A 144,179-nucleotide genomic window follows, 5' to 3' on the forward strand; every position below is an offset into this window, starting at 1 on the left:
AGCTTGTTGGTGATGCCATCGTGGCCAGGGGCTGAGCGGCCATTGAGCTCATGGAGAGCTCGGCGCACATCTTCAATAGAAAAGTCGGCGTCTATGTTGGTGTTGTCGCTGCCAGAGTAATTGGGGTGAGGGTTCACAGTGCCCGTGGGAATCGGAATATATTTTTCCACGAGGATCTTGACAACATCTTCCAGTGACACTATCCGTTAAGCTTGATGAAGTATCTTCACAATAGAATGACGCTGATTTGTGCGGGTATTGGTTTCGATGAGGAGGTGGCAGTAAGTTCCACGTTTTGCCATTACGAACCTGACCATCAATCGAGTTACAAATTTTGTCCCACTGCTGTTTTGAAAGGGTGCGGCAGTGATTTATTATGGTCTTGTTCAGCTGAGATATGCGTTTGCGTAACTAAGGCGCTGGCCCTTCCACCGGACCAATAGAGACTGTTTGGCCTCAAGTAGGTGGGCGAGACGACTGTCCATCTTTTCGATTGAAAGGTCTGTACTAATAGTTTTGGTTGCCTTGTTTACATCAGCTTTGAGCTGGGTCGTCCACGTCCCGAGGCTCGGTGGGGTATTGAGAGGAGGTCGTTCTGCGCGGGTCTTACGAAGGAGGTCTCAGTCAACCAACGTGTACGACTTAGTCTTCCTACTTACTGTGGAGAGGTGTACGGCCAATATGAAGTGGTCACTACCGAGATCTACCGCGAGGTTGGACCAGCGGTCGTCGGCAATATTCTTTACGAAGCAGAGATCCGGTGTAGTGTTTCTTTGCGTGGACGTACCGGTGCGAGTGGGGAAGGCTTTGTCCGTAATGAGAATAAGGCCCATGTCATTCGCATTTTTGCAAAGCTCGATACCTTTACGTGTGTCGTACGTGTAGCCCCAGGCGCTTTGCGTGGCGTTAAAATCGCCCGCAATCACTAGCGGGTTAGGCCCCGCGAGACGGACAGCTTTCTGTACCAAGCGTTTGAATCTGTGTCTATGGTGGCTGGGACAACTGTATACATTGATCATGTGCACGCTTTATTGTGATATGTTGCCAGGGAGAATTTCGACCCTAACAGGTTAAATTTCGGGCACATTGAGACTGTGCGCTGTGCAGGTAATCTTGTTAGCGACCAGGGGGGTGGTACCGCATCCTCCCGAATGGCCGGGCAACCACTGGTATCCGGAAAACGTGGCGGTTGGTACTACAGTCTCTTGTAATGGCATGATGTGAGGTTTTGTTTCGTGGCTACGGAGGTATTGCTGCAGGAAGACTTTCTTGTGGGTGAAGCTCCTGCAGTTCCATTGCCAGATTCGCAACTCGTCAATTGGCCTGGCCATCTTGAAACGTGTAGGAGTTGGCCTGAGTACCCGACGGGCACATAAGGGCTGCGTGAAGTGGTGGACTGGGCACGGCTGTACGTTGCGACAACGGCTCACCCGCGGCAACGGCAGGGGCGATGACGTGATCGAGATATTGCTCCACTTGGCCCAATTGATTACCGTGTGCCGCGAGGGTAGACTGCACGAGAGCCATGCTTTCGCCAAGAAAGCGAAGGCTTTCCTTAATCGCCGATAGCGTGCTCTTAATGTCGTCTAACTCTGCCTTTAAAGCTGGCTGGTCGTGGGCGACCGCGCGTTTCTTTGGTGCGCTCTCGCCGTCGTCGTTACCAGCACCTACGGGTTGCGGCTGCAACGGGGTGACTGCTTTGTTGTCGTTGTCGGTTGTGGGCGTAGCAGCGCGTGCGTTTCTGTCAGTTTTCAGTTCGGTGATTGCGACTTTGAGTTTGCGTATTGTTTCTTTCATCATCGCATTTTAGTGCTTTAAGATCGCTATCTCAGATGTGGTGTGTGTATCATGCTCTAAGAGTGAACCCAACCCTACTTGTGATGTAATGTTTCTTTTTCCCCGGACGGCGTCCGCCCAAGTGAAAGTTCCCCGCTTATTCTTGTTGGCGTTGCCTGACAATGGTGGTGCCGATGGGCTCGGCGATCGCTGACGCGAGACCCCGGTGAGACTGGGGTGAGGCCTGGAACCAGCGCGAGGCCCGGAACCAGAATGGGAGCCGGACCGTGACCCTGAGCGTGACCCGGGCCGGTAACCTGAACGGGAACACTGACGTGAACCGGAACGGGACCTTGAGTAGCCTCGCGATGTAGATCTGGTTGGGGTCCCACTTCGCGCGCTGCTGGAATGGGTCCGAGGGTGGTTCCGGGACCTCAATACACGCATAGTGCGGTTCCTGGGACGACTCCGGGATCGGTACCGGGATCGGCTGCCATCGGATCGACCATCTGTAGAAAGTTTCGAGGCTTGGTTGTCGTCACCGATTGCGTTGAACTCGTTCATTGCTTCGTGACTGTTGCGTCGCGTCGAGTGTGCTCGCTCCCATCGTCTTTGGCGCACCACGTATGGAATGTTGTAGCGTTCTTTATATTCCTTGTCAGCAGTGAGGTGGGCTCCTCCACAAAGTTGCATGTTGGTGTGCAGTGGTGTTCTTTTTCGGGGTTCGGCACGCTGCATCCTCTGCAGATAACGTCTCCACGGTTCGAGCACATGTCCGCTCGATGGCCAAGCAGACTATGGCCAATCTGTATACGGTATAGTGTATATTGAAGTAGCACCGATCCGTATCACACAAAATTGAGCACGCCATGTCCATTGAAGGCAACGATCACTGCGGTGGTACTTCCGATGCGCTTGGCAGCCAAAGCTAGTGGATTGTGGTCGTTGGCAATCTTCGCATCAATGTCCACCGAACCGTCTTGCACGGGAATTCTTCGAATGACGGTTTTGCATGTAGAATGTGGTGCCGCTAAGTTCGAACAGAATCACATATTATTTGTTACAAGAAGCAAGATTTTTTCGTTTTTGCAAGTGAGTTTTAAAACGGAAGGGAAGGAAATTCAGTATTCCTATTCCGCACTCTAAAAATGCGTGTGTGCCTACTTCTGATGAAGGCATCTTCACTCTGCGTTGCCATCTGTTCGCTAAGACACAGAACCTTGATCAATATAATCTTCTGTAATGCTGGGCACAGAGTTTCTCCCAATAATACCTAGAGAGAAGGGTGGTGCCACCCTCTATGCGAATTTTTAGTGGCCCCGTTGAAGCACTGGGAAACACGGTATACGTGTATGAAGTTCGAAAAATAATGTTTTAACATTGGGTGGTGTCCACATGTTTCTCACTCGCTTTAGTACGGCTTATTCAGATGATTTTCCAATCTTTGAACGGTAAAGAGCACAGAAAAAACGTTCTGTATTAAGTCTTTCATAAGGCGCTTTCTTCCCACTTTAGTTAGGTAATTTATCGAAAACCTTGCCCTTAAGAAACGATATGAGAAGATAACGTCGATCAAGAACGGTGACAAGGTGTGTCGTTCTCCTGTATCAGAAGGTACAAAGAAGTCAGGCATGTCGTGTAATATCGTTGTTTAAAATAAAGAACATAAAAAAGCGTCTCTCTCGTCTCTTATTAGCAGGAAACGTGCTATTACTTGGTTAAGAAAAAGATAAGAAAAACGTGATATTACTTGGTTAAGAAAAAGATAAGAAAAACGTGCTATTACTTGCCTAACACGCCGAAACAAGTTCGTTCGAGATGTTCGCTCCCATGTAGAACTCCAGATGAACATGGCGAATATCCTGTGGATTTTATGAATGCTTTTACGCGTAAAACTAAGTACTTTTAAAATGTTCACAATTTTAGCAGCCAGAAACACATTATATGCAGCTGACCGAGAAAAAATGGCTAAGTCGCGACCACCACATCCTTCGATTGTCGTGTGCAATTACTCAGCCTTTTTAAGCCGAAACGCTTCAGTGTCTTGATACCTGTCCAATTGTACCCCTAGGTAACGACTAGGTGTCGTGAGCCACTGAATACTTCCAAAGTAACTGGGCATGAGGTCCCATTTACCATGCCATAAAAGAAGGCTTTTTTTTCTTTGTTCGTTAGGCTTCCACTCGTGTCACAAAACCTTTCAGTGATTTCTAATAACGAAGTGACTCTCTCTCTATCAACAGCAAAAAAGGCAATATTGTCGGCGTATGCCGAAGCACGCAATTCACATGACTGCAACCTGAAACCATTATTCCCCGCATGGTGAATCATTTTCTGACACAGTGGTTCTAAAAATAGAGCAAAAAGCAAATGACTTTAAGGACACCCTTGGCGCAAGCAGGAAAGTACTTGCATGCACTGTGAGGGTTCTTCATTTACAGATATATTTGTGGTTGAACTTTTGTGTGCCAATCTAATACCTTTACATATGATCGCACCAAGATCAACGCACCCAGCTAGCGTGAAGAGTGTATTTTTGGTGTTATTATTTTTTGGTGTTATATGGCCACACTTTCACACCCCACAAATTATATTTGTACAACAATTAATGGACCCTCTGAATGTACGTATCGGAGCGATAAGGCCGACTAGCGATAATTTACCCTATGTGGATATTCAATTTGACAATATTTTCCTTAATAATGCAGAGTTACTCCCCCATCACACTCTAGACGGTTTATTGCAAGGACACTTGCAGAGCATCAAAGCAAGTGCAATTATTGCTAGAGATGCATCACAGAGTGACGAAAAGCCAGCTTTTGGTGCATTCAGCCCGAACTTGGATTAGTCCTATTCGCTCAGACTACCTAATTTCATAGCCGTTTTTGTGGCTGAGTTTCTGGCAGTGGTTCTCGCCTTACGAAAGTTCAACGAGGAAATTTCATTGGCTGTTATAATTACAGATTCTCTGTCTCTTTGCGCTGCACTTTCTGTTGCTGCTGAATCGCACATAAGAAAGGCGTTTCGTGCATTATTAACCCCCCCCCCTACTTGAGAAAAGTTAGAATACTTTGGGTGCCGCACCATAGGGGGTCGCTCTTAACATAAAACAAAATGGCCGATTCTTTAGTGAATTCAGCAATAAGCGGGCAAATTTTACCGCATTTTCCACCATCCACTTATGTAGCTGCAGCGCTGTTTCACAGGCGTACCCTTACGGAAAGCTCCACAGGTACATCACTCACAAATTCGACAGAATATCAGCACTTAATATATCCCTGGCACCAATTCTCTTGTGACACACGTAAACTAGAAGTCGCAATCACGAGGTTACGTGTTACGGTGCCCAAACTAAATTTCTACCAACACAGGTCTCGTCCAGCTCTTTCTCCAATGTGCGCTTTTTGTTGCGAGCCAGAAGCTATGGATCATTAGTTTTTAACATGTAGACGATTTGCTAAAGCTCGTAAATTCAAGTTAGGAAATCCTTTAAGTGCAATGGAAATGAATTTATCCATACCCGTGATGCTGTCTCTTGGAGCTTCTATTTCTGGTTTTGCCGGTGCGAAAGTTTGTGAGGCACTGCGGAATTATCTGATTGAAACGAAAAGACTAACAAACTTCTGTGTCGACTGTGATGAGTGAAGAAAACGATGACAACGACAGAAGTGCGGGGCAAGGCGCGTGAAATTTCGAGCCAACTTTGAGCGTGAGGTCAGCCATTCAGCTGATGACCTGTGGTGGCCCATAGAGGTTGCGTGCCACAATTGGGCCACGTGTGACCATTACGTGGCGGTAGGCTTTGTGGCTGGGGACGAGCCGGAGCAGCGGCAGATGGAAGACAGCGGGCCGAAGCGTCGGACGCAGGAGATCCAGGTTCCGGCCAGGGAACGCGGCCGTCCACGCTGCTGCCATCCAACCACCAGCTGGGGTGGCATTGCCGGCACGAGTACTGCATCTCAGGGCGCGGCCTGGCCTGCTGTTCTCTTCCTTGCCGAGGACATCGCGGATCTCGGCGAGGCGTCTCTATGGTCAGCCATTTGAATTTGGCACAGCGATGAACGTGGCCTGGCTAATGGTCACGGTTGCACCGAGCATCGCGTCTCGACGCAAGCTGTTCGCTGGTCGGGCTGGCCATTCCCCGCATGGAGCATCACGTCTCCGATGTGGGCTGACTGCTCCATAGTCGCACCCATGCCATCAAGCGCTGGTGTCACCAGAGCGTCGCACATCGGCAAGGGAAGAGCAAGACGTTCTGCCGGGCGAGACGCGGGCGTGTGTACGGAGGACCACGGAGCCGGGCGAGGTTCAGGGTGGCCGAGGATCCAGGTGCCAGGAGAGTTCTGGCTGAATCGAGGATCGCCGAGCGGTGCCGAGCCGTACCAAGCGACGCGCCAGACTCGGACGTGGGCCGCGAGCTCATGAGCTGCAGTGTGCACACGAGGGTACCTGGCGGTGCCCTGGCCAAGAAGAAGGAACGTGGGAAAAAGAGCTCGAGGGTTTGGCCACGAAGGCAGACGAAGCGGTGCGCCGCTCGAGAGGACGAGTTCCTGGCAGCGTTCCTGAGCTGGACGTGGGACCTGTACGTGTCGGCCAGGTCGAACCCCGGTGTGTCTGTTCGAGGTCGAGTCCGTCGGCCTGTACAAGGTCCAAGGACGGGGCCTGCAGAACGGCTCCTGCCTGGGTGCAGTGGCCGGGAGCAGGTTCGTGGGCGAGACCTACCGGGTGTGGTCCTCGTGAGTCGTGGCGTGATCCTGGACCTTCGGAGTTGTGACCCTGACTGCTGGGTTGGCCGCGACGTTCGACTAAACGGCGCTGCACACAGTAGCGCATCCGTGTGCCGTCAGCCGTTCCAGCCGTGCCACCTTTGCCCTCGCGCACGTCGACGACCGCATCATGTCGGGACGACAGGGACCCAAACTGTGAGGCAGCGGTTTCTGCTTGCGAATCGAGAACTATACGCGCTGGACACTGAGTAAGCGTAGCCGCGAGCTCTCCGCATATTAGAGGTCTGACTCTCGTGCAGGTGGCGTGATGCTTGGCGTGTAGGGTTGGATATATAGTTTTATTTTCACCTGCCAATTCCTCTCTAGTGTGCGATATAAAGCTTCTTTTGTTCGCATCAATTGTTGATGTTAATCCTTTCTCGTCCGCTATCGACAAGCATAGTGACGAACGTCCTTAACCATCACAATATCTGGCGTCCGCGACAGGACGAAGCTCTCGCGTTACATCTGAGAGCCTCACGTTGTTATTGTGATGAGTGAAGAAAACGATGACAACGAGAGAAGTGCGGGGTAAGGCGCGTGAAATCTCGAGCCAACTGTGAGCGTGAGGTCAGCCAATCAGCTGATGACCTGTGGTGGCCCATAGAGGTGGCGTGCCATGATTGGGCCACGTGTGACCATTACGTGGTGGTAGGCTTTGTGGCTGGGGACGAGCCGGAGCAGCGGCAGACGGAAGAGAGCGGGCCGAAGCGTCGGACGCAGGCGATCTAGGTTCCGGCCAGGGAACACGGCCGTCCACGCTGCTGCCGTCCAACCACCAGCTGGGGTGGCGTTGCCGGCACGAGTACTGCATCTCAGGGCGCGCCCTGGCCTGCTGTTCTTTTCCTTGCCGATGGCATCGCGGATCTCGGTGAGGAGTCTCCACGATCAGACGTTCAGCACAGCGACGTACGTGGCCTGGCTAATGGTCACGGTTGCGCCGAGCATCGCGTATCGACGCAAGCTGTTCGCTGGCCAGGCTGGCCCATTACACGCATGGATCATCGCGTCTCCGATGCGGGTTGACTGCTCCGTAGTCGTACCCACGCCCCCACTCCGCCAAGCGTCACTGCCACCATAGCGTCGCACATCGAGACGCAACCCGCTTCCGATCGACTGTCACCGCCTCCTGCCCTGCACCTCGGCATTCGTCGGGGCCCGCATCTCATTGTGAGGTTTTGGAACTCTGCGCCTTGAACTCGCATTCGTTTCTTTTATCATTCGATCAGACAGTTTTGTTAATTATTCGGCTTCACGGTTTTTCTGGTTCTGTGTTCTATGTTTTTCTTTCGTGCTCTGTCATAAACGTGGTGTGTGTTGTTACCACGTCGTCTCAAAGTCCGTTTCTCCTCGCACGACACGCAAAACGAGCGTTGACAAACCTTGGCACCGATAAATGTAATATCGTTATTACAATATTATGGCGAGCCTGCCAGGATTAAGCTCTTGTTTTAAATATTTTTAAGAGCTTCACCTTGTTTGTGTGCCGTGTTTGAGGAATGAACCCGGAAAAATAAGCACCATTCTGTGTAGAACATAGTAGGATTTAGGCTGAAGAAGAAATAATTGGTTGTAGAAGCAGTTAGATGCAAGCTAACGCAAGGGCCAGGAGCATTGAGGCTGTTGTGTGATCATGAGGGTAGCGAGGTTGTTGTGCGGGAGGGCTTGACGCACTTGTGTACTAGCGGAATGGTCACGATTGAAGTGGCCGTTTTGGACTAACTCGAAACCGCCATGCGTCTTGGCTTTAGCACAGTTGAGAATGCAGGAGCCTTAGGTCGTGTGAAAGATCACACTGAGCTTGTGGTGAACGCGGCTTGGCGGGTGACGGCTACGGCAGTCTTAAGGACATTGTAAGTGAACAGCGCTTGACATTGTGAGTTGGCGTTTGGCGTAGGCGCCTTGCAGTTTCGGAAGACGTTAGGCTTGAGAGCTTGAAAGCACTGCTTAGTTTCATGCTACGCTTCCAGAAGAATATCAAGTAAGCTGGACTTGATAAACTCAGCCTCTGTGTAGACTAAGTGAAGGCCGCCTATACTATAAGACTGAGTTGCTGCTGTTTAAGAACTCTTGAGTGTATACCAAAAAGTTCTAGACTGTTTAGTACATAAGAAATTGAAATCTTGTGAAGTGATTGGCTTTTGTTGCCCGTATGCATGATTAATTTGAAAAGTTATCATTCTTCTGGACTGTCTCATTGTAAAGACAGATCGGCGTTTACATTAGTGTCATCTCCGGATATAGTTGGAAGTTGCATGTTTTTCTGTGCCTCATCAATTTGTTGTGTGAGAAAAGTTGTTTGTGGAAACAACTTTCTTCTGTGGGGGGTTATTGTGATGAGTGAAGAAAACGATGACAACGACAGAAGTGCGGGGCAAGGCGCGTGAAACTTCGAGCCAACTGTGAGCGTGAGGTCATCCAATCAGCTGATGACCTGTGGAGGCCCTAAGAGGTGGCGTGCCACGATTGGGCCACGTTTGACCATTACGTGGCGGTAGGCTTTGTGGCTGGGGACGAGCCGGAGCAGCGGCAGACAGAAGACAGCGGGCCGAAGCGTCGGACGCCGGCGATCCAGGTTCCGGCCAGGGAACGCGGCCGTCCACGCTGCTGCCGTCCAACCACCAGCTGGGGTGGCGTTGCCGGCACGAGTACTGCATCTCGGGGCGCGGCCTGGCCTGTTGTTCTCTTCCTTACCAAGGGCATCGCGGATCTCGGCGAGGCGTCTCCATGGTCAGCCGTTCGGCACAGCGATGAACGTGGCCTGGCTAATGGTCACGGTTGCGCCGAGCATCGCGTCTCGACGCAAGCTGTTCGCTGGACGGACTGGCCATTCCCCGGATGGAGCATCACGTCTCCGATGTGGGCTGACTGCTCCGTAGTCGCACCCATGCCATCAAGCACTGGTGTCACCAGAGCGTCGCACATCGGCAAGGGACGAGCAAGACGTTCTGCCGGGCGAGACGCGGGCGTGTGTACGGAAGACCATGGAGCCGGGCGAGGTTCAGGGTGGCCGAGGATCCAGGTGCCAGGGGAGTTCTGGCTGAATAAAGGATCGCCGAGCGGTGCCAAGCCGTACCGAGCGATGCGCCAGACTCGGACGTGGGCCGCGAGCTCATGAGCTGCAGTGTGCACCCGAGGTTACCTGGCGGTGCCCTGGCCAAGAAGAAGGAACGTTGGAAAAAGAGCTCGAGGGTTGAGGCCACGAAGGCAAACGAAGCGGTGCGCCGCTCGAGAGGACGAGTTCCTGGCAGCGTTCCTGAGCAGGACGTGGGACCCGTACGTGTCGGCCAGGTCGAACCCCGGTGTGTCTGTTCGAGGTCGAGTCCGTCGGCCTGTACAAGGTCCAAGGACGGGGCCTGCAGAACGGCTCCTGCCTGGGTGCAGTGGCCGGGAGCAGGTTCGTGGGCGATACCTACCGGGTGTGGTCCTCGTGAGCCGTGGCGTGATCCTGGACCTTCGGAGTTGTGACCCTGACTGCTGGGTTGGCCGTGACGTCCGACTAAACGGCACTGCACACGGTAGCGCATCCGTGTGCCGTCAGCCGTTCCAGCCGTGCCACCTTCGCCCTCGCGCACGTCGACGACCGCATCATGTCAGGACGACGGGAACCCAAACTGTGAGGCAGCGGTTTCTGCTTGCGAACCGAGAACTATACGCGCTGGACACTGAGTAAGCGTAGCCGCGAGCTCTCCGCATAATAGAGGTCTGACTCTCGTGCAGGTGGCGTGATGCTTGGCGCGTAGGGTTGGCTATATAGTTTTATTTTCACCTGCCATTTCCTCTCCAGTGTGCAATATAAAGCTTCTTTTGTTCGCATCAATTGTTGATGTTAATCCTTTCTCGTCCACTATCAACAAGCAAAGTGACGAACGTCCTTAACCATCACATCGACATACGCATATCTTCTGTCTTTTTTTAGGTTGGGTTCTGATCTAGGTTGTTATCTTCTACTAATACAAAAGCTTTAGAGTAGGTACAGATTAGTGATCATCACCATTTCAATTTAAAATTTGCAACGTTTTCACATTGTAGGTTTCTTTACTCTAAAATCGAATAATACTTTATAAGACCCCTCAACTATTGGCCGATTTCCCACAGTAGGTATCAACCACAAGTGAAGAAGGAGGAGGAAGGGAGGAAATGAAAGGCAGGGAGGTCAACCAGACGCACGTCCGGTTTGCTACTCTGCACTGTTGGAAGGGGTGAGGAGATTAAAGAAGAAGAGAGAGAGAGGTGAAGGGCAATGTGTGCGTAGATGTGACCTTGTACATTGCATGCTTATAAGCGGTGGCGTAGTACGGTCATCTTTAGAATACTTAGCAATGCCCGCGTCGCTTTGCTGTCCTGCGACGTGTAGAGCCATGAACCAAGGATTTTCTCTTCGGAAAAAGGTCTGCTGTCCAGTGTCTCAAACGTTTCGCGTAGCAAGTTGCGTTCGCTCGCAAAACGTTCACAGGAACATAGTAGATGTTCTATTGTCTCGTCTGTGTCACACGATTCACATCGGGACCTATTCACCATTCCTATGCGAAATGAGTACGCCTTCGTAAAAGCTACTCCTAACCACAGGCGGCACAGTAAAGTTGCATCCTGGCGGGAGAGATCCGACAGAAGTTGAAGTTTTCTCGACGGGTCCAATTTTCTTACTACTTGTGTGGCGTCTTTTACGAACGCAAATTGTTTCACGCGTCTTCTTTGACGGTCGAACTGTGGCATTAGTCCCCCTCCTAGCACGCATCACCCCGATGCGTAGAGCCCGCTGACAGTTTCTAAACAATAGGACTTGTCCTTGTTCGAGACGACGTGACTCAGTTCACTCGTTCAGTTCCTGTCGTAGTACGGTTTCATCCGTACTACATGTACAACTTCCGGGAGATTCCTGTGTCGTGTGGTGCATACTTGCCCTTCTGGGATCACTTCGTAGTTTAATGGGCCTAGCATACGAGGAACCCTGTAAGGGCCAAAATAGCGCCGCATAAGCTTTTCTGGTAGGCCATGTGCACGTGCAGGCGTCCAGACCCACGCTTGATCTCCAGGGGAGTACTGAACGTTCCTTTGTCTTAGATTGTAACGGTGCGCGTCGACGTCCTGCTGTTGAATGTTGCGGTTCTGCGCTAGTTGTCTTGCCTCTTCTGGCCTTTCTACATATTCGCTGATGTCAGCGTCCTTTTCATTCATGCTGTTGACAGACAGCATCACGTCTAATGTTGTTATTACTGTTCGACCATAAACAAGTTGAATGGCGTGAAGTGGGTTATCTCTTGTACTGCGGTATTGTATGCAAATGTAGCATACGGTCAATGGCGTCCCAAGTCCGATGCTCGACATCCACATACATCGCGATCATGTCAGCAAGCGTCCTGTTCAGCCTTTCAGTTAACCCGTTTGTTTGCGGATGGTACGCTGTAGTTCTTCTTTGGTCGGTGTGCGTTATTTGCATGACAGACAGTACTAGCCTGGCAGTGAACGCAGTTCTTTTGTCAGTTATAAGGAATTTAGGAGCGCCATGTCAAAGCACTATCTGGGTCAAAAAAAACTGAGCCACTTCATTTGCCGTTCCTTTTGTGAGAGATGACGTCTCGGCATACCTGGTCATGTAGTTGGTTGCTACAACTATCCAGCGCTTCCCGAACGATGACATAGGAAATTGTCCTAGCAAATCCATTCCGACCTGCTCAAATGGACTTTCGGTGGCTCTATCGGTTTCGAAAAACCTGCAGGCTTCAGGGGCAGTACTTTGCGCCTTTGGCATTCTCGGCATGATCTGACATAGTGCTGTACTAAATGCATCAATTTTGGCCAGTAATATCTCTGGCGGATTCTCACCGAAGTCCTACTAATACCCAAGTGACCTACCGATGGGTCATCATGACACGCTTCTAAAATTTCTGCTCGCAGTGACGATGGTATCAGCAGTAGAAATGTTTCGGCGGTTCGTTCAAAGTTTCTCTTGTAGAGAACGTTGTTGCGGAGGACGTAGGAACGTAGTCCACGAACGAAAACTCACGGTACTTCAACTTGCTGCCCCTCTAAGTATTGATTGAGCAGAATTAATTCTAGGTTCCTTCGCTGATCATGAGCAATCTCCGACACATTCACAGCTCTAACAAATGCCGAATCTTGTTCATGCTGAGGAGATGAGGGCTGGATTGGTGCTCGTGACAAGCAATCCGCGTCATTGTGCTTGTTGCCAGACTTGTAGACTACGTTGATGTCATATTCTTGTAGACGCCGGCTCCATCTAGCAAGTCTTCCGGAAGGATCCTTTAGGTTCGCAAGCCAACGCAATGAATGACGGTCACTGATGGCTCCAGATGGTCTACCGTACAAATATGGACGGAACTTACTGATGGCGCATATTATAACTGCAAGACATTCCTTTTCTGTAGCTGAATAATTATACTCAGCTTTAGACAGAGTGGGGCTTGCGTAAGCAATAACTCTTTCTTCCCCGTTCTGCCACTGAAAAAGAATAGCACCGAGGCCAACGTTGCTAGCGTCCGTATGAATGTCTGTTTTGGCGTCTTCATCAAAATGAGTGAGTATGGGAGGTGACTGCAAACGCCATCGTAACTCAGAGAAGGCGTCTTCTTGCTCTTGGTGCCACATGAATGGTACACTTTCCTTCGTAAGCCGTGTCAGTGGTTCCGCAATCTTGGAGAAGTTTTCAACGAAGTGCCTATTGTAAGCACAAAGCCCCAGAAAACATCGCATGGCCTTTTTGTCTCTTGGCCTTGGGAAATTTTCAACTGCAGTGATCTTATCCGGGTCCGGGCGGACACAGTTTGAACTGAAAATGTGCCTGTGGAACCGAATCTCCCGGAACCTAAAGTGGCACTTTTCGGGTTTGATCGTAAGTGCAGCCGTGTGAATAGCGTCCAGCACCGTTCTCAATTTATGTACGTGCTGCTGGAACGCAGTGAAAAAAATTACTACGTCATCAAGATAGACAAGGCATGACTGCCATTGGAGGTCGGAGAGTAAAGTGTCCACCATCCTCTGGAAGGTAGCGGGAGCAGAACACAAACCAAAGGGGAGTACTTTGAACTCGTGGAGTCCGTCGGGTGTCACAAACGCCGTCTTCTCACGATCTCGTTCGTCGACTTCTATTTGCCAGTACCCACTCTTTAGGTCCAACGATGAAAAAAAGTGAGCATTGCGCAGTTTATCCAACGTATCGTCGACTCGTGGGAGTGGGTACACGTCCCGTTTCGTGACGAGGTTGAGTTTTCTGTAGTCAACACAGAACCGCATGATGTTGTCCTTATTCTTCACAAGTACAACCGCCGATGCCCATGGGCTTTTGGAGCGCTGTATGACATCGTCGTCGAGCATCTCCTGTACATGCTTCTTTATCGCCTCCCTTTCTTTCAGAGCTACTTGGTATGGATGCTGACATTCTGGTCTAACATGTCCTTCGATTACAATGCGGCACTTTGCTACAGGAGTACGTCCGACTTTCGATGAAGAGGAAAAACACTCTGCGAATTCTTTGATCAACTCCACAATCTGGTCTTTCTGCAGAGATGAAAGCTCTCGGTCAATATCTATTTTCTCGAGGACACTGTCCACTGTTGACGTTGTTGGTGATTTTTCTATGGTGCAAACATCTGAAACTTGTACGTAGTCATGAACTGATGCTATAGCTGCTCCCTTCGCCATATGCTGTACCTCGTGGGTAAAGTTAGTCAATAGCACATATATATCCGTTCCGCAGGTTCACTAACCTCTCGCCACTCGTATCCCCTCTGTGAGTAGCAGTTTGATATTTCCATCAGCTTGTCCGGCATATTCACAAAAAACGTCGCTTTTCACAGAAACTGTCACGATGCTACGTGGCGGCACTGTCACACCCTCATCCTCAATACGAAGATACGAAACAATTGGTTGCTTCACATGACACGGCAACAGCGTTCTCTGTAGAGAAAGAAACTTGGGATTTCTGCAAGTCAATGATGGCACCGTTTGCTTGCAGGAAGTCCTAGCCCAGAATTGCCTCACGGGAACATTCGGGGAGAACAATAAAACTACAGACGTACACATGGCCTCTTATTCCCCACTCTCGCTGTGCACAATCCTACGAGGCTGACTAAGTGCCCTCCTGCGGTGCCTATCTGCGGTCCGTTCCAATGAGTGAGCACTTTCTTCAGCTTTTTTGAGAGCCTGCTACTTATTACTGAGTAGTCTTCACCAGTGTCTACTAACGCTATGGTTTTGACGTCGTCGATTCTGACTTGTAGCTCGGATGTCACGTCACCATTACTGCGCTTGTCCATCTTATCCGTTATTGTGTCTGTGTCCTCGTCTGATCCGGTTAACGATGGAGGGTTTTTAGTTTTCTGAAAATCAGTAGCCCTGCCTCCACAGGTCACTGGTTCTAGTTTTCCTGTCGCGTGCTTGGTGAACGACGCTGCGGGAAAGTAGATAATGGGCGTGGACTCTGCAACCTATTGCGCATTGGTGCGATCGACCGCGATTCATGTCGCTGAGTGTTTGGAGAGGCATAGCGCGAAGATAAAAATTCTTCGATTTTGTAAGGGCGCTCACCGTTACGAGGGCAGGGTGCATTCACTGGGAAGCCATGTAGCCCGACCCGACGGTAGTGGCATGTCCGATGAAGATGACCTGCCTCCCCACAGTGGCAGCAGAGGGGCTGCCGGTCTGCAGTGCGCCATGCATCACTTTTGCGGGGTCTCGTTTCTGGCATCGGCGGTGGCGTACTGCGAGGAAAGGTCGGTGGCATAACGGGGGTTTGTGCAAAGTTCGGACGTCTGATGTATTGCCGTACGACTTGTGCGTACGACAGCTGTGGCTGATGTTCCGGTTGCGTGGGGTGGGGCACCTGAGGCTGTGGCTGAAGAACTGCTTGCCGCACTTCTTCACGTACAACATCCGCGATTGAGGGCATCGCTGAAGGACTTTGGGTGAGTTGCAGTTTCTGGAGCTCCTCCTTAACGATAGCCCTCACCATTTCCCGGAGGAGGTCAACGTTGGTCAGGAGGGTTGTTGACTCCGCCCTGACTGAAGAGACGCCGAAGTCTGTTATACAGTCGCGCACGTTGTTGTAGTGTCCTTTCCATGGTTGTTGCCTCGGACTAGAACTCCACCACAGTTCGCGGTGGATTACACACCAGGCCTCTATAATTTCTTCTTTTACTCCGCGCGTTAGGTGCCGCAACTTCTTCTCCTCGGCCATGTTTCGGTCGGCTCGGTGGAAAAGCCGCGACATGTCTTCTGTGTACATGGCCACGCTCTTGCAGGCATTAACCGCAGAGCCAAACCACGAGATTGAAGTAACTAGAAGAATAACAATGGGGTGGAGCACATTCGGCAAGCACTCTCGAATTGTGACAGGTAGATTGCCACTATCCCTCAAGAGGAAGGTATATAACAGCTGTATCTTACCGGTACTTAGCTACGGAGCAGAAACCTGGAGACTTACAAAGAGGGTTCAGCTTAAATTGAGGACGACGCAGCGAGCAATGGAAAGAAAAATGGTAGGTGTAACCTCAAGAGACAAGAAGAGAGCAGAGTGGATTAGGGGACAAATGGGGGTTAAGGATATCATAGTTGAAATGAAGAAGAAGAAATGGACATGGGCCGTGCATGAAGCGCGTAGACAGGATAACCGCTGGTCATTAAGGGTAACTAAGTGGATTCCCAGAGAAGGGAAGCTGGTTAGGGGTAGACAGAAGGTTAGGTGGGCAGATGAGATTAAGAAGTTTGCGGGTATAAATTGGCAGCAGCAAGCACAGGACTGGGTTAACTGGCGGAACATGGGAGAGGCCTTTGTCCTGCAGTGGACGTAGTCAGGCTGATGATTATGATGAGATGACGACGCTCTCGTTATCCCGTTCGTTCCTCACCTGAAGAGCAGCCTCTTCCTTTTTTTGTGGTCCGTTTCGGATAGGTAGCGATTAGCTCTCGTCGGAAGTCGTCCCAGGACAGCAAGGACGCTTCGTGGTTCTCAAACCACGTACGTGCCGAATTTCGCAGCGCGATGTAAACGTAACGAAGTTTCTGGGCGTCGTCCCAACCATTCAAAAGTGCAACGTGCTCGAAGCCTTCAAGCCAGTCCTCGGCGTCTTCAAAGGTGTCACCGTGGAAGACCTCTGGTGTACGTGGTGAATCCACGATGAGGTGAGATGGAGATGGCAGCGACTGTGTGGCCATCGCAGTTACGCTTGTGCTTGAGGTCTCGACAGGTTTTGATGGGTCACTTAGGGGGCCAAACTCTGGCTGCTCACCACGTAGTCGGCGACTCGTGCGTTGGTGCACAGGTGTTAATTCAGCTGGCTCCAATCTTCTGGGATCTGGACTTCTCTCCCTTGCCTGTGGTGGGCTTGAAATCATACCCAGCACGTCCACCAGAATGTTACCAATAAATATAGCACCTGGTACTATATAAACTATTTATTTAGGTTGAACCTCTGCCCGAAAATTGAAAACTAAAAATAATAAGCCAAAAATATCCCTTGCTCGCTGACTGTAACTTCGTCGGTCTCTTTCTCTGCCCCTCGAGTCTCGTGCCGGTCCCATAACGTAGCATCGTGGCGCGTGCGGGACAGCGTTTCATGGCGCGGCTTTTACGAACGCGAATTGTGGCACGCGTCTGCTGCGATGGTCAAACTGTGGATATATATATATATATATATATATATATATATATATATATATATATATATATATATATATATATATATATATATATATATCCTCAAGTACACACACTTAGGTCACACGTCACCGCGCAAATAGCAATATCTATGCAATGCCCCTTTGTACAGCTACTCATTTTGGGTGGTGCCTTCCTCGTCCGACTACGTTAGACTTGAACTAGTTTTAGGACGTCATACTGTCGAAAAGGTGAAAGTTACACTGCGCATTTGTACAGCGACACGCTATATTCAGCTTCGCCAACTCTAAACCTTCGGCGCCAGGCTATAGCTCCCAGAATGTTTTTTGAGGGGAGGATGCAGCAGAACGACTAACTGGCAATTGGTGGTCGCTGTGAATGCATGTAAAAAATTTAGTATACCCTGAAAAGTTAATTTAAGAAAACATTTCGTGGTGCAGAGGGATTGGAACCCTTTTTCTCCGCTCTCTACTAACGGTCTCCTGGTCCTGCATGCGTTCGAAACGGTTTTTTTTTTATCTCAAAGCTTTCTGAGCGCAGCTAACTTCCAAAAAATTGGCTCAGTTATTTTGTATATTGTAGACGCCTAATTAACGAAGAAAGAGTTAAGACAGACGAAATCAGTGTAAGACACGCCCTTTCTGAATTATTTTCGATCTCTCACAAAGGCTTTTATGAAGCTCAAATTGAGTAGATTGTCATGCCGTACTTCAAGGGCTATGGCAACATGTGCTAGACAAGAATGATGGGCAGGTACGAAGAAATCTTGATCAAGAAAGTGCCACGGAGGAACCGAAGAGCATAGCAGTTCCTGCACGCGGGGCGCGGCTCTCTCAGTACTATTCGACTGCAGCGCCGCTACTGGCAACGAGGAAGGGATCAGGCGGCGAGGCGCAGTCACGCCACTCAACATTTCTAGTAGATTCTAGCAGCATGTCACAAATGCTGAGAAGCTGTGAGAGCCACATCATCTCATTGTAACGGCTTGTTATTTTTAGAAAATCACCGCATTACACGGAATTACTTATGATGCGCGGGGCTAAGCGTCCATCAATCCGTCTATGGTTCCATCCGTACACACGAACGAACGCACGTACGGACGGACGCATTCGTCCGTCCGTACGTGCGTTCGTTCGTGTGTACGTCCATGCATCCGTCCGTGCGTCAGTCCATTCGTACGGGCGCCCGTTTATGCATCCGTCCATGCGTTCGTCTGTGCGTGCATCTGTTCGTTCGTCCGTCCGTGTGTTTGTATGTCCGTCTGCTTCTCTCAATGTCCATCCATGCGTCCATCCGTCCATATGGGGAACACTTCAAGTACCGCCATCTTGCTTCTTTTTACCATATATCCGTCATATACAAGTACCACCATCCAGCGGACAATTCAAGGACTAAACAAGCGTACATGCCACAATTATGGTGTCAGCACTTCGCTAACACCGAGTACGTGATAATGACGCCGTGCTACGTTTTTCGTAACATGTGGACATGCGGATATGTGGCCGAGGGCGGGTATGTTCCACTGGTGTGCGGATGACTTCCTACTACTATTACAATTACATACCTCGAGGATGTACAGACCCACTCCTTCGCACCTAATATTGTTGTACAGTGCAGAATGAATGGAGTTAAGCATAGTTCCAGGAACTCTTGTGTATTAGGAACAACAACAGCATGCACAAGTCACCAGAAAGGCTACACCGGCATCGCTATCGATTCTCAGCGTTGCTGTATGAAAGCACATATCCGTGTTCAGAGCCCTTCAGATCGTAAAATTCTGCTTATAAAAGGCCTACGTGCTTTTGGGATTAACTACTGCGTCGGCGAACACTACAAAGGATACGCTTTCTGTTGTGCCAAAAAAAAACTGGGTCGAAAACAATCAGTTGTTAGTCCCTTTAGAGTTACCCATGTGTGCTCTTGCCATTCTTGGGTAGATAATATATAAATAAATCACAGAATATCCACAGAGTTAATGATGACGCATTCATCGCCGTAATCAAACTGAAAGTTTAGTGTCACCTAGCCAAGTGCGAAGGCCACAGCATCTTCGCCGAAACCGAACACACCGTGCTCTTTCAAACGTCAGGAGCGACCTACCCGCAGATTGACTTCACCCAATACGGCCTCTACCCCGTCTGTGATCAAAACATCATTGTAATAAACACTCCACCCATGTATCTCATACACAGGATACTGCAGATTACAATTCATGTCTTTCCAGACAAGCCAGTTCTAGTTCACAGTTACATGCAACATCATGGAGTCATAGAGAAAGCCATGCTGCTTCGCTCAACAGAATATTTAGAGGAACAACACTTACTGCCTGACATCACGTTTGGCTTTCACCAGCACTTTTCGGCTCAAGACATTCTACTACAGATTAAACATGCATGAGGTAATCTGCCTACCCAACCAAGGTGCCCGACAACAAGAACGGGCCGTCCTAGGAATGAATAAAAAAAGCCTTCGATAACTTAAGGCCTCAAACCATAGAATATTGTGGCAATTTACAACACAGCCAACAGAGAGGGCTCATAAGGGGGTCCACTGGCGATCCAAGAGTGAGTAGCTGCGGCAGTCATAGCCGAAGGTGTAAAGGAAGAAGCGCCTGAGGGTTCGTCCTGGGACATGCTGGTGGACACGTACCCCAAACGCCGACCTGAGCGAAGCTCCAGGAGGTAAAGCGGGGGAGCAGGGACAGGGAATCGAGGAGCAACCTGCAGCACTTGCGACGCAGTCTTTTACACACCTTTTTGGGGTCTGGAATATGTGGCCATAAACAGTCACCTCTGAGGCACAGTACAGACTCAAGGGCTATATCCACTAAGATGAAGATAAGGAACACGATGTGATTATGGTTTTGTAAAGGAAATGAAGAAGCGTGCTGTAAATGCCCACAATAAATGCATACGTCAAAGTTTTCCTAGAAAGACGAACGGCCACAATACATATAGGTGATCTACCTTCACAACATATCACCTATGGGTGACCACGGCACTCCCCAAGGCGCAGTGATATGCCCACTCTTATTTATTATTATCCTCATTAAACCACCGCATAGCTTGCAACAAATCCCGGGAATCCACCATGCCCTGTACACAGTTGATGTGACCATATGGTCTTAGGGCTCACTACAAATCACAGAGAACAACCAACCTGAAGCAGCCTTGACAGTCCAATCAATCGGTAACGCAGCGGGCCTTAAATGCTCACCCTCTAAGAATTGCTCGTTTTCCGGCACGGATATTCAAAAACCATACCTTTCAATATCAGGTTAGAAGGCGCTTACGTTGAGGAAGTAGGAAACATCACAATCCTAGGAGCATATTTTAACAACAAGGAACACCACACGATCCCAATACAGAAACTTATAAACAGGTGCCTGCGCATGATTAGCCGGATTGCCCAACAAGCAAAAAAGGCTGAAAAAACATGACCTCCTGCGCCTCTTTCAAGCTTTTGTAGTCAACATGGTAACATGCAGCTATCTCTAGCTCCGAATATCAAGGACATATCAACAAACGATCGACACCATACTGCACGATACACTTAAAAAGGCACTGGACCTCCCTCGATCGACATCCACAAAATGACTCCAACAACTGGGACTTCATAACAGTTTAGCCGAGCTATTCATTGGCCACCTCGACAATCAAATATTCAGACTAGCCCTCTTCAGAAGTGGTACAACGGTGCTACCTAAACTAACCATCACACCACCAACGCATGTTAGGAACAAACATAGGCTGCCGGAGGCATAGTAGAAAAGCACCTTCATCAAGCCTCTTCCTCAGAATATGAACCCCACATGCCATGCAGACAGGCGCAGAGCCAGAGCCAAAGCTCATGATAAATACTCCAACGACAAAGGCGCCTTTTCCGTGGATGCCACCTGGTCACATACTGCAAAATACACGGGGGCAGTAGTAAACCTAGGGAAATGTGTTAACTGCGTATCTCTACAAGTACTATAAGTCATAGAGTTTCCTAAAGTCAACTTAAGGGGACTCTGTCGCTGCAATCGGTCAGCGACCATGGGAATGATGGATAGTACTACAGTGTATTACACTGTAGTAGTACATGCATTTGTCTAGTTTTCGTACTTACGGGCGACGAATCGAACTTGCGGCTTCGTTTATTGTTATGTTTCGGTTGTGTTTCGAAAGAAAGAACGAATTATTTTAACTTCGTGACCGGTTTTGTAAAGGTAAGTCTAAAAGAATAAGGTGGCGAAGCGCAACCGCTGAACATTTGGTGATTTTTGTTTCGTAAGAAAACAGCTCCAAGCCACACGAACACATACGGAGCGAAAAGCAAGCCAGAAACACGAAAAATAGACAATTGTGTGTACTACCCATCATTCCCACGCTCGCTGAAGCGTCGTGCGTTGCAGCTCCCATAGACACTAGCGCCAGAGTTCCCTCTAGTGTATATTAGGAAACTCTATGCTATGGGCAGCGGGAGATTGGCTTCTATGGAGAATTAGTAGGGTGTTGCACTACCCTCGACCTTGCGTACTTCCGCAGTTATTGCTGATCAATACGTGCAGCAATTGTGTGGTTTAGTTCCTGATATAGAACGCACAGTTTTAAAAATTATCTCCTACAGGTCGAACGCTAATGACTAGGGGGTAATTCTTGGTCCCTAACATACAACATACAGTTATAAAATTTATTTTTAGTGGTAGAACGCTAATGACTAGGGGATGGTTCTTGGCTGATAGCATGGAACGCACAGTTTTAAAAATTATCTCCCCGTTGTGAAATTGTATTGGCAAGGACTTTTTTTTTCCTCTCAGGTATCAGCACCGACGCTTGCTTCTGGCAATTCACGAGAGCGGTCTGGCGGTCCCTCACCGCAGGCGAGGAAGGCCAGTAATGCATCACCAACAGGAAGCGATGGAGCCATTTCACGTCTACTTCGTCATCTGCCTCTGTGGCCACTGTGTCGCCTGCATCGCACTTGCAGTGGAGCTATGCAAGGCCTTCATTTCTAATCGGAGACGGCGCTTGCTGTTGCTTCAGAGGGTTACTAAGCAACACTGTCGTGTTGACTAAAACTGCAGGGGTCATTCACCAAGAACCACTGCGTGGGTGGTTGGTAGCGCATGACACAGATGCTATTTGGAACTAGGGCCAGAGTGGCACGCAGTAAAAAAGAAGTAGGATCGCACACACAGAGACGCGTGCACACATGCACGTAGCCACAAGAATTATTTTGAGGACATGTCGTCCAACCTAAACAATAAAAAACTAAAATTCTTTTGTTTGCTCAGTCATTCTTGGTTTTTCGATGAAAAACTCGTGTTTACCAGTATTCTCGGATTGTAAGTGTTTCTTCTATAGATTGCCCTAACGGTTTTTTTTAAGTACTGCAATGTTCCTTATCATTCAATTAGGGCGGATTTGGCATCATTCACATTTATTGACCTTTATTTCGAAAAAAATGAAAATTATATGCAATTCTTGTATGATTTGACAAAAATGTTAATGTAAATCATGCAAAGCCCAGTAAGTACGTGAATGTAGAACTTTCTTAGGTGAACTGGCGACAGCAGCAAAGAAACAGCCACCGTAACGTGATGACGCGCTGAGCTCGATAATATAATAGGTGCTGGAACTTTGCTCCAAAAAACTTCAATATGATTCTCAGAGATGGCGCATTGAATATTTTCGAAAATTTCTACCACCCACTGTTATTTCACGTTCTCCTTGATCTAAAGGTGCACGACCTCAAGAGTTCTGCCGCCATTGAAAAGCGGTGGCCACAGCCTGAATTTGATGTTGCAACCTGTAGGTCTGCAGTCGAGCCCCCTATCCGCTTGGTGATGATGACGAGTGACATAGTAATTTGAGCACGCTGATGATCTTATCGATGAAACAGGACTGCGCTGAAACACGACTGCATTTACAAATGCGTCACTGTTTTCTACAGCGTTAACACCTGAGCTCGCGTATAATCGGGAAGGAGATCTGCCTCACGCACCGCGCATGATATTTGTTTACATATTCCGGAACTCTTGGAATAACTTCAACACGTTGAGCTACGGGCAGCACCGAACTACGAGACATCTAACAGTTTTAATCAGTGTATCCTTAAGTCGATATAAAAATAAGTGCGCGTCTTCCGGTAGTATCGTAACAGCTGTTATAACGAAGAAAAGGCCAGCTCGCGCACCTGATTGAAATTCAACCATCTCTTATGTGCAGATACACAGGTACAATCAGCACAGCCTGTAGAGCAAATTAAAGTACGGCTACTTTGCTTTGAGGGAATGTGTTCCGGCAGGCTCGACCAACGTTTGTCTCTACATGCTACACCATTCAGTCAGCGTCACAAACTTTTGCAGCGAGAATTTCTTAGTTTTGTAGCAAGTGAACTGTGCTAACATCAAACATAACTTCAAGTGTGGATTTTTTTATAGAAACGTGCATCACAACTCTAAAGACATAAAAATAAATGAAAAGTACACCCAAATCGCTACAACTTTTTATGTAAACAAATTTGAAGGTGTCGACTTAAAACTCTTTACCTAGCCTTCAGAAATTCAATTCATAACAACCAAAATATTTCCCTCACGATCAGCCTTGCTGAAGACACCTAGTATTTTACGTTCATAGAGTATTTGATGACGTCCGTAATAGTATAACAAACACGGTCAAGATCAGGTTTAAAGGGGCCTTGCAATACTTTTTCCGAAGTAATCTTCAAATGGCTTCATTAGTGGCGTTTATTGCGTCACGAACCGGCGACCGCAGGCAGTTTTGAATCCATAGAATTCCACTGAAGCTGCACGGATTTGCCGAGCGCTTTAAGCGCTTTCTCTCCCCTTTCGTCTTTGCAAGTGGGTTTAAACAATGACTTAAAACATCAAACGCCGAAGGTGCATCGGGCGTGCTGCGGGAACTGTGCAGCTCGCGATCCTCAAATCAGCCAATGGCCTTGAACTTGGGTTCATGGCACGGTCATGAGTTTATGGCTCCATTTGTCGAGGAAAGGGGCAAGCGACGTCGAGCTGTCTCTGAAAATTGGTGGCGAATTCCAGGCTCAGGTGTTCTCTGGAGGCTCGACTACATTGCATCCGCATCACCTCCTTCATTTCTTTCAATGACACGGAAAGCGAGTGGTCCTCAACAGGATTGACTGATTGATTCAAGGCCTTATTGGACGAAATGTGCTTACTGGCTTCAGCACCACGGTATATGTATATATATATATATATATATATATATATATATATATATATATATATATATATATATATATATATATATATATATATATATATATATATATATATATATATATATATATATATATATATAAAGACGGGCGGTTTCTTTCTCAAACTGCATAGCTTGTTACAGCGAATGGTCGTCGTGCGCAAGGCAGTTCACCCCATATTCAGCCTGGCTCTCACGAGTGGTCGAGCATCCAGTGGGTAGTCTCCTCCATCTCTTGCTCTGAGTGAGGCAGGTTACATGGTTTTTTTTAATAAAAACAGGTCGGCTTGATTAGTGAACTTGGCATTCGCAGAGGATATGTTCTCTTCGTTGCTAGCGCATGGCGCGATTTCCGACGACAGCGCAGCTCTGGCTGACAGGGCTCCCCCTACACCATCTCCTGACGCTGGCAAGAGCTCTCGCCGAGTGGTGCCCCGTCCTTGGACTTCTGCAACAGGGTCCACTTTTCCTATCTCCTCTTCAATTACTTCCGTCGTTTTCTGTCGTTCGCTGTCCCTGCGCCTTGATCTCCTTCCTCTATCTATTTACCTTTTAATCATATCCTTTTAATCCCTCCTTACCCCCCTCCCTCGTGAGCTACAGTTGAGGCGTCGTATTCTGATGCAGACAGTTACGGGGCTCACTTTACTCTTCTTTTCTTTTTAGGAATCACATAAACCAGTAGCAGTTGGGGTCAGAGTACTTTGTCGGGTATATCTTGTGTGAAGGATCGGGATTATTCCAAAGCTTCGTGTTTACAATCTTCTGAGTGTTACCTCGAAGAGGCGGGTGGATTTTCGTAGTGGGGCATCGTGTTTTGTAGCTTCTTCTAATTTAGACCAAAGTTGTCACTGGTGCTGAACTTTCACTCAGTAGTTGCCTTCGTGGGTCTCATCTTGCATCATCGTTGCGCCCTGCTTCGAGAGAGAGAGAGAATAAACTTTATTGGGTTCCAGCATGCGGGATTCCCTCCGGCCGCGCAGGGCGTGGGGTTCACCCTATCTCACGTTACACTAGAAGTCCTAATGTCACGCGGGCCTAGACCTCAAGGCCTTCGTGCCCCGTCGCCGCTCGGGTTACTGAGGGTGTCCCCCTTTCGCCTTTGCAGCGCCAGTGCGACCTCGAGCTGCCGGACGGCCCTTCGCTGGTCTTCTGGGTCCGTAGACCCCACACGCTGTTCTACTTGCGGCGGTAACACCGGACCGTCCGCGCTGTCTGCGTCACATCCCCAGAGTATGTGAGCCAGGGTGGCTCTCGCGCTCGCGCACACACTGCACATTTCACTCACGTAGAGTTCGGGGCACACGTGTCGCGCTAGCGATGGGGTCAGCACAGTCTCGGTTTGGAGCTGGCGCAACCTCACCGCCTCCCACCGGGTAAGATCCCTGTGCGGAGGCGGGAAGCCACGCCGTTGCTCCCTGTACCACGCGAGGATGTCGCCGTAATCGAGCAGCTGCTCCTCGCCTTCTTCTTTGGTCGCCGTCGTGTCTTCGGAGGCGGGCGCGGCCGCGGTCCGGCACGTGGCGAGACCACGGGCCGCGGCATCCGCCTCCTCGTTGCGGTTCGGAGATCCTGGTATCAGGTCCCTACCCATGTGAGCCGGGAACCATTTTAGCGTCAGCCTCGACTTGGACTCGTCGCTTGCCAACGCCCTAGCAGCCGCCCCGCACACGGCTCCGCGCGAGAAGCTACGGATGGCCGTCTTGCTGTCACTGAGTATTGTCCGCACGCCCGGGGAGCGCGCCGCCAAGGCTATCGCCATCTCCTCGGCCTGGCTCGCGCTCCGCGTACGCACGCTGCATGACGTGACGATCTTGCCCGTCGTTGCGGCGACCGCCGCCGCCACGTAGGCGTCCTTGTTCTTGACTTTGGCCACGTCCACGTAGACGGCGCCCTCGTCGTTCTGATGTTGCAGCAGCAGCGCCCTGGCTCGCGCCGCTCGTCGTCCCTCGCTTTCGCCGGGACCCATGTTCTTTGGCAGCGGATACACCACCAGTCTTCGCATGGTTGACTCCGTGAGTGGAGACGTTTCGTGGTCTTGTTCCTCGGGGGAGGACAGGCCCACTCGTTCCAGCAGCCGCCTGCCGACCGCGGTGCGGCCCAGGCGCGTCAATTGAGCAGTACGAGCTGTCATCTACCAGGCGTCTTTTCCTGTTATCCTGCAAGGCTAGTTGATGAACCAGCGATCGTGTACCGGCATATGATCTGGTACCCAGATTGATCGTTCTTGAAGTTGGACGGCATGGTGTAGGATGTGCCTGACGTACGCTAGTCGCTTTCTTCAAGTTTGAAGGGTTTGAATGACTTGCTGCTAATCTGCAAACGTGTGAACAGCTTTTGGCGATGCTCTGTTTGAGTGCGCCTGGATAGAGCTTCCGAAATAGCGCACACTTCAGCTGCTGCGGGCAGCAAGCAAGGTCGCGTAAAAAAGAATGTGGGTGCTTCCCCTGTTTTTCACTTAGCCGTTGGTCTGCCTTAGTTCAGAGATCGAGTGGTCACGATGCGACGCCACATGTAGGTTATGTCTGTTTTCGTCCCACGTGCATCCGAGCGCTTTCCCACGGAGATGCGATAGACGTGTTTCCTTCTCCAAAATTATACGTCTGTAAGATTTGTTCCTTCATGCTCTTTCTTTGTGGCTCGAAGCAATGCTGCCGCCACCTCAGAGCGCTTGTGATGCAGCAACGTCGCAGTGACGCATCCACATTGGTTGCCCACATAGCGCCACGAACGAAGACGCGCTATCTGAAAACACCGTGTCTCTTACAGAGCCAGCGCAACCGCTAACATAGTGAACACGACGAATGCAAGACGCCGCCCCATGAATCTCTACATAATTGAACAAAAACAATTACTTCGTATGATTCCCGTCGTGAGACACTGCACATGGTGGTTTCTCTCCCCCATGACTGCAAAGCACAACGAAGACTAGGTGATGTGGGAGAGCAGGAAACGGCTAGAGGAGAGGGTGGTGAATGGCTAGATTTGGCGCATCTGGCTGGCATTTATGAAATAGAAGAGGTGACCCCCTGCTGAACAAACTAGTAGGGGCAATTTAAGAAGGTTCCTTGTCTTGCATCAAACCTTTAACGGAGAAAGCCCTCAGTTGCAAAGAATTTGACTAACATTTAGCAAGAGTTAAATAAAAACTAAAAATAAAAAAGTGTGTGTTATCCGAGAAGCACACAACTAATTCTGTACATGCCAAAAACTTATGCACTCTAATGAAAGATGACAGCATTTTCACTGAAAATTGAAAATGAAGTGAGAAATACCACAACTACCAAATTCTTATTGCAGACTATTTACTATTTACTGTCATGTAAAATTGAACAAATGTCTATATTAGGCTGTGCCATGGCTCACTGAAGCACACTGTATGTGTTCGAATAGCTCTCGCCCACAGCTAAAAGTGAATATATGTGTACCTAATATATAATGTAGTAATATATATGAGTGAGCTGCTTATTTTCGGTTATTAGCTAATTATTTTTGTAAACAACTATTGTAACAACACCTGTGTACATTAAAAAAACCTCGTCTGTTTTAGCACTATGCAATGATAGTGCTAAATCAGCAGCGATGGCGTAGTGATTAGAGCATCCGCCTCGCATGCAAAAGGTCCGTGGTTCAAATCCTGGTGCCGCGCAGTTCCCAACCGGACAAAAAAAAAATCCGCATGCCGATGGAACTGCATTACGAGGCCTGGGGTGCGGCCTCACCGGTAACCACCACCGGAAACGCCCTCCCTCACCAGAGAAGGATTGGCCACCCTGGTGCAGAATCTGGCCGCTACCTCCCACATGCAAACGTCAATAACTCACGGCCCTCAGTCCCCAGCAGCTGCGAAGCAACTCACCACGGCGGCGGTCAGATCTGCAACGCAGCAGAGGGTGCTAAGAATCTCTGGATCCGGAGAGGCTGCCATTGGAACCTGAACTTGGCAATGTTTAACGCTAGAACCTTATCTAGTGAGGGAAGTCTAGCTGTACCATTCGAGGAGCTAGAGGGTGTTAAATGGGATATAATAGGGCTCAGTGAGGTTAGGAGGACAGATGAGGCCTATACGGTGCTACAAAATGGGCACGTCCTTTGCTATCGGGGCTTGGCTGACAGAAGAGAACTGGGAGTGGGGTTCCTAATTCACAGAAACATAGCTGGCAACATAGAGGAATACTATAGCATTAATGAAAGGATGGTAGGTATCGTAATTAAACTGAATAATAGATACAAGATGAAGGTGGTACAGGCCTACGCGCCTACATCCAGCCATGATGACGCTTCAGTTGAAAGCTTCTATGAAGATGTGGAATCGGCAATCAGTAAGGTAAAAACACAGTATACAATACTGATGAGAGACTTTAATGCAAAGGTAGGGAAGAAGCAGGCTGGAGACCAGGCAGTAGGAGATTATGGCATCGGTACTAGAAACGCCAGAGGAGAGCTACTAGTAGAATTCGCAGAATGCAATAATTTACGGATTTTAAATACCTTCTACCGAAAACGAGGAAACCGCAAGTGGACATGGAGGAGTCCTAATGGCGAAAATAAGAACGAAATAGACTTTATAATGAGTGCACACACAGGCATGCTGCAGGATGTGGAAGTGGTTGGCAAGGTACGATGCAGTGACCATAGAATGGTACGGTCTCGAATTCGCCTAGACTTGAGAAAGGAACGACAGAAACTAATACGCAAGAAGCCAATCAATGAGCTAGCACTGAGAGGGAAAGCACAGGAATTCAGAGTCTCGCTTCAGAACAGGTACTCGGCTCTTAGTGAGGAAACCAACCTTAGCATAGATGCAATGAATAATAATCTGACGAGTATCATTACGGAGTGTGCAGTGGAAGTTGGAGGCAGGGTAGTTAGACAGGACACTGGTAAGCTTTCCCAGGAAACGAAGAATCTCATTAAGAAGCGCCAAATCATGAAAGTCTCAAGTACAACAGACAAAATAGAACTGGCAGAGCTTTCGAAGTTGATTAATAGGCGTAAGGTATCCGATGTAAGAAGGTATAACATGGAGAGAATTGAACACGCTCTGAAAAACGGAGGAAGTGTCAAAGCAGCGAAGAGGAAACTTCGGATAGGCAAAAATCGGATGTATGCACTAAGGGACAAAGAGGGCAAAATAACTACCAATATGGATAGGATAGTTGAAATAGCGGAGGAGTTTTACAGAGATCTGTACAGTAGCAGAGACGATCACGACTTTAATACTATAAAAACTAGCAGTAACCCAGATGACACCCCACCAGTAATCATAGAAGAAGTCAGAAAAGCTTTGGAGAGCATGCAAAGAGGCAAAGCTGCTGGTGAGGATCAGGTAACATCAGATCTGCTGAAAGATGGAGGACAGATTGTGTTAGAAAAACTAGCCACCCTGTTTACGAGGTGTCTCCTGACGGGAAGAGTACCAGAGTCTTGGAAGAACGCTAACATCATCTTAATACATAAGAAAGGAGATGACAAGGACTTGAAGAATTACAGGCCGATTAGCTTGCTCTCTGTAGTACACAAGCTATTTACAAAGGTAATTGCTAACAGAGTAAAGAAAACATTAGAATTCAATCAACCAAAGGAACAAGCAGGATTTCGAACAGGCTACTCAACAATCGACCACATTCATACTATCAATCAGGTAATAGAGAAATGCTCAGAATATAACCAACCACTATACATAGCCTTCATAGATTACGAGAAGGCGTTTGATTCAGTAGAAATATCAGCCGTCATACAGACACTGTGGAATCAGGGTGTAGATGAAGTATATATAAACATACTGGAAGAAATCTACAGGGGATCAACTGCTGACATAGTGCTTCATAAAGAAAGCAACAGAATACCAATCAAGAAGGGTGTAAGGCAGGGGGACACAATCTCCCCAATGCTATTTACCGCGTGCTTACAGGAGGTTTTCAGAAGCCTAGGATGGGAACAGCTAGGGATAAGAGTTAATGGAGAGTACCTTAGTAACCTGCGCTTCGCCGATGACATTGCATTGCTGAGTAACTCAGGGGACGAATTGCAACTCATGATTATGGAGTTCGACAAGGACAGCAGAAAGGTGGGTCTTAAAATGAATCTGCAGAAAACGAAAGTAATATACAACAACCTCGGAAAAGAGCAGCGCTTCGAGATAGGTATTAGTGCACTTCAAGTTGTAAAAGACTATGTCTACTTAAGGCAGGTCATAACCGCAGAGCCGAACCACGATATTGAAGTAACTGGAAGAATAAGAATGGGGTGGAGCACATTTAGCAAGCACTTTCAAATTATGACAGGTAAATTGCCACTATCCCTCAAGAGAAAGGTATATAACAGCTGTATCTTGACGGTACTTAGCTAGGGAGCAGAAACCTGGGGACTTACAAAGAGGGTTCAGCTTAAATTGAGGACGACGCAGCGAGCAATGGAAAGAAAAACGGTAGGTGTAAACTTAAGAGACAAGAAGAGAGCAGAGAGGATTAGGGAACAAACGGGGGTTAAGAATATCATAGCTGAAATCAAGAAGAAATGGACATGGGCTGGGCATGTAGCGCGTAGACAGGATAACCGCTGGTCGTTAAGGGTAACTAACTGGATTCCCAGAGAAGGCAAGTGGGTTAGGGGGAGACAGAAAATTAGGTGGGCAGATGAGATTAAGAAGTTTGCGGGTATAAATTGGCAGCACAGGACCGGGTTAACTGGCGGAACATGGGAGAGGCCTTTGTCCTGCAGTGGACGTAGTCAGGCTAATGATGATGATGATGATGAAATAAAAACAATATAAATATATATTTATTATTTATCACTCACAAGAAAAAGCCACAGCCCGCTTCTACATCCACATAACTTCATAGTCTCGTTATTTTTGATGCCACACTCTGCTATGAACATTGTGCAATAATGTCACCAACTACTGATGAAACTAGCATGCTAAAAAAAGTAGCTGGTCGTCACACACCATCTGCATTAAAAAAGCTGGTCGGTGCTATTCCGGCTATGCGTAGTTACATCCTTTCTGTACACTGTTAGAATCCGTGGTGCCCACACATAATGTGAGCTCAATCTGTTTTCTACTCAATATAATTGCATTCTCCTAGAGTATCTATCGTTCTATTGTACTCGGCACCTGTATGCGTATATTGATGATTTGATTTGTGGGGTTTAACGTCCCAAAACCACCATATGATTATGAGAGACGCCGTAGTGGAGGGCTCCGGAAATTTTGACCACCTGGGGTTCTTTAACGTGCGCCCAAATCTGAGCACACCGGCCTACAACATTTCCGCCTCCATCGGAAATGCAGCCGTCGCAGCCGGGAATCGAACCCGCGACCTGCGGGTCAGCAGCCGAGTACCTTAGCCACTAGACCACCGCGGCGGGGCACCTGTATGCGTATAGTTTGCGCTGTAATGACTAGTGTGTATGGCTGCTGTTTATGACAGAAAGGTTTTAATGAGTGCTGCACTTTGATAGCGACTTTTTTTGCATCCTTACTAACTACAATATTGATGGATCCTATTGTAACAAGTATGAACGAGAAGGCAGCACGCAAACTGTCTGAGAACAAGGGTACTCAACCTTGCATTAATCATTGCCACTGTTTCCTTTTGATTTATGCAGGCTAATTGGAAAGCAAGTTGAACTTTTTGATGTTGTGTGAATGCCCCCCCCCCCTTTTTTTATCATTTCGAGTGGGTCTGTTTTCATGTGTTGCGAATTCGTCGTCGTGCATCCAGGACTTCTGTCACCCTGGGGCATGGTGATTGATACTGTGCCGGCTGAGTAAGTACTGCCTAATTGATTAACATGTTAAATTTGTAATAGAAGTTGTTGTTCTGAGTGTGAATATTGATTTTATTCCGTAACGTTCATGAACTTCTAACGTCATGGTTTAGAAACACAGGGCGTCTTACTGGCTCCTAATGCGAGCTTGACACTGTGTCACTTTTGGGTGTATACGTACTTTTTTTGCACATGTTAGATGCGGAAGCATCTTATACTCGCGCCTTGTAGTGCGCCGTCCGCGCCGTCCGCACCGCTTCTCGAACATTCGACAGCTGACGCGCGCGCATGCGCCGTCGCGCCGTCGCCCACTCTTCCACCATCTGTGCATCCCTTCCTCCTCTACACACCGCGCGCGCTTCACTCCTCCACCATCTGTGCACCCTTCCTCCTCTACACACCGCGTTCGACATCTACAATTCTCCTGATTCTCCAGTGGACGCGCATGTGGCGTCGCGCTTCGAGAACATTCAACAGCTGACAGTGCATGCGCAGTCGTGCTGTATATATACTCAAGGTCGGCGCTCGCTCGCTCAGTTGCCGCTCGTCGGTTGGTTTGTACGGCGCGTCGACGTCCAAGGTCGCGGTGAAATGAATTCCAACGAATCCACAAACACAATGATCGACGTCCCTTCGACCAGCGCCGCCCTTTCGCATACGTGTGTACGTGTTCACTCAATTAACACACTCTCCTACAACCACGTTAACCAATTTAGCCATCGACCCAAGTAAGTCGCAATTTAACACCCCATTTCACAACCACGTTAACCAATTTAGCCATCGACCTAAGTAAGTCGCACTTTAACACCCCGTTAACCAATTATATGCTCCGCATCCTCCTCAGTGTTCCCCCGAGGGAAGCTGCGGGCAATTTTTTTTTTGAAGTACTTAATTTACTGGAAAGACGTCATTTTTTAAGTATATCTATTAGCAATCACATCAGAGTCTTGCTTCTGTCCGCAAAGGAGCGCACCTGAATCACTGCAGTGAATGTGTGAATGATGATAAATGCCTCTTACGAGTGAAAACGTCCAAACATAGACATATGAGAAAATGGTAGCTTAGATTTGCATAAGACTTTAACTTTGTGGCTCCTCTTGACAGACTAGCTGTGCACAAGCTACGTTTTCATGTTTACTTGCAGTTATGGGGCTCGAAATAGAAATCCTCCTCGTTTTAGTGCTCCCTTTAATAATGCTCGATACTATGCAAGAATGCTGTGAATAGAAAAAAAAAGTGTGGGAAAAGACATAATCTCCAGCGGGATGTTACACTTGTAACTATAAACAAATTCATCAACTGGTCAAAATTAAATAGCATTTAACGCCCAGGTTTGCGTTATTTGCAGCAGAGGTTCCAGGTACTTTGCGCTAGTTTGGCTACTGGCACATCGATTGCGGCAGAAGGAAGAAGTTTCGGCTACTTCAAACTACTATTTCAACCAAATTACTCGATCGAACGCGCAGGACATCACAGTCCCGCGTGTTCAAGTAATCCGTGTCAAGACATAGCAACCAAGGCATGTTTCTAGCTCCAAAACTTGAATTTGGCGCATGCATTACCGAACATAACATACTAAATTACACCCTCTCCCACTGAAGGGAACTATGATTAGCCTGCAAAGCAGCGCATGAGTTGACTCAAAGTTCCAACCATCGTGGGCATCTTGCCCGATGTTAACACGTCCTTGCAAGTGGAGCATACCATGAATGCACTGTAGTTCCTGTTGCTGTGACTCGTCCCCAACTCTTGTTGGAGCACGCTACGTGGGTTCCTCGGCATGCCACGCGGGAGCGGGTGGGTTCATCGCGCGTCTGCAGAATCTACTTCCATGACGCCATCACGTTATTTCTGAGAAAGTGTAAAGGAAAGAGGCCGTAGCCTTTTAGACAGCCCCATAGACAGGCAGGAACGCGATAGCGCGTTCTCGCAGTGCTTCGGCCAGCTGTAGAGCGTTACCAGTAGGGGTGGTCATGCTGCACACCGGATTCAACTTCGCCATAAGCTGCTTCGCATCTAAAAACAATGTTTGGATATGTGGCTTTGACTCGGGCAGAATTGTTTTGTATAATAGGAAAGAAAAACCGCAAAAAACTACACGAAGACAAGAACAACCCCACAGGTCAAGCGCTGCAGTTAACTTCAGCACTTGTCTTGTGTGGTTGTTTTTCTTCGCTGTCTTCAAGTGGTTTTTCACTGGTTTCTTATTTCTATTTATATAAACCAACCCCCCCAAAAAGCTACGTTACTGTTGAATATAAGTTTTCTTTCTGGAAACCACACATTGCTACATGCTGCCTCAAAGTGAGAGTGCAAGTGAACAGGACAATCGAAAGTATTCCACATACAGGGCACTCTGCACTGTTCTGCACTCATCAGCATTAGGAACATTATATGTGAGGAACTATGCACATCCTTCGAGAAAATCAGGTATGGATTGCTGCTCAGTAATATTAACTGCTCGGATTTTCTTATACTACAAGGAATGGTTGCCAGTCTTTGAATTTCAGTCGGGGTACAGTCTCAGCAATCGTGATTTTCAGCACACTTATGCAGTCCTCACATTTATTGTCGCTCAAGACTGGTTTTTCAGGTCATCTCAAGAAAAGTCACGCAAGACCCATGAAGTGTGTGTTATTTGCAAGACATTTTGTCAGCATACGTGAAATAATTGCTTAAGACAACAATTTAAGCTAGAATCTGAGCAATTACTATTTTAATGGTTTTGTGAAATAATCACTTGCATGTCCACCAAGATGATCTCGAATTTAGCCGTCCAAACATAAGCATTGTATATGTCTTCATGCCCACATGACTATTCTGAAGACTTAAGTGCTTTTGACTCGTTTTAGCAACTTTTTAGCTTAGTTTCTTTTTTTCATGGCTGCTTTTTGTCGTTGGTATTCCTGAAGGCACGCAAGATTACTAGTAATAGTCCTTGTGAGCTGCTAATAATTAGACGGGATCACTCCAATAGCGGCTATTTCAGCTAGAAGTGCACCTGTTTATCAATGTACAGTTAAACGCACTAAAAAAAGTTTCTTCAATGCACATTTCAAATTGCCGTTGTGTGTCAATAAGGGACCTGAAATAAAGTGGCCCATCCATGTAAGACACCATTTCATTATCTTCTGTCACAGTTTTATTGGTGGAACTTGAGATTTGCAAAATTTTGCAAGTAATGAAAAGAGACAACAATATGAAAAGTTAGCACTTTATAGCTTGGCACAGCGATGCATGGCTCGGTCACCGCTCGGAGTCCCCGTCAGCCAACTCGTCTAGCTTCTAGATGTCCGGCTTCCTCCTCAGGAGTATGCAGCCCGCCTCTGTAGTATTTGCAACTCCAGAAAATGCTCCATGTGCTCATCTAGAACCACATTTACACGAGCTTATATTTTATTGAAGAACCAGAAAGACGCTGCACACACATCTAGGCCTGACATTATACCCCTCATGCCTAAAACAAGAAGATGCTGCAGGAGGCTCTAAATCATTGTGTGAGCGCTGCACATCGGCTACACTGCGCCTAGCTATAGCAGATGACCTTCGTTTGCTTGGCGCAACGTTCGACTGCAGTGCCGCGGTGGCAAGAACTGCAGCCGGTCGCCTGCTCCCCGTAGGTGAAGTGGGAAGTTCGGAAATGAAAAAAGAATCTATAAACGTTGCCCGTACAGTAAAAGCTAATGAATTCTACCCTTATTATTTCGAAAATTTGGATAACTCAGACATGTTCTCTTGTTTCGACGAGCATATGCATAGTTTATTGCCATCAAACTCTCGTTGTTGCGGTGATATTTGGCAGCAACCCGGTTAATTCAGATGATTCTCCAAGCGTGTCAACTGCGAAGCATTGAAAAAGTCCTGTGCAGTACAGTGAAAGCAGCATTCCCAGACAACCAAAAACGAAAGGCTGCGCTGCTTGCATCGCTATGTTGATCACTTGGCGGCCACAGTTTTGTCCACATGTGGATACTGCACTCTCCAGCTTTGTTTTAATTTGAGGCAATGTATGTGAATTGTCTTAAAACTCAGACATAGTGAAAAATGTTGAAGAGCTTTTAGAAATGGTTGCCATGCTAGAATAAAAATAGTCAGCTACATCATGATAAACAAATTATCAGTTGACGGCCATTTTACCTGCGAAAGAATACCACCACTTGTACGTGGTGGTGGTATATAATAAGGGAGGAGTACCAAGCAGGTTCAAACTAATTAAACATGAGAGTCTGTTCACTATGTAACCACATTGGCAAAGTCCTAGGATGACGAATATTGTGGCTTTTAAACGGCACTTTAACAAAATGTAGAGAACATATGTACTTATAAAGAAAATGAAGGGTGTAAGTGCAACAGACATTTATTTACTGTTTGCTTAATACTGTAAATGAGGCGTTATGCAGCATACAGTTAATTCATACTTGCTTATTCTCTCCGGTGAAGTCCTCAATTAACGAGATTTGACTGTTATATTGTAAGATATTTAGTGCAACCTTGATTCTCGCAAATGCACCAACACTGCCACATCCACCCGAGTAACACACACGACACTCAGGTGGATGTGTGAGTGTTTGTGGGAGTGTTTGCGAGAGTCAAGGTTGCGCTAATTATTTTACAATACGATGAATAACCAACTAGCTCAACAACAAGCTTTATTGAGCTTTGACTGTACCACATAACGTAGGAGTGCGTGCTACACAACATGGAACACCACAATATGAACACCACAAGTTAGCAATGGGAGGAACTGCTGTCCAGCTCGGCCCGCGACGACCAAATGAGGCTGCTCGGGATGGCAGAGAGAAAAGTGCGCTGGAGTAGGGTCCCCAACCATCAGCAAAGCACCTTGGGGGCAATCCACACAAGCTCTGCCTATCTTTGAATAAAGTTTGTCATCATCATCATCACATAACTTTCACTCAGCCCTTGGTCACAGACCTTTTTCTGCCTACCCCAGTGTAATCGTACCACATGAAAAACACGTTGCAATCAACGAGCCACAATTCAGAAACAATTACCCATTGATTTAGATTAAATTACAGTAAATTTGCTACACACGCAATTTTTTTTAACAGAACACCTAACAGTAAACTCACCAGTGGACTGCAGAGACAAGTGAAATAGAAATCCTTGCAATTACTACAAATACGGCAGTTGACAATCGACAAAATTTACAGAGGAAATTGACGTATATGCCACTGTAAAACAATCACACACTTCCAGGGCACTCGCGCGCAGCATCCGGAGAGAGCAGGAACTGGCGGAGCGCCTCCGCTGCCCTGTGCCGGTGAGAGATGGCGTTCTTCTCAGCACTGCTCATCTCGGCGTACGTACGGCTAAACCCTTCCGGTTGGAAACATGTGTCCCATCCGAAGTTGTTGCTACCTCGTGGTGCCACTATAATGCCCCGCGTGCGCCCATGGAACAGGCGCACTGGCTTTTCGGGGCCTGCGCTAAAGCCTAATGTGCACACTGCCTCGGCACGCTTGTCTTCGAAGCCCTGCAAAGCGAAAAATGCATCGATGATTACAATGCTGCCTAATGTGAATTCTCAGTGCAGCGCAATTTCGGAGCAAGGCCAAATGTGTTTGAAGTTGTGACTTTCTGCAAGGTATTCATTATGCGTTCAATCATAGCTTTCGTGAAGTAGGAACTACTACATTCCCTTTTTGATCAGCTGAACCTCTCGTGTGAAAAATGTGTCTTCATTTAACTTCATTTAGCAGTCTCCCATTGTTGAACATATACCGTCACTTTGCTACAGACACTACCACATTCAACAAATGCAACTTGCCGCTTCCCACAAGAAGTATAATTGTTGTTCTTGCTTGGAATTAACACTGCGAAAAATTGATTTGCACCATGTTTCTCGCCTGAGAATGAATTATATCTATGCAAAAATAGAGCATGAATGATATAAGAATAGAAATATATTTATTATAGTTTACTTGAAAATAACAAGAACACAAAAATTAATGTTTTATGATATTTTTACTAAAATAAAGTATCAAAAGCCTTGAAATATTTTGTGTCGATTTCATGCATCTATAGATTATTTTTAATAGGTGGCGTCTAAAAAGGTTAAACTGAGAGCCGACATCAAGCAAAATTTCGCTGAACTGTGGAGAATCAGTCATGTCATTTCAATTGAACAAGTTATGCCTTGATCACAGGACCGTACAGAGCTTGCCAGATTACACTGTTCTGCCCCAAGTCATATTGTTAAGTGTTCGACACAGGTACACATGTGCCAGTCAAATATATTTGCATTAAAGTTACTTTATATGGCTACCAATCGTAATTATTGTCATATTTTAACCACATGGGAACGAACATTAGAATGAGAACGGGACACAACATGTGTGCCGATGCTCTCACTAACCGCGAGCATGCGATGGAGTCCCTCGGAGCCAATATTGTCAAGGAACCACTTGACGTAGGGCCCAGGTAGGCCGCCCAGGGCGTCGAAGCACAGCGATGTGTCCTCCACCAGCACCGGACCACCCACCAGGCGTGCAGCTTCCTCACACTTGGTTCGACAGACGGTGTCACTATCGCCCTGAGGCTCCATCAAATCCACCGCACGGTTGTCTAACTGCGCAGCACAGCAGATAAGAGGAGGGGTGCAAGGAGTCATTATCGCATGAGCTTAGCGCTATGTCAGTGTATTAAAGCCAGTCTCGAACCACCTCTGAGACAGTGGCCTGGACTAATGGGTGTGGAGGCCTAGTGAACCTTAACTATGTGCTGCCTTCTCCCCTCCTAATTCACACTGTAAAACAAGAAGACTCCATTCTACGATACACCTGGCGTCAGGTGCGATGGAGAACAACACACCTCAGGAGCTCACAGCAGTGCATCGCAACGCTGCCATTTTTTCAGCAACAAGACAAAATAAAAAAGACAGGTCAGATAGCATTTTAATGCTTTTATTATAAAATAAAATAAAGTATTACTGAGTGCACAGTGCCATGACACAACTGTCGTAGTGGACGCGTGTACTCATACAACCAGTACAACAATACAACATTGCTAAACTCACAATGGGACGTCATGCCGCCAATAGGATTGCAATGGGCACGGCAAAAACTGGGAATGAGCCACAACTGCACTCAACTCAAACAACAGTGTCACTAGGTACCTACACTCACACAACTGAAGCCACACGTGGGCACATGGCCTAGCATAACCGATGCACTAGATTGTATTGAATTAGCTCTGCATAAAGGTAGCACAAGAGATGAAGGCAGCAAACAGCCCGTCTGCCAGCTGGTATTTACTGAAAAATCCACTTGGTGACGGCCTCCGAGATTAAGCAGCACAATGTCAGGTGATCACAGAGGCTATGCTAAGCAGCTTTAGAGCGATTTCGCTCATTCGCAACACAGATGTAGCAGCTTTCATGAAATGAAGCACGTCGCAGCTATTTTGCTCATTTGTAGCGTCGTTCCCATCGCTTCAAGAGGGTAGGAGAGGGAAGTGGCAGTAAGGATAAGAGATCTGTGGATGCCATTTCTATCACAAAACACCAACAGAAGGTACTTGTAAAACCATGTGGAACCCCAGCGAAGCTAAAGAAGCTTCCGACTTGAGCGGGATACATTGCTGTCTTCCCATGCTAGCAGGCAGCGCCTCCAACTGTCACATTAAGTCTTGACATAGTGGATGTTGCTCAAGGTGGCACCTCTAGACAGGGGAAATGCCATGAATATTTTCACATACCTCCATTGTAGCCACACTAGTCTGCATAAAATTTTCTGAAACTAAGTAGAGAGAACTCTGGCACTGTAATCGTTCAGCGACCATGGGAATGACGGGTATTACACGGATTCGCCTAGTCATTGTGCTTGTGGGTTACGACCACACTTGTGACTTTTGTTTATTCCTGTGTTTTAGCTTTGTTCCGTATCAAACAACGAACGGTTTTAAACTCCATGACCCAATTTCGATTGGTGAGCCTAAAAGATTAAAGTAGTGAAGGGCAACTGCTAAAATTTTACTGATTTTTGTTTAGTAAGAAAGCAGCTCTAAGCCACGTGAAGTCAAGCTGAGATGAAAGTATGAAGATTAGACAAATCCATGCACTACCCATCATACCTATGCTTGCTTAAAGGAGCACTGACATCAAATTTCAAGATCGGAATGTGCCCATCATTCTGTCGCTTGGTATGCATAAGTCTTCTTGACCAAATTTGAACGGCATATGTCACGTGGAAGTTACTTTAATTCGATGTCAAATAGAGTAGAAAAGCTAAGGAGAAAAAAAGAAAAATAGGCTGCCCTGCGACATCGAAACTAGTGCTAGGTGTTCGGTGTGATACATTCCACAAATACCATTCTGAGTGACGAGGCCCTAGCAGCAATGACGTGTACGATCCGAGTGTTCTTATCATGGCGCCGAAGTGCAGAAACGCATTCGCTCGTCCACGGACGAGCTAGCGCGCGCAGATGCAGTCTAGCCCAACCGTGGCTCGTCGTGTCTGATCTTCATCGCACCGGTTTGAATGATTTCATAAAATTATCAAGATAAAAACTACCTTTAAAAGAATGGCAAGAGCATGCTTAAACGTGTGCTTGTTGGTCAGCATGTCGGAGAATCTTAGTGAGTTTCAGGTGAGTTGCAGTCGTCTAGTTCGAAGCACGGAAAAAGCGCAATGAGGGTGTCTTTTCATATCACGTATACGTTACACATCAACACGACCACAAGCTATCAAAAGTGGAAGAGCGTGTAGTCAGATATCATCGCTAACAAGTAATTACACGCAGGTATGGTTGAATTTTCGTTCATCTGTAGACTTTGCGTCCACGTAAAAGTGGTAACACCATGTTAACCGCGAGAGACTGCATAGGTGGAGCCATCTGGAAGCGCAAAAAGGAGCCTGACAAGCAAGAAACGTATTCTATTTCTCCGCTGATGCTCATTCGTGATAGCTCTATAGCATTGACCCCTCTGCGTACACCTGAATGCTTTGCACGCCAAAACACACGAAAATAGCTGAGACACACGAGCGAACATGGTTGAAGCGTGCATCCTCGGCCACCTCTGCAGTGCTGCTTGGAACGGCGTCCATTTCGAAATCACTGTTCTGTAAAAGGTCGATCGAAGCAAAAATAATGCGCGACGTAGCCAATCGCGGGGATTCCAAGCTCCAGACTATCTTATTGAACACGAGTCGACAAGTAGTACGGCGACGACAGCAATGCAGGTGACAAGGCATGACTGAATGAGTCCACCTAGCAGACGAAATGTTTGTGGAGCGGCTGAGCCTGACATCACTCTTTTCTGCGGAGAAGTGGTAAGCTGTGGCGTGATCTGGAGGTGACCGTGAGGTTGTGCCACTGCTGGTGCTCCTAGCGCTAAAAATAGCGGGATCGCCGGCCGTTTTTTGACTGTGCTAGATCCCAGTAATATAAATCAATAAAAGAGATAGTTATTCATCCCTCAGTTGCGTTTTAGGTCGGGAATCGTTTCTTCAGGGTCTATAACTACTCGCTGACACAAAATCTTGGCATGAGTAAATTTGACGTCAGTGCTCCTTTAACCGCTATGCGTTGCAGCTCCCATAGACACTAGCGCCAGAGTTCTCTCACGTGCATTTATAAAATACTCTATGCTAGTCTGGTGTTGCATAAATTCGTTGCCAGACTTGGCGATCAGTGCTGCCAAACTGTTGGCACATCTGGTGGCTAAATTTACTCCTACAACTCCAGCTTTCCCATACGGTTCCTGTTTAGTCCACTGTGTATTTTGGGAAGTGCCTGAGTGTTGTGTTGAGTTTGGCCATTTTAATTAGGCCTGCCACGTTGTGACGGCAGTCGCTACAGCCAATCAGAAAAGAATGCCGGTATTTTGCTGTTCTCATATTGTGCCGGCTACAGTTGCTGAAGTGTCGGCCAGCATGTTATCCCATCAATCAGCTCTCACTAGCTTGGTTTTTCCAGTGTCCATGGCGTGCTGGTGTCACAAAAGTGCCAGTAACCCATGTGCCGCTTCGCCATTCTCAGTATTTTGCCAGCCTCCATGGTGTGCCCAAGCCACTAGGGTGCCATATCGAGTGTGGAAGAGCGCCACGTTTTTTAAGATGCTAGCTTTCCTAGCGAACGTGCCGCTGTGCATTGTTGATGCCACGGAGATATGCCATACTTCAGCAACGATTCAAAAGTATCGCAGCACTACCCACACAATGCCTGGTCTTCTGCGCCGCCATTAAGTTTCACGAGTAAACCCGTCGTGTACTTTAGAGTCACAATCCAGTCCGAACGCTTAAATTCCCAACTTCCTGGACATGATTGATTTCAATCTGTCAATCATAGGATGAAATGTACAGTACGAAAAATATGCCATCTCCCACTAAAGGTACCAGGTGAGGATCGATGTGAAGCAGCGCTGGTGTTCACTTGTGTTTGCATCTGTTTTTTCTATTTGTATGTTTCCGTGTATGTTTCATTTGTGTGTGGAGCTGTGTATATGTTGTACACCACTTATGTTACCAACCCCCCCCCCCCCCCCCCCCAATTTGTGTGTATCACCGTGTGAGTGCCGCAAAGTGAACACCCAGCGCTGCTAGCAGTGTGCAACAGAGCAAGCACACATATCATTATATACGAGCGCACAGCTGTGGCGGCGAGATAAACGGGAGAGAAGAAACGAAGAGAATGCAGCCCTCAGCCAAAGCTCTGCCGCCTCTTCGCACTCACGCGAGGAGAGGGGTGAGAGTTGGCGCACGCGCAAGTAGTGGGGTCACGCCGCACATCGGCTTGAACTCTGCCATAAGGTGCTTCGCATCTAAAAAAAGGTTCCGATTTCTGCAACACACAGAGGTCATTACGCCGCACAGGCGCTTGCGAGATGCACAGCGAATTACACAAGAATCTTATGAGAAAGCTGGAACTGCAGGCGCAAATACCCCCAAGCGTGGCAACAAGCTTAAGCGACACCGTACAACCCCAAACGGAACTAGAGTGTCCTATTCGAGGTCAGTCTAACGGATCTGTGCCACTTTGCATACGTAACGACGTTTCAGTCATAGGTGTCAACAACGTTGACAGATGTACACCACTGAATCTGGCACGGGCCAGTGCGCAATTCAAAATTGGCGCGGGCATCAACGGGAACACACACACAAATGGTGGTTAGGATATCTCAGAGCTGCGTGCCTCGTTATTGCCGGCAGCCTTTCTCAATTCGCCAGTGTGCCAGTATGTCATGCTCCACTATTGGCAAGTTCCGATTCACGCGCAAGGCCGCAAGATTTCGAGCTATGATCGTCCCATTCAAAACGAAACAATTCCGCCGGCGTGTGAACTTGCTGGCGCTCAAGCTTACTTACCTCGAAACCAGGAATCTTGCCCAGAATAGTCACGACTTCCCGCAGCTTGTTTTTGTTGCCGGTAACGAATATGATACGCGAGATGTTCTTCGAAGCCATTAGTACGAGAATCAGCGTGCCGCTGGCGAGGATGGGGCGGCTGGACCAGAGAACACGAACATTGGTGGTTCCTAAGGTAGCGTCAACTGGCGGACCACCGGCAAATCTTGTTTTGGTTTAATCTCCGAGTCTGTCCTCATCGACGAAACAGCCATCTCGAAGGCTTAACAATGCCAACTGCGTGACCTTTTTGACGTTCGGGCGCGCCGGCCTTGCATCGCAGTCAGCTGTTGACGGTGGTCACGTTGTTTCGTTTGTATCGCGGTTGCTGTTCACGTGCGACAACTGTCAGTGCGCTGTTCGGTAGTGTGTCAACAGTGCAGCGCCGGACCGGAGACCAGAAACGTTCCGGCAAGTTAGGAGGAAGTGTTTCGTCGTAACATCATGGCTGGTTTGAAAACAACGTTCGGTCCCGACGTGCGCAAGCGAGCACTCTACGGCAAACGTGCGCTCTTCGTTTTGTTGTTTATAATTGCAGTGACTATCATTTCACTGCTAATTACTGTCCTGGTGCGTGCATTGCTCATCGAGACTCCAGATATGCCGTGCGCGTGGCCGGACAACGAACAGGTATGTGGCCTATCTGCGCGTATCACTTGGCATTCCGTATCACACAGCTGCTAGCATCTGCATGCGGAAGCAGTTTCCGTGTTTTTTTTTTTTTTTCCTACGCTGGCAGTTAAAACGAGGAGTGCGTAGATAGTTATAAGGTCTGATTGTGAAATCGCGGCGATGAGCGTTTCGCTTTCTCGATGTCAACCTTTGAAGCTAGTGCTCGTCACCAAAGCCTCCTATTTATTGCAACGATAGTGTGCTTGTCACTTTTGTGACTAGCCATTTGCATGTCAACAATTTATTATTTATAGCCTCCTCCCCCATGTCTGCCCTCGTTGAGTACTTACTTCGACAGGCCATTTGTTACACACGATGCAAAGCTAGCCAAACAGAACCTTGCCAAGCTAGTTGTGGTTATCGGCTACCTCAGAAGGTCTGCATGTACATCCATTACGAAGCATTTGATTAGTGTAACAGTAGAGGAGAAAAGGAAGAACTTCTGCAACAAAGCTGTAATCTGAAGTCATCAAGAAGAGTGAGTTACAGAAGGAAGAGAAATATTGTTATTGTTCTTTTTTTTTACTGCAGTCTAACCTTAAGATAGACGCTATGAATTGTTCAGTGTGTCTCTGCAAGAACAATTCTTCTAGCGTGTTGACTCAGTGTTGCTCATGTCTGTAATGCTCAGTTTATTGCATTTTCAGCTACATGTTAAATTTCATAGGACACGAGCATTTTGATCACATTGAACTGGGAAGTTTGTGCAATGTATGACAAGCTAACCAGTGATAAAGAAAAACACGAGCACATTGAACCAGTTATTGTGCATGTGCACTGATAAACACTGTGCACACGTAGGTTAGCAGTGAATCACCAAAGGCTGCGGCACTTTACTTGATGCTTTGTCGGGCCACCATGTGGTCCATACAAGAAAGAAAAGTGAGTCTGAAATGAAGGATTAAAGAGACATGCATGACGGAAAACTTTCTGTCCTTAATATTGTAAAAAGGGTCAGTGCGAACATTCTGAAGCCATGCCGAGCTTGTAATCAGAAGACACGGGCTTCATTCTCTATTTATTCTCTTTTTTTGTTTGATATTGTAATGAAGGTCACTAGAAGTTTTATAGCCAGAGTTCTAAAGTAAGAGCAACTTGCCTCATCCTCACTGGCAGTGGGTGATAAGAAGCTGCAGCAAATGTTGCAAGACGGGCAGTTTAATAGGCTACAGCTGAGTTATCTTGGAGGTAAGAAGTGTTATCTTCCATCATTTCAGTGTTGGTGCATGTAGTAAGGGCAGCCCATTTGTGTTCTTTGCAATCGTACGTGTGGGGTTGTCTGCTCATGTAAAGTACTAAAGCCAGACCCATGAGTTATATTACGCGGGCCCCAAAGTAAAACTGAGCACATGACCTCTGGTCAAACTGGACAGAACTGCATGCTGTATCAGCAGATACCCTGCAGATAATGTGTGTTGGCATACCCTGCTGAGCTATTCTGATATTCTGATGCTTATCACTAGCTTAAGTGAAGCCACGCTGCAACCGTTACTGTTTGTGAAGGGCACCCTAATGCGTTATGCATTCGTTATTGCCCCTCATCTTTAGGAGAACTTGAGCAGCGTTCACTGTCTGGTTCACCAGGAAAGTTGTCACTTTCACCCCTGACAAGCAAGAATGGTATTGGCATGGATTTCGCAATGGGTATCGCAATTTATCAGCGAAATGTGCTGCTGCAGTCTTGCTATCTACAGCATATCTGCTGATAAAGTGCACTTGAATGAGTTTTGGCTTTGTTTGGAAAATGCTTGTGTGGTCAGTGTTATGGCGCTTTTCACTAAGAGATCCCGAGTAGCTGCCGAAATCCTGAAGCAAGCAGTCGGATTGCACCAAGCCCAATCTGCCAGTGAAACACCTGAATGCCCCAGGGGAGGTCGTTCCAGAAGTTGTTTGCGTATACGCCACTAAACCTATTCCGGAAATGATTCCTTTTTCCACTCTCTACGTTTCCATGGCAAATTTGCCGCCAGTGCAAATATGGACAAGCACATGGAAGTCTCTCGGGCTATGTGTGTCAGCTGCTGCTGGGGGTGCTCATCGCTGGACAGCAGTTCTTCTACAGCAGTGAATGCAGCCATTTTGCAAAGCTGAGCCCACGCACAACGACGGAAGTGATGTATGCTGCTCGTCATACTTTCACCCGAATTTGCGACTTGGCGGTGGAGCAGTGAGAGCAATCCACCTCGGAGCGAGTTGCCCTGAAGCTACCAGTGAAAAGCGCGGACCCACTCCAAATCTATCAATGAAAGGCAGATTCGTCGCCGCAGAGCAAAAAAAAAACCTGCTCCGGTTCTACCCGTGAAAAATGCCTGTTACTTCTGGTGCACTTGTACTCCTGACCTGCCCAGCAAGCAGAACACCAGCATGCTTATGCTAGGCTCTTTTTTTCTGACGTTTAAGGTTTTTTTTTTTTTTTCACCACAGTTTTGGCTCTACTAGCTTCCCAAACAACACAGCTCCCCTGCGGTTGTCTGCTCACGCAGGGTCAAGATGATTGTGTAGACATGTACTCCTTAAAGAAACTAACGAAAAATTCAGCAGAAGTCTATTGATTCAGTAAAATCACCAATGGGCCACATAGTTTCCAATGTGTGAGAAAAGGATCGAGCCAATTTTTTTTTATAGGTGAGGCTACTCCTAATTAGTTGTTTATCATAAACACACAAAACTGTTGGCATGCACACCTGCTATACTACATATAATAAGATGGACTCGTATGTTCACTTCTGTTCAGCCACGTTTCTTCTATTTGTTCACCCACAGATAGGTGATTTTTATTTGCATAAGCAACAGAGGAGACAAATTCATTACTAATAGTCCAGAAGATGGTTCGCCAGCGTTGGGGCATTTGGTGCTTTTGTAAACATACACTCAAAAGTTGGCTGAAGTGTCTGGTGAAAATTTTCACTGTCACAAGCATGGCAGGGATTTGAAAATACACCCAAATTTACTGGTACAACGAACAAGGGCAATCTGAAAGAAGGCACATGATGATGTGCACCCTCTTATCTGTAAAAGCTCTGTTGACGTAACAGGAGGAGCTAATTGTGGAATAAGAACAAATATGTTGTGATGCAGTAGCTTGGAAAATGTGAGTACAGCAGACAAACCAGCGCCGCATCACATATGCATGACCATGTGCACGATAGCACGCCATGGTGCAGTATTGTGCACCCATGTATGGTGCCATGTTGTGCACTTGTGTATCTACCAAACCTCTGTTGGTGTAACAGAAGCAGCTGATCCTGGAACAAGAGCAAATATGTGCAGCATAGCATTCCACCATGCACATGGCACCATGGAACGTCGTCACGTGGGCAGGTCAGGAGTATAGTACGTTGGGGTCAGACTATTACGGCACATGCTAAAGGAACCGAAAGATGGTCAGAATGTGTGATTAAATAGATCTTGGCGAACATGAAAAGACCATGAATTGTAGTGACAGATTTAAGCAACTTTTCCACAACATAAGCAGGATTTACATTTTTTAAAATTGAATTTAAAAGCGATTGAAAACTAATATGTCACTTAACCCAGCAAAAGAGCCTTGGTACTGCATGTGGCCCAATAATTTTATGTCCATGATAGTTAGGGCTCAGTATTATAGTAAGTATATTAATATTGGTTCCTGCTCTAATACGGGCTTCTTTCCTTGATTTGACACAGAACAGTAAGCTTTCATTGCCCCCTCCTCCCCCTCCCCCCAAAATAAGAAAACAGTTACCATAAGAACTGGTTTTTGATCTGTTAAAGCACGAGGCCATGATTTAAAAAAAAAAATTTCTTCCCAAAAGCAATTGGAAATCATTAGTCTGCAAGATAAAGCACACCTTTATAGGCACATGTGAGCGTTATAAAGCAAGTCATAATTTTTGGTCGCTTTTCATGATTATAAGTTTTTCTAAAAGTATGCCTTGTGTGGACACTCCTAACTCAAGTTCCGCTCCTTGAAAAATTTTCATTTTTTGTAGGCACACACAAAAAAGTTTTGGCCTGTGCAATCAATCAAAACATGTAACATCTGATGGATAGTAAAGACATAGTTATGAGGTGACCAATAAAAGTATGCGGTATCACTAGGGGCACTTCTGTATAACAGGCAGCCATATTAAATGTTGTGGTACGATTTTGTTCTTTGAGGTTCTTTGCATGCCTATTAATGTGATAAAGAAGTGTGCCAAGTTTTAATGAAAAATGTTAATTAGCAGAAGAGCTCCGACTGTTTGTGTATGGAAAAATATAAGAAATGCATGTCTTGAGAAAATCGACTAATATGATTTGAAAAGGTGCAGTGCTTACACAAGGTATTCAGAAGGGCTAATATTCTCAACATTTGTAGCCAGTTCCAACCTAGACCTTACTATTGTGTGCCTTTTTTCTAACGGCAACTCAAAATTTTTTTCGAGCTTGTTTTGCAACATGATGGGAAGTTTGGCACTACGATGCTGATTGTTTGTGAGGCACGTTTTTCCTGTGGAGGGGCCAGGTTCAATCCCAATTTTCTTAAAAATATCAAATGTGCTTCTGTTGACATTAATAAAATGACACATATCATGAAACAAAGCAAATTAGATCGTTTCCAGACTCACATATGTGTTCTTGAGTGTGAGCAACACATGGACCGCTTAACATGTTCACTTAGTGAGAAGTTTGACATTTCTAATGTCTTTACAATGTTTTCAGAGGATTATGATATGTTCCCATGTGATATAAATGCTAAATAGTCAACTAAATACCACATATCATGCTAATCTTATGATGTACACAAAACTGGCACTTTCAGCTTCGCTTTCGTAGGTGATGGGTGGTCTAACATTTTTGCTTATATCTTTTGAAAGAAACCTGCGTAAATGGAAACACTATGCAACAAAATCACGGGTAATAAATTGCGCATTTAACATAACAAAAACAGAAAAACAACGTTTTGAGAAAAAAATTGCTTTTTCCACTACGTCTCGTATCTTAAAGTGCTCATTGATTTATTTCAAATATTCTCACTTTCTGACAGTTTTATAGGGATGAGCTCTTATGTATATACATATCGTGCAATAATAAATAAAGCTACTTGAAAAGACACTTAATCAGCATTGTTGATAACCAAAATGGAAAAGTGAACATTCCATTTGGCTGCTGTCTTTGACAGAAATGAACAGAAGATTAAGTTTATCTGGCAACTTGTTTCATGTAGCATAATGCTTTAGTCGATTTGTGGTGACTTATAAAGTGTAGATATGAGACAGTCATTTTGCATTGCGAGTTAGCAAATAAGTTTTATAACAGAAAAATAACTGGGCAAACTTTCTCGATGAAAGGTCTGGCAGATTGAAGGCTAGTTTCGATGGTGGATGTAATCACTGTGGAAATAGTGGTGTACAATAAGACATATGAAATAATGAATACCTTCAGACCCAAAGAAACAAGGGGGGGTATAAATAGCTTACAAACTCACTTATGTAAATTTGCAAACTATTGATAGATTGATTGATATGTGAGGTTTGACGTCCCAGACCCACCATATGATTATGAGAGACGCCGTAGTGTAAGGCTTCGAAAATTTCGACCACCTGGAGTTCTTTAACGTACACGTAGATCTGAGCACACAGGCCTACAGCATTTTCGCCTCCATCGAAAATGCAGCTGCCTCAGCCGGGATTCAATCTCAGGGCCTGCGGGACAGCAGCGGAGTACCTTAGCCACTGGACCACTGCAGCAGGGCAATTCGCAAATTAATAGGACTCTTAAAAGAAACAATAAATTGGATGGCATGGATGAATTATACTCTGAAAACTACGTATACCTCACTGATATAGGTTTATTTTAGAGAATAGAATCAAGGTGGAAGTTTCATTTTTTAAATTTTGTGCCAAAATCTTCTCACGCGATACCGCTGATTACAAATTTCCTAATTTTGGGGACATTGGCTCAAAAAAGTTTCCTAGAGCTAAATTAATTACATCCATGACCTCCTCAAAAGATTTCTGACCTCCTAGAGAATAAGTTTAAGAAAAAAAATCTGTGATCTCGTGGCATTTGGCATGGAAACTTTGAAGTGATGCCACTGTGTCAGTGCATGCATTTTCTTTTCGTGCATTTTCTCGTGTGCTAAGTATCATCTCGTGGCAAACATGGCAGTTTCGGAATTGTGAAAGAATTTGATATGTGGGGTTTAACGTCCCAAAACCGTAATATGATTATGAGAGACGCATTGTGAAAGAATAATTTACTAATACATACTAGAAGAACTGTTTCTTTCTTCACCACCTTCAACCTTTTGTATCTTTGTGTCCACATATGTGGGCAGATCATATTAGCAAATTTAGGTTGGGCTAGCCAATTTCTCGCCTTAGAGCAGATTTATAGTTTTGGCATTACATTATGCAAGAGTAATTCCACCATTTGAAATCGATTTCAAAGTAAGGCATTGGCTAGCCTAAACAAAATACGTTCCACCCACATATGTGGGCTCTGAGATACGAAGAGCTAAGGCAGTTTCATGTGCAGTGTTTTCATGAAAAAGAACATTGAAGATAGGGTTACCATTGTTCATTCTAGGAGCTGGCTATTAATGAAAGTGACCGCCATCTCTCTGAGAGGCTAGCATCTGCCCTGCGATTCCCCACTGTCAGCACAGGTCCACACGAGTACAATCGGGAGGCCCTGGTGGATTTTAGACTGTTTCTTGAGAAAGGTAAGTGGCTGGGTCTTGTTTGTTTTTTTAACCCGACGAAGTGATCAATAAAAAGTAGAATCCCTTCAAGAACGAATTATGATTCACTGTCTGCAAGTGCATCAAATTCGCATGGCATGATTCTAAGGCACTCAGTATATTATATTAAAAGAAAAAAATAACAATGAAAGAATGCATTGTTTTGTGCAAGTTTCACTAATTGATGTTAAATGGCATGTAATGAAATCTCTAATTATTTTGCAGTCAAGCAGCTTTAGTCTTGCATACAAAGAATAAAATATTAGGTCCTGAGTGCATGCCCTTGTTTTTTGCCTGTATTAATGTCAAACAAAGAAAAGTTGACGGCATATCCACAGAGTGAATGATGATGAGTGGGGCGAAGCTTCGCGGGCTCTGAGCTCGAGATCCGCCTGCCTTTGTGCACGTTTTGCAGCCGTTGCGAGAGCCCTCGCCATCTCTGGATCCTCTTGCCGGCACTTTCTGGCAGCTTTGGGTTCGCGGGCCCTCATCTCCGGGTCTTGACGGCGAGCACGTACTGCAGCTGCTTTGAGAGCCCTCTGATTCACCGCCTTGTCCTCATCGCTCGTTGCGAGGCATGCAAGCGCAGTGACTGCCAGTGAAAGAGAAAGCATGCCAAGTACACGTTAGAGCACTGCAAGGGTCTGCGCCGGCCTGAAAGCCCAGGCCCGACCCAGCCTGCGGGTCGGGTCGGGCCGGGTAAGGCATTGTTGTGTCGGGCTCTGGCCGGGCTCTGGCGCATGAGCTTCGGGCCCGGGCCTGAGGCAGGCCCATATTAGGCCCAGGTCTCATTCAGCTGGTGTTTGAAGCAATTGCAGAAAGGAGGCATCCGCGTGCTGCCTGCGGCACTCCCTTTACTCTGGCAGAAGGCATCCTCAAGTGTGTACAAACAATATTTACGGCATTATTTATAGTAAACAGCTAACTTTTTAAACAATTAATTATCGTTAACTTATTATCGAGGCTGTTTTCGAAGTGAATGGCAGACAGGCTGCTTGATGCGCCGGTTTCGGTTTCGCCAGCTAAATCACCCAGATTTCATCGCTCCACGGTGATTACCATTGACCGCCTTTGGAAAATTTCAAAGTGCCTACGGACTATTCGTGGGAAGAACTTTAATCTGCCCATTTGACTCGACCGGCTATTTCCAGTGGTTAAAATGTTGATTGTTTTAATTTTTGTAATTATTGTCGTAATTAGTGCAGAGAAAAGCTGGCACCATTCTTTTCATTTGCAGTGACATCATTGAATCTTCAGACGAATAATCTTCACAAAGTCATCATTGCAGAGCATCAATCATTGGCAGTTACAATTGTTTTCCCAAGCAACAGCGACACCTGTAAACCCGGTGTATGTCTTTTTAATGTATCGGACTGATTGTGAAAAGTAATGCCAAATAACAGCAGAGTGCGTTGGGTATCGAATAACAGAGCATTATTAATCATTTGACTCTCCAAGGACCATCATTCGTCGAGGAGAAAGTTGGACATCATGCGAGCAGTCATATCTACGTCCTGCGAAGAGATGTTTATGAGAGGAGGATTCCACTTACTTGTCACAATGGGTTTATGAGCCCAATACCAGTGGTATTATTGGGAAGACATTCCCACAGCAGGACATCGACATAAGAGGGTTCAACGAAGCGATCGTTTTCCGAAATGGTCATGAAGAAGCTGTGCTACTAATGACATCTGCGAAGGATCATGGCGGTGTTGTCATTTAGTTGAAGAAAGGAACAGTTCAATCTTGCACCACCTATGAAAAAATAATTACACCATGTCCGGCTAAAGGGAACCATGTGAAGATGCGATGCAGTGGGGCTAACGCTTACACTGGCGCTCAGCGTGGCGTTGCGCAGGAGAGATACCCGACCGGGAGGCACAAAGCACGCATTCGTCGACCAGTGCTTTCTACTGGAACATGCTAATCGCTGCAAATGAGCGATGAAAGACAGAATAATCCGAACAGGCACAGAGACCCGCAGTCCCCTTTTAGATAACGCGCATGTTGCGAATATTTATTGTTAACAGCGGACAGAAGAAACCTCCCACCGGCATTACCTTAGAGGTCAAGATCCAGCGCCTATATATACGGTGTGGCCAGTTAACGATTGTGCAGCGCGATCAGTCGGTCTTTTTTTAATCCACAAACTCGCTAGCAGACGGTGTCTACATCGGCATTTTGAGGTGAAACAGAGGGAGCGGACAACCATGCGTCATAAGGGGGTTCACGCCGCACACCGGATTGTGCGCTACCCTAAGCTTCTTCGCATCTGAAGGGGACATGTGGAGAAGATTGCCACTGATAAAATATCAGAACCTCCCTGTCTTTCCGCTTAAACTTTCTTCCTCAGAAGTATTGCGCCGAACATGCACGACGGAAACCCCGGTTGTGTTTGTGGCATCTTCGAACGAAGCAGAAAAGTACCTCTCAATGTCCAACTTTAACAGGGAGCTGAAGACAAAGAGGCTCGTGGTATCAGCTCTCCCTTCAACAACGCGACAACTTCCGAAGACAGCAACTGGCCTGAATGGCTGCTGCCATATCAGCATTGTGCACACCTAAATATGAGAGTCCTGCGTCAATTCCGTCGTCATGGTGGCTTTAATGGCAGTCTCGCTGAGCTATGTGAGTGGTTGTGGTCACTAAAACGACACATACATGCTAAACAAGTGTGCAGTAATTTTGATGCATGGGCGCAAATTTCCCTTAATGCTCGCTCAACAGCTAGTGCAAATGAGTTCTGCGGAAACCCGCAAGGTGGCGGAAGGGTTAAGAAAGGAAGACAACCACCCGTTTGTCCCACAAAGCGACAAGGAAATTCATACGGATTTCTCAGAAAGAAAAGACTCTTAGTAGTCGAAAAATTCGTCCTACTCTGAGCTCCTGACCAGACCAAAACGACCCCTTTCTGATCGCGGACCAGGATAAATTTTTCAGCAACTAAAAGGCTTTTCTTTCTGAGAAATCCGTACGGATTTCCTCGTGGCTTTCTTATCAGAAATTCTTTATTGCAATATGGAACTTTGTGCGATGAAAGGACGGAAAGCCTTCGGAGCTGCGCTAACTTGCGCACGTTTAAGGATGACAATATACCCTTTCATGCAGGTAGTCTTCCCCGGAGCCGCTGGCACAAACGCTGTAGACTCAAACTATAAGTGTCTGCCATTTTTCCCACCCTATGTGGGTATATTTTGTAGTGGTTTTTTGAAATGCAAAAATAGGATTGTGTGATTAGTGCTGCGTATATGAGACAGCCAGCTATGACTACAGACATATTATACATTAGCTTGCAATTCTTTTCCAAAACTTTTACGGGTGTAAGTAACTGAAATTACACAAAGTGCGCCAGATAAAGTCGTGACTTTGAAAGAAGTTCCAAAACACTGACTAGAATATCTTTTGTGTGAGGAAGATACCTTCACAATAACCGAAGAGTGGCTGGGCCTCGTTTGTGTTCAAGGCAAAACTGGCTGAAACGGGCTAGCCCGTACTCGGCCCGAGCCCGAATGGCCGGGGCCGGGTACGGGCCGTATTTAAAAACCCTGGGCCAAGCTAGGGGGGGGCTGGACATGAAGTTTTTGGGCTGGGCCAAGGTGCAGTGCTCAAGCACTCATCTCAAACGCATCAAAGGGGAGCGAGCGCCCCCTAGTTCCATGTGATGAGTGATTCGAGTGCTAGCGGAGTGAGGGCCACAGTGCCATCTAGTGAGCACTCCCCGTAATAGGGGTGGCTACTAGAACGGCGAGGGACTAGCCTATGCCCTAAGGAGTATCGCCCCTTAAACAAACTCTTCACCTTGGTTTCGAACATGCTAGTGTCTCAAGCAAAGTGATCCTATGCAGCAATAAGTAGCACGATAAATTTAAATGGCTGCTTGTTGTCCGCTCAGGAAGTCCGCACGAATCTGCATGGTGCATTTCAATCTATTCATTGAAACTTGTGGTTCGTGACGAGCACCTGTAGTTGATGTGTACAATTTTATACATTGTTGCTGAAAGCGTTATAGATCTCTTTGAAAGAAAACTTCCATGTCAAGAGAGAAAGTGTTCCCGGTTGAGAATTTAAAACCAAGACCAACAACTTTTCAGGGCTAAGCCTACCACGCAAGTTATTTAGTGCACAGGCAGGTTGCAGTATGCAGTGGATTCCCTTACTTCTTAATAGTAACTTCAAGCATAGACACATTAAATATAGCAAAAAAAAAAAAAACATCTGTAATGTGCAGCTAATAATAAAAAACTATTCTTTCGTATCCTCTTGCTGAAAATGGCTTGCCGGCAATTTTTAATTTCATAAATCTTGCATCACTTTTCGAGCTTTCAAAGTACTGCTTAGCCAAATCGGTTCATTTTTATTTCTCGACAGTGCTGTTTAAATGACCACATATGAAGTACCTGAAGTTGGCTTCATAATTCATTTAGAGTTAATTTTGCATTGCATTTAATGTTTTTAGTGAGATCTAATCAACAATAATGCCAAGGAAAATATAGGGGATGTTTTTAGTAGTAATTGTAATGTAAATCTGAAAAGAAATCTAACGAGAAAAAATTAGCTCTTGAATTAGACAGTGTGACACTAATGTAGTGTTTGGCCTCTTGCTCAAGTTTTCTCTGAGTACCCTTTGTGCAGTCACTGGTGGCATTTGGCACTACCGGCTGATTGCCACCACCAACTGCCTAAATAAAATGATTTATTGATGAAAGTTCACACTGTAATCTTCGATCTTGCAGCCTTTCCTCATGTCCACTCATCTCCCTTGGTCAAACGCCATGTGGTGGCCAACTATAGCCTCCTGTACGAGGTCCAAGGTTCGGATCCCGACCTGATGCCCTACATGCTCTGCGCGCACATGGACGTTGTTCCTGTCAATGCCGCTAAGTGGCACCACCCGCCATTCGCCGGGCAGGTGGTGGACGGGGAAATCTGGGGCAGGGGTGCCATTGACGCCAAGGACATCCTCATGGTGAGAATGTCTGTCTCCAATCTCGTATTACGTAAATACAGTAATGAGAATAAGCGAAGCCTAGGAATGTTTGCATTGTCTCTTGTGACTATATTGTGATAATTAAGATTAAAATGCAAAGACAGTAAAGTGCACGAAAAGGCAACTTGCCACTAGCGGGGATCAAACATGTAAACTTGCGGTTAATGCGCCCAGTGTTCCTCCAATTTAGCTGCAGTGGCACAATATAGGGCACACTGTTCTACGGTTTCAGGCTTGGTCCTTGCTGGCGGCAACTTGTTACTATGTCCGCATTGCTTTTTTCACATTCATATGATGATTGCTTGATACCGCTATGCAGTTACAACAGTAAAATAGACGCCCATTAAACGTAACTCGGTTAAACGGAAAAACCTTGGAAATGAAACTATCTAAACACATTTGGTTGGTCTCCTTTATATTTAATGATAAAAGTTTTCAGGTAATCAAGACATTCTTTTTTAGCTTACATCGGGTAAATAAAACTAAAACCGGCAAAATCTTTGAACAGGTGAAGTGGCCATGGCAGTCTATCAACCATGAAACAAATGCCAATGCTAGTCTAGTCAAGCCAATCCAGCGATTGCACATGTCCATGCACGCCGAGCAGCAATCTATGAAACTATGAAACACTTGATGCAAACATCGCCACATGCTGCGAGGACAGTCTTGAGGAACTTATAGCTGAAGTTCAAGATGAGGACCTGTGCTCAAGTAGTAATGAGACGGTGTGTGATCCCGAGCCCGTTTCAGTGGCCGAAAGTGCAGCAAGAAATGCTGTGATCCTATTGCAGTGATACTTTGAGCACAATGATGGCACAGAGTTCCTGCCCAACCTTTCAGCAATGCACTCCTACTACGTGAGAAAGTGCTTGAACAAGGCTAAGCAAATTGTTATCACCTTCTTTTTTCCGAGTCAGCAATGATAGCAACATTTTTTTTTATTAATCAACTATAGTAGTATTGTGTACTTCAACATGTTTTTGTCCAGTCAGCTACAGTTAATCCTTTTGAAATAATGTCATGTTTCATTCATTTAGTGGGCTTTGCTTAAATGAAACTTCTCATAAATGGAACAAACGTTCTTGCCCCTTTGAGTTCCGTTTAAGAGAAGACCACTGTACAATTAACACACTATGCTTTCCCTAGCTTCATTATTTCTGAGTTTTCATTAAGGTTGAATAAAAAAATGAGCCCTTAATGTTTTTGTTTTTTTATTCAGGATTGTAGGAAGTAAAGGGATCAATGTTTTCGAATTTGCCTCATTCACACCAACCTGCAGGACAATTCAATAAAGTTAAAAACCAACCAAGGCAGTCAACAGAAATCGAGGGGCCACTGTTGTTTATTCAATATGGTTGCATGTCTTGACAAAAAAATAAACTGGCCGCATATCTTTTACTCTACTGCAAATGTCATCGAAAGATATTAGTCTTCTGCCAGACCTTGTGCGGAACCTAGGGCCACTGCCAGGTGGCAGCACCGTATCATTGGCAGAAAGCTTTTTCGTGCATATCATCGCATTTTCAGCACAGCGTAAGAAACACTAGGATCTTTAGAATTGCAATCAACTGCCGATTTTTTAGACCCTCTAGGGAGCGAAAAACCGTCCAAAAATTCAGGCAGTCCAAAAAAATGAATGCAAGTAAAAAAAACCCATTATTTTACTGATTATTTTCAATGCAAGCAAAAAAAATGCACCATTTTGCTAATATTTCTCAGTGCAATCAAAAACAGACCATTTTTTTTATATTTCTCGGATCGAAGCGCGATCCGAGAAATTTGGTGTCGCTTTTCGGATCGAAGTGCGACACCGGATTTCGATATTTCTCCATTCGAAGCGCGAGAGTTCCTGCTTTTTGTTTCATGATGCCGCCCGAGTCTGGCAACCGCTTGGCAATCATTGAATTAAGCCACACGACGAGAGCGTCCTCAAGCTTTGGATGAACACCTTGGCTTGCATTCATCTTTTGGGCACCAGACGGTTTTTCGGCCGCTTCCAAGATCTTGTCTTTGTTCCTCAAAAAATCGGAAAGTGTTTGCTTGGAAATGCCGAACTCTTTGCTCACTTCAGCCTGAGATCGGCCACTCTTCACTAACTTAATGGCGGCTTTCTTCTCCATCGTTAACCGACGGTACTGTTTTCCGCGCTTCGATGCCATCGGCGAGGACGACGGAGGTGGAGTGGGGGCCATCGCAGGCAAGCGAAATCCTCACAATGTGAACAAAGGAGTTTGCTGACAAGCATCGAAGCACTTAGGCTTAGCTTTGCAGAGCACACTTCACACGATCGCACAACCACACACTAGGCTAGCCAAACACCATGTGGGCTGCGTAAAAAAAACAGCACGACAACAGGTGACGGTGCCCTCAGGTACTCCTAAGGTGGCGCTGGTAAACATGCAAGATAGCCAGCGTGGCCAGCCCAAATCGGCGTGTGACGGTTAGTTCTAGTTCGAAGTGGTGAAACGCTTCGCGAAAGCGCTGCGCAGGAAGCAAGGGTGGCACGCACGAGCACAAGCGCTAAAGCGAAAAGAACTTTATTGGCGGCAAAAAATTTTCGGGTGGATAGTTTCGATTGTCAGCGAAGCACCCTTGCACAATAAATACGGCCAGTGTTAGGAATCTCAAAGGCCGTGTGTGTTTCTCCGCTAACAATCAATGAGTCCAAGCAACAGATGCCGCCACAGTACACCGGAAAGCTCATTTATGCGATCGTAATCGCGTGTGACGCAGTTGTGGTGGTTTCCACTGGAGGTCAGTGGTGGTTTCCGACCTTCCGTCGCTTCAAAAAGTCCGGAAAATTGGACACCGGGGGGTTCGAGTGTCCGAAATTTCAGACTTCCTTATACATTGATTCTATGGGCCTCATGGCGGGGCCGCGAAGATGTCCAAATTTACAGGCATGTCCAAAAATTTGGGTGTCTGAAAAATCGGCAGTTGACTGTATGTATGTGTTTTATAGTGAAGGTACGCACCACCTAATGCTTACGTATTGATGTTGGGCTTTGAGTAAGAATACTAGTTGTTTTTTGATTGACAATATTCACTAGTATTAATGCACCACCAGTTCAATATGGCTGGGCATGCAGCAAGTTCTGAAACGTTGGTGAAGTGGCTGAATCATGTGACAGACAGACGGAAAGACCAATATTTCTGCATTCAAGTATCCAAAGAAATACTATCATCTCTAATAGTGTTCAGCGATCTGAAAACCATTCATTACACCCCTTGCTTCATTGTAGAATTCACTCACTAAAAGAATTGGAATATAGCTAGGACACATTAAAGGGGCCGTGCAGCACTTCTTGAGCATGGTCAGGAAACGCTGCCGATCGGTAGTAAAGGCTCCCAACAACACGCAAGCCAAGTATTATAGTGCAGCGCGTGGCCTGCAATTCACAACAAATTATCAAAGTCGGCTAAAAATTTCTTTCTCTTCTCTCGACAAATGACGGAGGAAGCTGAAAATTCACTCCTAGAAGGCCTTCTACCAGCCGTTAGCTGATTTGAACATGGCATGCTCGGTCGTTGCAGGCATCGCCGCGGGAGGCAGCGGCTTGTCCATCTGTGGGCTCTCAAGCGCACTCAAAAATCCGCGTATTTGATGAAAAACAAAGAAAAAACTGCTCAAGGTCACGAAGCACGTGTGATGCATTTTCTTTGCCCGTGCCATCTCCCCTGCTTAGATTCCAGCGTTTTCATCGGGACGAGAGAAGAAAGAATGCAATTGCAGCGTGAGAAAAATTTTTGTAACTCCACTCGCACTGGACTTAAAATTTTTGCCGGGTTGAATTCGTGAGGTGATAAGCTCTTTTAGTTAATCCATTTCATGGTTACTTGACAAATTGTTTCAGCACTCCTTTAAAAGGTTGAGTGTTGAAGGGCTCTCGCTTTTTCCCAAACTGTTTCCGCTGCATGCAGGGCATCATGGAGGCACTCGAGTTCCGTCTGGAGCAGAGGGACCTGCCTCAACGCAGTCTCTTTCTGGCCTTTGGCCACGACGAAGAGGTCGAAGGTCGGGACGGTGCGGCTGCCATCGGACGTTTTCTGCGCGAAAAGGGCGTCAAGCAACTGGAATTCATTCTGGATGAGGGCATGATGGTCTTGGAGAGAATGCTGCAGGGACTGAAGAAGCCCGTCGCTTTGTGAGTTGATAATAGTCTTCATGAAGTCCTCGCCATTGCAGAATTCCGCTAAGTGGCGAAACTGTTACCAAAGAAGTAATTGACGACAAGCACAAAGCCACAAGCAAATTCATAGAGATTTCTTGGAAAGGAAAGCCTCTTAGTGGAAGGAAAAATTGTCTCAGTTTGGCAGTTGAAGACGTGTAGCTTTGTGCAACAAGAGGACAGTTGTCATTTGTTCGTTTCAAAGCCCTTCCCAGTGCTGGTACAAGCCCAATGGCCAATGTACCCCACAATGCTTTGTATGATCATACTTATCTGTGTAGTTCGTGCAGAATGATTTGGAAAGAAAGATGGTTCTATTCAGAAAAAGAAAGCCCATATACATTCAGGTATGTGCGTACCAATCTCACAACAGGCACTCGGAGGCTGACAAACGACAAGCTGGAGTTGACCAGTTATTGCATATACAGGTGCCCAAATCAATAAGTTGGGTCTTTGTAGATACGAACGCTTAAGTACAACATCAGCGTTTCTGGTGTGACGTTTTGCGGCAACATGCAGCTCAAGCCGCACATGCTGTCACTAGCCACTACGCCTATTTCTGGGCTACTCCTCATACCCGTAAGAAAGTGTGAGTGTTGTTGCTTGTAATTGAACTTCACAAGCTCGCGCACTATAAAATAACCACAAGGTACGTCTTGTTCAACTCACAAGCATACTCAAATTGCTGAGTTGGTAGTGAAAGAGAACCGGCAAGCAAGTCTTTGTGTGCACTGTACAATTTGTTATCAACCTGGACTAAGCAAGTTGAATATGTCGCAGCAAGATCCTGCAGAATGTTAAACTTTGTTAAACAGAACTTATGGTTAGCTCCTCCCAAAATCGGAGAACTACTCTACTTTTCGAATGTCCGACCTATCTTAGAGTACGCCTGTGTGGCGTGGGATCCACAAACAAAAACTCTGTCTAACATGCTCGAGATCGTACAAAACTGCGCAGCTCGTTTTGTGACTAGCAACTATGACCACGGTGTCAATGTCACTGCGCCTAAGGATAGGTTAGGGTGGGATCTGTTAGTATCACGTAGGAAACACTTGAGATTAGAAATGCTGTTCAAAATATTTCATGGGATGATCAAAATAGATGAAGAATATTACCTTTTAACTCCCAATTTTTTTATCTATGAGAACTGACCACCCCCTAAAATTAGGAGAAGTTTTTGCAGGACAAACATTTACCAATACTCCTTTTTTCCGCTCACAATCTTCCAGTTGAATCGTCTTCCACAGGAGGCTGCAGACTGCCGCACTGAAACATCTTTCAGGAACATATTGCTACTGGCATAGCTGCATTTTTGTTATGATCTGTTTTTGTGTTCATCTTGTTTTTGAATAGTTCTTTTTGTGTAAGCGTATTTTACGTTGTGTATTTTTCACCTGCAATATTGTACTCGGGCATTGCAGGTATTTTTAAATAAATAAATAATAAATAAAATAACATGCCACCATACAACATGGGCTGTTTGCACTATTAAGTGATAGTACAAGTGATATCAGCAAGGGGTTCAAGCGTCTGCTACAAGAACTTTGAGCTTGTTGTTAGATTGAGTACAACCTACGGTAACAGAATGTAAATGGCGTGTACAGAGAGGGCAGGACCAATTAATTAGAACCAAATGCTGATTGAATTTTACAGCAAAAGCTGTTATGAGATCACAACTCGGGTCACGTGCAATTGCCCGCCGCCTCTGCCATCGCCGGTGTCCGTAAGCACATTGCCCGAAATTAGAAAAAAAAAAAAAACCTACCACCAATGACACCGTGGAGCTCGAGCCTGGATTCGCTGGGTGCCAGCCCAGTATTCTACCACTGAGCCATACCAGTGCTTGGGACTTGTTGGCAAACTAGCCTTAGGCATGCTTGATATCAAGAAAGCAATCACGTTAATACGACTTATGAAGCGTTCTAAAATGGCAAAAGAACAACCAGTCGTCACACAATCCGAATAGCTCAACGAATGGGTCGTCCAATTCTCTAACTCATTACAAAAGCTTTTTCTTGTTCTTCTAATAACTGTGGCGCACACCCACTTCAGCCATAATTCCTCATCGACGTCAGCCTCTGCATGAACAATGGGCGCGAAGTTCCTTGCAAGTGTTTAGCGGATACCACGCCTCTCAGAAGAAATATGAAAAATAGTACAGCGAATGCCAGCCTACTACCCAAAAATTTTTATTAATAATGCTCTAGTGCAGTGGTTCTCACCTATGGGTGTGTTGGGGACACCTTGTGGACTGGTGGAAGTGATAAGGGACCCCTTCTAGTGGATAGGAGGGGAGAGAGAGGGGTAAGTAGGTAAATTAACTCAGCTAGAGCGTGAAACAGGTGGCTTTTATTGCTACCGAAATCATCGAACAAACGTGTCACATCACTTCATTTTGCACAGTTCATCAATACATGGCACAATGACGCTTAAAGAATAATGCGCGTGAGGGTTTCGCGGATCATAAAAATGGCTTTGCGGACCCTTATTTGAGAATCACTGCTCTAGTGGGTATCAAGCAAGTGTGCTTGCAGTAGTTACCCAATGAGTGTTTTGAAAAGACTCTGAAAAGCCGCTATTCAAGCTTTCGCTGTGACTGTGTTGCGCCTTCCCCGCAGGCCTGGAGTTTTTTTGGTGGATGTGTGTGCCAATCTGAATGTACAGTTAGTTCAGCTTCAGAAAAAAATTCAATGCTATTCTTTCCTGTTTTACAGCCAGATAATGATAGTGGTGCTCTTGGGAGGTTAGATAATGACCCTTGAGTATGATAGCTCAATCTCAAGGTACCGGGAAACAACCAGATAAAAGCCCAGATAAGCAGTGTGTCTATATTTTAGATTGCAGCCTAGATGTTTAGTGTGGCTATCTTATGATGAAGCCTCTCTAAAGCCTTCCCGTGCAACTTTGTTACAAGAGCGTGGTGCCACGTCAAAAAAGCTTGCCTTTTTTATTCCGACATGATGATGACGTTCTAGTGTTGTATATACAAATTTTCTTAAAGTTGAGAGCTTTGGGTATGCTACATCATCTGAGGATTTGCCTAGAAAGAAAAAATTAACATACTAGAAAGTCTTGTGTTTCATGTTGCATATTGAAAACTTTCATGGTAACATGAAGGCTTGCATGTGAAGTCAACTCTAATTCCTTTTCTGTGAGGTTTTTCTTAACAGCGTTAGAGAACTCAAGCATTTGAGTTTGATCTTGGAGGGAAACAGAAAGACAAAGGCTAAGTAAAAATGGGAAGGTTAATCACAGGAAATCTCTAGGGATATTTGAGCGCTTCAAATATTTGAATTAATAATAGAGTACTCGTATATGCCTCGACACGAATCGTATTGCTTGAAATTTTGAAGTATTCGACACTAATGAATACAAGCATATTTGAATGCACAAACCAGTGTTGCCGATTGTCGAAGAAAAAAATATAGTAGCTATATTGCAGCAAAAACGTAGTTAGAAATAGCTAAAAAATCCACGAAAAAGCTAAAAAATTTGCTAAAGTATTTTTCAAGCATTTCTAGACATTCTATGCGCGCCGTGAGTCTACTGGTAGTTATGTTGCTTTAGGAAGGGCGGAAGGAAAGTAGGAGGAAAAGAATGGCAGGGAGGTTAACCAGTATATAAGCAGCTGGTTTGCTACCCTGCACATGGGAGGGGGAGGGGGAGATGAAAGATAGAGAGGAGAGAGGAAAGAGAGATAAACACAGCCCATTAAGCAGCACTAGTGCGCAGTTTAAACAAAGCAATCAAATAACGCTTTCTTGTACTCAACTACGCAGAACATGTACAAACTTAGAGAAAAGTGTTCCTGCTTTGATTCCAATTACAATTATAATAAGCTTCTTTATTATTATAAGCTTCATTACAATTATAAATATACAAAGAAAAGACAGGTGAGGCTCCCAGTTGGACTTTTTTTATACCAACATTCATATCGTGATTGCTGAAGACACTAAGTCTGCTCGTAACACTAATTATGCTCCTAACCGTGAGCTATCTGTTATTATTATCAGTATTCATGAGTTTCTTGTCATTCTTTGCTGGAAAAGTGTGTTGCTAAAATTTAATATAATTATAATTTTGTAAGGTTGAGTTTTATTGAACAAACTTGGATGTCGGGCCCTATGAAAACATTTTTGCAGTTTTATTTTATCACCAGTATGTCAGTTTGAGGCCATGAATTTCAAGCTATTTTCTTGCATTTCGAACCTTTTGACTTAAAGATACGTTTCAAGAGGAACTGTTGGAAGTTCATGATGGGCTAGATTTGTAGCAGTATTTTTTTCATAATCTTGTCCAGGATTAGTGATAAGGAATTTAGAACTGCCTGTAAAAACTGTATCACTAATTATCACTGTGCTCTGTTGAATATTTGAGTGTGTGGAAAGGTGCTACGCCTGCCCTTAGTTTTGTATATTTCTAACCGCACTGTCCCGTGCTTCTCCTTGTGCAGAATAGCAGTGACTGAGAAAGGCTCCATTATGGCTCGCGTGTCGGCGCATGGAACCAGTGGCCACTCTGCAGCCCCGCCTGTCAACAATGCAATCGTTGCACTGTCCAAGGCATTATCCGGGTGAGTATGATATGCAATAAACGTGTGGGCCTTGCCCGTATTTCAACTCAGAATGGAATGATTAACTTGCGACTAACTTCAGGGAAGGTTAGACATAGAGGCTTTGGAAGTAGTAATAGTTTGCCAGTGTAGACCCACTTCGTGCGATGACACACCAAATTGGCAAAAAGTATGACACAGTTAATATGTAGGGCATTCACAAAAAATAGTTTGCCCATTTTACAAAAGTAGCGGCCTCCAGTCCCTCCTAGCTACTGAAAAGTGTAGCAAGGCGAGGCACTCGGGACAGGGTTGGTGCTTACAGGCAGCAATTAGGAATGTTGGTAAGACTCTCTTGAGTGTGCAAGAGGCTGGCAACAATTACAACAGGCTGGCAACCCAATTCCTTCTTATGAAACTCGAATTGTATTGGTGTATGGCCGTACAACCATATCTTGGTGGAGACGGAATGCTGGAGGCTCATTTGCTTGGGTTTATTTGCCTATTAAAGATCTACTGGCAGTCGAAGTTTTTGATTGGCCTCAACTACAGCGTCTCCCAAAATCATATTGGGGCTTCAGGACGTGAAAACTCGACAATTATGGTCATTATATTCCACGACATTGACTAAAGGCCGGCAAATCTTTTTATGTGCTATAGTCGTAGCATGTTTCCTCCACACCTAACAATAGAAGAAAGTTCGGAGGACTTGGGCCCTACCACATACTCAATGCTTGCATACCACTACAAAAATCTGGGATGACGATACTGTCGAACAACTTTAGCCTCGTGTTTGCATAATCAATTTAGTAACCCTTCAAGTTGTTAGTACTTCATAATGTGCCTTTTCTCCTATTTCGTTGTGGTTCTTCCCGTCGTTCTAGCCTTGTTGCCTTTTAAGCCGTCCTTGTATCAGTTTCATTTCAATGGACGCCCCTGTGCTGTGCAGCTTCCATGGCCAGTGCCAGCCTGCCCAGCTTAGTCGTTCCGTGGTGGCCGAGATGCTGACTGCTTTGGCTCCTGAGGTGGGTTCTTCCCAACGTTTAGAAGTCGCTTGAAGCTGTCACACGCAGTCTGAACCTGAAGTGGCGTACATTACAGGGAAGGACAATCGAGCAAATACCCGGCACTGTCTTAACCAGTGATGAAAAATGTGTAAACTTGTGCTCCAGCACGTCCTTGCTTTACAAATTTTCATCAGAACATGCCATCTTCCCCTGACTGCGGCCCTTTTTTTTTATCTCTTAGCCTGTGTTATTTTAACATTTATTAATAAATAATAAGATCTCAAGTATGAAATTAACTATGAGAATGGGTGCAATTTGTGCTGTACTAGTACAATATTAAGTAACTGTTACCGTAGCTTTGAACTGTGCTGAAGTTTTTGTAAAGTTTACGTGTTTTCACATGTTACGTACAAGACTCATGTTATGACTTTTTCATACTCCTATGATGCTTATGAGCTTTTTGATATCACCAAGGTGAGATCTGCAATCTACAGGCATTGTCATTGTCATTGGACAGGAAAATATTGAAGCGAAACATTGCAGCAGTAGTTTGGGAAGCTGGAAGTTAAACGGTGATAGAGAAGAACTTAGGATCTGTGTAGGTGACTGCAAAATAAACCGTGAAAGGTTAACAACCTGAGACAATATGATTACAGCATGGTATAGGTAACAGTAGTCTCCTATTCACTAGTCTTCAGCATTACTATCACCGTCAATTTGGCTTATGTTTGTATTCAAGTCTTTTCACAGATATGTCAACGATGCGCTGCATCATACTCATATTTATTGATCCAAGGCTGGAGTTAAGGGAAAGAGGGTGGAGAAGTGCCGCGACCTTCCTCTGCAAACTTTCTCAGGGGAAGTCCTCGATTAAGATATCTCCTGCGAGTCGCGTATTTCATTAAAATGTCCTTACTAGATTGAAACCATTGATAACTGATATTTGCAGGAGCAAGATATAACGGTGTACTGTGGGGCATCGATTATGGGAGGTATTGGCGTTGAAGAGCATTGATAGCAATACTAAAGAAGCTAATTTTATGCTAACTGTCTGATCAGCCACTTCACTGAGACTCGGACCGGGCCGTGAGTCTGAGCCTGAGTGAGTCCGGGTGAGTAATGTTTTGACGAGTCTAAGTCTAAGTGGGTACAGTTGAGGAAAATTTTCACGAGTCTGAGTTCAAGTGAGTTCGGTTGAGATGATTAATGGTGAGTCTAAGTTCGAGGAAGTCCTAAGTGCAAAAGATACTTCATCAGTGAGTCGTTTGAGTGAGCTCCACCTTTGATTGCCGAGCTATGAACAGGACTGATATGTGGTCTAGTTTCATTATTAAGGCTGCACTAGCGGGCAATATTATGAACAAAATCGAGCCAATCACTCGCAGCCTCCCACAGTAGCAGAATAGGTGTCTGGCTGTACAAAGCATCATCAATAATGGCAAGTTACTCTGCACGTTACGGAGAGAATTTGCATTCTCTGCGCGCTTTCGGTTATTGTGAGCTCACTGGGAGAGGCATTAATGTATCATTGTAGAAACGATTGCAGCAGCTATGAAAATGTAAGACAGTGCGAACTCATCATAGTAAAGTAGTATCGGAACGCAAGTTACCGTATTTACTCGATTCTACCGCGCCCTCGATTGTAACGCGCACCCGATTTCCACCGCGAAAAAAAAAAAAAAAAACGTAAGACATCGATTGCAACGCGCACCCATTTTTTCTCGCTGGCCCGCATGATCACACCACTCGAAAAAACGACTTTTTTCGGGAGCGTCTTCCATTTAAATATGAGGTACGGGCGAAGCTTTTGCCCATCTGACGTGTAACAGAGCATTGCCGTCACTGTAGTTTTACCGTGGACCGATGTCGGCACACGAACTTGCTTCTCCCCCTTCTTCTCGACGGTTGTGGTGCCAGGCATGTCGAAGTTAAGAGGCGTCTGATCGGCATTCCCGATTTGCCCAAGCAGGTAGTCGTTGTTGCGCCGCAAGTTTAGGACGAACCTCTGAAAACTGTGAAGCTTTTCATCGTACTCCTCCGCAAAACTTTTCGAATATGCATGTTCCCCTTCGGAGGGAAAAGCCTTTCCTCTTCATAAAGTTAGTTAGCCAGCACCTGCTCGCTTTAAACTGGCTCCGCATTAGACCTTTTTCTAAGACTAATTGCATAGCCCGCACTTGGAGCAGTTCTGCCGTCACGGGCCGCTGTGCTGCTCGCTGCTAAAGCACATACTCGCCGAGCAGCTCTTTAATTTGCGGAAACCGACCCTGCTGTGGTCCACTGAAGCCTTTGCGTAAAGCTTTACTGTCGAAAATCTTCTGCTTTTGTTTCCGCCGGTCCCGCACGCACGTTTCAGGAACTCCGAACGACCGCGATGCGGCCCGATTTCCGTCCGTTTCTGCACACGCCATGACTTTTCTTTTATTAAAAGCGGCATCGTGGTGCACTCGAGTTTTTGGAGTCGGCCATTCCACGCCGTCGATGCTAATGCACTACTAGATGACGAACTCCTCAGCACACGTACGAAGTGCCGCACATGAGAAACACATAGGCAGAAATGGACGATGCGCCGTGCCGACGCACGTAGGGGGCGGCTATTTTAGATTTGCCGATGGCAATAGATTGGCCGTAATTTTTTTGTTCGTACTCGATTCTAACGCGCATGCGATTTATGAACTCGCTTAACCGGAAAAAAGGTGCGTGTTAGATTCGAGTAATTACGGTAGTTTGTTATATGCTTTTCGTGGTAACCGAAAGGGTGAGCTTCAACTTTAGCAAGTGAGCAATCAGGCTTGCAAAAATTTTTAGATACAAAAGCACTTTATTAGGCTTTGTATGCACTACAAATGGCATAATTCTTACCTGTCTCCTTACGACATTTCAAACGTCTGCTCATTCAGTTAAATGAAGTGTGATAATTAATTCTCTCTCTTGTTTATTTTGTCTTTAGTGCTACATTACAAGTTTTCAACTAGTTCCAAACCAAATACTGTATTAGCTTGAATGTAACCTGAGTGTTTTCCTGGATTTAGGGGACCTGAAGTCAACCCTCACATTACAATCGAATACTGAAAATTGAAGTCGTCTAGAAAGTGATATGATGAACATGAATATTTTATTTTTCTTCTGTCTAGACATAATGAACAATCACCCCTCGCAATGCAGTTGTGGTTGCGTGCATTACAATTAAGTGAATACAGTATTGCTTTGTTTGGCGGGTGCATGGCTGGTGCAAAAGCCTGGCTGTGGTATCTCCCACACACAGTCGTACAGTGCATGAGTGACGTCCCCTACTGGTAGTATGAGTAATTGCTGCTATGACAGGTTTAGGCGAATCAGGTGTCAGGCTAGATGAACAAAGGATGCTTTCTTACTATGTAAGCAATAATGCATAAAAGTCACATAGAGGAACAGTCTGCTCTGTGTAGAAAGCAAATAGTGAGACCTAATCTTTTCGTCGATTGCCGGCTGAGGGGTTCCTTGAGGTGACGGTGACGGCTGGCGCAAGAGAGGCAGTCTTGCTGTCCGGTCGGCTGTTTCGTTCACTTCTCACGTTTCCGTTCCGACCCCTCCGGTAAGGGCTGTTTCCCTAGCTGGGGAAGTGTACCCATTCTCTAGAGCAGGGAAGTGGGAAGTAGCATGAATTGACTACGGTGTTGAAGGTGTTCTCAGAAAAGGGGCTGCGGTGTCTATTTGAGAGACCGGTTTGTTTACGTGGCCAGGCTGTAATTGCAATGTTGTTAAGGAAAGGAACAAATGAATACATGTGCTCTCCCACATGTTGCAGCCAATTTCATCCTAAAAAAGAATAAATGTCTCTGAAATAAAGCATGACCAGGCAAAGTTCATAGTTAGTTTGTTATCGCCGATAATTCGCCGCACCGGTGTTTGTGATAACGAGGTTCAACTGTACATCAGCACATGCTTCTTGTGCTGGATTGCAAGGGAGTCGAAGTGCGTAGTTTATGTCTTGTAACGAAACTTTCTTCTCTACAAGAAGTACAAACAGATATTTCATTCTACGATTGGCAATCTAAATAGCATCGGCATTCTTTTTTTTTTTAATGTGTGTAGCGCAACCCAGCTTTGCTCTATGGCTCTTGAGGTCAGCTGGTTCTTTGCAGGTGCCGTTCCACTTCCGACTAGCTCTGGCCAACATCTGGCTCCTTGGACCTGCCATTGGCTGGTGAGCTCTTGACTGACCTCATCATAGGGGGCTAACCAGCATTTAAAAACATATTCAGTGCTATGAATGAATGAACGAATGAATGATCTTTATTGCACTCATACGAGGGGGTAAGACAAATGACACCACAGTGCGATAACTTCAACAATTTAATTTTTCAGAAGACATCAACCTTCGAAGTGTGGTTGCACACCATTGTATGATGCATGCAATGTTCTACTGAAGCACAAAGATTAAGACGTGCAGTAGACTAATAAAGTTCAAACTATCTGTTGCAATGAGGACATGTGTGTTAGTGCCCCATCAGTTGGTCTTTTAGATAAGGATATAGCTTTTCTCATTGGCATGTGATTGGACTCGTGTGGTGCCACTGCGCATGGATAACTAGGTTCATGTTTCCTGAAAATGAGGTTGTTGTAGTTAGCGCATTGAGGTGTTGTCTCTCCTGCATGCATCCTGGTCTTCTAGTGCCCACTATGTTTTCGATTACAGTTTACCAACATGCCCTAGAAATGGCACGACTTACGGGTACCGCCTCTTTTATAACAGAACGAGAACAGTCAGTGCCTCTGTAATAGACGATGCACGACTCGACTGCTGCTACCATTAAATTGTAGAAGGTTAATGTCTGCATCATGAATACTTATTCAACGAGTTAATAGAAAGGGTAAAGAATAACATTTGATGTTCTAAGAGGACTTGAAGCAAATAAGTCATTTGGTCAAATAGTTTTGTATTGAATGGCTTGAGTAGTGTATATCGTATGTTATGTGGAAAAATTAGCATTTTTCTCATGACCCAACTAACTTGCATTATAGTTTGAAAGCATGGGGGAAGGTGTGTGCTAACATCACTTTTTTGCTTCAAAATGAAGGGGAAGCAACTTTGTACTATCGTAGTAGTGAAGTTTGAATAGCAGTATAAGCTGGTTTTTATTAGCAATGAAATGCAGTAGGCTTTAAAATTGAGTACCGTATTTACTCGATTCTACCGCGCCCTCGATTGTAACGCGCACCCGATTTCCACAGCAAAAAAAAAAAAAAAAAGTAAGACATCGATTGCAACGCGCACCCATTTTTCTCGCTGGCCCGCACGATCACACCACTCGAAAAAACGACTCCTTTCGGGAGCGTCTTCCATTTAAATCTGATGTACGCGCGAAGCTTGTGCCCATCTGACGTGTAACAGAGCATTGCCGTCACTGTAATTTTACCGTGGACCGATGTAAGCACGCGAACTTGCTTCGCCCCCTTCTCGACGGTTGTGGTGCCAGGCATGTCGAAGTAAAGAGGCGTCTGATCGGCATTCCTGATTTGCCCAAGCAGGTAGCCGTTGTTGCGCCGCAAGTTTAGGACGAACCTCTGAAAACTGTGAAGCTTTTCATCGTACTCCTCCGGAAACTTTTCGCATATGCACGTTCCCCTTCGGAGGGAAAAGCCTTTCCTCTTCATAAAGCTAGTTAGCCAGCACCTGCTCGCTGAAAGCTGGCTCCGCATTAGACCTTTTTCTAAGACTAATTGCATAGCCCGCACTTGGAGCAGTTCTGTCGTCACGGGCCGCTGTGCCGCTCGCTGCTCAAGCACATACTCGCCGAGCAGCTCTTTAATTTGCGGAAACCGACCCTGCTGTGGTCCACTAAAACCTTTGCGTGAAGCTTTGCTGTCGACAATCTTCTGCTTTTGTTTCCGCCGGTCCCGCACGCACGTTTCGGGAACTCCGAACGACCGCGATGCGGCCCGATTTCCGTCCGTTTCTGCACACGTGATCACTTTTCTTTTAAAAGCGGCATCGTGGTGCACTCGAGTTTTTGGAGTCGGCCCTTACACGCCGTCGATGCTAATGCACTACTAGATGACGAACTCCTCAGCACACGTACGAAGTGCCGCACATGAGAAGCACATAGGCAGAAATGGCCAACGCGTCATGCCGACGCACGTAGGAGGCGGCCATTTTGGATTTGCCGATGGCAATAGATTTACCGTAATTTTTTCGTTCGTACTCGATTCTAACGCGCATGCGATTTATGAACTCGCTTAACCGGAAAAAAGGTGCGCGTTAGATTCGAGTAATTACGGTATACTTAGTGCATATGTGTCTACATAGCAAGCTTATAACTTAAATAACTTATTTATTATGGTGAAGGCATTTGTGAATTTACTTTAACATGTCGCTTTGCGCCTCTGCAGATTTCGTCTGTGTAGGTGATTTTGCACCATAGTACTCTCATGGTGCAGCGAAATGACCCTTGCAGGGGGGCTACATGCTGTTTATCAGATCAGTTCATTTTCAAAACCTTGAAATTTCAAACGATTTGAATTCACATTGAAGTGAATTTGCAGACTTGTATTTGTTTGAATATTTGAAGCACTAGAATATTCGCCTGCACCTACGAATGATCTATTATAAAAATTTTCATTTATTATGATTTCTTGCATATACTAATGCAGGTATTTTCGTATAAAATGCAACTTCATCATGAGGTCTGGCTGCGTGTACTTTCAGACAGAGGTGTGAAAGCAATAAAACTTGTTACATTACTATGGAAGTCCAGGACTAGGCTTTCCGCACACTGTTTTATAGAAACTGGACCTAATCGTAGACTCTCAGTAAACGTAAATCTGTTAATGGAACTACTGCTTAATCAGAACTATTGCCTCGGCAACGCTTCGTTTTGGGCTTGCATTCTGAACCCACGTTCACCTGTCTCTAAATGGAATTCCTGTTAAATGGAACATATTTTCCTGGCCCCTTCAGGATTCGTTTACTGAGAGTCTAATGTAAATAAATAGGACCTGGTATGTGATGCATAGTGCAACTAACTAGAGTTACTTTCTTTGTAAAACATTGCAAGTGCTTCGAAAGCAGAGCGCAAACATTTTTTCCTGGCGGAACAGCCTATGGTATTTCAGAATCATGAAATGCTCGAATGGCTAACACGAATTTGCCCAAGGACAAGTGCCGAAGAGCTATGAAAAGAAAAAGAGTGTATTTTTTGCCGGTATCTTTTCTTCTTTCTATATCACTGCAGCAACCATCTCTTCGTACAAATCTGTGGTGTATCCAGAGGTCCGTGATTGCAATAGCGTATTCTTTAAGGACGAGGTGTGCATTTGCCTTTTTAAGGGGCCATAATTGTTTCTGAGCTAAACCGCGGTCAAGTTCTTTACAGTGCCGCATTGCTTTGCTGGAAGCATTGCTGAAACCGATTAATTTTTTGTATGCCACTGTCTAGCATGTGTATTGTTTAGGGTGTGCCAAAGCAGGATTGCTTGCCTATGGTGGTTAAGCAGATATTCTCTGGGGAACACCATATTACAGTGATGGTAATAAAAAGCAATTTAATGTGCAGGTTCATGTCTCAGAGCCAGCAGATGGACCCCATGATTCGCACCACTACCACAGTCACTCGCATCATGGGCGGTGTCAAGGTAGATTTCAAACCAAATTTTCAAAGTGATGCTGTTGTACAGAGTAAATACAGTCGAACCCACTTATAGCGATCCCAGCTGTAACAACCTATTAGTGATAAAGACCATATTTTGGTGCACCTATGATTTTCCCATGCTACCCATAAAAACTGTGTCCACATATAGCGAACATTTTCAAAGCCTCTTGTCTAGTGGCTAAGGTACTCGGCTGCTGAACCGCAAGCCGCAGGATAGAATCCCGAGTGTGGTGACTGCATTTTCAAAGGAGGCGAAAATGCTGTAGGCCCGTGTGCTCAAATTTGGGTGCACGATAAAAAACCCCAGGAGGTCTGAATTTTTAGAGTCCTCCACCACGGTGTCTCTTATAATCATATGGTGGTTTTGGGACATTAAACCCCACATATCAATCAATCAAATCATTTCAAAGCCTCCAAATGTAACAACAACACTCACAACACTTCCGACATTGTTGAGGTAAAAATATGGCAGATACAAACCGAAAAAAGGTTAAAAAATGTATTCTAAATTATCTGAGAGGCGTGCACTCACGCGTGCCAAACTGCAGTTTACTTGCTACTTGCAGAGAGCACCGCAAGCAGATATTTGATGCTGCGAGCGAGGTCGCTCACTTTCCGGCATTTCTTCACCGGCAGAGTGGTAGTGAGGGAAAAAAGAAAAAGGAGAGAAGATAAAGACTTGTGGTCAGTTTTCACATGAAAAACTTTTGCGACGCCGTTCTCCATAGCTACGACCACCGCCGGCTAATTGAAACAATGCCTTCAAATGCAAAAAGCCACTAAATGCAAAAAGTGATAGCTTTTTGTTGTTGAAAAGTTCTCTGTGACGCTTAACTCGCCGCCTTCACCATGTGCAGGGAAGGGTGTTCTGCCTTTCGGTAATGGCAGTGACTGGTTGATGAGTGATAACAACTACCGCCAAGTTATGAAGGCAAAGGTGAAGAAATTTACCTAGAAATGGACATAAAATTCTGTTGCAGAGAAAGCTGGCTCGATAGTTTCAGAAAAAGGACCATAAAATCCGAAGACTTCTATTGTAGATAACAGGACTTGAAGGACAAATACAGTAAAATCTCGGAATAACGAACTTCAGGTGTCTGCGGCAATTCGTTCATTACTTTGAAAGTTCGTTATAGTGAAACCCTAAACATTAACCATAAATACTTATTTTCCGCCGACCAAAATTGCTTACCTTGACAAGGGTGGTTCCTTGAACTCGTTTTTCATAATAAAAAACAAATACGCAAGTGAGGACCAATATATACACGTTTCCTTTAAGAAGTATATGTTTCTTTTTTTTTTTGATGCGTGCAGCACAAACTTTGCAACGCAAAGGCCTCCAGCTCATCCACATTCTACACTTTTTCCGTAGCAAAAGCTGCTTCCACTTTTTTGTCGCTAGCAGAGATGAACTCATCGTAGTAGCACTGCAGCGCGAGCGCCGGCTTGCTTTGCGGGCGCTATAAGTAATCACCAAAAAGATGAACATGACCGACAAGGTCTCCTCAGAGCACCTATACCCCTTTAGCCTCCTAGACCACATGTAGAAGTGACAAAGATAAGAAAAACCTGAAGCGTCGCGGCTATCATCGCCTGCTCTGAAGAAAAGAAAGTGCTAAAAAAGGAAATTTCTCGCCTTTTGTTTTCTGCTGCCTCGCTGTCTCAGGTTTTCTGCGCCCATGCTTCCTGCTTCGCAACTCCCACTCTGCCTCTGCTTCGCTGACCTTGCCTCTGCGCTTGTAAACATGCAGCGTCGGCATTTCAATGGCATTGTTAGTATAATGCAGAAATAAATTAGCACTCGTTATTTTTAAAAGTTTGGTATTCTGAAATAGGTAGTAGTGAAATAACTTTACATTGCAACTATTAGCAGTCGGTGGAGGATTTTTCAAACGTTTGTTAATCTGAAAAGTTCATTAAAGTGGTGTTCGTTCTACCGAGATTTTACTGTACACCTGGAGATGAATCCCGACACTGCTGTTTATTGCAGGGCAGAAAACAACCTCGCATGCCACGTGCCATTCCTCACTCTTCTCTTCCTCTAGCGCATGCAATGTCCACTGTTTTCAACTAAGGCATTAACCCATTTTTCAATCTGTCATTGCTGAGGCTGCTGTCCTAGACAAAACAACTTGCAGCAATAAGAGACTGACTAACCTAAAACATATTCTCCCAGGCAACATATACTGCTTCCACAAAAGCTGGTGTCGCCTGCACATGTGGCAAGCATAGTGGAGTGAGAGTCACTATACTTGTTAGTGTGAATATGTCGGTAAACTGAATCTGCTAGTCATTGGTCAATCAAAATCACTGCACTGTTTCAAGCATGCTAAAACTAGGCTTGTGTAAATAGGGAATTTTAGGATCGAAGCAAGTTCGAAAGGAATAGTGATATTGATTGAATAATTTTGAATCGAATTCGAAGAGTATAATGGACATATAAAGAAAAATGGGCATATTTATTATGACCCTACTAACCTGCACAATTTTGGCAGTTTTATTTCAATTCTTACAAAATTTAAACCAGCCCTCTATGCAAATGCTTTTTTTTTCTCGTTCAAAAAAAATCGAAAGAACTGTTTGTAGTAGCAAGATTTTACTTTTGGTAGGATGTGTATGATAGTAACATGTAAAATACGTAACATTTAAAATTTATTATACTTAGAGCATATAAGCCATCGCTACTAGCTTTTAAGCTTTAAAAAAAATGAATCGATTTGAGAGTAATGTGTTCATTTCAAGGGGTCCTGCAATACTTTTTCAAGTAGTCGTGGAATGGATTCACTAAAAAAGCTTATTGCCTCATGAATTTGCCGCAAAAATGGTTAGAATCTGTCTAGAACGTACAAGGAGAGTTGCAAAGATTTGTCGCACGCTGCTATTGCATTCTTTCTTCTTGTCTCGACGAAAGCGCTGGTAGAGAGACACGGTGTGGGAAAAAAAAGAACATCATGCGTGCCTCTTTCTTAGTGCGCTTTTTAAACTTTTTTTTCTTTTCTTCGAATAATCGGCTTTTCAGGGCGATCTACACGTACGCGTGGACTAGTGGCGGCTTCCCGCGACGTCTCCAGAAAAGACTGAGCGTGCCATGCTCAAATCACCCAATGGCTGATACAACAGCTGTAATGAGTGATTTTTGAGCTTGTGGGGTCATTTCCGAAGAAAGCAATTTTTGTATGACTTAGAGAAGTTATTGCGAATCGTAGGCCGCGTGCTGCACTATGATATTTGGCTCGTGTTTTCTCGGCAGCCACAAGCACTCATCGGCAGCGTTTTCTGCCCGTGCTCCGTAAGTGTTGCGGGGCCCCTTCAAACTTGAAGGAAGCCTTCGCGGCAGAGGGTATTTCCCCAGGAACATTGTTTTCACGCTTTAGCACTTCTGCCATGCAGTTAAGCCACCTTTACAAGCATTTACAGTAAAACTTTGATACTACGTTCCCCGGTTTCGCGACAACCTGCATTTTGCAATGAATCAGTTTGGTCCCAGCAAAATCCCTAGAAAAACAATGTATTAAAAACCTTCGTTATACGATGCAGTTTTACGCCGACCCTGCATCTTAGAACGACTTTCAGATTTTGTTGGAAAGAAAAACCGTCTTTACTCGAATCACATGTCACCCAAATATTCACGAGGGCAAAATATGAACTTCGCGCCCCAAAGAGGATTACAAGAAAAGTAGTCATCTTCATCGAATGAAAAATTTATTCTCCCAGAAGTTCATGCACTTCTACATACACCTTAATCACATGCATACGTATCCAGGGTCATTACCTAGTCAAGCTCTATCAACATAGAATAGGTTTAGCTGACCAAAAAGCTGATATTTTCACATTTTCAGTCCGCGCAAACATTTCCTGGTCGACTTACGTCCGATCTCCTGGCTGTGTCACACTCGCAGTTTTTGGTTTGCGCACGCATGAGGGCACGAGCACCTGCTTTTGCCGTGCAAAGTTACAGTCGACTCTCATTAAACGAAACCTGAAGGGACCGGGAAAATGTGTTCCATTTTAACAGGAGTTCTGTTTACTGAGAGGTGAAGTGGATTGCAGCATTCAAGTATGAAACCAATCATATCAGAGGAAGTTGTTCCATTTAAGCGGCAGTTCTGTTTAACAGATTTTCATTCACTGGGAGTCTACTGTACTTTCACTTGATGTCAACGCTCATAAAAACAGCAGGGCACCACTAGGTAGTTGTGCTTCACAAGGCAACAAATTACAACGCATACAGCTCAGTCGCGCACGAATGCATCGTACATAAACTCATTGTCCATCGCCATAATGCGATAGCGATGACACTGCGTCTCACTCTTCTGATGAGAAACTCACAGCACCACAATTTCGGTTTCGTTTTCACGCGCAGGCAATTTTCGGACCCTATTTATCGATAGAAAGATGCGCGTTGGATTTGATTTTTTTTAAGGCGGAGAATGAAGATTCGCTCGAACCTCCTTCAAGTGATTATTGCTGTCATTAGCTATCACTGGCAACAATAACTTAATCTACCCTCATTGCAGAGGCAGAAGGTCGTGCCGTGGGCTTGTTCAGGCAGTCTGTACCCGTCTTTCGGGCAAATCGGAGTGTCGAGGTCTATATTCTTAGTTTTTCAATTATACAACACCCGAGTTATACGATGGTTTTGCGTGGTCCCCTAAAGGTTGTAGAATCGGGGTTCCACTGTACATGCGAACTAATATACATCTATTCACTGAATGCGAATACTTCAAAATTTTTAATAGTTTAAATTCAAATCAAAGCGAAATATTCGTTAAAATATTCAAAGCACTCGAATATTCGCACAAGCCTACAATGTCAGCCTGTGCCAGTGATAATTAGTGCAGCAGATGCTTACATAAGGTTTTTATTAAGGAACTATCTTTAGCAGCCTAAATGAACTGAAGTATTTTTGAGATTATCAGGTTAAATGGCATCATTTGTGGCTGCTCGCCAATGTGTACAAGAGCTACATCTAATATGGACCATATTAAGCTAGCCTAGAGCACCTGAGCCCAGTTGCCTATCAATTACTTTCTCAAATAAATTAAATTTGTCTTTTTTCTTCATTGTAAGCGTATTGATTCATTTTTGAACTAACACATTTACATGCACCTCGGCATGGTGCCAATTCTTCTTTGTGGGTGCTTCTGATAGGACAAACTTCTGATAAGCCAAACAGTTAGTCTCTCTTCGAGTTCTTAAAAGGAGTCTACTGTAGTAAACACTGAGGGTTGTGAACATGCACAAAATAATCATTTGTACTTTATTTTGTGTGTGTAGTAAGTGCATTCATTCGGATAGATGTGAAAGTTGCTCTAGTGTAAAAGTCAGCATTGTTGCCTATGGTGTTGATGGCCGAAAGTTTAGACAGTTAGCATCTAAATGTTTAAATAATTTAGAGTTGGAATTATCTAATGAACACAAAAACCAATGGTGTTGTTCTCATGAGTGAAAAATGAAGCTTAACATATGCAACCTGCCTGCCACCTTCATTCGGTGAATGATGATTGCACCTGCAATCTGGTTTGTCTGTATTTTTGGCTACCATCAGGCTGTGACCGCTGATAAATTAAATATGTACCCTGCATGCACATGATTTGCATAGTTTTTTTATTGGAAAAGAACTTAGACTGCAGTGCATTTAGCCGAGCTTTAACAGGGTCCTTCACAATAATCAGTATTGTTCATTTCTGTAGGTTAATCACCACCCTCTATTACTGATACATCAAAGATTGTGTTGGTGCACAGACAGACAAAAATTCACTATTTCAACAAAAAAAATTACACTTTGGGCAATACCGCTAGTGCTTTTGAGGTGCCCTGGGTTCTTTGACTTAAAAATTAGTTCTGTGGAAACCTGCAAGGTGGCGGAAGGGATGAGAAACGGAAAGAAGACAACCGCTCGTTCGTAGCACGAAGCCACAAGGAAAGTTTTGATTTCTCAGAAAGAAAAGCTTCTTGGTTGCTGGAAAATTTTAGACCAAGAGAAATGTTTTGGCAACTAAGAGGCTTTTCTTTCTGAGAAATTCATATGGATTTTCTTGTGGCTTTGTACTACGAACGTAAGGTTGTCTTCTTTCCCTTTCTTATCCTTGACTTAACCCAGGTTCATTCTTTGAAACTTGGCAACTTTACTCAGCTCAATTAACTGTAATTTGCTAGTTTTACTTCCTAAATATGTTGGCAAGCAACCAACAATGCACACTGGCGACATATCCCAAATTATGAGTGTTGTCATTGAGGCATTCTAAAGCTTGTGCCTGTACATTGCTTTTTTTTTTTTTCCAGGTAGCTTTTTGCATGTGAATGCCACCTGACGTGCTGTGCTTTTCTATTCAATGCGCGTAAGCATTATTTTCTCTCGGCATATTGTTGCATTGCTTAGTTCTGCTATTGTTCATCATCGTCAAATATTTGCTATACCCCAGTTTTCTGCCCCGTACTTTATTACTGTGAGTAGGAATGACATCAAGTGAATAATTTTTTGTTTAAGGATGTGACTCGTGAGTGAGCTGCCTGCCTTATTGTTGCACTTCCGTTATTTGCAAAAAATTATGACTCGAGTGCCACGAGGCCTTGCAAGAATATTAGAAAGCCGTAAAACGTAGAACATAATTGTGAGTACATGTAACTGGCTCATGTTCTGGCATGAACAAATGCTATGGTTAAGCCTTTTTTTTTTTCTTTGAGATGTCAGAAATATATATAGACCCCTTCACTGTTTACAAACACGGATCTTTGATGACATCCGGTTTTGTCCACTGATGTGCCTAATGGCATCTGAATGCAAGAAAAGCTTTAGACAATAGCCCACTTATATTCTACACTTTCCTTCCCTTATTCGACAAAGTATATTCAAATAAATGTTTTTTTGAGCTACATAAAACTATGAGATTCCGTTTAACTATTCACACGTTTCTTTTATCAGAAAAACTAAAGAAAGGCTTTTGTTACCCTTGAAAAAAAAAACTTGAGAACGTGCTTTCAGTTTCGAAGTTAGTTAGGAGTAGCTAAATGAGGATACTAGAAGGTTTTTGAGGTACAACACCTGCTATCTTCAAACAGAGTATACGCAGTCTGTGAGTAAATCCTCCTAGTCACGCACAACAGTTCATCGGCTAAATTTTCATTACTTGAGTGCTTGAAGCGTGTTTCTGTAGTTCTCTTCTGTCTCCGCAGGACAACGTGGTTCCAGCGGAAGCGTATGCCTACATCAACCACCGAGTGCATCCGTCCCAGACGGTGGCTGAGGTGAGAGCATTTACCTGCCTGCTTTAGCATTATAGTACTAATGCAGAAATTATAGGTAGCGGTGTTCCATTCAGCTGCACAGATGTGATAGGACAGAATCATCATCCACTCTCCTATTAGCAAGAAGCTGTGAATGAAATTTATATATATTTTTCTCATTAAGGTAGAATCTATAAAAAACTCAATTTAATTGAACTAGGAACACTCTTCTAATAAAAAAAAATTTCCGGATTTCAGTCATAGAAAGGAAGCTTTTTACTTGACAAAATCATCCCAATTCAACAAATCTTCTTTCATTTTGCACGCTTCCACAGAATTTATTTACCGTATTTAGTGGTACCAACGTATCTGATGGCTAACAGGCGTGCTTGTTGTGCTGTAGCAACAACTCAATCAACAAATTTACCTTTTTTTCTTATGATTAGTGTACTGTAGGAATCCAAAGAAGTAATTTCATATTAACAAAACACATAGATACCTTCTGTTGTTACGAGCAAGTTTGCTGTATCGTGGTTTCGTAGGATATTTAACCACAAAAAAAAAAGTGGACTCATACCTCCATGATTTCACATATGTTGTGTATTACTGACATCTTGAGGAGAATATGATGATTTGGCATATTTTTACATTAGCATTATTGTTCTTTGCTTATTATAAAAAGCAAAGGATGTGACCAAAGGCCTGACTGACGCAGCACTGGATCACCCCAGTCCTGCATCACTGTACTCTAACCTATGGCCAAAGATTTTGTAATTGCATTGCAGTACCTGAACTGGTGACATCTTTAATGACCTTTTTGTTCCTTAACCTTTTTATGATACCGGTAAATATAGCACCGTGGTTACCGATTGCAGCACACACTTAAAAAGGTATTTACTAAAGAAATTTCAGTGGTAGTTCGTTTAGTTCCTTTCCATCAACAGAAAGAGCCTAGAAATGTATTGGTATGTGGGTGTGCACCATGAAAAAGTACAGTATTTACTCAAACTTAGGCCGATTCCAGTTCCAAGCTGACCGCCTTAAGTCCGAAGTTCAAGGGGGGCAAAAAAACAACTAACCTCGAATGTAGGCTAGAACGAAATAGCGAAGACAGCGTTCACAAAGAGAAAGCAGTTATGGAACATGAGATGTAAAAACAAAGCAGTCTGTTCGCTCGAGAAACATACAGCCGCTGGTCCTGTAGTGTGTGTTTCTTGTCGTTTTTTTTTTCGCACTGAATGTAGTTATTTCCATCATAATGATGCCGCGCTTGTCCGTGCAGTGCTCATTCCGAGTTGATACTTCCCTCATCACTGACTTCTTTGTCGCCGTCTTCAAATAGTGTGCAATCATCGGTGTCATTAAGCGCATCGGATATACCACACTTCTTAAAAAGCGCACGATCGAAGTTCTTGGGTTGTCATACCACGCTGCAGCTATTCGGCACATAAATTTTTTTTCGTCTACTTCGAAGTCCCACCCATCTCCAACGTTAGGCGACGACTCCGCACCTAGGACAACTTAGATTTCTTTCTATAAGCAGCGCTATAATGACACCGCCTATTTGATTCCATTGAGCTATATTAACCACAGACCATTCAAAGCACGACTCCAAATGACAAATGGCTCGCCTCAACATTCGCCACAAAGATCGAAATGGGAGCTTAAGTGTGTACTTAAGCCAGCTGTTTGCTTGGCTACTAATGGCTATAATACCATCTAGGTGGCACTAGTTGTGCACCACTTTTCTCAATGAAAAATGACACATTTTTCGAAATCCTGGAATCTAAGCCGACCCTGAATATTGATGCAAAGAAATTTGAAAAAAAAAAAAAGAAAAGAATATCGGCCTAGATGTGAATAAATACGATAATTACACTGTGGATATACAACATGGTTTTCATTCCTCCTGTGCGCTTGCAACACAATGCGGTATAGGCTTCTGTTTACGTATGTGAGCAAGATGTTATGACGTTTCTAAGGCCACTCTGCTATAGGGTTTGTTGGTGAGGAAAGAGCCAGTATTTTTAATGTTTTTAGTGGCCCACAACTGGTCATTCTGACTGTTCTGGCGCCTGACTTTATCACAACTAGTCATACTCGTACGTGAAGTAGCCAGAATGGGCCCTGTTGCTTGTCTAAAGGTGCGCCATATGTCGAAAGGTCCACCATCTGACAATACATTATTCTCAAGATAAAACATCTGATGAGTGTTTACTAAGCTTCACACTTATGCACAGCCATTTCTGTGTGCAGCAAAATTTGTATGGCCGAGTAAACTCTTTGAGAAGAGGGATCTGCACCCACTTAGTACATGTTTATTATGAACATAAAGTATAGTGATGCATATTGAAGTGTCATATGTCGTATGTCGGTTCATAATAATTAGGGCTATATGTTATTTAATTTTTTCAATTCAGGGGGTGTTTTTCGGTGTTCTTACTTGAGAGAAAGTTTGGCATTTATCCGTGCTAATTTCATGTCTATAGGCGATCCTCCCAAATTCACTGTATATTTGTTTATTATTAGTTGTTCGACGTGCTCTTATTTATGATGCTTAGCAGTGTTGCTGACAATCCTGTTTTTCTATTCTTCCATTTCTTTCATTTGTGCTTCACTTATCTTGTTGATAAGGCTGCACTGCACTGATGTAAAACTGCATTGCCCTGCTGTGAAATCAACAAAGTGTACTTTGGGGTGCAGGAGCTTGGCAAGCTTTTTATCTTCTTGGTGAAAAATAAATGACTTGATATTATCGTTATTCTGAATACTGTTATATCTTGGATGACATCATAACTTAGCACACAAACATGTAAACACATTTAATGCATTTTAGTTGTTTCAAAGGTGTGAACACACAGACACATATGCATATGAACAGAAACACTTAAATACAATTATGTTAGTGTAACAATCTTAAAGCTCCTTTCAATAGATGCAAATATACTCTACACGAACTTGTTGCCACTGATAAATGTTTGCTCTATTCAATTAATCAGCCTCAGCTTCAACAATATGCTTTGACTGTTGAAAAGTCTGTTTTTAAAATTGGGGTTCGTAAATCTGAATTTTCAAAAATTTTACCGGCGGGTCTTTATTAGATTTTTTCAGATTAATATGAAAACGAGGAGCCCTAATTATAGTGTAATGAGGAAGGGAAATGCTAGGTTTTGCTGCAATGTGTTGGCGCCTCACGAGAGATATTACATGCACGACTAGGTTCTAGCGATTGATCAGCAGCTGCTAAGTGGACTTCCGAACGTGTCGATGGAGGTTCTCTACGCCATGGAGGCGCACCCGGTGTCACCACACAGTCAGGACGTCCTGGGTTATCGTGCCATTGCCTGCAGCGTGCGCAAGATCTTCCCTGAGGCTATTCCCGTTCCCGGTAAGTGAACCTCCTTTTCACCTGATGGCCGACTGATCGGTCCATTGTTACGGCTGTTATTGGGATGGCAACTATATTGACACTAGTGGCGGGTTTTCACTATTGTCATCATGTTTCGTGTAAAGTTCGAACCAATGAAGTTGCCCTGTGCATCATACACTCCGCGCACAAGTAAAAGCACGCAAGCGCTAGGAACAAACTCTTTTGGTGTCCTTTTGTGTCTTTTGATTTTTCTTTTGTGGTTTAAAGGAGCATGAAGTTCAGTGTGGAGGGGGGGAGCTGCATTACTGAAGGAGTAAGTGCTAACTTTCACCAAACCGGAATGGTTGCAAGTGCATGTAGGTGTGCGATGTTAACAGACGTCAGCGTACAGCTCGTATAGCCTTGTACGTACTGTGATCTCACTGCTTATGTTGCGTTGAGATGACGGACACCATGAAAACCACTTCGCTCTCTGGAGTCCCTGTATTCCTTTACACTTGTGTTTTCAAGAGTAGCGTGAAATCAGATCCAAAATGAGTTAGCTAGCCTTACATCATATATAACATTACTATTGGTCGCTATCGCGTGCATTGCTATTTTCGTTGTGGGGAAATTGTGCTTTGTGTTTTCTTTTGCTGGCACACCACCTCTGGAGGATTTAATAGAGTATGGCTCCTCCTGTTCCCCAAAATGTTTTGAGTTGTAGTGAGTACAGGGCTACGCAGTACAAGGGTAGTAAGTGCTCTAATAGCAGTGGCTTCTATGAAGTGCTGGGTACAGTGAGCCTGCTGATTATGGTACCCCATGAAAGCAACAACTAGAGTGTCCTGCATTGTGACAGCATGTAACCCATGGCAGAAATATGGGCCAACCACCATTGTGTTTATATTGGTTTATATTGGTATGTGCGGGCAGACAAGTGCTCAGTCGCTCCCTCCATTTGACACTGCTATCATTGCTGGCCACGCAAAGTTATACATTGGTGCCCAGAGCTCTGCTTTAATGTCACATGCCTGAAATCACGATATAGTCGCCTACCGTTTATTCAGACGTCGAAAGTTTGGACATGATTGTTACTTCGGGCACCTTCGAGGCACTGCCACTGGTCCCGTCGAAGTAATGTAGATTCAAGATTGCAAATTCGGTTGCCCCAAAGTGTGCTGTTCGATTCCTTGGATTCCGGCAGGCTGATCGAGTGCTACGTCAAATGGCACGACCAGCTGTCCGTGATGATTACAATATTTTTGCTAGATTGCCAGCCCTGGAAGTAAGGCAGAAATTATAATTGCTGATCTTGTAGGCTGTGTTCTGGCTCCAAGTATGGTGACCTTTTGACTTGATCTAGCCGATTACCTATTCATTGAGTGGCTACCACGATCATACAGCTAGCCAAGCCAAGCCACGCTCAGAGTCTGCTTGGTGTAGCATGAAATGGACATTAAACGCACGACAAATAGACAAAAAAAGAGCTAAACTGCAGGCACTGCAGCACGAGCTATGGTAGACTCTCGTTTAACGGAACCTGAAGGGACCAGGAAAATGTTTTCTTTTATCAGGAGTTCAGTTTACTGAGAGATGAACAAGGGCAGGGAATCCAAGTATGAAATCAATCGTGCTGGAGGCAATTGTTCCGTTTGACAGGTTTCTGTTTGCTGATAGTCTACTGTTCAGATGTCGTTCCATTTTGGCGTCCAAGTGTTTGCATAGTCAGCTGTTTATGCAGCTAGACCTTACTTGTGCCCGCTCTCTTTCTTGCTTGGCGTGCCAATCTGCTGAAATAGCTTTGATGCCATGTGTTTTATTTGTGCCGGGGCTAGTAGTGATAAAACGCGAAAACTGCAGGGCACTTTGGGAATACATGATAAAAAAAAAAAAAAAACGCAGCATATTCTTCTTTTTCTTATGATTAGTGTACTGTAGGAATAAAAAGAAGTAATCTCATATTAACAATACACATAGATACCTTCTGTTGTTACGGCCAAGTTTGCTGTATCGTGGTTTCGTAGGATATTTAAGCACAAAAAAAAAGTGGACTCATACCTCCATGATTTCACATATGTTGTGTACCACTGACATATTAAGGAGAATATGATGATTTTGGCATATTTTTACGTTAGCATTATTGTCATTTGCTTATTAAAAATGCGCGCTGCAGAGCAAATGATGTGACCAAAGGCCTGACTGACGCAGCGCTGGATCACCCCAGTCCTGCATCACTGTACTCTAACCTATGGCTAAAAATTTTGTAGTTGCATTGCAGTATCTGAACTGGTGACATATTTAATGACGTTTTTGTTCCTTCACCTTTTTATGATACCTGTAAATATAGCATTGTGGTTACCGATGCAAGCGCGCAGTTGAAGAGGTACTTACTGACAAATTTTCAAAAGTAGTTTGTTTAGTTGAATGATTATTAGGGGGGAAACAGTGGAATCGTACAGTGTTACCATCAATTACTTGTCATATTGACCACTCACACTTGTAAATGAGGGACAAAGTGGTGTACATTTGTCTTAACTGGTATGTTGTGTTGAGTTGTGAATTTCGTTTGGCCTTCATTATTATTGGTTTTTCGTAATGAATCTAGCCTGAAGTAGACAAATACGAGGTCTGTGCATGTTTCCCTGGTGGTTTTTGGTTGTTTCCAGTCATACAAAATGTATCGTAGAGCATTTCAAGATGTCATATGCTGCACTAGCCAGTTTTTGCCTGTGATCATCATTGTCATCGGCGCCATCATCATCGCGGCTACGGTGCACACCAACAAAGGAAAAGTTTTGTCATTAAGGAGCTTTTGCGCTAAAAAGTCATGATTATTTTCTGGATCAAAAGCAGCGAACTGCAGTCCGATGTTGCTCGGGATTTTATCGCAAGGTGCACAGTGATAGTCTGTCAGGACCTTCAACCAGCGCAGGTGGACTGCAGCTTAGATGAAGTGCTGACTGCACCACTCTTATCAAATGTAGATTTAGCGCAGGTTGTAACAGTGATATTGGCAACCTACAGCGATGGCCAAACGCTGGCTAAAGTAGGTGCCAATTTGGTTGCTTGTGGCTGCGCTTGTGTGCAGACATGCATTGATGAGTGTTGTTGGTTCTTGCCGAGTCCGAATAAACGGTCGGCGACTTGTCTGCACAAACATTGTCACATCTTGCTTTAAAAAAAATGGGATTGAAAAAAAAAAAAGAAGTTCAGAAATACAGCTTGCAGATTATTGACATGCCGAAACTTCGGTTTGGCAGGACGTCAGAAGTATGCACCTTGATAGCTCGAAGGCTGAGAGTAGACTGTTGGTTTTGTTTTTTATATAAATAAAAGGCGTACATCGAGTTACGGTGCAGATATCTCTGTGGGGCTTAGCAGAACCAGTCTGTCGAGCAGTCTGTTAACAGAACCAGTCTGTCGAGAGCCATTATAAATTGCCAAGGGAATGCAGGTCGCAGTTATGGTGAAAGGCACCTTAGGAAGTTTCAAAGGACTGCCTCATTCCAAAGGGCTCCCCACCTCTGTAGTGATGCAAAAGGATGATGGGCTTTCTGCAGCTGGAGAGATGAAAACACGAATGAAAGAAAGAGTTGCACTATTGTTGAGATTCCATATTGGCTGCACAGTGTTCTTGGTGCACAAGAGTGTGTGGGAGTCGGTCGCATTTTGGTACTACCGTATTTACTCGCATAATCCTCACACTTTTTTGTCAGAAAACTGATGCAAAGTGGTGGTGTGAAAATTATGCAGGGAAAACTTTCCACGAAAACCTACAGAGTAAAAAGAAAACGAAGTGGCCATGAATCGGGATTATCATGCCAGCAAGTAACTGCAATCTTTCAGAAGTATTAATTAAGACTTATATCAACTATAAAAGCACAAGTTCAACACAAAACAAGATTTATTTGGGACACAAAGGGCGCAAGCAAATAGTCAAGAATTAGATTGTGGGTGTTGCGGGTGTAGCGTTAGTGTTCGTCACTCAACAGGAACCGGCAAAAGGTTAACGTATGACATCAGTATTGGGCTAGTAGCCATTTAAAACAGAGTCATCTGCAGTTGCCTTCTGACGAAATAAAGTTTACTATCTATCCCAGTCTAAGGCACATGTATCGCCCGAGGAGTATTGATGGCTTTCAGCTGCCGTCACCGGTAGCGAATACAAAACAAAACTCGTTGACTCCGAAGGCCAACCGGCAGCTCTGTTACCATTATTTAGTGCATAATCAATCACTTTCAACTTGAAAACAACCGTGTAGCTTCCATATCGCCCCATTATGTAACAACATTACGGACACAACATACAAAACACAATGCAGCGTGCACTAGGCACTTTGGCTTGACTTAGACTGGATTAAATCTTTGTGCAATAATAGTATGCTTGATGCTTAACAGCGCCAGATGGCGTGCGCTATCATCAGCGGCTAGAACAGGCAGACCAAATTATTGTGGCGATTTCTGGGGGTGCGATAATTACTCACGAAAAAAAAAAATCTTATTTTTGTTGGGCGGTTCGAGGGGGGGGGTGCAAGAATTATGCAAGTGTGAAGATTACATGAGTAAATACGGTATTTAAGCCTCTAAGGGTTGTTGCCATGCATGTATAGTGGCAGTTTTATGTCCTTAAGGGTTTTTGCCATTCTGGTACCTTTTCGAACCTCCATTTGAACTTTCCTGCCAAAATGACAATGGATTCTCAATGAGATGGTGCCATCTTTTAGGAGCTATTAGAAGCACTTGAAACTGGGTTTAGCCGGCTTCTTGTAAAAATAAACAGAATTGATTTCTAGCTCCAGTGTGTTGTTTTACACCAAAGTACATAGGCAGTGTCGTTTCATGGTTCCAGTTTCTCTGCCTGATCCTAATGGAAGCGTGTGTAATTTGATTTTGATCTTCATCGGGCCTTCCTTGCAGAAAGGGCGAAACTTGATTTCCATCTTTATTGACCCTGGTTTTAGATTGCTTATCACTGACAATCGCGAGATATCCTCACTCTCCTTGTTTACAGACTTCACTCTGCCTAAAGCAGCCGCACACAAAGAAGATGCCGTGCATTTGTCAACACAGCTGTGTTGTGTTGTTTGCTAATACAACACGTGTATGGCCTTAGTACAACGACCATGTGAGGGTTGTTTTTTGAACGTTCATATTTCAACGCTGATAGATGTCTGGAGCCAGTATTCAAACCGGCCGTGTTACTTTAGTGAGACACTTCCAGCAAATACTGTGATAATCATGATTGCTAATATATCAAAGTGCTGTACTTTATACATCATGTTTAGCTTTTGTACTGTGATATAGTGGCTGAACAGTTAAGCCAGATGCCTCCGTATAATAATTAAGGTGATGAGCACTCGAGATATGTCTAGCACAGAGATGTGTTCTGTTTGTTTTTAACTTCCGTTATCATGCACACTTGATTGCACCAGTCAATTCTCACCCGTGCCCAAGTCAATTTGATGACCTCATGCGCATCTTACTTGTTCTATGCAGCCTTGTCGATAGGCAACACAGACACACGGCACTACCTGGACCTCACCCGCAATGTGTACCGGTTCTCACCAGCACTTCTCACACCGCAAGAAGCCTCTCGGCGTTTCCACGGTGATAATGAACGTATTTCGCGGCCAAACTATGAGCGGCTCGTCAACTTTTATCGCCTCGTCATGCGCTACGCCGATCACACCAACGTCTCCTCACAGTCCCGTGATGAACTCTAGCGGGCTGCCAAGCCTGCCCTAGCACCTTGGTGGGCAAAGTTATGCAATATTGTGTTGTGTTTGTTGGTGTCAGAGTAAGATAGAAATTGAGTGAAGTGTGACTACCTTAGCATGCGACATTCAGGTAACAAAGCATACAATGTAACATTTTGCTGGGAAACCCATCAGCAAATTTTTGCTGATGGGTTTGAGAGTTCATCTGCCATTTCTTTTTACTCTTTCACGAAGCGCATATGGAAAGCACTCATATTTGCGGTGTATTTATGATTGCATTTTACTTGTTGATTGTAATGGACTGTAGCGACAAACTGTGGCCTAGTATAGACAAGTCACTTGTAATGACTGTATGTTTCCTTGCAAGTGTATTTTATTCTACTTGACTAATTTTATTATACAGATATGTCACAAGAAAGATATGCAGCTGCACTATTAGTAAATGGTCACCAATTTTTTTGCAGTGAAGTAGTTTTATGTGATATTTTCACAACCACACATCAGTGGATTTCAAGAAGGAGGCAGCAGGATGTGACAGCGTCTAGATATCTTATGCATGTGTAGTTTGTCTCTTGCAACATCACAAACAGTGCCGACCGGCCTGTTCATTTTTAGTTGTGCAATACATTTCAGTGACTGCAACGGTGCACATTTACTCACCCATGCACTTAGAGTGCAACGAGACATAGAGCACGCAGTCGTGTTTTAGGCGTATATAAATTTATTCACAGCATAGAGACTACTTTTAAGTCACAGCGCCAAGTTTTTAATATTTTTAACTTGTGCGCTTTTTTCGTTTTGGTTCATCTAGTACCGAATAGGGCAAATGTGCCAAAATGGAGCTAGCTTAGGCAGCTAGCATTTATTCTGCTGTGAGGAAATGCGGAAGTGGTGTGCAGAGACAGTGTGCAGTTGCATTTATTGATTCCCATATAAACGATGCTAATAAAAATAAGTAGGTCGATTTAAACTTTAAGGGCATTTCCAGAACCTATTGTAGTTTTTTTAATGAGATGTTTTGTTTGTAAATTGAAAAACAAATGCGAGTATTTTCTTTAATTTTATGCTTAAGCTCCGAAGCTGTTCACGAGAGCGCTATACTGCTGACCTCATTACAATTTTTTAGTGTGACGTTACTTAAACGTTTTAAAGTTTGAAAAAAACAACCTTAGGTTACAGTATATATTTTCTTTGGCATGACAAATGGCGATTCTTAAGTAGGCACTTGCGCAATTTGTGGTTTTATGCAGTTACTTGTACAACTAAGTAGACTAACAAATTACCGAAAGTGGCATTGTCATTCTTCTTTCTTTTTTTTTTTTCTTCTTTCTCGACTTGCCAAACATCCACTTGGGATAAGCATGCCTGGTTATGCCATTACGGAGGTTAAGCCTGCTCATGTAGCTCATCTCTTTTTCTTCCTTAGCGTCTCTCTAATGGGACTGAAAGGCTGCTTGTGTGTCTATCGTGATATTGTGGGATTAAGAACAATAGGTCCTCTTAAGCATTACAGCTATGGCATTAGAATTTTGTCACAGATGTTTTATCAAAGTTTATTGCATGCCACAGTTTTAAAGCGCTTTACTGCTCTGTACTTGCTGCATCTTTACCACTGCCAACGAAGCCTGCCAGCCAGATAATTGGTTCCTATGTAAGCCACTCCTGAGGCATTATCTTGTGCACAGTCTTCTTCTTTTTTTTTGTTTCCGTTCACATGCTTGGCCAGAAGCGATGTGTCATCATTCAACAGCCAACTTGTGAGCAACGGAATGAGCTGAAATCGAGACATTTGCTTACTGAACAATGGCTGAACTTGTACAAAATTGCAGCACAGATGCGTGTGAAGTATGGGATGGCTAGCACTTGGAAAAACTAGCACGTGGCATAGAGAGAATCGTTGTAGTGGGAGTGGTACACTAATCTCTCTAGAGGCGGCAGATAGGAAAGGCTTTTATGAGCTTAACTGTTCTCAGCAACACTGATATGAGATCAGATTGTGCTGTCTGTGCAATTTTCAGAAATGCTAAGCGTATGTCAGCAAAAAAAAAAGTAGAGCTCACTCAGACTTATTCAAGAAGTGTCTCTTGCACCTTGGACTCGCTCAGACTTGGACTCGCACTCACAAAAATTTTCTTCGAACGAAGTTACTCGAACTTAGACTGATGAAAATATTACTCACTCGGACTCAGACTCAAACGCAAGCTTTATCTGAGTTTGTGAGTCCAAGCGAGTCGACTCATCGTGAGTTCGTCGACCTATGGTGCTGCGGGAAAATCCTGAATACTGGAGCAAGCTCATTGACTGCACTTGATAGTCATCCTGTGCAGTGATGTGCAGAGAATCTTACAACTAAAGGTCATTGCTCTCTTGTATTTGTTATGTTTTGCATGTGGCGCACTCATCTGGTCGTAATTTTTACGAACTCTTACTGTAGAAAAATTGTGTTCCTCATTTGTCCAGCCATACTTTTTAAGTCTTGCACGAAATGTAATTTTTGTTTTTGCAAGTGAATACTTTATAAAAAAAGAGGCATGTTAAATCAGAGTTACGTCCAGTACTGTATCAATGCAGCTGCCATTTATGGTTGTATGTATGTGCATATGTGTTTGTGTTTGTACATGCACAATTTTATACCCACATGGGACATTTGAAAGTGTAAACTAGCTACCCTGCATAACATGATTTTATTTTCTTTTTGATGTTCTGCTATGCTCTGTTGTCCATTTTTCATGTTCGCTTTTTAGTAGTTGTCTCCACAACAAAGCAAGTCACAAGGCGTAAAAATGGCACATATTAGTTAATCTTACCTCTGCCAAATGGCTTTATCATGGCCCCATTTGATAAGTGTATTGTTTTCTCAAATGTGCTGTGTGCAATGCAAAAGGCTTGAAGTTGGCTGCACTAGTCAGTGGAAAGTCTCACCCAATTATAACAACCATACATATAAACATGTCTGTCATTTCTGACTGCATTTTCAGTGTATCTACAGTATTCCAAGTGTGCCTGCTGACTACATTCAGATACTTACTGAGCATGTTTATTGATAATTGCTAAGGTCTGACTTGCAAAAGCAGAGATATTATTATGAGGCATGTTGGAGACAGGGGTTCTCTAACAGGCATGTAATTCTCTGTACAAAACTGTTCTTCGCATTTTACTCCATTGTAATGTGTGTCAGCTGTGACTACAAGCGGTCCTCTTCTGTGACTATAATGCCCTCTTCATGGCATTATAATTATAATGCCCAATACCATGAGATTTGGATACCTTCAAGAGAATGTAATGAACTAGGTTGACATTTTCAGAGTTGCTGAATGCAGTTTACACTTCTAATGTTTGATCCAATGATTGTAATGTACAGTCGAATCTTGATAATTCAACTCGAAGGGACTTGAAAATTTGTTCAAATTAAAAGAAGTTCGAAATAATGAAAGCTAAATGTACGGAGAGCTCACCATGCAGTGGCGCATGTGCATTGAGCCAACACAGGAGAGAAAAGCTTCAGAAGACTTAAATTTATTCACAAATCGCAGGACATTCGTCATCAATTGAAGTAATCGGTGATGTGCATCTGCACATGTTTGCCTTGCAGCGAATCAATCAATTTTGCATGCAGTTTCCAAAGCGTTTCAATTTCGGCTTTAGCATTTACCTGGCAAGAGAAGTCCAGTGCCAACACTCTCTCAAGACGATAGCAACGACTGCGTAATGATAGCCACCCTCTGCGCCCATAGGCACTGTGCCGTGCTCTTTACTGGGCTGCAGAAATTAAGTGCCTTTTCCTCTTCTAACCACTACCACCACCTCTGCGCCGCAGCCGCAGCGTGGCCTGCACTTGACGAGAAAGGAGGAGCGTCTCCACCCGGAGAGAAGCAGATCGGCATTTGAGATAGAACCATCGCTGTGCGACAGCTTCTGCTTCTTTTTTTTTTTTCTTTCCATGGGGCATTTAAAGGAAAAGAGTCTCTTCGTAGCAGGGACAGAAAAGAGAGAAAGAAGCATAGTACAGGCCTGTCGCAGAGCGCATATGAGAGAGAGAAAACATTTCGTCGCAGCCTTTTTTTTCTTGCTTTTCTTTTTTTCATTCTTCGCGTGCAGCGTTCAGGTATTGGAGGTGCCGCCGCGAGATTGGGCACGGTGCCAAGAGCATTTTCGGAGTACGGTATGTTCGAATTATCAGTCGCAAGTGCTCGCACACTCGAAATACAGGGCGTTTTCGCCCATTGGAATACACATAGCTTTGACAGCGTGAGTTCGAATTAACCGGAAGTTCAAATTAACCTTGTTTGAATTAATGAGATTTGACTGTATATACAACGACAATATCCGAAAGAGAAACTTTGTGTTAAATCACACTGATAGAAACAAGATGAAGCAAAAGGATAAGCCTGTGCTAATCGTTACAATGTAAAGCTGTGTTGCATGCTCTCATGCCTAATCGGCATTTTGTTTACAGTAGCCTTTGTGGCTCGCATTTATTTCGCAATGCTCTTGGCCACAATTTTTATAGTTTCTCAGTTTCGTGCAGTGTGCGAAATGCATCATGACGAGACCTAATGCGTTTCACTGGGCACAGTCAACTGGCAGAGTTGTCAAACACATAAGATTGTTCCTAATTTTTACACTGAACTTAACGTCCTGGAAACATTTGAAGGTTTAAATTTTTTTACCCAGTCGTGCCTATTTCTGCCTGGACAATCATGGATGCCATCGCAAGTTAGTGCAACTCTGTTCGTCACATCTGTGAAGAACTTGGGTGTATTTGTAAAATGTGGGTCTCGCATGCAGTCCTCTTTTTCTTGCGATCTTTGATGATAACCACACATCGCTTAAGTTGATTTAGTCAACGTAATGCTTCTGTGTTGCTCACCCGATTTGTTTGTTACAAAAGAAAAGTTTAACCCGTTAGTTTCATATGCTTGATTTTATTTGTTTATGTCTCGTAAGGTGTGCACCTTTGTGTCACAACATACTCTGGTGGTCAGACGTAGCTGTGATTTCATTACACTGCTGAAACGAAACTCGGGTGCGGAAAACTGGTAGCATTTTGTTTGCGCTGATTTCACACCTGTGAAAATCATTCACATCACACCCCTTGTGCTCAACAACATTTGCTCGTCATCTTAACCTAATTTCTTACAAGGTATTCCTGATGCCGCTAGAGTGTATTATGTTACTTTGTCATACATTTCTGCCGGGCCTCTCAGGTTTGTGTAAACCACGTTACTGAGTACCTGTTTTGCGCTGTACTCTATGTGGCTGGCAGCTCTGTTCTGTTTATATGTTGCGTGGAGATATGTTGGCAGCTTAAGCAGTTGAATTTCATTTTCCTGGCACACATTGCACACATCGTGCAAGCTACACCCAAGTACAAATAAATACAGTTCCTATGCAGTTGGTTGTATGACAAGTTGTGCCCATTCAATGAATTTTTAACAGAAGGTTTCACAAGCAAGTTTGATAATTTTTCATAAACAATAAGAGTTCCAACGACCTTTCTGTCTAATGATGTGGGTTGACGAATTAAGATTGAAAGCATGATGTCAGTCAGCACCAATCAGATAGCAACACCAAGCACTTAGTGAACCTAGCAGAAATCATAGATTTGGCGTATCATCCTTGTCTAAAATTGGTAACAAAGTAGCTTCTCTAGAAAATATGTGATCAATACTCAAGAAAACTGGACCAATATAATTCCTATGCATGTTACAACTAGTTTATAGATGTTATGTTGCAACTGACGCAATACAAAGGTTTCCGCGAGTGTGTGTGTGCCTTGAGCACCAACTTTCCTTCTTTCTGTATATCACATTTTTTACGTTCGAAATAAAACATTACAGATACCTCTTGGTTTTTGAGGTGTATTGCATTCAGGAGAGGGTCGCTCACATTAGTCGTTAGGCCATGCTTCTGTAAATTCGATTTGTTTGCTGCTTCAGGAGTGGCAAATTATATAGAAATTTAGAACGTTATATCAACCTGAAAAAAAAAAAAAGATAACTCCCAAGAATTAAAGTGAAGAACAGAAGCATGGTGCTGTATGCATTTGGATAATGCGACTCGGTCAAGATATTCAGCAAAGGCGAAATGGCCTCATTGAATCACACTGGGTCTTCTCCTAGTGGCATCACAATTGTAGGCGTCTCATTTGAGGGCATGGATTAAGGAGTTGTCTAATGCATTGAGTATTAACCTAATGGGACTGTCTACTATCCTTAATTGCTGTTTTGTGATGTTAAACTCCACATATCAATCAATCGATCAGTCCTTCATTGCTTTTCTGTTTCGTGTCAAAATAAAAAGCGTGCCAGCTGAAGTGTCTAACCTTGCAGTAGTTTTCCTGGAAATTGTATGGAAACTTTTTAAACGAAGTTTTTGGCTCTGCCTTTGGTCTCTTTTCATTGATGGGATGAATATCCACAATGCTGGTTGGCGGAGGCGATGACAGTTCTAAGGCTGGTTAAGTTCGAAAACTGAAACCGCATGTGGTTTTTGCAGACTTCGTCAAGTTTTTTATAATAATAAAACAAATACCTTAGTTTTTATTTAAGGCATGCTCACACTTTTTAAATGCAAAGCATATTATTCGCACGTTTGGAATTCAGCCGAGAGCGTCTTTACTTGGCATTCCCTTGACTTTGAAGGCAACACTCCTCCTTCATTCAATAAGTAACAATAATAAAGAATAAATAATAATTAAGAATTCCCAAACTGTACGCAATTAGGCAACATTCACGCAATACCCCATCACTCTGCGACACATTACTCGAGTTCCCCCTGTGGGAAGATGCAGGTGGCAGTGTTTGTTCTTATGAGCGGCGACAGATGCATGATCACGTTTCTCCGCCGTTTGCAGGCAGGCATGCTGCCTGCGGCATCACCATTCGCCTCTTTTAACGCGTCAGAAAAAAAAGCAAAACTTCGTCTCTGGTGCAGCCTGAAGCTACCTGAAGTGTGTAAAATATAATTTCAAGTTATACACAGTTGTTTTTAAGCCAATTAAGTCTACTTGCGAGCATTTCTTGTCCTACCAGTAGACTGACCATGGCAGAAAAGGGTGAAGAGAGCGCTTGCCGGATCATCAGGATGACAGTTTTTATGTTGCACCTCATGGAGAAACGTTTAGCACAACAGTTATGCTTTATAAAAGAACAGCATGGCTTTTGGCTCTCGGCCAGCTTGAATGCTACGGCCGCAGCCACTTTCTCCAGTAATATAGCCAACACCCTCCCCCCTTCTCCAAACGAAAATTTTCCTGCATTGGCATATAGGCGACAAAATGACTCTTCACGACCACGCTTGCCTGCCTGGCCCCCATTTGAGGTTAAAAAAATGTCCCCCACTCCCCCAAAATAAATGTCTGACAGTGCCTCAAACTTTGACGTCTAAAAATCTTTAGTGGCCAGCGAAAAGAACTAATGGATGTCTTGGTTAAAGCATTCTGTAGACAACTACGAAGGGCTATCCGACCGTCTCATGGCCATGCTGATGTCATGCTAAGTGTAGGCTGGAAAAGGGCTTGACAAGGCCAAGTGAAGACGTTCTGTAGATGTTTTTCTAAGGCGTTTTCGGAATTTTGTAGTACCTAATGGCTTCAGAAACATAAAACAAGCTAGTATAGCTGTTTTTGCAGCACACTTGGTTGGCAGCCCGTCAGTTACCATAGGACCTTAAGGACTGAAAGGAACTTTCGCTAGAGCTCTTGCCTGTTTTTCTCCCACTTCCTATGTCAGTCGCGGTGAACGTGACCAAACCATCAAGCAACGTCGCTAGCGTATATTTGTTCACCCATGCATTTCTTCACTGTGCACATCTACAAGTTTTTGACGTTAAGTTTACTTGCATCTATAGTGGACCGAATAAAACTTTTGCACTTCTTAATGCTCCAGTTCTATGTTCCACAATAATAATGGCTAGTTTAGCATACCACATTGATCCCATTTTTATTTAGAACACATCGGTTTATAATAAATCTGAACACGCAGACGATTAACATGTATTTGATAAATGATGTTTAGTGTAGGACGCAGGTGTACGAATAATCATGCTTATCAGCAGCAATAAATTGTTCCGTGATGTAGAAGCAGTTTTATTAAAAGAATGAAGAAACGAATGTAACACAGTATACAACAGAATGGGACCACACAAGGTGAGCTGATTAGTCTATTACAGCTGATTAGTCTATTCAACAACTCCAGCACAGCCTGATTTGCCAAACAAGTTCATAATGTTTAGACAATTTATTGCCAGCCTTCAACGATGGCACCGATATGTTGGAACGTTGTGTGGAAAAGTGCCGAAATTCCCAAACGTCATGTGATAAGAGCTGTGACCGTTGGTTTTCGCAACAGAAGACGCAACCAACAACCTCCCTAAAAATAATTTCCTTGGCACTGCAACCTCGAGTGTACAGTCTTCTTTTTTTTTTACCTCAACGCGCGAGCGCCGACTGCCGAGTCACAAGCCCCTATTTCCGGCCTGCCGTTGTTCGAATCGTAGGGGAAGACAGCTGAAGGCTTTTAATAGTGTCACGGTGCGATATAGACATGATCCAGGGTAGTGGTAGCCGAAGATGCAAACGACAAGTAAACGTAGAGCTAGGGCGTAGTACTCTTCGGCCGTATCGTCTGGCTGACGATCAGCTGAATAAACCTTGATCTCGCCCCGCCGCGGTGGTCTAGTGGCTAAGGTACTCGGCTGCTGACCCACAGGGCGCGGGTTCGAATCCCGGCTGCGGCGGCTGCATTTCCGATGGAGGCGGAAATGTTGTAGGCCCGTGTGCTCAGATTTGGGTGCACGTTAAAGAACCCCAGGTGGTCTAAATTTCCGGAGCCCTCCACTACGGCGTCTCTCATAATCATATAGTGGTTTTGGGACGTTAAACCCCACATATCAATCAATCAACCTTGATCTCGCCTCCGTCACACTTGGTGGACGTGCTGGGTAACCGCGGTGCCTAGCTCGCGACGGAACTTCGCAGCGGTCGTCGTTTGATGGGTAACTCTGCAACTATGACGGAAAATACGGCGTCTGCATCTGCACTCGGTGTTCCTGTGGCTGGAGATGATGCGGTGACTACATCTGCTCCGGCGACTACAACTTTCATGCTTGGACCCCCACGGGATTCTGACAGGTTTAGCGGTTCCGGCGATCCAGATGAAGTGGACGTTGAGGATTGGCTGGCAGAGTACGACCGTGTCAGTACTCGATACCGATGGGATCTAACTCTTACGCTGGTGAACCTGTTGTTCTACTTAAGGAACCACCAAAGTGTGGTATAAAAACCATGAAGCAGAACTTGGGAGCTGGGAAACGTGCAGGCAGAAAACGTTCGACTTGTTCGGGGAAGCCCGTTGGACGAAAGATGGCTGCAAGCAAAATGCTCGCGTCTCGGGCGCAAACGTCCATAGAATCGTACATCTCATACATTGAGGATGTGAATTATTTGTGTCGGAAAGTCAATGCCGAGATGTTGGAGGCCAACAAAGTTGGGCATATTCTTAAACAGATTGCTGACGACGCCTTCAATCTTCTAATATATAAGACCGTGGACGCCATTATAAAGGAGTGCAGGCGCTTTAAACAAGCTAAGAGCCGGCGCACCAGCGCCACGCTTTTGCCCGGCTTCCCAACACGGCTGCAACGTCGTCGCGCGAAGATCGCGTGAGATGCAATCAACGGCTTCCGTTTCGCCAGACCACGTGACTAGAATCGTAAGGCGTGAGATTGAAGCCATGGCTCCTGCTCCAGCTTACACTGCTCCTGCTCCAGCTTACATGGCTCCTGCTCCAGCTTACAGCTGATACGACACCGGTTACTGCTCCCATGGTTCAGGCCATCTTTTGTCAGGAGCTCGCCAGTATCGGCATCCACTCGGTGTTCGTTGTGACCAGTCCACAGCTAGCCAACCTCATGGCGTCCAGCCTCGTCCTATAACCCGAGCAGCGCTTTCCTGCTGCCCGCTCTCGTGACCCTGCAGCTTGGAGGACTGCGGACAACCTGCCGATTTGTTTCCATTGCGATCGTATCGGCCACGTAGTCTGTTACTGCGATGCCCGCTGGTCCTCGCTACCTTGGGTATCGTCTGCCCCATACCGCTGACAGGGTGACTGCGCTGTCCATCCAGTTCCCTTCCCCCATCGTATACACAAGGTTCAACAGCCACTCCCCGTCGCCCCGTGGTCATCAGCCACGCTCATCTCCACGTTGTCGCCAGTCGTCTCGCTCACCGCTGACTCACCGGCCGTCCTCCCCGTCTAATCCTGCTCCTTCCTACCCGGAAAACTAAACAGTGCAGCACCCGGAGGTGACGCTGCCTTGTCGACTTCGCCCCAAAATGCTTTTTGGACGCTTTTGATGAGACGATGTTTGCTGGACGTTGCATAACGCTGATGGTGTACCTATTTCGGCGCTTATTGACACGGGAGCGCACATTTCAGTTATGAGCGCGAGCATTCGCCGCCGTCTGAACGAAGTCCTCACACTTGCCGCTTCCCGCACACTCCAAGTCGCCAATAGAGGAACTGCTTTCGTTCACAGAATATGCACTGCCCGTATTTGTATAGCCGGTCATTCTACCTCTGTTTAATTCGCCGTTATTGACCAGTGTCCCCACGATCTAATCCTTGGCTTGGATTTTCTGTCCAGTCATTCCGAACTGATTTATTGTGTGGCAGGCGCTCTTCAGCTTGAGTTGCCGCAGCTTGCCGATTTTGCGGCCGACCTGCCTCCACGCTTTCGCTCTCACCGTCATGCCCACTTACCACCGCAAGCTGCTACCTACGTCGTTTCGTCTTGTTCACGTGATATGCCCAACGGTGACTGTTTCGTCTTGTTCACGTGATATGCCCAACGGTGATCACAGACGATATGGCGGATGAGTACAACGCGCCAGCTCTACGTTTTCTCGTCGTATTCATCTTCTGCGACCACCTCCCTGGTTCATCTCTAAGTTGCACCGTAACATCATCCTCGCGTAGCGGAAGCGTCGTCGTGGTGCTTTCTAAGGCGATGAAGAGCTAGCAGGGCAATATGGTTTTAGTATACAAACGTGTACGCTGTCTGTCTGGGGCAACGTGGTCGAAGAAACTGAGTCCAGAGGTGCGATCTCATAATTGACGTCGCTTAGTCGGTGGAGTATTCTATATGGGCCGTTGTAACGGCAGAGAATCTTCTCGGATAAGCTTACTTGACGGCAGGGGGACCAAAGGAGTACCTGCAGAGATCCCTGTGTGAAGTGGAAGCTTCGATGGCGACTGTCGTAAAGACCTTTTTGCTGTGCTTGCGACAAAGATAGTCGGTCTTGGGCGACTTGTCGAGCTGTATGCGCTCGAACAATGACGTCGCTGACGTATGTAGTATACAAGAGTCTGGTCAAAGGAAGGAGGGTATCAAATGGTAACGCTGGGTGCCGACCAAATAGCAAATAGAATGGTGAACAACCCGCCGCATCATGTCGTGAAGAATTATAAGGAAAGGTGACAAATGGTAGTGCCCTGTCCCAGTGAAGGTGCTCGGACGAAACGTACATTGACAGCGTCTGAGTAAGCGTTCGATTGAGACGCTCAGTCAATCCATTCGTCTGGGGATGATAGGCTGTGGTAAGCTTGTGCTGAGTGGAGCAGGTACGGAGAATGTCGTCGACGATACGTGAAAGGAAGTACTTTCCTGGATCGGTAAGCAGCAGTCGAGGGGCACCGTGATGTAGATTGACGTCGTACAAGGAGAAGTCAGGGATGTCGGTGGCGCTACTCGTCGGCAGTGCTTGAGTGACGGCAAAGCGTGTGCTATAATCCGTGGCCACAGCGACCCATTTGTTACCCAAAGTGGACGTAAGAAAAGGGCCTAGCAGGTCAAGTCCAACGCAGAAGAATGGCTCCATGGGTATGTCGAATGGGTGTAAGTGGCCAGAAGGCAGTGCCAAGGGGCACTTTCGTCGTTGGCAGTGGTCACATGAAGCGACATAACGAACTACAGTATGCTACATGGCGGGCCAGAAAAAGTGACGTCGCACTCGATCGTATGTGCGAGAGACACCAAGGTGACCGGCACTTGGTACATCATGAAGTTGTCCCAGGACACTGTTGCGTAGATGGCGGGGCAGCACAAAAAGTAGTTCCAGGCCATCAGCATTGAAGCTGCGACGGTACATGACGTTCTCATGCAGCTCGAACAGATGGACAGACGGGTCGGGTGACGGGCATGCTAGACGGTCGATAATGGCCAGTAACGATGGGTCCCGTCGCTGTTCACTGGCGAATAGTGAACAGCGACGGGACCTGAGTCAAGGTCTTATGGTTTGTGCTTTTCATCTGCATGACGTGACAAACAGTCTGCGTATGTGTGAAGTCACCCCGACTTGTAGTGTACCTCAAACAAATATTCCTGAAGACGTAGTGCCCAGCGACCGAGTGTCACAGGTCCCGTTAATTCAGGAGGCGATCACCGGGCTAATTCCAAGGGCCGAAGTATCGGTCCCCCGAACCGCACCACGAAAGCGTGGACAATTTAGAAGTGGTCCTATTTGGCGCGCCAGCGGACGCCGGGTGTGGCCCAAAGAACAAGTCACAGCCGAGAGTTGATAAACAAAACAAAATTGTATTCTCAATTATGGCAGATCAAAACGATACACATGTATGCACACTCGACAATAGTTGAATACAATATATCACCAATCAAACAACGTACTACGCAGTACAATCAGCCACACTCGAAACAACGGACACAGACAACAATACGCACTACAATGCAGTCATATGCATCAAACAACCAAGACACCTAAAGACTAAAGAGTTAAAAAACTCATTCAGTCCAAAGTTCTTGGAACAAAAGTCTGGAATATACTCTTCCGAGAATCACTCACTCAAAGTCCAGCGTTGTTGTCGTTCCACTGCCCCCGAAGTTTCTCTTCCAGGAAACCTCGCGTCTTCAATTGGCCGCTCTCCAGGCTCCAAACTTTTTCGCCGGAAACACGTCGGCTTCACACACGCAGCTGTTGCCACGCGTCTTCGCTCGATAGCGGTAGACACACACTCTTGTCTGTAGCTCGAGTCTTGACCCCTAAGGTGGAAATCCTCTTCTTCTCCTCCTTTGTCACGGAAGACAAAAGGCTTCGCCAAAAAGGCGGAACACCCTACGCACTCTGGCGCATACTTTCTTCTTCTCCTGCTTTGTCACTAAGGGCAAAACCTTCACCGACAGACGCGGCGGAATAACCCCACGCACACTGGCGCTAACTTCCTTCTTCTCCTGATCTCCCATCTCTGTTGCTCGGTTAAATACCTTCCGTGCGAGATTCCAGAAAATTCTCATAATTTCGTCGGCGCGATGCGCAGGGAAGGCTGGGGGAAAGCGCGAGGCGGTTCGACGGCCGTCCGCGACAGATGACGCAACCCGGCATCACCACGCCCCTTTTCATCGAGAAATTTCCAGGGCTTGCTCGGCCGCGATGTGAGGAGGTTCGTCAGCGAACCTACGCTTCCGAGAGGGGAGGCACGGCGCACCCGGGGAGGCTTTGGATGCTTGTTTTCTTTTTTTTTATCCGTGACCTCGAGGCATCTTTCCGGCGCTTTGTCGCGAGAATTTGGCGGCGCGCCCTTTTTGAGCGCACGTTTTGTGACACCGAGACCTTCAGACGGCTCCTTTAGTGATGAGAGCCCGCAGAGAGTGTGATGGTCCGTGAATACGGAAACCGTTCGGCCATATAGGTAGGGCCTGAATTAGGTCATTGCCCACACTAGCGCTAGGCGTTCACGCTCAGTGATGGAGAATTTCTGCTCGGTGGGCGAAAGGAGACGACTGGCGTAAGGAATTACTCGATCTTTGCCGTGCGGTCAGTGACCGAGAACCGCCCCAATTTCGTCCGAAGCTATGTATGTGAAGCAGGTTGAAATGGGCCAGTATGGGTGGCATAGTCAGCAGATGAATAAGGGTAGAAAAAGAGTCAACTTTCTTGGTACCCCAAGTGAAAGGAGCGTCCTTTTTTAGGAGATCAGTAAGAGGTTGGGCAATGTGAGCGAAGTTGCGTACGAAGCGACAAAAATAGAAACATAATCCTACAAAACTGGGGACGTCCTTGGTTGAACACGGTAAAGGGATTTCTCGCACTGCCCGCACCTTACCAGGGTCCGGTTGAACGCCGGCTGCACCTGCAAGGTGACCGAATATAGTGATTTCGCGCTGTCAAAAACGGCACTTTTCCGAGTTCACTTGAAGACTTGCTCTGCGAAAAATATCCAAAACTGCAGACAGACGTGTGAGATGGCCATCAAACGTAGGGGAATAGATGATGACATCGTAGAGGTAACATAAACAAAAGGACCATTTATATCCACGGAGCTGGGAGGTGATCATGCGTTCGGAAATTGCAAAGTGCAAACGGCATGTCGTTGAATCGGTAGAGAACATCGGGCGTCACAGAGACAGTTTTTTTTGCGGTCCATGGTATCGACTTAAATTTGCCAATAACCGGACTGGAGGTTGATCGGTGAAAAGTATTGTGCACCGTGAAGGCAGTGGAGAGCGTCATCAATCCGAGGCAAAGGGTAGACGTCTTTATGAGTTACTTTGTTTAAGTGGCGATAGTCAACACAAAAGCGCCAGCTTCCATTCTTTTTTTTCACGAGCCCGACGGGAGAGGCTCACAGGCTGGACGACGGCTCTATAACGTCCTTAGTGATCATTTTGTCAACTTCGCGCTGAATTACTTGGCGTTCCGGATGAGATACGCGATACAGACGCCGGCGTATAGTAGTGGCGCCACCAGTGTTGATGAGAGATGAAACTTTATCTATATACAGGGAGTATGTCGGTGGTGGCCCGGTGAGAGCCACCCCTCACAAACGCTAGGTGGGCTCCTCATTACAAAAATCCATTGGCGTCCAAAACGACTCGGGCTCGGTTGACCAGGGCCTTCTGGCTCGCTAGGTCAGAGCAGCCGAGCAGGGCCGCCTCCCAGTTCTCTCGGGTGGAGTTCGGTTTTGGGGGGAGGTGAGGGCTGTCTGGCATGCCCACACCATGTAGATGTCTCAAGACTTCTCCGCACAGTGCGGGAATTTTCCTGTACAGGGAAGTTCGAGATATTTAAAAACATGGCAGCATATCTACGGAGTGAATGATGGAGAGTGGGGCGAAGCATCCGTCCGTTTATTCGTTCTTGCTTCCGTCCGTTCATGCGTCCGTCTGTGTGACCGTCCGTGCGTCCATTGGCCCGTTCGTGCGTGCGTCTGTTCGTGCGTGCGTCTGTTCGTGCGTCCGCACGTCCATCTGTGCGTCCGTCCCTGCGTTCGTCCATGCATCCGCCCCTGCGTCCGTCCATGCGTCCATCCGTCGGTGCAGCCATTCGTGAGTCCGTCCATGCATCTGCCTTTGTGTCCGTTCGTCCACCTATTCAACACTCCAAGTACCACCATCTCACATCTTTTCATCATATATTCCCGATATAGAAGCACCGACATCCAGTGGTCATTCCAAGGACTAAACGAGAGGTGGCACCCGCACACTTTCTTACGGCTTGCGCTTCGTGTCTACTTCCCAACTTTAACCACCTCGACTTCATGGTATATACTAGTTCACTGTATTCATGGAACTGCGGCCAAACGCTCACTAAACCTTTCTAAAACCAAGGAGGTTACGCCCAGCGAGCATAACGTAGCAACCCTTTCTTTTCAGATAGTGCTCAATGTACATGCCAATGGCTGCTAATGGGGAATGAGAGACAGGCGAATTCGGCTTTTAGTTAACGCGCACGTTACGAATTATTTATTGTTCAACAATGCACGGGAGAAATCTCCCACCGGCGCCACCTTGCAGGTCAGAACGTAAGATTTGTTACACACTACGACTACGACTACTACTACGAGGGACAAACGGGTGCCGCTATAAGGAGCTTCGCCCCTAAAACTGCCGGGCACAGCAGTGACTTGGTGGCGGAGGAGTGAACACTCCTCCGCCTTTGTAAGATTCTTACAGGATTTAGGATAAATTGAATGGCGAAATCGGTAGACTTCAATAAGTTCTCGAAATGTTAAGGCCGGATTGGGTTCGAGATTCATTTCTGAAGGGTCTGAAGGCACTACCCGGAGAGTGAGTGCGCGCGCGGTGGCGTCAGCCGTTTCATTGCTTTCGAGGCCCATGCGAGCTGGAGCCTATATTATCCTTCAGGACGCGGGGGCCCCGATGTAATTACTGTTTTGTAAGATGCGGTACGCCAGGTGTGGGACATACCGGCAATGATTATTTTGGCAGGCCCCTCTCGAGGCTGTAATAAAGACGCGTGAGTCCAGGTCTGTGGCAGCTAGTGCGATGGCGACTTCCTCTGCATATGTTATGTTCTGTGCTTTGAATGTGAGGCCATTCACCGCGTCATTTGGTGGACGACTGCAGCCATGTAATACCCCCCATAGTGAGGGCCGAAGGCGTCCATGTAAAATATGCCATGTTTGTTCCCATAGTGGCGAGCTAATGCCCCCGCCCCTTCAAGGCTCCTGCCACGTGGTCATCGAGTGTCATGTTGGCCGGAACAGGGTGCACATGCAGGGCGCATCTCCAGACTTCTGGAATGCGTACGCGCTCCTCGGTTTCTGTTGGATGGTGGATGTGTAGTCGGGCTAATAGGCGGCGAACCGACGGAGTCTACGAAAGTCTCGTGTATTGATTGGTCAAGTGTGCCTCCCGGAGCTCTGCAAAAGTGTTTACCATCCCCAGGCCCATAAGACGCGGATTGGACGTGGTTATATGGATATCGAGGGCACGCTTGTACATTTTCTTGAGAATCACCTCAAGGGCGTTCTCGCCGAACTTGCGAAAGCAGAGGTAAGGAGCCCAGTAGAGGACTCGACTGGTGACGAATGCATTACCTAACCGCAAGGCGTCTCTGCAACGTAACCCCTGCGCTTGTTGGAAACCTTGTGGGCATACGGCCCACCTAGTCTTCCACCTCACGCAGTTTTGTCGATGTTGTATCGACTGAGCGATGTTTGTGAATAAACAGACCCAGTACTCTCATCTCATCGTCTTCTGGGATGGGTCCGATTTTTCGAAGGGCAGTTCAATTTCGGTAGTGCACTTTGGCGAGTAGCGAATGTGCGCAAATTCCTATTTGGTCGGGGAGCCTTGAAGGCCGCTGCGGTGGGCGTAGGTATCTACGATAACCGCCACTTGCTGCAGGTTGGCTTCTATGTCTCTTACCGATCCGTGTTTAGCCCATATGGCAATGTCGCCGGCATAAAGTGCATGTTGTATGCCTTCAACACTCTCCAGCTTAGCCGGTAGGTTCATAATAGCTAGAATAAACAGTAGGGGTGAGAGCACCGTGCCCTGTGGGGTACCTCTCATTCCTAATTTGTAGGGGCCGTGTTCCTCATTTTGTATTCGGATGTATGGCTGTCGGTGAGAGAGAAATTGCATAATGTATCGAAACTTGTGTCCACAGTTGGTTTGGGAAAGGTGCGTCAGAATGATGTCATTGTGACGTTGTCGAAAGCTCCTTTCAAGATGAGGGCGAGTACTGCCATGTTATTAAGGGGGTAATCAACGGGATCTGAATTTCGTGGTCTAACTGAAGCAAGACAACCTGTGTGGACCGGTGCGGGCGGAACCCGAACATGGTGTCAACAAATACGTGTTGATTTTCCAGAAACTCGGATAGCCGATCTCGCACCATAGTCTCCGTCAGCTTTACCGCACAAGACGTGAGAGAGATTGGATGAAGGTTATCCGTGTTCATGGCTTTGCCGGCTTTTGGAATGAAAGTGACCAGGGCAGTCTTCAATTCGATTGGGAGGGGTGTCCCACCAAGCCAGATAGTGTTTATGTACGCGAGGAGTGCGTCGTACACCTGGTCGGGGAGATTGGCAAGTAATTTCACTGTTACTTTGTCTCTCCCCGGTGCCGTTCCTCGCTTCATTTTAGCCAAGGCCGCCTTCAGGTCGTGAAGCAGGAACGGCTGATCCAGCTCTGCGTTTTCGGAACCTGCGTACGAGTACGCTGGCCTTTGTACGTCACGTAGGACACAGAGGCAATGATTGCGTAGTTTGCATGCTAATTTTGAAGTGTCTCCATCGAAGGCATGGAGAGCCCGTTGGAGATGTTTTTGTGTCTCGGCTTTGTTTTGGGTCGGATCAATCAAGGCACGAAAGAGACGCCAAGTGTTCCGGCTGAAGATTTGTCTAGCAGCCGTGTTGCATCGTTCCACCGGATTCAAGTCGGCGAGCTGGGCCGCGTACTCAGCCACTTGTTGGGTGAGCTCGGCAATGCGAATTTTGAGCTCCCGATTGTGTTTTTGGCGGTGCCATCTCTGGACGACGCCTCCCAGAGATGAAGAAGGTGGTTTTCCACCCTTGGCGTAGCCTTTGAGAGTTGAACTTGAGTTTTCGTCAAACGAAGGTGGGTAACCAATTCTTGTGACCACGCGTCGTAACCTGTTTTCTGAATCGGGGCCAGATTGGTGTAATTTTTCCGGAACTTTGTCCAGTTGGAAAGGCGGGCTTGGGGTCTAGCCAGTGGTGTGGTTGTGGCAGTTGTTGAGTATACAGTGGTTCCTGCCGAGGGTTTCCTCGGTGTTGGCCCAGTCTGCGTGTCTAATATTTTTGGTGAAGGTAAGGTCCGGACACGTGTCCCGAGTCATGGAGTTACCCACTCGCGTTAGATATGCAGGGTCAGTGTGAAGAGTGCGGCCCAGCTGGACGCAAGTTCCGCTAGCTTGCGCCCATCCTTCTCATCACACACATACCTCCAGAGTGTGCTGTGAGCGTTGAAATCGTCCACGATCACAGGGCTTCCTTGCTCACAGCCTATATGGCGCGACTGAAGAGTGTTGCGGAAGAAACTTTCTTAAGTTTTGGAGAACAGTAGATGTTGAATATGTGTAATGGTGCATCTCGTTTCTCGAGCAGAAGGAGGGTGACCATCGCATAGGGATATTCAGTAATAAATTCAAAATCCACGTGGTTGGCTGCATAAATTTTGTGCGCGAATATAAAGGAAGAGGGGTCCTGCTGAAACGTGGAATAATTTGGAAGGCTAGCGCCACTCCCTGGCTCCTGTAGGGCAACCACTGCGGGAAGTGAAGCGAGATTTGATAGGGAAAGCCGGAGGTGAGCCCACTTGGCGCGGGAACTGAAATTTATCTGTTGAGTAACTACAGATGTTTGACCCAGAGGTTCGTCGTCGAAGTAAAAAATGTCGTGATAGGACGCAAGTTGGTGATGGAGATCTGTAGCTTTCGCCGGGGTTAAATCGGGAGTGATGATTTTCGCGATGGCGTTAGGAGGCAGAGTAGAACTAGCATGATGACATGGTGACGAAACATCGGCGCTCAAAGCGGCAATAATGCAATTGTCTAGCGAAGAAACGGTGGCCAATGACATGTCTTGAGGAATCACTTGAGTCAACAGACTGGCGTTGATAAGTGGAATGACCACTGTATTATCGACCACAGAAACAATGGTTTGAGCAAGGGCGACGTCTCGCGCCATCAGTACGTCGACAATAAGAGACACGAGGTAGTCATCGTCGGGCATATCTTGTGAAGAGGACAAAATGACGTAGGTAGCAGCTTGCAGTGGTAAGCGGGCGTGATGATGAGAGTGCAAGCGGGGAGGCAGGTTGTCGAAAAATCGGCAAGCTGCGGCAACTCAAGCTGAGGAGCGCCTGTCGCAAAATCAATCAGTGCGGAGTGATTGGACAGAAAATCCAAGCCAAGGATTAGGTCGTGGGGACACTGGTCAATGAAGGTGAATTGAACGGAAGTAGAATGACCGGCTACACAAATACGGGCAGTGCACATTCCGTGAACTACAGCAGTTTTTCAGGTGTGAGCACTTTATGCGGGCGGTGACGAAGGTTTGCGCTAATCACTGAAATGTGTGCTCCTGTGTCAATAAGCACAGAAATAGGTACACCATCAACGTCAACGTCCAGCGAACTTCGTCTCGTCAAAAGCGTCAAAAGAGGATTTTGAGAGAAAATCGACAATGCAGCGTGACCTCTAGGCGATGCATTGTTTAGTTTTCCGGATAGGAAGGAACAGGGTTCAATGAAGAGAAGGGTCGGTGAGTCTGCGGTGAGCGAGACGACTGGCGATGACCTTGAGGCGAGTGTGACTGACGACCACGGGCCGGGTGCGACTGTGTAACCTGGGTCGATGGCACAAAAAAGGTACTGGGTCGACGGCGCAAAGCAGGTGTTACCGTGTCGGCGGTATGGGGAAGACGACGTCTGAGGTGGCGAGCACCAGCGGGCATCGCAGTAACAGACTACATGTCCGATACGATGGCAGTGGAAACAAATCGGCCGATTGTCGGCAGTCCTTGAAGCTGCAGGGTCGCGAAAGTGGGCGGCCGGAAAGCGCTGTTCGGGACAGGACGAGGCTGGACGCCATGAGGTTGGCTGTGGACTTCATAGCGCACACCTAGTGGAGGCCGATGCTGGCGAGTTTTTGACGAACGATGGCCTGAACCATGGCAGCAGTAACTGGTGTTGTATCAGCTGTACCAGTGTAAACTGGCGCAGAAGCCATGGCTTCAATCTCATGCCTTACGATTCTGGTCACCTGGTCTGGCAAAACGGGTGCCGGTGATTGCGTTCTCGCGCGATGTTCGCACGACGACGTTGCAGCCGTGTTGGGAAGCCGGGCAAAAGCGTGGCGCCGACGCGCCGGCTCTTAGCTTGCTCAAAGCGCCTCCACGCCTTTATAATGGCGTGCATGGTTGACAGATTCTTGCATATTATGAGATTTAGGACGTAGTCGGCAATCCTGTTAAGAATATGCCCATCTTTGTCGGCCTCTGGCATCTCGGCACTGACATTCCGACACAAAGAAATCACATCTTCGATGTACGAGATGTACGATTCTGTGGACGTTTGCGCCCGAGACGCGAGCATTTTGTTGGCAGTCATCTTTTGTCCAACAAGCTACCCAGGACATGTGCAGCATTTCCTGCCTGCACGCTTCACAGCTCCCAAGTTCTGCTCTATGGTTTCCATACCACACTTTGGTGGCTCCCTTAAGACAGAACAACAGGTTCGTCAGCATAAGAGTCGGACGTCATCGGTATCGAGCACTCACACATTCGTACTCTGCCAGCCAATCTTCAACGTCCACTTCATCTGGATCGTCAGAACCACTAAAGGTGCCCGGATGCTGTGGGGGTTCAAGCACGAAAGTTGTAGTCGCCGGAGAAGATGTAGTCACCGCATCATCTCCAGCCACAGGAACACTGGGGGCAGATGCAGACGCCATATTTTCCGTCATAGTTGCAGATTTACTCCTCAAACGATGGCCGCTGCGAATTTTCGTTGCGAGGTGGTTACCCAGCACGTCCACCAACTGTCACGGAGGCGAGATCGAGGTTTATTCAAAGAGCTGATCGTCAGCCAGAATATATGGCGATTGAGTACCACGCGCCAGCTCTACGTTTTCTCGTCGTCTTCATCTTCGGTGACCATCACCCTGAATCATGTCTATGTTGCACCGCAACACTATATTTTGGCTGAAGAACTCTATCGCCAGTTTTCTGCAAGCACTTGGCCTTTGAAGTTGACATCAGTGCAGCTTTTCGACTACTCCAAGTCAAAGATAACAGTTCGAGGATGTTTTGTCGCTTCAGCTGCGTTTCAAGATAGATCTGCTTGCATTCTTATGTATGTTGCATCTGAAGGCCTCACTGTATTGGGCTTAGGTGCTATTGCGGCACTACAGATGAACATTGAAGGTAAATCACTTCAGTGTCTTGCATTGTCCTCCTGCACTTCTACATTGACAACTGAGTTGCGTTCAGAGTATGAAAATCTCTTTGACCAACAGCTCGGACTTTCCAAAAGATTCAAACACAAATATAAGGTTGGTGAGTCCATTTCACCCGTTGCCAGAAAATCACGATGGCTGCCGTTTTCCCTACGTGAGCAGGTGTCAGCTGAACTGCAGAAACTTGAAGCTCAAGACATAATCAAGCGCGTTGATGCCTCTCAGTGGGTTTCTCCTATAGTGGTTGCTAGAAAAAAGGATGGCTCACTACAAATGCCTGTTGATCTGCGAGAGTCTAATAAAGCTATAATTGTTGATAGCTTTCCACTACCACAGACAGATGAGCTGTTGCACAGCGTAGCTGGCGCCAAGCGATTCCCGAAGCTGGATTTGGCGTCTGCTTACCATGGCCTTCAACTAGATCCCGAAAGTCATGACCTGACTGCTTTCATTACGCACGACCGGCTTTTTCGCTTCAAAAGAGTATGCTTCACTTACGCTTCAGCGCCGTCGGCGTTTCAGAAAATGACTCATCCCATACTGAAAAGGTTGCTAATGTGTACTTTTTACATTGACGACATTATCGTCTATGGCCGTTCTCGAGAAAACCATCTTGCAAACCTTCGCGACGTTTTGCAGTGAATTTCCAAAGCAGGCCTGAAACCAAATCAGAAGTGCGTTTTCGACGTCATGAAACTTACGTTCTTGGAATATGTTGGGAATGGCAAAAAGCTCTTTCCACTAGCGTCATCTATCCAAGCAATGAAAAAAGCACGGTGCCTTCAAACGCAAATGAACTTCGTTTCCTGATTGGCTTGGCTGGATTTTACGCCAACCTCGTTCCGCATTTTTCGGATGTTGTGGAACCTGTACGGGCATTGCTTCGAGGCAACGAACCATTTGCTTGGACGTCAGCTGCCGAAGTGAGTTTCGTCCGTTTGAAAACGCTGCTGACAACTTGCAAGGTTCTACATTTCTTTGATCCGAACCTTCCCGTCATCGTCACGACCGATGCCTCTGGGTATGGGCTAGGCGCTGTGCTACAACAAGAGAGCAAGGGAATTCTACAGACGGTTGTCTTTGCTTCCCGCACATTGAGCCCACAAGAACGAAAATATTCGGCAGTTAAACGCGAAGCCTCAGCATGTGTTTGGGCTTGTGAACATTGGCACGTGTACCTTTGGGGTCGCCCCTTCGTTCTGCGAACTTACCGCAGTGCCCTTGTTACCTTGTTGTCTACTAAGGGTGTTGGACATCATCCATTGCACATTTCACGTTGGTCAGCGCAACGGCTCTGCTACAACAGTACTGTAGAGTACCACAAGGGAAGTGATGTGGTGGCTGATGCACTCTCTCGACTGCCTTTATGCGGAGAAACCGGTCAGGTCACTGACGATCAATTTATTTGCCTGCTTTCTCCGATGTAAACTCTGGCGGAATTACAAGCAATGAGTGCATCTGACAAGTTAATCACAAAATTCACGGACTTCGTTTCGTTATCCTGGCCTGAAAAAAATATCTGGAAACGGTGCTAATGCCCTATTTCCATGTGCGTGCCGAACTGTCCATTGCGCACAACGTGCTTTACCGTGGTAAAAGGATCGTAGTTCCATGTAGCCTTACTCGTCGTTTCATGGAAGTCGCACATGAATCGCATTCGGGGATCAGTCGTATGAAAAGTAGACTACGAGAGATGTACTGATTGCCTCGAATGGATGACCATGTTGAAGAACTGGTTAAAATATGTCTTGTTTGCCAGTCATGTGACAAATCTGCATGGCCTACTGCAGCCCATATGCAGCCAGTCACTTTCCCTGACAAGCCTTGAGAAAAAATTACCATTGATATTATTGGCCCCTTTGAGCAAGCTTCCACCAATCGCCGTCATGCGGTGACGCTTATTGATTATCACAGCAAATCGCCACAAGCTTTTTTTCGAGACAAGTTTCTACGGCGATGGTCAAGAACTTCTTGTTACAAGTGCTTGCTGCTTATGGCTACCCAAATGAAATAATTTCGAATCATAGACCACAATTCAGCTCAGCTGAACTTGAGTTCACTCGTGAACGCGGCAAACGCCATCGCGTCACTTCTGTCTACCACCCGCAACCAAACGGTCTTGTAAAAAGGTTCAACAGAGTCCTTAAGTCTGTTCTCCACATGGCAGTATACGAGTGGCATGATATCCATGTCGTTGTAACGGACTATTTGGGCGTTTGCTGCTGCAAACGCCATCGCGTCTCTTCTGTCTACCACCCGCAACCAAATGGTCTTGTAAAAAGGTTCAACAGAGTCCTTAAGTCTGTTCTCCACATGGCAGTATACGAGCGGCATGATATCTGTGTCGTTGTAACGGACTATTTGGGCGTTTGCTGCTGCAAACCTCATGTAACAACGGGAGTGGCACCCGCTGTTCTCCTGCACGGGCGACTGCCACGAACTCGCTTAAGCATTGTTAGATTACCGGATTCTTCATTTCAAGAAAATCCAGCAGAGTCGATGAAACGGCTGCGTCAGAGTGTCCAACAAAAACAAGCTTCTTCCAAACTTTACACTGACTGTCGTCGTGCAGCTCGGACCAGAAACTTTGCCGTCGGCTACTACGTCCAGGTGAGAAAGTCATCTGTTCACGATAAAGTATCCTCTCACTTTTCGGAACCAAAAAAAATCATTGAGCAACGACGGCCAGCCTCATTTTTTCGGAAGACAATCGCGTATGGAACTCTTCCAAATTTCATGCAGTACACCCAGAAACAGCAGGGAAGCTGAGAAGCAGTCGGCCTGGAATTCTCAATTGGAATCGGCGCTCATCGGACGAACCTTTTCAAGATAGCGCACCTGCGAGTGAACAACACGATGACTGTCCACCTACGCCTGGGCAAGGGACCGCACCCCAAACTAACAAACCATATTCACTGCAGTAAGATTCATCTTCACTGCAGTCGGTACCATCTTCACTGCAGAACGAAATGTCCGGCCAGCCATCACGGAAGGGTCAACGAGTGAAAAAACCCCATCGAAGCTCAGGGACTATACGCTACGCAAGCGATAGTTTTTTTTTATACAGCTGGTGAAATGATGTACATAAGAAACATGAGGATGAAAGTGTGAGATCGGAGAATAAAGAGAATGATGTTAAGGCATCGGATGCATCGTTTCTGTATGTTCTAAATACATCAACATGCGAGACATTGTTCTCGCCTGTCATGACCAGCCCACCTACCATCACTTCGTTTTGTAGCACCAGGCCAGTCTTAGCCAGCTGCCGCGCTAAAGAAGTGAGCCGCATGGTTCGTGATGCTTGAGCCACGAGGAATTTCAGAACAGCCTAGCTCCGGGCCTGGCTGGGACTCCGCCTACGCTCGTATCCCAAATATAAGCTGTGGCCTCGGCATGGGCTCATCGCCGCCGTCTCGTCTCCCGTACCTCAACATTTCGTGACCACCTACGTACGGAAAAGCGACCGGCGTAGCACTGCTGCCTCTGAGCGTGGCGGCCATGTTTCAGCCAGCTCAAGCCTTGCAGCCGCACTTCCACCCAGCTCTCCCTCCGTTCCGGACCTCCTGCATCGAGTCATGGTTCCAAGAGTTCGAGCAGCCTTGGAGCTCAACGGCATCTGGCTCCAAGAATTGATGTTTGAGGTATTTATTTACCACCTTCTGCGGTACCTCAAACGCCATCTCACGTACTTCGCGTGGAGCTCTCGTCCTTACGATCATCTGCGCGACGCCGTGCTCCAGTATTACGGCACCAAACATCGCCTTCCCAAAAGCGACACCGCAATGCCTGGCTCATCTTCATGTAAGCCTCCCGCACCACGCCATGTCCAGACTAACGCTCTGCCATCATCCCCAAGCTGTGCAGGTGACGGGGATCACCCTGCCGCTTCACGCGGCTCATCGACTGAATGGACTGCCACCCCGGTGTCTCCTGTTCCTGTCTCCGAGGTCTTGGCTTTCTCACTAGTGCCACTTGCACCCCTTTCTGTGGCAGAATAGACGCCGTTTACGACTTGACACACCATCGTATCAATCGCACAGTCCTGTCCTGCGGCACCGACTCCTGATTCGCCGATGAAAGACGAGCCAACTGATCCGCCTGGTGACTCCTCGGGCATAACCGCCGAGTCTACCACCAGGACGGTGACAACCACGTACAACGCACCAGGTCCGCAAGAATCGCTACTGCCCGCGTATGCTACGACAGCCACGCAAGCAGTCAATGAGCATGCTGCCCTGCGTGCGTGCTGCTCGTCACCGGACCTTCGACAGAATACCACGAACACTGGTTCAAGACCCAGCCCTACTGCGGAGCCTGCGCTTCCTCTGGGCACCATCCTCCTTAACGGCCCGGAAATGCAAGCGCCCCAACTCCGAATACGCCGACACCCGACTGCGGCCTCACATGTCTCCCGGCTGTGCCTCAAAGACGTCGATGTCATCGTACCCAGAGTCAAGCGCACGCGCAGCTTTCCATCCGTCCTTCCGAAGTACCCCAGAGTGCGGATATTCGCGGCAAGAAGGCGCAAGTACGGCGAAGACACCCCCTGACACGTTGTCAAATACAAAAGGCAGACAGGGGTTGGTGCTCCACACATCAGTGGTAGGCATTGCGCCTACCACATCAACGCCGCATTTGCAACGCCGCTCCGCCATTTGCTGTGCAGTTCACCACCTACGGTACGTGTAGCGGAAAAATTACTACGCCACATTCCAGCCAATGTCGGTTTGTGTCCGCATGCCTGCCGCATGGATGCATGCAACGGGCCATTTGGCGTCAAGTCGTCTCCGAAACTCACGCTTGCGTCGTGGGCACGCGACTTTCAACGCCCACCCAAACGGACGAATACCACTGCTTCTGCCAGCAGTGTCCGTCCCTCGCAACGCTCATCCACTGCCCTGCGCTCAGTGCCGCCCACCAGAGCTACGAAACAGACCCTATGCCTTTCACGATCACGACGCAGACTTCTTTACGAACATTTAAGTATGCCGTCCATGTACATAGTCTCGCTCTCACATGATGTTTCTTCTGTATATACTTTTGAAATCGAGCAAAGAGTTAGGGGGGGGGGGAACTATGTAGCGCCACGCTTGTCTTGGCCAGCTGCCGCGCTAAAGAAGAAGTGAGCCGCGTGGCTCGTGATGCGTGAGCCACGAGGAATTTAAGAACGGCCTGGCTTCTGGTCTGGCTCGATACACGAACCCTCGCCAGAGTTCACACACACACACACACACACACACACACACACACACACACACACACACACACACACACACACACACACACACACACACACACACACACACACACACACACACACACACACACACACACACACACACGCACGCACGCACACACACACGCACGCACACGCACACGCGCGCGCGCACATGCACACACACACACACACACACACACACACATACACACACACACACACACAGTAGATTGTACTAGCGTGCACGCGCGAATAGTACATACAGGTTTTTGAACTAAAGCGAGAGTCGCATGGCCCCCAAGATACACGCCGCACGCTTACCATTTCGGAGGCAATAAAGAGAGTCACAATGCCTCGCAGGCGGCAGCACATTATCTAGTGTTTGCTGTTTCTTTGATCAACGCCTCTGGAAAGGCATATATTTTTCCCGAGATAGACATAGTTGTCCATTTTTAAAGCTGTTAGAAAGTTCCTGTGTGGTGTTAGCTACAATGCCTGCACTATCCAGGCCTTTCTCGACGTAGTTTGATGGCCTCCCAAATGCTCCTACTAATTGCCAAATGGGCTCGTTTTCGTCGTGACCCGATATCCCGAAGGGAAGGCGTATGCGGCAGTGAGGATCAACCACGAGGGCAGTATCTATCACCAACTCGACAACGGTCCGGACGGTGGTGGCTGAAATAGCAGAGCAAGTGGTGATTGCGTTGGCCTTGCTAGATAACAGGAGGTCCACAATTTACAGCGACTCGAGATCGCTGGTCCGAGCATTTGCCAAGGGAACAATGCCGGAAGCGGGCTTGGGAGCGCGCGGCGTTGCGCGCCCAACCCATACCCAACCGGAATTCCTTTTAGTTTGCGCCACGGTGGCACGCACGCCAACGCAAGCCGCACGAAGGTCACACGCGCTCGCAGCGCCATAGGGTCTTGTTGCGTAAGTATTATTTAAGTATTTTTATGATTTAAAATGTTAAATTAAACATACATAGTGATCAAGACACTTTTTATTATGGAAACTATCCTGGTATACGCAAAGAAGTGAAAAGTACAAGGTTACTGTAACTTCAGCGTCAACATCTTGTGACACTTCGCGCAACCACAGTCATGAACATGTTAGCTTACGCATAATGTTTTTGAGGTGAAAATGAATAAAAAGGTGTCTTATTTGTAATATTGTCGCTGCGCCGGGGGAGACGCTCTAGGTGCCGACCAGTGCGGACGCGCGAAGATCGGCTCCTGCTTTCAAGAATGCTTTCCTGTGGTATTCACGAACTTGTCGCCGAGTTTCTACTCTCATCGTGTGCCTAAGTTCTCAAGAAATCAGCAGATACCACCTTTGTGCCGGTGAGTGGACTTTAAAACCGTTTTTTGGGACATTTTTACACGGCAACGCCACCGGGGGATTTAGGCCTAACCAAGGAGGTGATTGTCGCCGATGCGCCGGCCCGGCGCCAACGCGACTCAACGCTCTGCGCGTTCCAGTATCTGCAACTGAGAATGGAATACCAAGTAGATGGAGAGGACATCTCTCCAGAGGATTGCACGGAAGAAATGGGTTGGAAGGAAGCCGAAACGAGACGCTCAAGGAATAAGCAAGCCGCGGTTAGCGTTCCTGCTGCCAAGGGTTCGACCGAGGCCGGCGTTGCGGGAGACGCTCGAGCCAGTCGTAGTAGGTATGACACCAAGCATACAATCGTGCGAGCTGGACGCATGCCGCCACTACCTAAGGACTTCAGCAAAATTGTGCTACGACCACGTGGAGGATTAAATATCTCGAGAATTGGCACTGGAGCCGTGGCAGACGCGATAGTACTGGCGGCCGGCGTCAAAGAGGAAGAGGCCATGCAGGACATCATCTGTTCCAACTTGCAGCAGAACATTATGGTGGCAAGCACTCCGGACCAAGACAGAGCTTCAAGATACCTCAAGGTCAAGCAAATTGACATTGCAGGCAAAGTTTTCGAGGTTAGCGCGTACGCCGCGGCACCCCACGACAATTGTAAAGGAGTGATTCGCGGGATCCCCGTAAGCGATACTCAGAACATTTTGACCCGAAAGATTGTGAACGCGAACAATCCGCTCGCGCTGCAGGCGAAGAGAATCAAAGACACCGGGACAATCATGATAGCGTTCGAAGGACACAAGGTGCCCAGATTCGTGAGATATGGACCTTCACTTTTGCAGTGCTCCCTTTACCGCAAGAACATCGATATTTGTTACGTCTGTGGAAAGCTGGGACATCGGTCTGACGTCTGTCCGAACCCAGCTGAAACAATCTGCAGAGGCTGCGAGATCAAGAACCCAGATAGCCTGCACCAGTGCAATCCAAGATGCAGGCTGTGCGACGGTCACCATCCCACGGCAGACAAGGAGTGCAAGAACAGGTTCTTAGTGCCATACGTCGTCAGACGCAGACGTTGGGAAAGATCGCGAGCAGGCGCAGAATCCCGGGACGCATCAATCACATCGAGTCCAGACATCAATGACAAGCAGCTTATTCCAGCCTACGGGACCCAGAGCATCCCGACTACACAAGAACAGGAAAGGCGGCCCCACTCCAGGGGGAGGTCGCGTTCCAGAAGAGGTTCTAGACCCAAGGCCCGCTCCCAATCACGGGGGCGCTCGAGTTCTCAAGGTCACCATCAGGGTCGGGATCAGCCTGGGCGGCACACGAATGGCCAGCTGCCTGGCGTTCAGTTAGAGATCACGGCTTCACACCCGGGGAGGACGCCTGCAGTTACTTCGAAAGGCAGCTGGGCTGAGCGAGTGCGCAACGGCGGGGCAGAGGTGATGACATGTAAGCTGCCAGAGCATGATAGAACTGCACAGCTAGAGCAAGAAAACGCGAGACTTACAAAATCGAATGAGAGGCTATCAGCTGAGTTAAAGGAAATAAAAATTCTTCTCACTAAGCTAACCAGCGCGCAATCTTCACAGCCAATGCCTCAGCCAGTCAATGTCCCTGTGGCTGAAAACGTGGGGGACTCGAGAACCGCGAAAAAGAGGGCAGTCATGGCAGAACACGTGGAAGCCAACAAACGATCATGTCAGATATGAAAGAGGTGTTTGACACGCTCAGCAAAGTAGTAGCCAATCTTAGCGAGCAGATGGGTAGGCTACAATCAAGCGTGGCGGCACTGGAAGAGCATATGACTTTGCGCATTACAAAGCTCGAAGCAGATCTGCACAACACAGCAAGGCCTTCTCATGCACCAAGCTCACCCCTTCGGCCACCAATACTAGTGGTACCAAACCTGTCGACAGGTGCAGCATCAGGCTCTGGCCGCCCATGTAATGACCATGATGGCAGCGCTACGTGAAGCATTTCGTATCTGGCAATGGAACTGTAGAGGTTACCTTAAAAAGAAGGCAACCCTGCAGCAGTATATCAGGAGCAGCGAAGAAAAGCCTCATATTATATTATTACAAGAGACCCTTTCACCGCAAGCAACGTTGCCTGGATTCCGGCCTGTAATAGGGGATACTGAAGGGAGGGGAGTCTGCACCTTCGTATGCAACAAACTAACGCACGTAACCCACGACCTCAAGATAGACGCAGGCCGGTTAGAACACGTCTTGGTAAAGATCGTGCCGGGTACCAGCAGCCGTCAGAGCATTTTCATTGTGAATATATGCAGCAGTCCAAAGGAACAAAAGCAAGGGTTCAAGACGGTTCTAAAGAAAGCTGTTAATATCGCCGGGGAATGTCCACTCGTCATAGCAGGTGATTTCAACGCCCCTCATCATACATGGGGGTACAAGTACAACACTGGGAAAGGAAATCGACTTTGGCAAAGTGCCAGTGAACTTGATCTCACCCTAATCACAGACCCCAGCCTACCAACAAGGCTTGGTACATCTTGCTGCAGGGATTCTACCCCGGACCTTACATTTGTAAAGAACATCAAGAAGGCCCAGTGGATGAACCTTGCTGTAGACCTAGGGAGTGACCACTGCATTCTTGCCACTACCTTCTCCGTGGAGCGTAAAAAGCAGAGAGAATTTCACTTCACAGACTGGGATAAGTTCAGGAAGATAAGGATGGAAAGGGAACAAGATGGCCACAGACAAGGCTTGGAGCAGTGGGTCAAACAGATTAAAGATGACATCAAATCCGTCTCCTCCACCATTACCACAGATTTGCCGGTTGAAAGAATGGATAGCCGGCTCGCTCATCTTCTTGAGGCAAAGCAAGCACTACTGAACCGTTGGAAGGGTCAGCGCCTGAACCGAAGACTGAGGAAGAAGATAGCTGAGGTAAACAGACCAGTCGAGGAACATTGTCGCGCACTATCGAGGCAGCAATGGGACGAAATCTGCAACTCCGTCGATGGTCAGATGAGCAATGGCAAGACATGGAATATGTTAAAGCATCTCCTCAACGAAAACACTACCAAAACAAATCAAAAGCATGTTATCGCTCGAATTTTGCATAAAGAGATAGGGCGCACTACAGAACAGCAAGTTGTCCAGCAGCTCGTGCATAAGTACCTCCCAATCAAAAGAGGATTGGCACCGCCAAGTACACAGTACCAGGGCACGCCAAATCCAGGTCTTGAGGGCGACTTTAACATCGAGGAGATCAGAAGAGCCTTGCATGATCTCAACGGCAGGTCGGCCCCTGGCCCGGACGGTATATCAAACAAGGCCCTGCGTAACCTTGATGACGATTCAATTGAAACCCTGAGGGATATGATCAATTCAGCATGGAAAGAAGGCAGGGTGCCAGAGCAGTGGAAGCTGGCCAGCACGATCCTTATTCCTAAGCCAGGAAAGCCCCCTAACTTGGACAACATGAGGCCAATATCCTTGACATCATGTATCGGCAAGGTCGCAGAACATGCCATACTGCACAGGATAAACAAGTACTTGGAAGATAACAACATATATACACACAATATGGTTGGATTCAGGGCAGGGCTATCCACACAAGATGCATTGAAGCTTATCAAACACCATGTCATTGACAATGAAACCAGAGACGTGAGAGCCATTCTGTGCCTAGATCTAGAAAAAGCGTTTGACAACATCCACCACTCATTCATACTCGAAGCGATTTCCAAGCTTGGTCTAGGGAAAGCCTTCTATGACTACGTATGGTCCTTTCTTACAGATCGGAAAGCCGTGATGAAGATTGCAGATATCGAGACCGCAGCAATCGAACTAGAAGCAAGGGGCACGCCACAAGGGGCAGTGATTTCACCAATGCTGTTCAACATTGCCATGATTGGACTGTCAAAAAAATTATCCAGCATTGAAGGATTGAAGCACAGCATCTACGCAGATGACATTACCATCTGGTGCACAGGTGGAAGCGAGGGGCGAATTGAGAGCGCTCTGCAAGAGGCGATTGACACCGTAGAAGACTACCTTCGCCCTTCCGGGCTCAAGTGCTCCTCGAGTAAGTCAGAACTTTTGCTTTATCGGACTGCACGCCGGGGACCGAATCCCAGGGGATGGAAGCCGTCAAACCAGATAGACATCCATCTCCGTACAAATCAAGGGGATGCCATCCAAAGGGTCGACTCCATCAAAGTCCTGGGAATGCTGATAGAGTCTACCGGCGCCAACAGCAAATCTACAGCCAAGTTAACTCGGAAAACAGACAGTGCGGTGCACCTCATACGCAGAGTGGCCAACAAAAGAAATGGGATCAAGGAAGACAACCTCATCAGGTTGATGCATGCGTTTGTTCTAAGTCACTTCACATGCGAGGCAGCAATGCACAACTGGTCAAGAGCAGAGTCCGAGACACTGAATGTGCTCCTCAGGAAAGTTATCAAGAAGGTCCTGGGCCTACCCATACATACCAGCACCGAGCGTCTGCTTGAGCTTGGCATACACAACACGCTCGAAGAAATAGCAGAAGCCCAAGAGAGAGCACAGTTTGCAAGGTTATCTACTACAAGGTCGGGGAGAATGATCCTGCAGGAGCTGGGCCAACACCCAATAGCAATCAGACGCAATTACAATGATATCCCTGACAACATCAGGGAGACTATCACGGTATCTCCTATACCGAGAAACATGCATCCAGAACACAACGTCGGAAGAAGAGTAGCGAGGGCCGGGACTATACTTCGTCAAGTCTCAAACGAGGAACGAGGGGTCGTATTTGTTGACGCGGCTTCCTACGCCAATGGGAAAGCGTTTGTGGCAGTGGTAGTCGACGGGGCTGGCCATGTCGTCAACTCAGCGACGGTCAGGACGAAAGACCCAATCATTGCGGAACAAGTGGCCATCGCCTTAGCACTCAAGATGGATAACATTGAAGTCGTCTACAGTGATTCCATGGCAGCACTACGGGCGTTCGCCAAGGGGACGGTCTGTGAACAAACGCTGAAAATACTGCAAGGCAAGAACATAACACATCATCTTCTGAGTTGGTTCCCAGCTCACCTTGGACAAATCAACGATTCCCCTCCCAATCTCAACGAAGCAGCACACGAGGCGGCGTGAGAACTCTCCAACCGTGCCTCCCCGGGGATGCGTTCTACCGGTGAAGGGGATAACCGGGAAATTCTTACAACATATAACGAGCTCACTAAACATTTCTACCTGTCTAGAAGGATTTTCCCTCCACCTCACAAAAATCTAACCCGACCCCAAGCACTTACATTAAGGCTTTTGCAAACGCGGATGTACCCTACTTTGAAAATGTTACACATCATGTACCCTGACCTATATCCAAGTAATCTTTGTCCACATTGTGGGGAAATAGCTTCATTAGAACACATGCTCTGGCAGTGCACCAAATTCGCTCATTTATCGCACATCACCTCTGCCAGATGGGAGGCGGCAATCCGCAGCTCGTCCTTGGCAGATCAGCTCTGGGCTGTCCACCAAGCCCGCGAGGCGGCTGAGGAGCTTGGCATCTCAGTCCCCACGTGGGAGCTGCCCGCAACACAGTGATCTGTGTTTTGGAGGACCAAATAAAAGTTTATCCAATCCAATCCAATCGCTGCGCCGTTTTTGCTCTAGATGTACAATGCACATTGTTCCTGCAAAAACAAAGTTGTGGTTGTCTGTTTCACTATGGCCGCGCTAGATGGCGCCACCTATTGAGCTGGTCGGGGGGCTGGCATATTTTTAGTTTCTATGTTCCAGGCCATTCTAGCTTTGAAAATCTGGCTGAAACCGTGTAATCGCTATAAGTGCTCGCACTTTAGCTTACTTTAACTCGACGGCTAGAGTATCCACAGTGTGGATACCATAAGTTCTTGCGAAGGTGGACCTTACAAGGTGGCCGATCCATGCTGTCCGAGATTTCGCGCCTTTGTGCTATGCTATTTGTATAGGGGCTAGCCACTATAATATTTGCGCCTAAAACTCAAAGTGGTGGCTCTAGCCAGCCTCAGCTTTGCTCGCCGTGAAGGTAACATGATGCGCCAGCATGTGCGACGGAGCAGCTTATCTCCGCTAGGAGGCCAGTGGTGGCAGCGTTGTTTATGGCCGCGCGGACGCATGGCCCCATCGCCCCAGCGATCTTGCGACGCATCTGTTTGGGGTTTCGCGCATGCGCAATACCACCGCCCCAACGTCCTGGGTACACAAGCCGCTTGGGTACCCAGCACTAAAACTCCCTAATGCCTACTCCAGTAAAGGCCACACCGAGTTTCGCTTCAAAGCGTTCTTCCAGCACCCGTGTCTTCGCCCGTTTCAGCCGTGTCAACGGTGTGCGCACTGCTGCTTCGCATCCCATCCTGGTTCTCTTCCGGGAGATGACCCATAATTTTTTCGGCAAACCTTTTGTGTTCATAGTTCTTTATGACCACAACTGTGAATGAAGTTGAAATTTTTGTTCAGCTGTATAGATGCTGATACAACGCTAAGTTTTGCGAATAACCCCTGAAATTAGTCGTACCTCACTTCCAAAGCGGCTAGGGCACTCGTTAACTCGACGCTCGTGTTTTAAGGCAAGATATTTAAACACCACCTATAGCCCGATAAGTTACACTACTAACCCAGTCCATGAGCCTGACTACCATTGCCTGTTGATATATAGATCTAAGCAACGTCTAGAAGATACAATAGATGAAAACGTTTCTTAACAACGTGTATTGCTGGCAGTCATACATAGAACAAAGCCTAGCAGAAAATACAGCTTTATTATATTAGAGAAATGCCGGGATAGGTGAGCAAACGTTTATGAAAATGCAGCTGCCCTGTTCAGGAGCTCTAACAAACGTCAAAAGCCGAATCCCTCGCTTGCGTCTCCGTTCGCAGCTCCACCATCGGTGGCGCGCAAGGCGAATAGTGGGTATGAGCCATGCTATGAGGCGACAAGAAAAGCGACAACGACCGTGAGCTGGGGCTGGGGGGCTGTTCAGGGCACTGACGACGGCGGCCAAATTAAAGGTTAGTTGTTTAATACTGTCGCGTAAACTTCTTTGTCAATCAATAGTAGGGTACTTTTAAGAGCAACACGGTTCGCGATAGGAATATGTAACGGCTGTTTCTGTTCTTTGCTCAAGCCTCTTAAGAGCTGTGTCCCAAACCCGATGTCAATTAATCTGTTACACAGTCGACATCATTTGAACATGAAGGGCACTTTTGTAGCTGAAAAAAAGACAGTATTTCGGGTTGCTTTCCATTGCTCATCGGGAGCAGCTTTGCATATTGTTCTTTGACGTAGTGTCATCATTGGTGTACTTGTGTAAATATATTATGGGAGTTCTTCAAGAAAGAAGTTGCCCGAAAAGGTTCTAGGATACACTAGGGAAGTGCAAAAACGGGAGTTGGGGGCACGCCAGCCTTCCTTTCTCTGTGACCATTATTCCCGCACTTATCCTCCACGCCCCCCCCCCCCCTTTCGGCCTGCACTTTTCAAGTTCATCAGAAGTTCTGTGACTAATTCGCCGCTACATTCATTCTCCTCTTCAGCCGTGGCAGAATGGCGACACAGGGCGTGTACGAGGGTTTGCTGAAGTTCTCCTTGCGTCTGTACAAGCAGACCGCTTGTAAAGACGCCCAGGTCGATAACATCGTATGCTCACCGCTAGTGATCGCAGCCGGTATCTGCACGCTGCTCGTCGGTGCCCAAAACACCACTGCCAAGGAACTGCACAGCGTACTTCAAGTCAAGGCAAGTATCGACAGATTGCGTGATTATTTTACCGAACACATCACCGACCTGACCACGTACGCTCCCTACGCCTCCATGCGCGTGACAAGCCGCACGTACAGTGAGCAGGAGCTTCCGCTGAACGCCAACTACGCCCCACGCGTTAAAAGTTTTTTCGAGACGACCGTCAAATCCGTCGACTTCAGGCACAGCCACGAGGCGGCACGGCAAGAAGTGAACGCTTGGGTTTCGCAGCAAACGGCCTCCAAGATTCGCGACCTAATACCTCCGGGAATTGTCAATGCCGGCACTTCGTCGATACTGCTCAGTGCCGTCTGTGTGCAGGGTTTCTGGCGGTCTCCCTTCCAGTGGAGAAATACCAGACCTCAAGAGTTTCACGTTGACTCCAAGAACAGCGTCATGGTAAACATGCTCTACCAGGACGGGAGCTACAAGATGGCTCATTCGGAAGTTCTGAGGGTGAGGGCTCTGGAGATACCGTGCAAAGGTGATAAAGTGTCCATGGTCATTGTACTCCCAGACGCCCAGGATGGCCTCGCTCTTCTGCAGGAGAGACTAACTCCGACCAGGCTCTGCCGTCTTCTCTCAAACCTCCGCCTGGTTATGAACGTGGAGCTGAGCCTTCCTAAGTTTACAATAAACAGTAGCATTGCGCTGAAGGATATGCTCTGTGCGTTAGGTGCAAAGGAGTTGTTCAGTCCTTTCTGCGCTGACCTGTCCGGTATGTTCGAGTCTGACCGCCCGCCGCTCGCCGATGTGATACACCGAACTTTCTTGCAGGTCGACGAGGGAGGCATGGACGCGGCGCTCTGGTGCGCCATGACGACTTCGGCGGGTTGCGCGTCGTTGCCTTTTTACACCAAACGCTTCATTGTCGACCATCCGTTCATGTTCCTTATCAAGGCCAATGAACCGGACGTGGTACTTTGCTTAGGTTCTGTGCGGAAACCGCGAACATAAGCGACCGTGTGGTCCGTAGGTGCCGAATTCTTTTACAAAAATCAATCAACGCAATATGTGCCGTGTTATTTTCAACCGCGAATACAAATACTATCATGTTACGCGAAAATTAGAGAAACGAGCTCTTATAATTGCACAATCGCAATAATTGTGAAAAAGGACGAGAAATGTAAAAAAATGATAAAAATTTCGTAAGATTTTTAGCGATGTGACGTGAATACATGAGTAATTGCGCAGTCGCAGTGTCATTCAGAATGCTTCGATGTCTCCTTTTATTTCGTGAGCACAGTACATAGCAGAAAAAAAATCATTTCTTCGAAGATGGTGCAGTGCAGCGTGTCCGTCATATGCTAGTCGATTTCGGAGGTTATATACCACAACCCTGAAAGGAAGCATGGCAAGCTCTCTGCAGCTCGACGCAATGCTTTACGTCATTGTCAAGTACCGTTCGAAAAATGTCAAAAAACCATTGGGTGGTTGCCTTGTAATAACCAGTGGTATAATAATGACCACACTACGATACTGTAAGAACAATATTGTGATACATGAGAGCGTTCGTATGGAGTGCATTTAATTCAGTATACATTCAACATATTTCAGCTTGCATTTCTTGAAGTTGTGAGTGTTCGTTAAAGGTATGATTGCAGGTATAAGCCTACTTATTCCTAAGAAAGTGGAGGTGCAGCGAAGAAACAATGTAGGCCAATACGAATGTGCGGTACAGCTACAGTGTTCATCAGCCCAGATTTATAGTACACGTTACACGATAGACAGGAGCTTCTGCAGCCGCACGGCGTGGTCCCCTATGCACCCTATGCGACACTTCACGAACCTGCAAAAAAGAGCATATTAAAAAAAAGCTTTTTAGAGCACTGAGCGTATAAGTTCTTTTCGTCGTTGCTGTGCCGAGACGAGACCGAAAGCAGCTGACTATGCAAAGGAATCGCGATGCTGGAGAAGCTTCTAGTTTTGCAGCGCGGGCCTAAGCTAGAACAATAGCACATAAGAAAGGGGAAAATAATAGCACTTGCACATTAAGGAGAAAAAATGATTGTTATGGCGACGCAGAAGCCCTAATTTGTGTGGCCTATCCTGTATACCTATCAGGTACGTGCTACAGAAATTGGGCAAATCACTCTCTAACCACTACAGCCCACTAAAGCTAAACAGTGCGCCCAACAAACCCACAACTGACCGCTCGTCCTTTAGAAAGGAAGAGCTAGCCCAAAGGGCGCGAAAATCTTAGCCCATCCTTCACAGTGGGTATGCACCACAGTTATAGACCAACAAGTACTAGAAATTTGGCACATCTCACGTACCATGAGAATCGATAGTATGCGAAGCATGCACAAGAAATGTGACTGTGGTGCAATTTTTTTATCTACGAGTTATGAAATCGCGCTAAAGATGTGTATTAATGTTGTACGCACAGGCGTACATGCGTTCAACAGTCGCGTATGTCTTATACAATCAGCCGTTCACAGTGGCGTAATGATCCTAACGAGTAGCGTAGCTGATCGGATAACTGTTTTTTTCCCTTAAGTCAGAGTGGCACTGCTGGAAATTTTAGTTATTTCCCAAAATCTTGATGAAAATAACGTGGTGGGATAATCACAAGATGAACAAGTGAAGTGCCTCAGACTGGCTTGCCGACGTTTCGATAAGAGGACCTATCTTTTACCTTTGGAAAAGATAGGTCCTCCTATCGAACCGTAGGCCAGCCAGTCTGTGGCACTACTTCACCTGTTCATCTTATGAGTATCCCACTAGTTTTTCCCCACGTAATACCAAAAACCAAGTGTGCATGCAGCGCCTTAAAAAAGGCATCATCGTTTCCTACATGCAGCTTGTCAACTATAAGCATGCAAGAACTATATATGAAATTGGTGTAAAGCTGGGAACGCTGTTCGATGTGGTTGTTGGCGAGCTTTTGCCAGCCCTGACGTTTCCCGATCATGCGCGTTGCGACATAAAAGTACCCGTTGGTCAAACATGTCGTTATTCGTTTGGGACATTTATGTATAGCTGTAACTCCAAGGGTGTGTCAAATAAGTTGCCACTCAGCCTTAGCAGCAAGACATTCATATAACGCATGCTTAGTGGACTCTGACAGTCCACAATTCGCGCACTTATCGCTTGGCGTCACGTACCACCTTTTTAGCCGCTATAGCGCGTAGGCACCACGCTTCATGTTCTCGGCCAGTGAAATTCATGAACCTCTTTGGCAACTTTGCCATTCTTTAATGTCTTCCATCGGCTTTGTTTCGTTTTTTATGTTTGTCTTATATATATATATATATATATATTATATATATATATAATGATATTAAATAGTGGGGCTCAGGCAAGGGCGCAGGCAGGGTTACGGAAGCGGAGGAAGAGGAAGCAGAATAAGAACAGCCGGCCTGCAGCAAAGGCGTTGTCTCTTATTTCTCGTCGTTACAATATATATATATATATATATATTTATATATATATATATATATATATATATATATATATATATATATATATATATATATATATATATATATATATATATATATATATATATATATATATATATATATATATATATATATACATATAAAGCATACACGCGCGTCTACGTCTTTTCCACAGCTTCCTTCGCAGCGAACAACACCTTTTATGAGCCAATAGCGCTTGGTTATTTTTGTGTTTAGAACAAATCTTAGACGATTTAGAATATGATGCACTCTACCATGGGAGAGCTTTGAGCGTCGTATACACTTAACGTTTATTATGTTACTCTATGGTATAAACTTGGCATGACAAAAACGCTACAATATAATGAAGAAGCCACTTTTTTTAAATGCGAAGCATTTCTTAGCGAACTTCGGTAACTTAGAGGGTATCTATCTATCTATCTAGCCACCTACGACTATTAGCTCTTTTGGTCGTTTCAATAATAGTATCGATACCACACTTGGTATGGCATAACATTACTGTATGAAAAACATATTTGAGTAGTCATCATATGGAAGTCATGACATGTGTGTCATGAATGACATAATTTACATTTCATGGTCCTGCAGCTCTTGTGGTGGTTGCGTTCACATTACATGTTTCAAAACTGGTATGGTAGGACGCGATTGCATGGCGAACACAAGCCACAGACACTAACATGAAAATCATGACATGCGTGTCATGTAACAACATGACTACAATCCTACGCTCATGATGCGCTCGCGGCCGTTTTGCTAGCGTCACATATACCAAATTTGGTACTACGGTACGTGAATGGATGACGAAGGTATGTGACTGGCGCAAACATGACAATCATCAGGTGCGTGTCATGTAACAATTTGACTACATGCCGCTAATAATGCGCTGGCGGCCGTTTCGCTAGCTTCACTTATACCAAGTTTGGTGTTACGGAACGTGAATGGATGACGAAGGTATGATACTGGTGCAAACATGATAAACATGAGGTGTGTGTCATGTAACAACATGACTACATGCTACGCTCATGACGTGCTCGAGGCCGTTTCACTAGCTTCACATGTACCAAACTCTGTATTACATGACGCGAACAGACGACATAGATGCTTGACATATACAAACATGATAATCATGACAAGCGTGTCTTGCAACAACATGACTGCATGCCACACTCATGATACGCTCGCGGCCGTTTCGCCAGCTTCACACATGCTAAATCTGGTGTTACGGTACGTGAATGGAGGACGACGGTATGCGACTGGTGCATACATGATAATCATGAGATGCGTGTCATGTGAGAACATGACTACATGCCACAGTCAAGGCGCCAATACTTTTCGACGCCGGCGTTGCCACGCCAGGCGACGGTCCTGCCATATACTAGCATGCGCGCGTCGTGCTTCGTTGCTTTGACGCATGCGCGTTTCAGGGCATCCGGCGTCCTTCCGTCACGGAAAGAGGACTATGCAGTGTTTTCTAGGGAACGCATCGGCGCGAAAGGCAGCATGTCGCATTTCGCGCTAGTTGCCATCGGGCCATGCCGACGAACGCTGGTCGCGCCAGCGTTCGTCGGTGCGACCAGTGTAGCGTTGCTGTGCCCAGCGTGTGCGCGCGTCAACGCTACAAGGGAGTATATTGGGCCCTTCATGATGAGCTCACGGCCGTTTTGCTAGCACCGCATATACAAAATTTGGGGTTAATGACATCAATAAATTGCGAAAGTACATGACTTGTGCAAACATGATAACCCTGACAAGCGTGTCATTCGAGAACATGACAACGTACCACGCTCATAGCGTGCTCGCGGCCGTTTCGCTAGCTCCAGATATACTAAATTGGTTATCACGTGACGCGAATAGATGACGAATGCAAACGACACATCCGAACATGCATGATAATCGTGACACGTAAGTCATGTACAGCATCTTTTACTTCAACCTCGTAACATTGTGCTGATTATAAAGTGACATATCGACCTTACTCATTCGCGCTTCGCATATTACCGATTCTCACTGTATACGTGGGATCTGGCAATTTGTAGAGTTGGGTTTAGAAAAAAATGCGACGATTTAGAGTGCGCTGTACAATACTATGGGAGAGCAATTACCTGTCCCGGTAAAGAAGTAAGAAATATCGTCGAGCTGTCCGAGGTCAACAATGCATATTTTATGTCGGCAAGACCTGGCCGAATAATTCAGTGTGCAGACACACGTTTGTTCCACTGGTTGTTCGTCAGAATCTTGAACGTCCTGGTGAATTTCATCAGAAAATCTGGCGTCGCTCCTCAGCCAAATCAATGCTTTCGGCTGTAACGTCAAAGCTTTAACCCTCAATGTGCCTATAGTACTTACATGAGATGAGAAAAAAAAGTACTTCAGACTTGATCGTAGACCGACTAGCACAACTCTCACAGGTGGAGGGCAGGCATGTCACGATTACAATGTGCTATAATAGAAGAATTCTACTGCACTGTACCACAATTCTGTGAGCGGGCAGCTGCCATTTCGTCGCGTTAGCTACACTGGCAGAGGCAAAACGGTCTCGCGTGTACATTTAAGATTCATGCTCCACATGCGCGAGGAGCATGCAGTGACTGCGCGCTCCTTGCCGGTTCTCGCATTCCAGAGGAGTGACGTCATAGCCTCGGCAGACGAATTCTGTTCATACCGCGTGAATTTGTGCACTTCGAGCCATGCCGCGCTACTAAAGCTGCTGCTTGGGCGAGTATTTCTTAATATTTTTGTCTTACTGCACTGACAAATCTATTCTAATAACGCTGCTCTCTTTGGTGGCGTCTGCCGAGGAGCGGGGCGTTTACTAGTATATATGGTATAGACATGGAGAAGAAGTAGGGCGAAATCGCTGCTCAGTGACGCAGAAGAGCGGAGAAGCTTAGCGTCGCTCAAGCTGTATTCACACGACAGATGTAGGTGCAGACAAATCAGTCACGTGACATGTCACGTGACTAGGATTCCTCCGCAGCCAGCATTCATACGACAGGAGATAAATTCACGCTGCGAAGCGACGATTTTGACTTTGCTTCCCGAGGATCTCAACAGCGATTTGGGCTTCCGTTGTTTCGTGAATCGGTCCGCGTGGACCGAAGAGAGAACGCGGGAACGGCTGATGTATAGTGACGTAGAACGCAATCCGCAGACTCGAAACGCAATTTGGTCTACCGTGCGAATACAGCTTTACCCGGAAAGGGCAGGTAACGCAGTGAACAATGCGACTGACGTCGCGGGTGCCCATTCAAGCTGTCGTGCTGACAGAGACGCTCAGTTTAGGAAAGTTCCTAATTGATCAAATGCCGACGTAGTTGCCTGTCAATTAGCGGTTGAGCGTAGGAAGAGCAATCAGAAGAAGACTAAACGTGCCGCCGAGACAATGGGGCAAAGGGAAGAACGTTCGTCTGGCAAAGTGGTGTCGCCAGAAGGCCGATTCACTGACTATATGGTAAAACTTGGCGAAAGTGCCAGTGCCACTCGGACCTCCGAGGCAGACTACGTAAACAATCGGTTTGGATATTTCTGCCACGTTTGTGAAACATTGTGGCACACGAAAGAATTGACGCTGGTAATTAGTGTCATGCGTTAAACGTTGAGCTTAGCGGCAACTTCACCATCATCATCATTATCATCATCATCATCATCATCATCATCATCTGCCTGACTACGTCCGCTGCAGGACAAAGGCCTCTCCCATGTTCCGCCAGTTAACCCTTCTTAGCTCACGCTTCCTCCATGGGAAATAATAGGATACAAATTAGGCAGTCCATAGAGGCCCCGCCCAAGTGACCAAAGCACGGCATGCGATTGCCTCCGCGACTAAAGTAGTCCCTCTAAGAAACTTGGCGATGTTCTAGTGGTTACGGGCAGCCCATCTTGTGACGTCTGTCCGAAGAGCGCAATGATTGGTGCTGGCTTGTGTGCATCCACCTTTGAATAGGATATATGCCGCGGACGTCTAAAGTTTTGCCCGATTCTATATTGAAACGATCAATTGGTTTGAAATGTTTATCTGCACTCTGAAAAATCCAGTGGCGTTATTTCTGTCATCGTAAGTTTATTAGGGAAGAAAAAGAAGAAATCCAAGGCAAACTTTCATTTTCGAATTTCACGGCGTAAATTCCACGTGGGTCGTCATGATGTTGAATGTGCATTTTTCCTAATTTGGCAACAATGGTTCAACTGATTTTTCTGTACCTCGGTTCGCTAAGTTTCTGGCCGCCTCAGAAGACAGCGTACTTGATTTTCCTTGCTAGGTACTACGTAGGTGCCAGAGAAGGCTCTGAAGTCTATGACGTCACGGTGTTTGCTGGGTCACGGAGATTTATTTATTTATTTATTAGAATACCCTCAGGGCCCGTAGGGCATTACAGAGAGGGTGGGTACAACATATATAACACACAAGAAAAAAAGACAAAATAAAGAAACAAGTATCAGATGCGCAAATCAGGAAGGCAACATAAGTCAACTAAAAATGTTTAAGAATTCAAGCACATACAAGACAAAGATAGATAATGGAAACTGCGTATAGTTACAAGCATTGCTGAGAAATTGCAGTCTTGAATAACAAAGGGTCTGTTATTGATACAACGGAAGAGGGAAGGTGGTTCCAATCGGCGGCTGTTTTCGGTAAGAAGGCTGCTGAAAAGAATTTGGTGCGGCAAAACGGAATGGCAACCTTATGCTGATGATCAATGCGCGATGAGTGGTATGACGGTTGTGAAAGGAGGTCTCGCTTCATTGATGGATTGTGAAAAAATATCTTATGAGATGACGTCATGATGATTGTTTCAGGCGGCATCACCACCGGCACTTTATTCTTGCGGGTTTTCTCGCTTTTCGGTCGTCATCTCGTGAGAAGTAGGGTGATTTCGGTACTGATATCTTGCAGGTGACATCATAGACGCACTACATGGCTTCTACATGGCGGCTTAGATGAAGCCAAGGCAGCATAATGACGTGGCGTTAAATCTGCTTCAATTTAATGAGGATTCTACTGGAACGTTATTGTTTCTCTGTGCATAAACACCGAAGGAATCAGCATGCGATGTACTAGTAACACCAAAGCAACTCTCAAACTTCGCGGCCCACCATGTTGGGGCTAGATTCACTGTCCATGGCTGTTCCAGTGATAGGAGTGCTTTTCATCTATTTCACCAATGCAAAAAAAATGTTTCTTGCTCTCTTTAGTGCACGTTAGAGTTGTAACCGAATGTAGTGGTGTTCCGCAAGTGCTTCGCAAAAGGCCCGGCTGCTCACCCGGATTCTTCGTTCAGCACAAGGCTTCGCCAACTATGAAACTGCCCGTCTGCAGTATCTAATCTGCACTGCTCGCATGATTAGTATATCAGTTAAAATAGCACAATACCCCTCTTTTATACCAGATTTCACTCACCACGCGTTGGGTTGCAAACTGATCAGAGTTTACCACTTTGCCTTTCCATCACTACCCCCCTGGAGTTATGGGTTTTATAAATGTAATCAGAAGATGAAAGTCCGCCTCTCATTCATACTGCTTACGCATATCAAGGACTGATGTATGTATGTATGTATGTATGTATGTATGTATGTATGTATGTATGTATGTATGTATGTATGTATGTATGTATGTATGTATGTATGTATGTATGTATGTATGTATGTATGTATGTATGTATGTATGTATGTATGTATGTATGTATGTATGTATGTATGTATGTATGTATGTATGTATGTATGTATGTATGTATGTATGTATGAGATTCAGTACGCATCAAGTACAGTACAGAACAGTTTCGCGACACTTGCGCACGCAATCTATAGATAAATCGGCTCGGAGTAACCCACCCGATGCCACGCTCATTGAGGGGGGGGGGGGAGAAGTGATTCTAGAATGAAAAAAAGGTTAAAGTGAGCCCCGTTACTGTCTCTCAGGAGGAGGACACCTAAACAGTAGCTCACGAGGGATGGCGGTTAGGAGGGATTAAAAGAAAATGGAGGAATTAAAGGTATATAGATAGGGAGAAGGGCAGGCACAGCCACATACGGAAGTAAGGAGAAGATAGGAAAGATGGACACGGTCGCAAGAGGCCGAGGACGGGGCACCACTCAGCGAGAGCTCTTGTCGGCGTCAGGAGATGGCATAGGACGAGCCAGTCGGCCGGAGCTACAGTGTCGTCGGAGATCGCGGGGGCACAACCGGTCGGCACGAAATCCAGCGAGCGAGTCTGCTCGTTGGTCGCGGGCCCCGTATACAGTATACGCGTATTATTTGCCCACTTTTCGCAAAAAGCACGTCACAGTTTTAGTTGCATGAGCCTCGAGTTGAATGGCAGCGGAATCTATTCTACTAAGTTCAAAGTATTGTTTATGTTGCGTGCTGTTAAAGCGTATCAACAGACTTACGCTGTTTAACCATTTAGCTCTGGCGATATGTTATGCTCCAAGGGAAGGCCTTTCTGACGATGCTGCTAGGTATGATGTCTAAATGACTTACTGCTTTTACTAAAATCACCAACGCGCTGTAAAAAAATGTGTTTAGAGAATAAACGCAGTAGACTTGTATGAATAACGAGCTCTAGAGAACGCGCATAACGTTTCCCCGGATTACGTTCTTATGACCGATATCCTTTTGTTCTTCCAAGGAGTCATGGAAGAGCTTGCGTTCAAAATAGGGCAAATCAGTCCACCTTTTGATTCGAAGTACGCTTTCGGAGCAAGCGTTTTAGCCCACGAACTACCAGATTAAATCAGCCAAAAGTAAAACTTGGAGTTGGCCTGCGTTTCACTTAGGCTGCGGGTAACAAAAGTCGCAAAGCTGTTCTTCGAGCGTGGCAGCTTTGCCTGTTTACGTTTTGGCATGTACGGAAATACCGTAACATCGTTGTTGGCACGCTGTTTTATTTGAACTTTCATCCGCACCAATATCTCATTGAGCACAGGGACGACATGACTTGACCAAAATGACTAACAGAGGTCTTTCAGGCTAAAAAAAGAACTATGTGTGGACCACGATGGCTTGCTATTTTCGTTGTTGCCGTAAAGTGAACCGACACTGCTGAAGGACCATATATTGACATAGACTGACATTTAGAGCCTAAAGGTACACCATTAGCACGGTCAACGTGGCGTACTGTAGATAAACGTGCGATAGAGAAACAAATGACCAGCACGCAGTTCGTTATCGACAGTGTTAGTGCACTAAGGTGCACTTACACGTGATGACGGTGCTGGCGAGGGTAGTGAGAGTACCCAGTGTGACTTGAGTCAACAGGCCACCACTAGAGGCAGCACTCTCCAGCAAAGTGACAACTGTGCAGGACAAGGCAGTCGCGACCTCGGAGCCGGCGTCGGTGTCCATCAGCTCTCCAACCAGGCACTGCGGGTCGAGAGTTAAGGTTACGTGTTGAGAGGGCGAATGACACACATAGCATATGATGACTAATCTAAGAACTAGTGAAGTTTATTCGCTGTTGAGCACACATACAGAAAATAGACATTCAACCTACAGAAAAATATCCCATGTTGTTAGCACTGCAGGGGGATCACTAGTCTCTTCGTAGTTCGTTGGTGTGAATCGCGGACTGACTACTGGAGACCAGCAGGGCGACACATAAATCAACCACCTCCGACCACTGAGAACACCATGCCCATTTATTTGGATCCCTGTGCGTGTGTGATGGTGCACGTGAAACGTACACATCGAAGTGATTCCGCAAGCATAAGAACAGCATTAGGTACAGGGTTTGGAACCTTTTCAGTCAGCCTGAAGGCGGAGTTGCGTGAAACCAACACAGTAGTGGTTGCATGGCAAAGCGAAAGTGAGGGTAGGGGGGGGGGGTGCAGGCAAGCAGTAAAGAAGAATCCGCTGATTGATAGTGATAATGCACAAAACCGCCATAAGAATCGTGTTTATCATCAGCAACAATGTCACAAGACTTTTAAAAAAAGCTCTTTGAATGTGAATGTTGGTGCTGAACATTCTGAGTCGCATCGCAATCAGGGTTGCACAGACGCAGTAAGTCTTAAAAGTGTTGATCGGTTAGTTATGGGGAGGGGGCGGGTAGGGGTATGTTGTAACTTTTTGTCGGGGGCTGCATAACAGAGCCTCCCAGGCCTCAAGTGGCTGGTCCAGGCTCTAACTCTGATTGGTATTAAGGTCAGTGAAGTTTCTGTACCACAGGCCGCGTTTTTCCGAGCCAACATATAATGAGGCACTTGAAGGTCCTCGCCTGTATAGACACCAGCTAACCACAATAGAACACAAGTTATCAAGATTGTAAAAAGCGTTTAACAAGAAGTCCTCGGGAAGGGGAACCATTACGCAATTGGCCACAAATTTGGTGTAATGCCAAAGCTGTACATTCTCCAATGTTCTTGCAGTGTTTGGGCGGTATAGGTGATGGAGGTGTTCATGTTTTGGTAGACAAACGTCTTTTAGCCTCACTGGCTAAACATGTCCACAGTAATAATAATAATTGTTGGGGTAAAATTTCCCAAATGAACCGTATGATTATGAGAGACGCCGTAGTGGAGGGCTGTGGAAATTTGGACCACTTGTGGCTCTTTAACGTGCGCCTAAATCTAAGCATACGTGCCTTAGCCACTAGACCACCGTGGCGGGTCAACGTGGCTGCGTTGGCTTTATTTAAAGCAGTATGCAAACTTCGTCTTCGAGTCACCTCTATAGTTTCGCGTTGCGTGCCTTACACAATTCAATATTGGCGTAAGTGGTGGGAGTTTCCTCTGAACTGCGACCTGTATTTTTCAAATAATTTTTTGTCATAACGTACTCACCACTACTGCATTCACCAGTTTCATAAGGGCTTCATCCTAAGAAGTTAAAAACACAACGTTGTTAAGCACTGCACACCCTGTATTATAGGACACCACAAAGCAACTCCACTGGAACACACTCCTTCCTACGAGGTAACGCTGGTTTCTCTCATGACAGAGTAAATGTAGACAGAGATAACAAAAACTCATTCGTTTTCGAGTGACATGGTTTCATTTATTTTATCTATCTATCTATCTATCTATCTATCTATCTATCTATCTATCTATCTATCTATCTATCTATCTATCTATCTATCTATCTATCTATCTATCTATCTATCTATCTATCTATCTATCTATCTATCTATCTATCTATCTATCTATCTATCTATCTATCTATCTATCTATCTATCTATCTATCTATCTATCTATCTATCTATCTATCTATCTATCTATCTATCTATCTATCTATCTATCTATCTATCTATCTATCTATCTATCTATCTATCTATCTATTTGAGGTACTAGTGAAGAAAACACGCAAGATGATTAACTGGAACTAAATTGAAATGTCTGGTTTTAAGCGGAAAGAAAGATGGAACTGAGAGAGGAGAGAAAAAGTAGGCGTGACAAAAAAAAATGTACAGGATAGTTATGTATCAGAAGTATTCTGATGTTTTTAACAGATACTGCCTCGTCTAAAGTTTAATAACGCCTTGATGCACTTGCAGTCCAAAGGAAAGAAATAGCTTACCGTAGCAACCTGGCCTGCTTCGCACACGTCCACAGCGTTTTCAAGGCACTGAAAGCATCAGTGTAGGCGTTGTCAGCTCAATTCAATTCATTACGAAAGCGCCATTAAAAATTTACAATTAAAGACTTCAATACGTATGTTAGGATTTGTTGTTGCGTTTTCAAAATTGATGCCTTGAAACCGAGGATGAGTATTTTAAAGGTCGTTCTTGAACAGAATTAGGATACAGTGGAAACTGGTCGTGAGCACACCAAATTCACTTTGCGCTGGTGCGTTATTCTTGGTTTTATGCTTGATTTTAAAATTTCTGTAGATAATCTGACTTTGCCAAGTTCCCGAAGCAAAAGTACTGTCCGCCAAGAAGTGGACAAATATGATAACATCGGTTATGATCAAAAAAGAAACACATTGCGACTGTTGCGTTGCTTTTAGTCCAAGGCTCAGCTGGTGCGGATGAAAGTTATGATTACAAAAAAAAAGAAAATAGCAGCGTACAAAATTGGCTCAAGTTTGGAACCAACAGTGGTGCAAGTCTTCGACATAGCTTCTTTAAACTTTTTTTTTGGTGATGGCTAGCATTTTTTTATGTTGAGTTTTTGCTAGTAGTATACTAATATGTTTAGACTTAGCTATCCTACTCTGGTTTCGGTATCACGTGCTTTGGAGCTAGCCTGTCAAGCTGTTACGTGGCTCTCTGCGGGAATACGTAACGTCACAAGTTGCTATCGTGATTTTAGTCCCACGGAGAGTTGATGCGCGGTTTTGGCGGTAAGATGTGACGCGTCTGATTGTCAAGTGGGGTTATACGTGTTATTGAGCCACTTAAATAGTTAGCTGTCCTACTGCGGGAGCCCGTCATCTGACTAGCCATAACGGGATGATATTCGATTTGAGTCACGTGACTAATTGTTACGCCTTTTTAGTCCCGCGACTAGACGTTACGTTATGTGATACACATGACAGAGACGAAGACGAGAGGACCAGTACAGGCTCTTGTACTTTGTTTGAGCCTAATAGAATATGGCACATTCCCATTCCGGGGGATTGGTCAAGGTTTCGTAGTTTTATATTTAGTATAGATAACTGGAATACTGTTGAATGACAAAGAACAATTAAATGAATAAACGAGAATACTGCGTACTATATCAAATAAATGCTGCTTTCGCTCGGTGATAGCGGTAGTAGACCAGACCTGATCACAACAATTTCGCATATACTTGCTGGATTCTAAAGCATGTTTCCTTATTTTCGTCTTTGTCTTGTTGGTGCCACTTCCCTCTGGTATAACTATTTAAACTAGCCCAGCAACAAGTTTTACTTCTTGTTACGTGGTTTTTGGTCACGTAACATACTGCCCAATCATAGTTATTGCAATCAAGGGCCGGACCAATTGGCGCGTGCGGGTCGATTTCTGTACGCACTACCGGCGTAACGAGATGCTTTAACGGCATTTTCACACCGATGTCGGCGTGGCGAAGCGAGCAAGAGGGCTTTTCGAAGCGGTGAGGCAGCGAGTGCGTGCACCTGTTCAGACCGCAAGCCACCTTTTTCTGGCCTGGCCGGCAGATCAATTGGGGGGGGGGGGGGGGGCTTTCGCGCTTTTGGGCACGTGTTCCTATCACGTGACAGTGCTTCTCCCGAAGATCCACCACCATGTCATCACCGCGCCTCCGCCACGTGGCGTTCTGATTGGCTGCGGCAAATCGGCGAACCTCGGCGGGCGGCGAAAGAATTGCCCCGGTAGGGTTTGCCCCGGTAGCGATCGCACTTGATAACTCGCTTTCTGCCAACTTTCGCCGCCTGGAGCAGGTTTCCCCCGCTCTCCGCTTTGCCGACCCCACCTTTGATGTGAATGAACAGAAGGCCCAAAAACCACATCCGGCATTTTTTTCTCCTTCAAACATTTCAAGTAAACACGCGCATCGTGCGCAGAATGCCATCGCGATCAACGATTCCGCACATGGCCGAGCTGTGAGCCGCCGTTGCACCACAAATTCCAAGAAACAGTTCCTCTTTCTTTCCGGGCCTTTCGGGCCTCCGCTAGACGCGCCGTACGAATATGTCTTACGCGCCGCTGAAATATGCTGTGAATGGTAGATCAAGGGCTTACGACTTGCGGTTAGTCGGCAAGCATGACAGCCGCGGTTCCCCTGCAACCACACAGTTGACAGGTTGATAGAAGGATGAAGTCACGGCAACTGGAAGTATAGATGGTGTTTCACGCAATGCGTCAGCTATGACGTATGTCACGCGAGACAAGGAGGGGCATGGGAGGGGCACTCGGTGAGAGGGCGAAGCGACTTTGGGAGAGGATACTAAGAAAGTTGCGCAGGAGAAAGCGAAAGAAGGTGTTGTCATGGTTTCGATAATCAAACACGTCTAACATTCTCACGGCTACGTGTTCATGATAATAAGGGCTGCAGCGCGAGCATGAAGGTGCTAGAAGAAAAGTGAAACGAAAGGCGAGGCAATGAAAACAAAAAGGACAACACGAGTGCCTGTTTGCTTTCCTTGCCTCGCCTTTCGTTTCACTTTTCTTCTAACACCTTCGTGCTCGCGCTGCAGCCCTCATTATCATGAATTCCAACCAACTAGCCCAAATAGCTGTTCTTCTTCAAGGCTACGTGTTCATCGTACACTCGTGCACAGTTTCTTCATGGCAACTGAATATCCACTTCTAGGTGGTTAACAGCTCTTCTACTTAAACGTCGTTTACCACACAGCGGTAGTTTGAGTCACCTTTACAGAAATTTTTTGTAGGGAGGCTTATAAGAGTCAATATTAACGAGCCTGAGCTGTCGGAGAAACACCACGCCTACCCCTCCAGCGTCCAGATATCCAGGAAGGAATACTGGAATTGGCCTGTAGCAAAGGTCGCTTCCGGAGAGCATTGAGATGCATCCGGGCCCATCGACCACGGCACACAGAGGCGTCAGTACGTTGGTGACCGAGTCGAGTTCTGTACACACGGAAAAAAGGAAACATTTACATCAAGGCTGGGACAATCGTATAGATGGTGTCCAAATAATCACGCAGCAAGATTTAAAAAAAAAAGTTAGATGGGGTAATTGGAGTGATGTGGAGTCTCGCGGGGAGCTTCAACAGTCTTTTTAACGGCTTCTGTACCTCGTCTCCAGTGTCATTTTCTGTCTAGTTCTGCAATTCAGCGGTCGTGATTAAGAGCGTTGATTGCCGAAGGAAACTGCGAAAACACGACGAATTCAGTGAGACGTGTGCAGACTGTGTGTGAGGGAGATGGCTACCGTAGAGTAAATCCTAGAGATGCCATTAAGAAGACGACGATCACGCCTCAGCTGGAGGCTTCAACGAGGACCAACGATCAATATACACAGCTCAAGGCCGCACAGCATAGTCCCAGCAGTTCTAGAGAGGCAGCGACTGAGTGACACCGAGGAGAAGAGGCGCAGAGTCTCCAGCAAGGAGAAGGCAGCCCTCTCGAACGCATGGAAGTAGTGAGGGAAAAAGACTTCGAGGAGCAACAAGCACGAGACTGGCGTCGCGTGCAGGAAGCCTAATCTGCTCTGAAAGACTTTCGTTGAATGAAGTTGTTCTCGGTCTCTCTGCATTTTCTCCTTGATATTGGGTATACCTCACAGTGGACCTGTTTGAAGGCGCTGCTTCCCGATGCGCACTGCAGCCTAGACTCGTGTCACTTTTCAGATTTCGTGGTCTTTATTTACCGGCTTAGAAAGATCAGCGCACTATTAGTATATTTTTCAAAGTAGCGTAGTTAGATGTTGTTTGAACATGTCTAGATATGCCCCATTCACATCTTTCTACTTAGGTGACTAGCCACCGAGTTGCATAATTATGTCTGATTAACTAGACCTCATTAAAGATAAAGCTTAGTAGTGGCTGCTCCAGTGTTAACAGAGCACACCAGGCCAGCCTCGCGTAACACCGTTCTTTCCAAGCTTTCAAAAGGGTGTTTTGCTTGCGTGAAATCCCCTTTCGCACTGCAAAAAATCTTACAGTGTAGACGCATGCATGAAAATGTTCAAGAAGAGCGATATTCGCGTGCAAGCGACAGGTTGCGCATCGAAACTACAGACGGCCCCTCAGGCTGGCGAACTCGTGAACTGATCGGGGAGTGACCGCTATTGAAGGCCTTTGTAGAGATTGGATTATGCCTGTCATGGCCGAAGCACTTATTTGAACGCAGAACAGCGAGGACTGCAGTCAGTATAAGGTTACATAAAAAGATGAGCTCTAGATGGTTTATTTAGAATATGCGCGTCTCTTATAATCATACGGTGGTTTTTTGGCACGTTAAACTCCACATATCTATCAATCAATGAAATATGCAAACAACTGACATATTTCGCATAGCAGGAGTTTCATTCCAGCGCATCGGGCAGTTATTGTCAGCAGGAATAATTCTCTCATGGCTGCCCTGCCGTATCTTTGGAAGACAATGTCCTTGTAGTAATTGTTCACCAATATTTTGTTACGGTGCACGGTGTTCTATAAATACAGCAAGTTATAAGTAGCAAGAATAGCTACAAAGTAAACGAGAAATGACTAGTTAAACGATAAAAATAAAATTTAAGATGTAAATACGATAAAGAAGACGTTCAATATTTCAAAAATACAAAACTACAACTTTTATCCACTCTTTCTGAATTGATGGATTGTAATGTGAGCAACTGTTTCTGTTTCTCTGTTTGCTTTGACGTTTATTTCCTAGTGATTAGTTGAACGCGTCGATCTCTGCAGAACGGCAAACTTACCAATGCCGAGGACACCGAGGCTGCCAAGCACCAGTCCAACGAGATCGATCAAAGCAGCCAGGGCGCCTATGGGGCTAATGTCCACCAGCCTAGACGCCACGCACTATGTTAAAAAAAATGGGGAGAAAAGAAAGACAAAAGATGAAAACGAGAAGAAAACGTCTCACACATAAAAAAATGCAATGCCACAATACGATGCTTCATGGATTGTTGGCGGGCCAGTAGGTTCCTACTGAACGTGGAACATCGCGCTTAGACGAACAGAAAACCACAGGAAGCATGCATACAGAGCACTGACTAACAAGCGAGATCATTTTCACGAGACATGGAATAAATAACAAGAACCATAAGTGACGTCAACGCAACAGCAATGTGAAAAGCCCCCACTTTCAGGTTCTTCATCGATACAGCTGCAGAAAGCCATCAAGAAAATTCTTTTTTGTGTGATTTCATTTGTGAAAATGCTGTGTATGTGCTCTTCCTTTCCCTTTATGTCCCGTCTGGATGCGCTGTTTCGCTTTCAATACGCTGCTTGTATGATGCCATGAGAAGTGCGATTCAAACTTTTTTCAAACGTTTTATTATTTTCACTGAACGCCTGCTTCATGTTGACAAGCTTGACAGTTCTCGCTAGCCGTTAAAGCGCTGCCATAAGTCACTGTGCGGTTGTCTTAAACAGGCGACAGCACGAGCTGCGTAACTGAGGGGGGGGGGGGATAAACAACAAGAGAGAAGGCAGGGAGGTTAACCAGGCACATGCCGGGTTCGCTACCCTACGCTGGGGGAATGGGAAGGGGCATGGAGATGAGAGAGAGGAGAAAGAGAAGAGAATGAGAGAGAGAAAATCTGTAGTGTAATGCAATGAAGCGGCGCATTCGATT

General features: G+C 46.0%; 3 protein-coding genes across 3 annotated transcripts; 2 read left to right on the forward strand and 1 right to left on the reverse strand.

Annotated features, from left to right (window-relative positions):
• Nucleotides 1-35,907: 35,907 nt before the first annotated feature.
• LOC119180075 (inosine triphosphate pyrophosphatase) lies at nucleotides 35,908-43,638 on the reverse strand. The gene is made up of 3 exons (XM_037431217.2): nucleotides 43,505-43,638; nucleotides 38,557-38,769; nucleotides 35,908-37,674 (listed from the first exon to the last, which is right to left on the reverse strand). The coding sequence occupies exons 1-3, from the start codon at nucleotides 43,601-43,603 to the stop codon at nucleotides 37,384-37,386; spliced, it is 603 nt and encodes a 200-aa protein (XP_037287114.1). The 5' UTR covers nucleotides 43,604-43,638; the 3' UTR covers nucleotides 35,908-37,383.
• A 349-nt stretch (nucleotides 43,639-43,987) lies between these two features.
• Nucleotides 43,988-95,406, forward strand: LOC119180074 (N-fatty-acyl-amino acid synthase/hydrolase PM20D1). Its single transcript, XM_037431216.2, has 11 exons — nucleotides 43,988-44,173; nucleotides 50,768-50,903; nucleotides 55,655-55,887; nucleotides 59,830-60,053; nucleotides 64,531-64,650; nucleotides 65,579-65,654; nucleotides 69,761-69,822; nucleotides 73,172-73,250; nucleotides 80,444-80,515; nucleotides 83,714-83,882; nucleotides 89,343-95,406. The coding sequence occupies exons 1-11, from the start codon at nucleotides 43,988-43,990 to the stop codon at nucleotides 89,567-89,569; spliced, it is 1,584 nt and encodes a 527-aa protein (XP_037287113.1). The 3' UTR covers nucleotides 89,570-95,406.
• A 29,392-nt stretch (nucleotides 95,407-124,798) lies between these two features.
• On the forward strand, nucleotides 124,799-126,777 carry LOC119179144 (iris). Its single transcript, XM_037430214.2, has 2 exons — nucleotides 124,799-124,881; nucleotides 125,407-126,777. The coding sequence occupies exon 2, from the start codon at nucleotides 125,417-125,419 to the stop codon at nucleotides 126,566-126,568; it is 1,152 nt and encodes a 383-aa protein (XP_037286111.1). The 5' UTR covers nucleotides 124,799-124,881; nucleotides 125,407-125,416; the 3' UTR covers nucleotides 126,569-126,777.
• Nucleotides 126,778-144,179: the final 17,402 nt, after the last annotated feature.

Source organism: Rhipicephalus microplus, chromosome 7 (assembly GCF_043290135.1).
Source record: "Rhipicephalus microplus isolate Deutch F79 chromosome 7, USDA_Rmic, whole genome shotgun sequence".
Lineage (NCBI taxonomy): Eukaryota > Metazoa > Arthropoda > Arachnida > Ixodida > Ixodidae > Rhipicephalus > Rhipicephalus microplus.

Excerpts from the sequence above, each read along its gene's own strand:
- LOC119180074 (XM_037431216.2), top strand. The coding sequence starts at position 43,988 with ATGGCTGGTTTGAAAACAACGTTCGGTCCCGACGTGCGCAAGCGAGCA. Across the intron at positions 73,251-80,443 it reads GCATCATGGGCGGTGTCAAG|GACAACGTGGTTCCAGCGGA; the intron begins GTAGATTTCAAA and ends CTGTCTCCGCAG. Across the intron at positions 83,883-89,342 it reads TGAGGCTATTCCCGTTCCCG|CCTTGTCGATAGGCAACACA; the intron begins GTAAGTGAACCT and ends TGTTCTATGCAG.
- LOC119180075 (XM_037431217.2), bottom strand. The coding sequence starts at position 43,603 with ATGGCTTCGAAGAACATCTCGCGTATCATATTCGTTACCGGCAACAAA. Across the intron at positions 38,770-43,504 it reads GCAAGATTCCTGGTTTCGAG|TTAGACAACCGTGCGGTGGA; the intron begins GTAAGTAAGCTT and ends TGTGCTGCGCAG. Across the intron at positions 37,675-38,556 it reads GACTCCATCGCATGCTCGCG|GGCTTCGAAGACAAGCGTGC; the intron begins GTTAGTGAGAGC and ends TTCGCTTTGCAG.
- LOC119179144 (XM_037430214.2), top strand. The coding sequence starts at position 125,417 with ATGGCGACACAGGGCGTGTACGAGGGTTTGCTGAAGTTCTCCTTGCGT.